General features: G+C 36.1%; 11 protein-coding genes across 12 annotated transcripts in view; 5 read left to right on the top strand and 6 right to left on the bottom strand.

The window, feature by feature from the left end:
- Positions 1-12,166, top strand: part of LOC141387222 (maltase A3-like) — a 14,484-nt gene extending 2,318 nt beyond the window's left edge. Inside the window, exons 4-5 of the mRNA XM_073956571.1 lie at positions 11,770-11,910; positions 11,982-12,166. Of these exons, the coding sequence (XP_073812672.1) occupies positions 11,770-11,910; positions 11,982-12,048 (208 nt within the window). The 3' untranslated portion in view covers positions 12,049-12,166. The remainder of the gene's footprint in view (positions 1-11,769; positions 11,911-11,981) is intronic.
- Positions 12,167-22,888: 10,722 nt separating this feature from the next.
- LOC141387221 (maltase A3-like) lies at positions 22,889-28,375 on the top strand. Its single transcript, XM_073956570.1, has 5 exons — positions 22,889-24,228; positions 27,369-27,476; positions 27,538-27,881; positions 27,989-28,129; positions 28,198-28,375. Exons 1-5 carry the CDS (start codon positions 23,092-23,094, stop codon positions 28,262-28,264), a joined length of 1,797 nt encoding a protein of 598 aa, XP_073812671.1. The 5' UTR covers positions 22,889-23,091; the 3' UTR covers positions 28,265-28,375.
- Positions 28,141-37,781, bottom strand: LOC141387220 (maltase A3-like). Its single transcript, XM_073956569.1, has 5 exons — positions 37,241-37,781; positions 36,261-37,174; positions 28,949-29,400; positions 28,565-28,708; positions 28,141-28,502 (listed from the first exon to the last, which is right to left on the bottom strand). Exons 1-5 carry the CDS (start codon positions 37,458-37,460, stop codon positions 28,373-28,375), a joined length of 1,860 nt encoding a protein of 619 aa, XP_073812670.1. The 5' UTR covers positions 37,461-37,781; the 3' UTR covers positions 28,141-28,372.
- Positions 37,782-47,435: 9,654 nt separating this feature from the next.
- Mal-A4 (Maltase A4) lies at positions 47,436-52,929 on the bottom strand. Its single transcript, XM_073957943.1, has 5 exons — positions 52,185-52,929; positions 51,861-52,114; positions 47,984-48,634; positions 47,768-47,911; positions 47,436-47,612 (listed from the first exon to the last, which is right to left on the bottom strand). Exons 1-5 carry the CDS (start codon positions 52,815-52,817, stop codon positions 47,537-47,539), a joined length of 1,758 nt encoding a protein of 585 aa, XP_073814044.1. The 5' UTR covers positions 52,818-52,929; the 3' UTR covers positions 47,436-47,536.
- Positions 52,930-55,459: 2,530 nt separating this feature from the next.
- On the top strand, positions 55,460-61,676 carry Mal-A3 (Maltase A3). The gene is made up of 6 exons (XM_073990141.1): positions 55,460-55,680; positions 55,741-56,201; positions 60,312-60,764; positions 60,831-61,282; positions 61,340-61,483; positions 61,560-61,676. The coding sequence occupies exons 1-6, from the start codon at positions 55,533-55,535 to the stop codon at positions 61,624-61,626; spliced, it is 1,725 nt and encodes a 574-aa protein (XP_073846242.1). The 5' UTR covers positions 55,460-55,532; the 3' UTR covers positions 61,627-61,676.
- A 7,825-nt stretch (positions 61,677-69,501) lies between these two features.
- Positions 69,502-81,012, bottom strand: Mal-A2 (Maltase A2). The gene is made up of 4 exons (XM_073955284.1): positions 80,093-81,012; positions 79,658-80,034; positions 69,879-70,631; positions 69,502-69,782 (listed from the first exon to the last, which is right to left on the bottom strand). Exons 1-4 carry the CDS (start codon positions 80,597-80,599, stop codon positions 69,707-69,709), a joined length of 1,713 nt encoding a protein of 570 aa, XP_073811385.1. The 5' UTR covers positions 80,600-81,012; the 3' UTR covers positions 69,502-69,706.
- Positions 81,013-86,859: 5,847 nt separating this feature from the next.
- LOC141405390 (maltase A1-like) lies at positions 86,860-89,014 on the top strand. Its single transcript, XM_073989658.1, has 5 exons — positions 86,860-87,052; positions 87,123-88,162; positions 88,228-88,571; positions 88,636-88,788; positions 88,849-89,014. The coding sequence occupies exons 1-5, from the start codon at positions 86,863-86,865 to the stop codon at positions 88,913-88,915; spliced, it is 1,794 nt and encodes a 597-aa protein (XP_073845759.1). The 5' UTR covers positions 86,860-86,862; the 3' UTR covers positions 88,916-89,014.
- Positions 89,015-95,663: 6,649 nt separating this feature from the next.
- On the top strand, positions 95,664-137,404 carry LOC141387373 (maltase A1-like). Its single transcript, XM_073956974.1, has 7 exons — positions 95,664-95,776; positions 126,839-126,959; positions 127,033-127,329; positions 133,641-134,677; positions 134,755-134,902; positions 136,849-137,185; positions 137,262-137,404. The coding sequence occupies exons 3-7, from the start codon at positions 127,182-127,184 to the stop codon at positions 137,326-137,328; spliced, it is 1,737 nt and encodes a 578-aa protein (XP_073813075.1). The 5' UTR covers positions 95,664-95,776; positions 126,839-126,959; positions 127,033-127,181; the 3' UTR covers positions 137,329-137,404.
- LOC141387372 (maltase A1-like) lies at positions 98,314-100,455 on the bottom strand. Its single transcript, XM_073956973.1, has 5 exons — positions 100,255-100,455; positions 99,145-100,184; positions 98,737-99,080; positions 98,531-98,683; positions 98,314-98,470 (listed from the first exon to the last, which is right to left on the bottom strand). The coding sequence occupies exons 1-5, from the start codon at positions 100,394-100,396 to the stop codon at positions 98,404-98,406; spliced, it is 1,746 nt and encodes a 581-aa protein (XP_073813074.1). The 5' UTR covers positions 100,397-100,455; the 3' UTR covers positions 98,314-98,403.
- LOC141405172 (maltase A1-like) lies at positions 107,274-108,682 on the bottom strand. Its single transcript, XM_073989246.1, has 4 exons — positions 108,128-108,682; positions 107,717-108,060; positions 107,500-107,652; positions 107,274-107,439 (listed from the first exon to the last, which is right to left on the bottom strand). Exons 1-4 carry the CDS (start codon positions 108,680-108,682, stop codon positions 107,373-107,375), a joined length of 1,119 nt encoding a protein of 372 aa, XP_073845347.1. The 3' UTR covers positions 107,274-107,372.
- On the bottom strand, positions 115,143-126,875 carry LOC141387371 (maltase A1-like). 2 transcript variants are annotated; one of them, XM_073956972.1, is made up of 7 exons: positions 126,781-126,875; positions 125,357-125,785; positions 117,095-117,356; positions 115,985-117,024; positions 115,574-115,917; positions 115,357-115,509; positions 115,143-115,296 (listed from the first exon to the last, which is right to left on the bottom strand). In XM_073956972.1, exons 3-7 carry the CDS (start codon positions 117,234-117,236, stop codon positions 115,230-115,232), a joined length of 1,746 nt encoding a protein of 581 aa, XP_073813073.1. In that variant the 5' UTR covers positions 117,237-117,356; positions 125,357-125,785; positions 126,781-126,875; the 3' UTR covers positions 115,143-115,229. The 2 variants fall into 2 exon arrangements, with proteins under 2 accessions (XP_073813073.1, XP_073813072.1); XM_073956971.1 differs by lacking the exon at positions 126,781-126,875 and adding an exon at positions 125,844-126,385.
- Positions 137,405-143,367: the final 5,963 nt, after the last annotated feature.

Here is a 143,367-nt window from a genome sequence, read left to right as displayed (position 1 = left end):
CAGAATATGTACAACATATCGTACACAAATATCATGAATTTCAACAAACAACGCCTGAGTATATGCGGCAAGATATACACAATTTGATTAACGTCATCTATATTTTATTGTTAAAACCAAAACCACGAAATGTAGATGGCGTTAACGCAGTAAGGCTATTTTCAATAAAAAATCCCTGAATGGGAGTGGAGCCCGACTCTTGTCTTAGTTGAATAATTTAAACGTCCATCGTATCGCCAAATCGGAATGGCAGTTCAAACATAGTGCGAGAACGTATGTGGAAATTTGATAAAAAATTTTGACAAACGCCATCTACACTTAATTGTAGAAGGTAGATTAACTAATATACTTATGTTAACCCGCCCCATAGCCATTTAAGGTCTCTGCAGTATGTTAGCAAGGCTGTGGGATCGGAAGAGGAGAAGTGAGACAGGGATTCCGTCGTGTGAACGCCAAAAAGCCTGTGCCTTTTGGCCCTCAATCTGGGACACAGACAGAGATTGACTTTGCAACCCGACATCCAGGAGCATCTAGCCAAGCTCTTTTGGTTTTCTCAACGTAGAACCTTGTGAGTTTGTCTCTGGAATGACAAAGCGGAGGCTTCACACCAACCTCCACTTGCATGTTAGTTGATTTTGATCCCCGCCTCGCTAGTTCATCCACAATCTAATTTCCCTCAACACCACAGTGACCAGGTACCCAACAAAATCTTGCTGACCTAGCACAGGTTTTCAGGATAGACCTACAATTTCGAACGATCCTAGACTTTATAGAGAAAAACCCTACTGCTTTTAGCGCTGCCTGGCTGTCTACATATATAGTGACTGCCTTGTTTGCTAATTCCGTCGTTCCCACTAGTGCCTTCAATATTGCAAAGACCTCTGCCTGAAAAACACTACAGTTGTCATTAAGTTTAAACGAGTACCTAATGTTCAGTTCATCAGAGTACACACCAGCACCAGTGCCTCTTCCATCTTCGACCCATCAGTGAAGATAGATAGGCTATCAGGAATTGGGCTGCACTGAACCCATTCATCACTATCGGGTATTAAAACGTCAGGTATAGTGAAGTCAAGAGTTGGTAAAATGTAATCGGTCTCACCCCTGCTGTTTCCAAGCACTAGCTGACTACTCAACCGCTGTAGAACGTTTGCATGACCAAGCAATGAGCAACGCCACATGTCAAGTTCCCTAAGCCTCAAGGCACACCTGGAGGCCTGATACTGTATCAAAATGTCTAGAGGTTGGATATTTAAAACAGCATTCAGCGCCGCCTGGGGTGTGCTTTTAATAGCTCCAGTAATAAGAATTGAGGCGGCACGGTGCACACTGCTTACTTTAGAAAGATTTGATTTATTGCTGAGTGCGTGCCACCAAACAAGACAACCATAGGTCAGGATAGGACAAACCACAATCCTATACAGCCAGTGTATTACATGTGGTTTGAGACCCCAGCTCTTACCTATGGTATTCTTGCAAGAATATAGTGCAATTAAACCTCTCTTTGTTCGCTCCTCGGTATCCTCTTCCAACAAAGCTTGTGGCGAGGACCACACCAAGATACTTTGCTTCCGTTGAGAGGCTTAATTGCACACCATCTAGAGTTGGTGGAACGAAAGCAGCAATCTTTCTCTTTCTGGTGAAAAGTACCAGCTCCGTCTTCGTCGGATTCACACCAAGTCCGTTATGGTGGGCCCAACGTGAGAGCTTCACTAGAGCACCTTGCATAAGTTCAGACAGCGTAGATAAGAATTTCCCGCTAATTAGAATGACTACGTCATCCGCATACGCGACCACCTTGGTTTTTAACTTGTCGAACTCCTTAAGTATCCCGTTAAGTACCAGAAACCACAGCAGGGGTGATAAAACTTCTCCCTGTGGCGTTCGCCTGGTGACCGACTTCTTTATAGAACTCTCTCCTGAGCTTAAATTGACTAGCCTACTATCAAGCATTCTTTCGATCCAATTTATTAGAATTGAGGGGACACCTAGTGATTCTAGAGCAGAGTGAATTGATTCAAGTTTAACGTTATTAAACAGCTAAGCTAAGTACAGATGTCGTTAGTACAGTTTCCGGAATATTTGTTCAATTTTGAACTATTCAAAAACCTCAATTGTGACTCTCATGCAAATCGAGAATGCAGCTTTAGCTATTTCATCTGCGAACTGATGACCAGTGAGTCAACCATCAACTAAGAATTGTATATGTATACAAATATAAATAAATATTGGAAGGTAGTTATAATGGGCCCCCACATTTAAGACACGCAACACTACACACTTGACTTTGTCCGCTATGTAAAATAAAATAACATATAGATGTCGTTGTTATCGCAACAAACCTATTTTTTACAATTTTGTATGACGAACTTTCCAAAACCCCAGCTTGATATATCATATCAATCACAATTATTGCCACCATGGAAATTTCATGATCCCAACTTAAGTCCTGAAGACTGATGATTCTTCTTCACCTTCTTTTGTTGACAATATAGGACAAAATCACGTATAGATGTAATTGATCATCAGGAATATATCTGTAATTCTTCTAGTTTTCTAATAAAATTTTTTTTAAACTCGAACTTTACCTCGCATTTCAATATCATCAATATTACAAGAGCCTAGCTTTAGCTATTTCATCCGCTGACTAATGGTCAGTCAGTCACTAATCACTTATGAATGTTCTATACTGTAGATTCGCGACAAATCTTAACTTTTTTTAAAACTATGAGAGATAAAACTCACTACAGATACGTTCGTTCAACATTCGAATATTTCTGCAATTTTTCCCAACACATATTTTTCAAAACCCCAAGGTTAAGTTAGGTTAGGTTTAAGGATGTTCAGCCCTCTGACTGCTTCACTCGGAGACCGTTGGTCCACTGTGTTCATTGTGTTCATCCTGTGTAGGCTATTTAAAGATGATGGAGATGATGATTTAAAGATGATGGAAATGTGTTGTTGAGATGATTTAAAATGAAGGAGATGATAGAGTGTTATGCAGCTTGATAAGCTAATGATGATAGGATAGAGATGATGAGATGATGGTGAGTGTGGGAGAAGTAGAGATTGACCCCAAGGAAAAGAGTGAAGTGAAAAGAGTCTGATTATTAAGGGTTGTTAAGGACCTTTGCCAAGCCATGCTAGATGTCTGGCAAAGTTGAGTAGGACGATGGGATCTATGTTAGACAGGAAGGTTAGAGTGTCTGTCTCATACCGTCTAGTGTACATTATCTCCTTCTTTGCAACATGGGACACCTACAAAGCAGATGTTCGACAGTCTCTATCTCCTCCGCATCTTCACATAGTCTGCAGTAGTCAATGCCACTGTCGTCCCATTTTGAAGTTAGGGGCCTCACTCTGCAGTGACCTGTTATAAGTCCCACCGCGATTTTCATCCCTAACTTATCAAGTGAGAGGAGGGAAGTCGTTCTTCGACGAGAAACCACAGGCCAGATTACCTTGGATACCCTACAACCAGGTTCCAATAGCCATCGTTGATGGGCTTACTCATTGAAGATCTCCCGAAGTTTGCCGATGTAGTGGCACATCGGTGGCCGGATGGTTTCATCAACTGATAAGTCGATAGACCTAAAGCCACCTCGAGCCAATTCATCTGCTACCTCGTTTCCCACGATGTTGCTATGACCCGGAACCCAACATAGCTTTACGATATCGTGTATATCCTGCAGAGCTCTCCTACAATCAAGAATTCTTGATAGCAAGAATCACCACCTGAAAAACACTACAATTATCGTCAAGCTTATATGAGTTTTTAATTAGTGGATTCTCGCAGCAGACGCCAGCGCCGGTACCTTCAAAACTCTAAATTTGATTTTCAATCACAACCTTAACTTTGACTTTGACTCAAGAAGTCTTCTCTTGAGATATTATCCTCAAGAGATATTCTTTTGCTTATAGAAAACATCGAAACGTCTTCTGTTGTGAATAAAAGACCTCAAGAGATTTTCTGTTGCCGATAGAAGACCTCAATAGGTATTATAGAAGTTTCAAGAGGTCTTATGTTGCGTTTAGAACATCATGAAAGCTTTATGTTGCCTATAAAAGACCCCAGGATACCTTTTGTATCCTATAGAAGATCTCAAAATGTTTTCGATTGCCTGTAGAATATTCAAGAGGTCTTTTCTTGTCTGTTGATAATTCAAGAGGCCTTCTCTTGCCTATAGACGACCTCCAGAGGTAAACTTTTGTCTATAGGAAACCTCAAAACCTCTTCTACCTCTTGCCTAAATGAGACAAAAGAAGTCTATAGAAGACCTAAACAAGCATTCAAGTGCCTATCGAAGCCATCAAGAGGTCTCTTAACGGTATTCTATTGCCCAGAGAAGAACTTAACAGGGTTCTAGGGCCTATAGAGGCCCTTACGAGGTATACTGTTACCTATAGAAAACCTCAAGAGGTCTTCTCTAGGCTATGACAGATCTGAAAAGGTTTTCTTGTACATATAGAAAACATCAAAACGTCTTCTGTTGACATCGGTTGCCTAAAGAAGACCTCAGGAGTTCTTATATTACCTATGGAAGATCTCAAGGGATCTTCGGATGCCTAAAGAAGATTGCAAAAAGTATTATAGAAAATTCAAGAGGCCTTGTGTTGCATTTAGAACACCTTAAGAGTTTTCTGTTGCCCATTAAAGACACCAAGAGATCTTCTGTTGCCTAAAGAAGATCTCAAAAAGCTGTCTGATGCCTGTAGAAAATTCACGATATTTTCTTGTTGTTTGATGATTCAAGAGGCCTTCTCCTGCCTATAGACAACATCAAGAGGTAAGCTTTTGTCCATAGGAAACCTCGAAACCTTTCCTGTGCCCATAGAAGCCATCAAAACGTCTTCGGTTGCCTAAAGATGACCTCAGGAGGTCTTCTGTTACCTAAAAATCCTCAATTGTTCTTCTTTTACCTATAGAAGACCTCAAGCGATCTTCTGTTGCCTAGAGAAGACCCCAAGCGGTATTTTCTTTTCCATATAATATTCAGGATGTCTTCTGTTGCATTTGGAATATTTCAATGGCAAGAGATCTTCTGTTGACTTTAGAACACCGCAGGAGCTCTTCGTTTGGCTATAGAAGTCCTGAGGAGGTGTTGTTGTGCTTATAGAAAACATGAAGGTGTCTTTTGTTGCTAAAGGAAACCTCAATGGGTATTCTGTTACCTAAAGAAGACCTCAAGGGGTTTCTGCTGTCTGTAGGAAAATTCAAGAGGCTTTCTGTTGACTATAAATGGCCTTAAGAGGTATTCCTTTGTCTTTAGAGTACCCGAAGAGGTCTTCGGTTTCCTATAGAAGATATGCAGAAGTTTTTTGATGCCTTTACAAATCTGAATAATCCTTGTGTTGTCTCAAGAGGTCTATGGTTGCCTACAGAGGTTTATTGTAGCCGTTTGAAACAACACGTGTTCATCTGTAGCCTATAGAAAACCTCAAATAGGCCTCTGCTCTCTATTCTCAATAGAATATATCAAATGGTCTTATGTTGCATATAGAAGACCTGATATGTTCTTCTGTAGTCTATTGAAGACTTCAACAGGTGTTCTGTAGTCTGTTGAACACCTGAACAAAGTCTTCTGTTGTCTATATAAGACTGGAATATGACTTCTATGTTATATAAAACACTTGAAAGAAGTCTGCAGGTGCCTACGGAAGTCTTTAGGCGCGTATAAAAGACCTCAAGAGGTCTTGTGGTGGCTATAGGACATACAAATAACGTAGAAAACAATATCGGTATTTAGCACTGACGTGTACATATCAAAGAAAACAGAGAAGCCTTTTCGTATGAAATAGTACCGTCCCACAGTGGATCCACCCATTGGCCAAAAATAAAAAAATGAATGTCAAAATTTTGGTACAACATCTGGCAACTCTGACAGCTATGACATGGACCTTTTTAAAAATATATTAGTTTTCGTTTCATTCGAACGCGATCTTTTTAAGAATAGCTTCAAAAGTCGGAACATTTGACTAATATTTTTTGTTGTGAGTACAACCTATATTTTAAGTGCAATTAAATATATTCAAAATATCGCGAAACTAATAGGTATAGCAAAATATTATAGTGGGTTTTGAATGATGCGTTAATAGCTTAGTTTTCATTAAAAAATAGTGTCTTAGCGTGTTGTGGAATTCTAGTTAGCTGCATATTTTCTTAGTGAATTTTGTAATGCCAATTCGATCATATACTTAAATTTGACCTAAGGTTTTAGTCATGATGCCCAACTCGGGAATAATTTTCCAAAGTAGGCCATAGGTTTAAGATTGTTCAGTATTAAAATCAGCTGCCATCTAGTGCCAGACTATATATGGTGGGTCGCAGAATAAGGCTGCCCTAGAATATTGTTTCTATGGATATATTGGGGTATAACTCTGTTATCTGACCGCGTAGATTAACATAATTGGCATCAATCATTCTTCTTCCGTATATGACTTACGTGGCGGGTATGTGTCTTCGAGGAAAAACGCTAAAAGATCTATATTAAAAATTTTACCAATTTTTAGACAAAAATATTGTTTTTTTTTAATCCGCTAAATTGGTTGGATTTTATGTTATTTTGGAGATTGTTTTGTTTCCCCAATCCTATTTTTGCATCATAAGATAATCGGGACCTTTGTTCATGTCATTTTGTATTAACAGCATAAAACAATTCTTACCGTATACCCCCTCCAGAGGGGAAAGGGGGGAGAATGTTACGCTCGTGGTTTCTTAAAACACTCTTCGCAGCAGCACAAAGCTGCAACCAGCGCATTAACTTGATATTTACACGAAAATATTTTTGGCCACTTTCTCCATACAAGTGGATCCACTGTGCGTCCTATCATTTTATTAGCAGAAGCCTAACTTGGGTGACATAGTCAAGAAATTGAATTCAACAGCACAATTTATTGGAAACGCCATCTATACTTAGTATTGTCAACTACATATGACAGACAACTAACTATTAGTACATAATCATGGGTATTAAGGCATTTTTGCAACTTTCTGGAAGAGAATATAAGCTCACTTTAGCATTTTTGCCAAAAATGTGACACCCATGCAAAATTTTTTCCAAACCATTCATCAGGATATTTGCCAGGAAATAATTATATTTCAAAGGTTTTGGTTCGCTTTCTGATTAAATTGGCTATCGTTTTGTTTTAAGTGTTCTCATTTAAGCTTTTTTCGACTTGTTATGACTGCTAAGCTAAGTACAGATGTCGTTAGTACAGTTTCCGGAATATTTGTTCAATTTTGAACTATTCAAAAACCTCAATTGTGACTCTCATGCAAATGAGAATGCAGCTTTAGCTATTTCATCTGCGAACTGATGACCAGTGAGTCAACCATCAACTAAGAATTGTATATGTATACAAATATAAATAAATATTGGTAGTTATAATTGGCCCCCACATTTAAGACACGCAACACTACTCTTTATTTTGTCCGCTATGTAAACCAAAATAACATATAGATGTCGTTATTATCGCAACAAACCTATTTTTTACAATTTTGTATGACGAAGTTTCCAAAAACCCCAGCTTAATACATCATATCAATCACAACTATTGCCACCATGAAAATTTCATGATTCCAACTTAAGTCCTGGGGACTGATGATCCTTCTTCACCTTCTTTTGTTCACAATATAGGACAAAACGACGTATAGATGTCGTTAATTGATCAGCAGGAATAAATCTGTAATTCTTCTACTTTTCTTATACAATTTTTTGTTTAAACTAGAAATTTACCTCGCATTTCAATATCATCAATATTACAAGAGCCTAGCTTTAGCTGTTTCATCCGCTGACTGGTGGTCAGTCAGTCACTAATCACTTATGAATGTTCTATACTGTAGATTCGCGACAAATCTTAATTTTTTTAAAACTATGAGAGATAAAACTCCCTACAGATGCGTTAGTTCAACATTCGAATATTTCTGCAATTGTTCCAACAAATATTTTTTAAAACTCCAACTTAATTTTGAATCCCAACCTTAACTTTGGCTCCTGTGCAATATTACAAAAACATAGCTGCAGCCGTTTCATATGAGGAATGATGATTTTTTGTTCAAGTGTGGATTTTTTAAGGAACTTTGTTTCAAAAGAGGATTTTTCTTTTCCTATTATAATTAATTTTTTAATTTTTTTTAACCGAGGATTTTTAAAAAATATTTGTTTCACGACTGAATTGTTAAAAATATTTTTTCAAATGTTTTCGAAAAAATATTTTTATAAATTCCATGATTATGTGGATTTTGAAAAAAATAATTTTTAAAATTGTAAGCCTTTCTGGGCTTCTGAAAAAATATTTTTAAAAAATCCAAGCCTCTGTGGACTTTTGAAAAAATATTTTTAAGAAATCCAGGCATCTGTGGACTTTTGAATTTTTTTTAAAAATTCCCCTCATCTCTGGGCTTTTGAAAAAATATTTTTTAAAAATACACGCTTCAGTGGGTTTAAAAAAAAAATTAAAATACACGCTTCTGTGGGTTTTTTGAAAAAAAAAAAATATTTTTTAAAATTCCACGCTTCCGTGGGTTTTCTGAAAAAAAATAAATAAAAATAAAATTGCACGTGGATTTTTTATGGAACTTTGTTTCATAAGAGGATTTTTATTTTCCTATTATAATTAATTTTTTTTTTAAATATTTTTTTCAACCGAGGATTTTTAACAAATATTTGTTTCAAGAGTGAATTTTTTCAAGCGAGAATTTTTAAAAAATATTTAACTCAAGAGTAAATTTTTAAATATTTTTTTCAAACGAGAATTTTTAAAAAATTTTTGTTCAAAAGTGGATATTTAAAAATATTTTTCTCAAGTATTGATTTTTTAAGATATATTCTTCAAGCGTGGATTTTTCTAAAATATTTTCCCTTAAACGTGGATTTTTCAAAAACATGTTTTCAAAGTTGAATCTTTTAAATAGGTAATTTTTCAATTTTTTACATATTTAAATATTTTTTAAACGGTTTGATTTTCTTTAAATAATTTTCATAGGTGGATGGATTTTTAAAAATTAGATTGAAAAAGTTATGATTGAAAAATCCATGCTCTAGTTTTTCTAAAATATTTTCCAAAGCGTGGATTTTTTAAAAATTTTTTTCAAACTTTGATTTTTTAAAATGTTTTTCTTAAGCGTGAATGTTTTTTGGAAACATTGTGGGATTTTTTGTTTGTGTAATAGCGTTTGCAATTTTGTTTTTTCAAAATAGTCTGGCTTAATCCCATTGTTGTTGTTTTAATATTGTAAAACAACTAGTTTATTAGAGGAAAAGATTTGGCATTGTACGCCAAGGGGTGAGGCAGGGAATGCTATAGTTTCGATTCTCGCCACAGAATCTCATCAGTTCCCCCGTTTTTTGTTTGTGGATATTCTCCACCGAAGTTATTTTTCAATAACTTCTTCAACAAAAAACTTGTTATACCCAAACATCAATCGTCAGCTCGAAGTATAAAGGTAAGCGAAGAAAAGAAAGAAAGAAAGTTTTTTGTTGAAGAAGTTATTGAAAAATAACTTCGGTGGAGAATATCCACAAACAAAAAACAAGGGAGTTGTTTTAAAATATTAAAACAACGGGATTAAGCCAGACTATTTTGAAAAAAACAAAAGTGAATGTTTTTTATATATTTTTTTAAGTTTTTCAAAAATGTTTTCTCAAATATTAATTTTTAACTACTTATTCAAAAATGAAGCGTGGATTTCAAGCGTGGAAAAATTTATTTTTGAAAAATCCATGCTCAAGTTTTTGAGAAATAGTTTTTAAAAGCGTGGATTTTTTACAAATAATTTTTTTTAAGCTTTAATTTTTTAAATGTTTTTCTTAAGCGTGAATTCTATTTATATTTTTTTCAAGGATTTTTTTTCAAACATATTTTCTCAAATGTTAATTTTTTAACGATTTATTTCAAAACTATTTATTCAAAAATGAAATGTGGATTTTTTAAATATTTTTTAAGCTTTAATTTTTTAAATGCTTTTCTTAAGCCTGAATTTTATTTATAATTTTTTCAAGGATTTTTTAAAAATTTTTTTTTTCAAAAATATTTTCTCATTATTTTTTTTAACGATTTATTTCAAAACTATTTTTTTTTTTAATGAGGCGTGGATTTTTAAAAACACTTCTTATAAGAGTGGATTTTCAAAATATTTTTCCAAGCGTAGATATTTAAAAAAGTTTTTTCAAACGAGGATTTTTAAAAATATTTTTTCAAACGTAGATTTTTTAAAAACATTTTGTTAAAGAGTAGACTTTTTAAAAAGTTCTTCAAGATTGAATTTTTTAAAAATATTTTGTATGGGGTTTTTACAAATACTTTTTTAATTTTTTTATTTTTCTTTTGCAAATATTTTTACAAGATTGGATTTCTTTTAATTATTTTTCATGAATGGATTTTTCAAAAATATTTTTCATGGGTGGATTTTTCAAAAGTACTTTTGATGGGTGGATTTTACAAAAATATTTTTCTAAAGCCTGGATTTTTAAAAATTATTTTTATTTTACAGTCGGGATTAATAATATTAATAATATTTTGTTAAAACAACATTCATTTATTAGTGGAAACATATTTCTAAAGCGTGGATTTTTGAAAAAAAATTCTAAAGCCGGGATCTTTCAAAAATATTTTACTAAAGCCCTGATTTTTCAAAAAAATCTGAAGCATAGATTTTTCAAAACTATTTTTCGACGTAGGTTCTTTCCCCTACTTCGTTCTTTTTGGTGGGATTTTCTCTGTCGATTCTTCGTACTTTTTCTTGTTGATACTAATGCTCTTCTTTTAATTGAGCAGGATTGCCTTAGTTAGTTGATTTGCGTTAAATTTGCTATCTCTCGCTCTCTTTGACAAAAGTGAAGGCTCGAAGGACCAAATGATTAAAGGATGCAACTCTGTTGAATGACGATAAAACACTCATCTTTTTTGTTCTTAAATACTTCTTAAATCAAGTCTACCATCGCCTGTTTTACTAAGACGAAGACACTTTTTTATCTCAAATACTTCTTAAATCAAGTCTACATATCGCCTGTTTCACTAAGACGATTCGAATACAATTTCACTAAAACTACTACTAAACTTCTATTTTCTACAACAAGAGTTTGATAGAAGTTCGAACGAATTTGAATTAGAATCGTCCTTGAAAAACGTACCATAATTCTATTCTAGAGACTGCAAGAAATAGAATATTATTCAATTAATGATTTAACAAAAACGATATACCATAAAATCTACTTTTAACATCAGGATGTGCGCATAACTTGGCTTCAATTTATGTTACCTTGTTATTCCTCTGACGACTCAAATAGGGCGATCTGTACTAATCGATTCAAAAGAAGTCCATCCTTGTCACCTCGATGATGTTCATGCGAAATTTTTTTCTTAAGTAAATCAAATACAATAAATTAGAGTCATTCTTTTTGTCAAATATCCTGTAATACAGTTGTCTGTAATTTAATTATTCCGCCCAAAAATATGCTCATTGGTTTATCATTCCAAACTACGTTAAACAAATAGACAAATAATAACGTAAATGTTGAAGTGAAGGTGGCGCTACAACAAAGTTAATTGCTATTGCTATTTTCGCATGTTGAAACTTCTTTTACAAAATTGCAAGATCTAAGTCAATTTGTGTGGTAGTTAATGTAGCTTGTATATAAATTTTGGATTTTAAATGACGACAATAACTTCTTGCAAAATATTTACTTATTGCGTAAATTTAAATTATTTATTACTACCTTTTATTAGAATTTGTTACCTCCTCTCTTCCATTTTAACCTTCTTTTTTAGGTCTTTACCTGTTGAAAAGACTTACATTTTATTAGCCAATGTTTTGGGTCATGCTAAGACGGTTGATGTTACAGATGTCATAAAGGCCAGCGGAAAGTATACCGTAAAAATTGTCAATATTATATCAAACAAGAAAGATGGGTATGTTTACAAAAGAATATAATTTTAGATATTTTTATTAGATTTGTTAATTTTTTTTTTTCTTTTTTCAGATATGAAATTTCACTAGATAGCGTTTCTCTAAGCGGAAATGAGGCTATAATAGTGGAATCACAATAGTTATGTACTTGTGGAAATATATGACTTGTATTTAATTTTAGAGATTTATATGTATTATAAAAAATAAGCTATCAATAAATAAATAAGAATGATTATAAATTCATGATTATAGAAACAATCGAATACTTTTTTTTATTGTTATGAGCGTATATTATATTTTCATTTAATAAAAAGTGTTTCCACCGGGCTGATTCGGTCAGTTGTTTTTATGGAATAAATAAAACTAATTTATTTCATATTTAACTCAACGTTTCGTTGGTCTTTTTCCAACTTCTTCAGGAGTTTTTTTTATTAGAAAATCAATTAGTTTTCAATATCATTGTTAGAATTATTTCATAAATTATATAACAAACTGGACATCACAATATAGAAATTTGTATAATTTTAAAAATAATTACTAAAAAATATATAAAAAAATTGCAGCAAAAATCCTTAACCCATATCACAGAACCGTCGTTGTTAAAAAAAATACTTTTTTACTTGTGAACGAAAGCCGAGGCTTTGAATGATAGACGCTGTTCAAATAGATTGAGGCGTAGAATATTCTGATGAATCGCCAAAATAAAATTACAGACAAATTATTTGGAGTCAGAAGCCTTTTAAATACCTGAAATCGGGAGGTACCATTGTATAGAAACTACACCAGAACTTCAGCCTATGTTCACAATTTTTTATGTGGTACTTGTATATAAACAGAAAGTCGCTTACTCTAAAATGCAATTTCATTGCCAACAGTGAAAATGTGCTGCTTAACAGGTAATGTGCATGCCGGTGCTGACGTTGCCACCCGCAGGTAGGCAGAATAAATAAATGTTGAACTGCAGCAAACCTCACACAATCCAGTTCTATTTAGATAAAACCGCTTAATTTTGAAGTGAAAACGCCACATGTTAAGTAAGGTCGGTTTGTAGTAGTACTTAAATGATGCAAATAAAAATCGAAGTTATCTAAGTTGAATGGCATATTTAAAAGATATCCACTTTAACAACAATTGCAATTGATGAGGAAAATGATTAAAGTGTCACGTAGATCACCGTTAGACAACGACAACGGCACTTATACACATGTTAGGCACATTATATGGATCGGCGATTCAGGGGAGTGAGGAATACAAGAAAATTAACTGTGTGTGAAAAAAATATTTTTAAAAATTGTACGTCTCTGTGTGTTTTTTGAAAAAATAGTTGTAAAAATTTTACGCCCCTATGGGTTTTGAAAAAAAAAATTATTAAAAACTCCACGCCTCTGTTGTGTTTTTAAAAAAATATTTTCACAAATTCTGTGACTCAGTTGATTTTTTGTAAAAACCACACCTCGTTGGATTTTTTTCAGAAAATATATTTTTATAAATTCCACGCTTCGGAGAATTTTTTTAAAAAAAAATATTTTTTAAAAATTCCACGCCTTTGTGGGCTTTTGAAAAAATATTTTTAAAAAATCCACGTGGGCTTTTGAAAATAAAAATTAAAAAAACGCCTCTGTGGAGTTTTTGAAAAAAAATTTAAAATTTACCCCCTGTATATATTTTTAATTTTTTTTTAAATTCCACGCCTTTGTGGGCTTTTGAAAAATATTTTTAAAAAATCCACGTGGGCTTTTGAAAATAAAAATTAAAAAAACGCCTCTGTGGAGTTTTTGAAAAAAAAAAAAAATTAAAATTTACCCTCTGTATATTTTTTGGGGGCCACCGTGGTGCAATGGTTAGCACGTCCGCCTTGCACTCAGAAGGTCTGCGGTTCGAATCCCAGGCCAAGCAACATCAAATTTACAACGGTGGCAAAATTCCCCCTCAGTAATGCTGGCGACATTTACTGAGTATTTCAGCCATGAAAAACTTCTCTACAAGTGGTGTCGAAAGACACGCCGTTCGGACTCGGCAATAAACAGTAGGTCCCATATCATTGAGCCAATATGAATCGGCGTGCACTCGTTGATATGAGAGAAGTCTCCCTTGTCCCTTCGGGGATGTTGTGGGAACATATGTATGTATGTATGTATGTATGTATGTATGTATGTATGTATATTTTTTGAAAAAAATATTTTTAAAAATTCCACGCATCCGTGTGTTTTTGAAAAAATATTTTTAAAAAATTTTACTCCTCTGTGGGTTTTTTTGAAAAAAAAAAAATTTTAAAAATTCCACGCCCCCGTGCCTTTTTTTGACAAAATATTTTTAAAAATACCACGGCTCTGTGGGTCTTTTGAAGAAAAATATTTTTAAAAATTCCACGCCCCCGTGCGTCTTATGACCTCTGTGGACTTTTGAAAAAATATTTTTAAAAATTCCACGCCCCGTGCGTTTTTTGATATCTGTGGACTTTTGAAAAATATTTTTAAAATTTCCACGCCTTTGTGGGCCTTAAAAAACAATTTTTAAAAATACGCGCTTCTGTGGGTTATTTGAAAACAAAAATATTTTTTAAAATTCCACGAATATGTGGGCTTTTGAAAAAATATTTAAAAAATATCCACGCCTCTGTGGGCTTTTGAAAAAATATTTTTAAAATTTCCACGCCTTTGTGGGCCTTAAAAAACAATTTTTAAAAATACGCGCTTCTGTGGGTTATTTGAAAACAAAAATATTTTTTAAAATTCCACGAATATGTGGGCTTTTGAAAAAATATTTAAAAAATATCCACGCCTCTGTGGGCTTTTGAAAAAATATTTTTAAAATTTCCACGCCTTTGTGGGCCTTAAAAACAATTTTTAAAAATACGCGCTTCTGTGGGTTATTTGAAAAAAAAAAATATATTTTTTAAAATTCCACGAATATGTGGGCTTTTGAAAAAATATTTAAAAAATATCCACGCCTCTGTGGGCTTTTGAAAAAATATTTTTAAAATTTCCACGCCTTTGTGGGCCTTAAAAAACAATTTTTAAAAATACGCGCTTCTGTGGGTTATTTTAAAAAAATTAAAATATTTTTTAAAATTCCACGAATATGTGGGCTTTTGAAAAAATATTTAAAAAATATCCACGCCTCTGTGGGCTTTTGAAAAAATATTTTTAAAATTTCCACGCCTTTGTGGGCCTTAAAAAACAATTTTTAAAAATACGCGCTTCTGTGGGTTATTTGAAAAAAAAAATATTTTTTAAAATTCCACGAATATGTGGGCTTTTGAAAAAATATTTAAAAAATATCCACGCCTCTGTGGGCTTTTGAAAAAATATTTTTAAAATTTCCACGCCTTTGTGGGCCTTAAAAACAATTTTTAAAAATACGCGCTTCTGTGGGTTATTTGAAAAAAAAAATATTTTTTAAAATTCCACGAATATGTGGGCTTTTGAAAAAATATTTAAAAAATATCCACGCCTCTGTGGGCTTTTGAAAAAAATATTTTTAAAAAATCCACGCCTCTGTGGGCTTTTGAAAAAAATATTTTTAAAAAATCCACACCTTTGTGGACTTTTGAAAAAATATTTTTAAAAATACACGCTTCAGTGGGTTAAAAAAAAAGTATTTTTATAAATACATGCTTCTGTGGGTTAAAAAAAATATTTTTAAAAATTCCACGCAATTGTGTGTTTTTTTAAAAAAATATTTTTAAAAAAATTTAAGCATCTATGGGTTTTTTGAAAAAAAAAAAACAATTTTAAAAATTCCACGCCTCCGTGCGTTTTTTGACAAACTAGTTTTAAAAATATCACGGCTCTGTGGGTCTTTTGAAGAAAAATATTTCAAACATTCCACGCTTCTGTGGGTTTTTCGAAAAAAAAAATATTTTTACAAATTCCACGCCACGGTGGGGCTTGTGAAAAAAATTTTTGTTTTTTTTAAATTATTTTTTAAAATTCCACGCCTCTGTGTGTTTTTTGAAAAATATTTTTTAAAATTTTACGCCCATGTGTGTGTTTTTTTTAAAAATATTTTTTTTTTTTACAATTTTACACCTCTGTAGGTTTTTTGAAAAAATGCTTTTAAAAATTCAACGCCTCTGTGGGTTTTTTTGAAGAAAAATATTTTAGAAATTCCACGCCTCTGTCCTTTTTTTGAAGAAAAATATTTTTAAAAATTTCACGCAATTGTGGGGTTTGTGAAAGAAACTGTTTTTAACAATTCCACGCGTCTGTGAACTTTTGTGGGTTTTTTGAAAAATATTTTTTAAAACTCCATGCCTCTGGGGGTTGTTTGATATTTTTTTTAAAATCCAAGCAAAGCTCATATGGATTTTTGAAAAAAAATATTTTCCAAATTCCACACCATTTTGGGTTTTTATACCCTCCACCATAGGATGGGGGTATATTAAGTTTGTCACTACGTTTGTAACTACTCGAAATAATCATTGTAGACCCCACAAAGTATATATATTCTTGATCAGCGTGCAATTCTACATCGATATAGCCATGTCCGTCCGTCTGTCCTTCTGTGGAAATCACTCTAGCGTCCGAACGGATTGACGTAGGTTGATGAAATTTTGGGAAAATGTGTTATATTTACGTAGGACTTTTGGTATTGAAAGCGGGCTATGCAGGTCCACGCTTTCGTTTAGCCCCCATACAAAATGACGCGTGACGCGTCGTCGTTTTAAGGAATTTTTAAGATATTTGGCCCATTTTACCACCGAATTGGTTGTAATTTGGTACTTTGTGTCTCCAGAGGCCATTCCTACCAAAGTTGGGTTAAATAGGTCCACGTTTTGGTATAGCCCCCATATAAGGCCCCATATAAAGTACGCGTAATTTTAATATATTTTGAATGTATTAGACCCATTTGGCCAAAGAATCGGTTGTAACTTTGTATTTTGTGTTTCCAGAGGCTAAGGAACATTTCTACCATAAAATGTTTATATAGGTCCACGTGTTGATATAGCCCCCATAATACAATATCTCCCGATTTTCGATATTTTGAACGTTTTAGCCTCATTATCACACCGAGATGGCTGAAATTTGGTATTTAGTCTTCTTTAGGCGTATACTTTCCCCCAGAAACTTGTAGGGATAGGTCCACGCCATCATATAGCCCCCATAGAACGGTACCTTCCGAATTTCGGTATTTTGAAGGTTGTGGCCACATTAATCCATTCATTAATCCGAAATGGCTAAAATTTGTGGTGGAGGGTATAAAAAGTTCGGCCCAACCGAACTTAACGCTTTTCTTACTTGTTTAAAAAATATTTTTAAAAATCCACGCCGCTGTGTGGTTATAAAAAAAGTTGTTAAAAATTCCATGCTCATCTGGGTTTTTTGAAAAAATATTGGCATTTTTGAAAAAAATATTTTAAAATTTTCACGCTTCTGTAAGTTGTAGAAAACCTTCTGAAAATATTTATAAAACCCTCGTATGAAAAAGTTTTTAAAAAATTCTACGATTGAAAAACATTTAAGAACAATCTGAGATTGAAAAAAACATTTAAAAAATTAACACTTGAAAAAAATTTATAAAAATCCACGATTGAAAAAATATTTTTAAAAATCTGCGTGTGATGACACTTTGATAACACCCAAACCTCTCCATAATAATACAATAACACACATAATGAACGCCCATTAAACTTCTCATTAAAAAATGTATGCACATTATAATGGATGTTAAGATATGCAATTATTTTGTGAAAATTGTTCAGACGCCAGATGATGAAATTGCTCCATAAATGTACACACAAGCGCACACCTACCCAACAATTAAAAACTTCCACTTCAGTGAAGCGAAATATGAATGAAACTGTCAACTCACTTGCAAAAATATGCATGTAAGAAAATATTCGAATATACATACCTTGGATGACTGACAGTCTATTGTTTTTATTTTCTTGATTGATATTCTTCAACTTCAATGTTGAACAATAACAATTTTACACAAGGAAAATACAAAAGAATAGGAATAGTGATTAAGAGGTAGTTCGAATTTATAGAGGGAGATGTGAAACAGGTGTCTTTAAGGCAAAAGGTAAGTAGGGATAAAACAGTTAGTCCTGATGGACTTTGAACAAAGTCCAGGATGTATATTGGGTCAACTTTTCTCCCAAATGGACACAGATCACAAAGCGTATTTTAAATTATTTTTTTCAAATACAGATTTTTCAAAAATATATTTTCAAGCGTTGATTTTAAAAATATTTTCTTTAAACGTGGATTTTTAAAAAATATATTTTTTAATGTAGATTTATTAGAATTTTTTCAAGCGTTGTCTCTATAGACATATATTTTTTTAAGCGTGTATTATTTTAAAATTCTTTTTCTTAAACTTGGATTTTTCTAGAAATATTTTTTCAAGTGGGCCTAATTTGCAATTTGTTTAAAATTTTATTTTCAAGTGTGGATTTTATAAAAACTTTTTTTTTCCCTTAACTTGGGTTTTTAAGAAACATTTTCCTCAAGCTTGGCTTTTTCTTAAAAAATATTTTTTACGCGTGACTTTTTAAAAATTATATTTTGAAGACTGTTTTTTAAATATATTTTGAAGCTCGGTTTTCTTACAACTATTTCTTCAGGTGTGGATTTTGTAAAACGATTTTTATGCGCAGATTTCTTAAAAAGGTTTTAAGCGTGGATTTTTTAAAAATATTTTTTCAAAACGGTTCAGTAGTATTAGAGATATAACATATTTAAAAAGAGCAGGCGGGGTCGGGTCTTTAGGCCCCAAAGAAGTACCTAGATTGTAGATTAATGCATTCCCCCACAATTTCAGGAAAATCGATTCAGTAGATTTTGTAGATGTAACATATTTTAAAGAGTGTGGTCCAGTATTTGGGTCCCAAATAAGTAGGTATGATCGGAGACACAATCACAATTGTCTTGCAAAATAATTTCCAAAGCGATACATTTCTAATTATTGTAAATCTAGAATTTTTAAAGAAATATGGTGTATGGCCTTTACGAAATTCAACAAAATATGTAGCCTATTTTCACCGGGGACCATCGATGTACATTCCATGACAATTTCAGGATAATCAGTTTAGTAATTTTTGTAGAATGGATTAAAATTGTAAAAAGTGGGCGTGGTCAAATTTTCTTGACATAAAAACCTAAGTTGGGTTATGACGATGGAACATTTCAAAAAAACTATCCAAATCGGTCCAAGCGTTCTCCACTGATGCGATTACCAACGAACGACATTTTAACTGCGGTTTAAAAAAATATATAAAGTGTGTATTTTTAAAAAAATATTTTTTATGCGCATATTTTTTAAAAATATTTTTTTCAATGAACATGGATTTTTTTATTTTTTCACTAAACGTGGGTTTTTCAAAAATATTTTTTCAATAAACGTGGATTTTTAAACATATTTTTCAACGGTAGATTTTTTTAAAAAATTTCTTTCAAGTGTGGAATTTTTAAAAACCATTTTTATCTATCGTGGATTTTTTAAAAAAATTCAGTCGTTGATTTAAAAAAAAATCGATCGTGGATTTTAAAAAAAAATGTTTCAATCATGGATTTTTGAAAAAAAAAATTCAAGCGTGGATTTCTTTAAAAATATTTTTTCAAGCGTGGATTTTTGAAATTATGTTTTTTTTCAATCGTGAATTTTTTAAAAATATTTTTTTCAAACTTAAATTTTATAAAAATATTTTTTTCAAGCTGAAATTTTATAAAAATATTTTTTCTAAATAAAATTTTTCAAGGGTAGATTTTTTAAATTATTTCTTTCAAGTATGAATTGTTTATAAATTATTTTTTATCTATCTTGGATTTTTAAAAATATTTTTTTCAATCGTGGATTTAAAAAAAATGTTTCAATAATGGTTTTTTGAAAAAAAAAATTCAAACATGGATTTTTTAAAAAATATTTTTTCAAGTGTGGATTTTTAAAAATATGTTTTTTCAATCGTTAATTTCATAAAAATATTTTTTTCAAGCCTATATTTTAAAAATATGTTTTTCAGTTTTTGCAGAAGGATTTTTTTTTAAATATTTTTCTCAAGCGTGGATTTAATAAAAATATTTTTTTCAAAAGTCGATTTTTTAATCATTTTTTGTGTGTGGATTTTTAAAAAAAAATCTTTTTATGTGTGGATTTTTAAAAAATATTTGAAAGCGTGTATTTGCTAAACATATTTTTTCAAACGTGAATTTTTTAAAAATATTTTTTTAATCGTGGATTTGTTAAAAATATTTTTTTTAAATCGTGGATTTTTTAAAAATATTTTATTTCTATCGTGGATTTTTTAAAAATATTTGTTTTGTTCGTGAAAATAGTTTTTTTTTTCAATCGTGTGTTCTTTATATTTTCCTAATCGTGGATTTTTTAAATTTTTTTTCATTCGTGCATTTTTTAAAAATATTTTTTCAGTCGTAGATTTGTTAAAAATATTTTTTAAAATCGTGGATTTTTAAAAATATTTTTATTGCGTGGATTTTTAAAAATATTTTTATGAAGCTTTAAAAATATATTATTCAAGCGTGGGTTTTTTAAAAATATTTTCATCAAGCGTAGATTTTTAAAAATATTTTTTTAATCGTGAATTTTTGAAAATTCGTGTATTTTTTAGATCTAATTTTTAAAAATTCGTGGATTTTTTATAACTTATTTTTGAAAATTCGTGGATTTTTTAGAAATAATTTTTTCAATTGTGTATTTTTTAAATTTAGTTTTAAATATTTTTTTATTGGTGGATTTTTAAAAATATTTTGGATTTTTTAAAATATATAAAAAATAAGTTATTATATTACAAGGATTTTCAAAAATATCTTGGATTTTTTAAAAATATTTTTTTCAAGCGTGGATTTTTTAGAAATATTTTTTTGCAATAGTGGATTTTAAAACTATTTTTTTAAACAACCTTAACTTTTTTAAACATTTTTTTAATAGTGTTTTTTTTAATATTTTGGATTTTTTTAAATATATTATATAATCGTGGATTATTTAAAAATAGTTTGGATTCTTAAAAATATCTTTTCTATCGTGGATTTTAAAAAATTATTTTTTTACGTTGATTTTTAAAAAAAATTTCAATCGTGGATTTAAAAAATTCAATCATGGATTTTTGATAAACATTTTTTCAAGCGTGGATTTCTTAAAAAAATATTTTTTTCTTCTTTAAACATATTTTTTCAAGCGTGGATTTTTAAAAATATGTTTTTTTCAATCGTGATTTCTTTAAAAAATGTGCCAATAATAGATTTTTGAAAAAAATTTCAAACGTGGATTTCTTAAAAAATATTTTTTCAAGTGTGGATTTTTCAAAATATGTTTTTTTAACAGTTAATTTCTAAAAAATATTTTTTCAAGCCAATATTTTAAAAATAATTTTTTCAGTTTTTTGCAGCAGGGGTTTTTTTAAATATTTTTTTCAAGCCTGGATTTTATAAAAATATTTTTTCAAGAGTCGATTATTTAAACATTTTTTGTGTGTGGATTTTTAAATTTTTTTATGTGTGGATTTTTTACAAACATTTTTTTAGCGCGTATTTGCTCAAAATATTTTTTTAAACGTGAATTTTTTAAAAATATTTTTTCAATCGTGGATTTGTTAAAAATATTTTTTACAATCGTGGATTTTTTTTTAAATAATTTTTTGCAATCGTGGATTTTAAAAAAAAAACTTTTTTCCTTAGTGAAAATATTTTTTTAATCGTGTATTCTTTAATCGTGTATTTATAAAAACTTTTTTTTTTGCGTGGATTTTTAAAAATATTTTTATCAAGCGTAGATTTTTAAAAATATTTTTATCAAGCGTAGATTTTTAAAAATATTTTTATCAAGCGTAGATTTTTAAAAATACTTTAATAAAGCGTAGATTTTTTAACAATATTTTTTAGTCGGGAATTTTTGAAAATTAGTGGATTTCTTAGAAATAATTTCTTCAATCGTGCATTTTTTAGAATTTTTTTTTCAATACACTTGATCTTTTTTTAAATATTTTTTTAAATATAAAATATTTTGGATTTTTTAGAAATACTTTTTTTAATCGAGGATTTTTTTTTTAAATATTTCTGGTATTCGTGGATTTTTTACAAATATTTTTTATAAATCGTGGATTTTTTAAAAATATTTTTTTCAATCGTGGATTTTAAAAATATTTTTTTCAATCGTGGATTTTTTTAATCTAACTTTTATTTTCAATTTAACTTTTGTAAAAATTTTTATTTTTTTTTAATATTTTGGTTTTTTTTAACATATTATATATAAAAGTATGTTATTACATTTTTTTAGAATATATTAAAAATATATGGATTTTTTAAAAATATGTTGAATATTTAAAAAAATATTTTTTTTCAATCGTGGATTATTTAAAAATAGTTTGGATTCTTAAAAATATCTTTTCTTTCGTGGAATTTGTAAAAATATTTTGGATTTTTTGAAATATTTTTTTGCAATCGTGGATTTTTTACAAATAATTTTCAATAGAATTTTTTCACAAAAATTTTTTGAAGGACACACAGAGGTGTGTTTTTAAAAAATATTTTTTCAAGACCTTTAGAGGTGTTTTTATTAAAAACATTTTTCAAGGACACATAAGGTTTTTAAATAACCCACAGAAGCCCATCTTTACCCAAGGTACAAAATCCTTAGTAATTATCTATCTCTTTGTTATTCCTTTAAAGGACAGACAATGTTGGATATAAATTGGGCAAAATTAAATTACATTTCTTCCGACACTTCCACGCTATGGTCCCCCCAATTGAATGTTAAACTGTTGCAAATGAAATATCCAATTATAAATGCCCCGAGAGCCACCCAGCAATGATGAACAAACACACAAAGCAAATCAGAACTGCAGCCAAATGCCATTCAAGTGAAAAATAAGCAAAACAGGTGATAAGAATCAAATAAAAACAAAGAGAAAATCATAGCAAAACAAAAACTTAATGAGCAAGAAAATCGAGAGGTATAGCAACAACAACCAAACTTGGAAATTCAATTTGTTTGTTTTGCCAATTCAAAAAAACAAATTTCGAACATTTTCTTGATCACCCACTTGTGATAGCAACAAAAAAAGCAAACTTAAAATGATACAGGCACGAAAACCTCGGGAGAAAATATTAAAAACCCCTTGCTTTGATTATGGGAACGGCAGTAAGAATTCAGCAATTAAGGCAGTAGAAACTGCCCGACAATTTTCTTAGAATAAAAATTAAAATAAAAAATAAGTAAAAACTATGGCCATTAGATTGTCACTAATTGGCCTTTTGTGGGCAGTGGTATTTCTGCTGCGAACCCAAGAGTATGAGGCCTGTACAGGTGATGGCAGTGTAACCGACAACACATTGGCCAGCAAAGATTGGTGGCAAGTGTCGCAGTTCTATCAAATTTATCCACGATCATTTAAGGATTCCAATGGAGATGGCATTGGGGACCTACAGGGTATCATTTCCAAGCTGAGCTACCTCAAAGAGATTGGTGTAAATGCCACATGGCTCTCACCCATCTATGTCTCGCCCATGGCAGATTTTGGTTATGATATTGCCAATTTCTTTGATATACAACCGGAATATGGTAACCTCACCGATTTTGATGAACTCATCAAGGAGGCCAATAAATTGGGTTTGAAAATTATTATGGATTTTGTGCCCAACCACTCAAGTGATGAAAATATTTGGTTCAAAAAGTCAGTGAATCGTGAAAAGGGCTACGAGGACTACTATGTGTGGCATGACGGTTATGTAGACGAAAACGGCAAAAGACAACCTCCCAGTAATTGGTTACAGGCTTTCCGCGGCAGTGCCTGGGAATGGAATGAACAGAGACAACAATATTATCTGCATCAATTTGCGGTTAAACAACCTGATCTCAATTATCGCAACCCGGATGTTGTGGCCCAAATGAAAAGGGTGCTCACCTATTGGTTGGATCGTGGTGTTGCCGGTTTTCGTATTGATGCTGTCCCATGGATGTTTGAGGTGTTACCCGATGAAAATGGTCGCTATCCTGATGAACCCAAATCCGGTTACACTGATGATCCAGATGATTCGGGTTATTTGTTACACATCTATACCCAAGATCAACCGGAAACCATTGATATGGTTTATCAATGGCATCAGCTGTTGGAAGATTATCAGCGCATACATGGCGGTGATACCAGGGTCTTGATGATTGAAACATGGTCTAGTATTGATCAGGTTATGAAAATGTATGGAAATAAAAAGGTGGAAGGGGCTCAGATTCCATTCAATTTCCAATTTATTAGTGCCGGTAATGCTAATCAAATCAATACCGATCTCCCCGCCGGAGGCTTTACGAAAATCATTCAAAAGTGGATGGACAATATGCCGTCGGGTAAAACAGCCAATTGGGTGGTAAGTAGAGGCAAATGCTTGGAGAAGAAAAAAGAGGTTGACTATTTTCTATAGAAAATTTGTTAACCTCAGCTCCCTGAGGTTGACTATTTTCTATAGAAAATTTGTTAACCTCAGCTCCCTGAGGTTGACTATTTTCTATAGAAAATTTGTTAACCTCAGCTCCCTGAGGTTGACTATTTTCTATAGAAAATTTGTTAACCTCAGTTCCCTGAGGTTGACTTTTTTCTATAGAAAAATGTTAACCTCAGTTCCTGAGGTTGACTATTTTCTATAGAAAATTTGTTAACCTCAGATCCTGAGGTTGACGTTTCTCTATAGAAAAATGTTAAACTCAGTGACTGAGGTTGATTTTTTCTATAGAAACCTCAGTTACTGAGGTTGATTTTTCTATAGAAAAATGTAAACCTCAGTGACTGAGGTTGATTTTTTTCTTTAGAAAAATGTTAACCTCAGTGACTGAGGTTGATTTTTTTTCTGTAGAAAATGTTAACCTCAGTGACAAAAGTTGATTTTAAAGTTGATGTTAACCTCAGTTCCTGAGGTTGACTTTTTCTATAGAAAAATTTAACCTCAGTTCCCTGAGGTTGACTTTTTCTATAGAAAAATGTTAACCTCAGTTCCCTGAGGTTGACTTTTTCTATAGAAAAATGTTAACCTCAGTTCCCTGAGGTTGACTTTTTCTATAGAAAAATGTTAACCTCAGTTCCCTGAGGTTGACTTTTTCTATAGAAAAATGTTAACCTCAGTTCCCTGAGGTTGACTTTTCTATAGAAAAATGTTAACCTCAGTTCCCTGAGGTTGACTTTTTCTATAGAAAAATGTTAACCTCAGTTCCCTGAGGTTGACTTTTTCTATAGAAAAATGTTAACCTCAGTTCCCTGAGGTTGACTTTTTCTATAGAAAAATGTTAACCTCAGTTCCCTGAGGTTGACTTTTTCTATAGAAAAATGTTAACCTCAGTTCCCTGAGGTTGACTTTTTCTATAGAAAAATGTTAACCTCAGTTCCCTGAGGTTGACTTTTTCTATAGAAAAATGTTAACCTCAGTTCCCTGAGGTTGACTTTTTCTATAGAAAAATGTTAACCTCAGTTCCCTGAGGTTGACTTTTTCTATAGAAAAATGTTAACCTCAGTTCCCTGAGGTTGACTTTTTCTATAGAAAAATGTTAACCTCAGTTCCCTGAGGTTGACTTTTTCTATAGAAAAATGTTAACCTCAGTTTCCCTGAGGTTGACTTTTTCTATAGAAAAATGTTAACCTCAGTTCCCTGAGGTTGACTTTTTCTATAGAAAAATGTTAACCTCAGTTCCCTGAGGTTGACTTTTTCTATAGAAAAATGTTAACCTCAGTTCCCTGAGGTTGACTTTTTCTATAGAAAAATGTTAACCTCAGTTCCCTGAGGTTGACTTTTTCTATAGAAAAATGTTAACCTCAGTTCCCTGAGGTTGACTTTTTCTATAGAAAAATGTTAACCTCAGTTCCCTGAGGTTGACTTTTTCTATAGAAAAATGTTAACCTCAGTTCCCTGAGGTTGACTTTTTCTATAGAAAAATGTTAACCTCAGTTCCCTGAGGTTGACTTTTTCTATAGAAAAATGTTAACCTCAGTTCCCTGAGGTTGACTTTTTCTATAGAAAAATGTTAACCTCAGTTCCCTGAGGTTGACTTTTTCTATAGAAAAAATGTTAACCTCAGTTCCCTGAGGTTGACTTTTTCTATAGAAAAATGTTAACCTCAGTTCCCTGAGGTTGACTTTTTCTATAGAAAAATGTTAACCTCAGTTCCCTGAGGTTGACTTTTTCTATAGAAAAATGTTAACCTCAGTTCCCTGAGGTTGACTTTTTCTATAGAAAAATGTTAACCTCAGTTCCCTGAGGTTGACTTTTTCTATAGAAAAATGTTAACCTCAGTTCCCTGAGGTTGACTTTTTCTATAGAAAAATGTTAACCTCAGTTCCCTGAGGTTGACTTTTTCTATAGAAAAATGTTAAACTCAGTTCCCTGAGGTTGACTTTTTCTATAGAAAAATGTTAACCTCAGTTCCCTGAGGTTGACTTTTTCTATAGAAAAATGTTAACCTCAGTTCCCTGAGGTTGACTTTTTCTATAGAAAAATGTTAACCTCAGTTCCCTGAGGTTGACTTTTTCTATAGAAAAATGTTAACCTCAGTTCCTGAGGTTGACTTTTTCTATAGAAAAATGTTAACCTCAGTTCCCTGAGGTTGACTTTTCTATAGAAAAATGTTAACCTCAGTTCCCTGAGGTTGACTTTTTTCTATAGAAAAATGTTTACCTCAGTTCCTGAGGTTGATTTTTTTCTATAGAAAAATGTTTACCTCAGTGCCTGAGGTTGACTATTTTCTATTGAAAAATGTTAACCTCAGTTCCTGAGATTGATTTTTTTCTATAGAAAAATGTTAACCTCAGTTCCTGAGGTTGATTTTTTTCTATAGAAAAATGTTAACCTCTGTTCCTGAGATTGATTTTTTTCTATAGAAAAATTTTAACCTCAGTTCCTGAGTTTAATTTTTTTCTATCTGAGGTTGACCTATTTTCTATAGAAAATTTGATAACCTCAGTTCCCTGAGGTTGACCTATTTTCTATAGAAAATTTGTTAACCTCAGTTCCCTGAGGTTGACCTATTTTCTATAGAAAATTTGTTAACCTCAGTTCCCTGAGGTTGACCTATTTTCTATAGAAAATTTGTTAACCTCAGTTCCCTGAGGTTGACCTATTTTCTATAGAAAATTTGTTAATCTCAGTTCCCTGAGGTTGACCTATTTTCTATAGAAAATTTGTTAACCTCAGTTCCCTGAGGTTGACCTATTTTCTATAGAAAATTTGTTAACCTCAGTTCCCTGAGGTTGACCTATTTTCTATAGAAAATTTGTTAACCTCAGTTCCCTGAGGTTGACCTATTTTCTATAGAAAATTTGTTAACCTCAGTTCCCTAACCTCAGTTCCCTGAGCTTGACTATTTTCTACAGAAAATTGTCTATCCTCAATTCCTGAGGATGACTTCTCTATAAAAATTTGTTAACCTCAGGTTCTGAGGACGACTTTCTCTATAGAAAATTGTACCTGACCTGTAATGGACCTCCGCTTAGTATGGATATAATTTCTCCTAATTAAAATTCCAGATGGGCAACCACGATAAACGTCGTGTTGGAAGCCGTTATGGTGAGAAGCGTATTGATCTCATGAACATGTTGCAAATGTTCCTGCCGGGTGTCAGTGTTACTTATATGGTAAGTCACAGCATTAAAGAGTTCTCCATCTAGGTTTCATTTCTCCCCCTCCACCTTTTAGGGTGAAGAACTTGGTATGGTAGATTTAGAAATCTCTTGGGATGATAGTGTTGATCCTGCAGCCTGCAATGCCAGCCCCGAAACTTATCAACAATTTACACGTGATCCCGCTCGCACACCCTTCCAGTGGAGTTCTGCTGCAAATGCTGGTTTTTCGACAAACAGTTCCACTTGGCTACCAATAAATCCGAATTATGCCACTGTGAATGTTGAAAGTGAAAAAGCCGATACCAAAAGTCATTTGAATGTTTACAAACAAATGTCACAATTACGTCAAACAAAAACCCTGCAATATGGCAGCGTGCAGTATGGTAATGTGGGTGATAATATTTTGGCTGTTAAGAGGTAAGTAGAGGAAGGAGATTTTTCGCTGTTAAAAAAGCCTAAAAAAACTGCAGAAACTCCTTATTTATTCCTCTATTTTTCTCAATTTATTCCACCTCTCTTTGCAGATCCTTGGCCGGTGAGAAAACTTATATTTTATTGGCCAATGTTTTGGATCAGCAGCAAAATGCCAATGTTGTTGATGTTATAAAGGCCTCGGGACAATATAAAACCAAAATTGTCAATACCATATCGACCAGGAAGGCGGGGTAGGTTAAAATAAATTTGGAACATTTTTAATTTTTATTATTATTTAAATTTTTGCATATTTTTACAGAGATCTCGTTGCTTTGGATAATTTCTTGTTGAATGGAAATGAAGCCATAATTGTGGAATCCGATTAAATTTTGAAAAATATTCTAAAAAATATTTTAAAAATATATAAAAAATTACAAAAAAAAATATTACAATGTGCTTGGCACTAAAAATAAATAAATAATTTTTATAAATGTTCAGTGATGAGGTTCTTCTTCCTGGGTATAGTAGAGATAATAACCGACTGTGGTCGATAGTTTGCTGGGTGATTTTAAGATAACCGCCTCCTTGGGTTGTAGCGTAATTGTCGAGGACTGGACACGATCACTGTAGGAAGCAAAAATAATTAAATTGTTTTCAATTAAAAAGGGCGGATTTTTTCTACTTACCCTTTCTTGACCTTGGATTTTTCGGTAACAATGTGGTATACCATTTCATCGGGAATATTAGAAAAGGCCTGTTGCAGGTTAAAGCTTTCCACCTCATCGAAAATGTTCATTAGAGTAACATAGGTATAGTCATGCAAAAGGTATCTGAAATCAAGGAAATAGAAATGAGCTATGAGCAAGACTAAGTTAGATAAAGGGAGATGTTTGGGAAGGAGTGGGAAATAGAAGAAGTACTGGTCTTCTATTAGAAATCCTACAGCCCTTCAATAAGAAGACCTATAAATTTTGTATGAGTATACATATTGGTCTTCTATAAGAAGACCTAATGGTATTCCATATAAACCTCCCTCGCCCTGCGTTCTAAAAATTAAATGTGCTACTTACCTCTTAACACCCAAAACATTTTGTTTTAAAGCCTTGACCTCCACCTGGCCATGTCTTATGGTCGGTTCTTTGCGCAATTCCTGCAGCTCCTTGAAAATATTCAAATGACTCAAGGGTTGTTGACGTTCCTTTTCAACATTGACATCCTTATACAGCGGTGATATGGGTAACCATGTTTTCTTGGCCTTTGAAAATCCAGCCATATAACCATCATTCCATTGGAAAGGTGTACGTTCAGGGTCACGTGAAAGACTTTCGTAAATATCAGGGTTGGAATTACATGCCGACGGATCAACCGTATCATTCCATGATATCCAAACATCTGTCATACCAATTTCTTCACCATTATAGGTAACACTACAACCGGGTAGGGTGAAGGTTAACATATTCATCATGTCAATGCGATCCGCACCAAGGCGGGTGCCCACACGACTTTTATCGTGGTTACCAAGCTAGAAGGAAGAGATGCGTTTGTTTAATATTTAGATATGAAAACAAGATCCACAATTACTGGTCTGAAATATCTCTAAAAATATTATTTAAAAAGTCCACAATAATTGGGTTCAAATTATTTATTTAAAAAAATCCACTATGTATATCTCTCAAAATATTATATTTAATATATATTTACCCCCAATTTTTGTAACAATTTTTATTCTTCTCACACGAATTGTCAAATTTTGTAGATCGATTTATTCGGCTTAGCGCAAATTTAGAGCGCTGATTTTTAAATGAGGAATTCTTAACTATATATGGAACTCATCTACGAAAAATAAAATCTGTATGTCATCTGTGGGCTGAGCTATGGATGCCTAAATTATTACGAAAATAGACGAACGAACAAAAATAAGTTACAAAAACTGGGGGTTATTATATTTATATTATATTTTATTGGCCTGATAATCTGTGGGGAATATTATTTAAAAAATCCACATTTATTGCCCTGATAATCTGTGGAAATGGGTGACGTAGGGGTTGAAAGATACCAAGGAACGGTCCTGACCGGCTTTAACATGGCAAAGTCCAGGATTTATCTTGGTCCCTCTTTCATCTCAAGTGGACACTGACCTCCCCTTGGTTTCACCTGGGGTAGCTGCCTTTAACACCCGTTAAAGGTAGTGAGCTAAAATGTGCCGCGCGTTCACCCATAAGAACGTTACAAACTTGTGTTTGGGCGCAGGGTTAGTAACCCTCCCCTAGAAAAAGCAGCCTACTATAAAAAACAAAAGAAAAGAAAAACAAATCCCTCAAAAGTTGACGACCCCCGCAAACGTTTTAAGGACCATGATCTGCGAATCTGCACCTGGAATGTTCGCACTCTTTATAGAGAAGGTGCAGTTTACGCATTGGCAGATGTACTTGAAAAGTACAAGGCCGACAGTACTGCCATACAGGAAATACGATGGAATGGGAAAGGCATCACAACAACACCTAACGGTGACGCACTGAATTATAGCTGCCATGACATAAAACATGAGTTTGGTTGCGGATTTGTAGTTGGTCGGAAGTTAAAACACCTGGTCTACAGCTTCACACCAGTGAATGAAAGACTTGCTACAATCCGAATAAAATCGAAATTCTTCAACATCAGCTTTATTTGCGCTCATGCTCCCACTGAAGAAAAGGACGAACAGACCAAAGATATATTTTACGAGCGCTTAGCAGAAACATATGACCGTTGTCCTGCCCATGACATTAAAATTATTCTAGGCGATTTTAATGCCAAAATTGGAAAGGAAAATATCTTTGGCCCAACAGTCGGAAAATTCAGTCTACACAGTGAAACCTCTGACAATGGTATGAGGCTGATAGACTTTGCAGCTGCAAAAAACATGGTAGTTAGCAGCACCAGATTTCACCATCTCGACATCCACAAGGGCACCTGGCTGTCTCCAGATCAGAAAACAAGAAATCAAATTGATCACGTTGTGATAGACGAAGACATTCATCGAGAGTGTTGGATGTGCGTTCGTTCAGAGGAGCAAACATAGACTCGGACTACTACCTTGTTGCAGCAAAGGTACGCACCGGGTTAAACGTAGCAAACAATGTACGAACAGACACAACACGAAAGTTAGACATCGGTAAGCTGCAATCACAACAGATAGCGACAGCATATTCCACTCAACTAGCCCAATTGCTTAATCAAAGCACTCCTCATCCCGATAACATATCAGCGCAATGGCAAAGCATTGCCCACTCATGCAAACAGCCGCAAAATCCATACTTGGTTACCAGAGACCTCCACTAAGGAATCCATGGTATGATCAGGAGTGTCGTGCTGCTACCGAAGAGAAAAATGCGGCATATAGGGCTACTTTACAATCCCTTGCAACGCGTAGCACACGAGAGAGATATCGGGAGAAAAGGAGAGAGAAGAAACGTTTTTTCTGCAGGAAAAAGAGGGAGATGGAAAAGCGGGAGTGTGAAAAAATCGAGATGTACAGGAACCAGAATGAAGTCCGAAAATTCTACCAAAGAGTCAAGCATCAAACTGATGGCTTTGGTACAGGCACATCCTCCTGTAAAGACCAGCAAAGTAATTTGGTAACTGATACAGATAGTGTGCTCAGGATATGGAAGGAACATTTCTCCACTCTGCTGGTATCCAATAGTAGCGAAGACGATGATACCACAGATCCAATCCCTGAAGATGGTATAGAATGTATACCGCCCAGCCAAGATGAGGTAAAGACAGCAATAAATCGGCTGCAGAATAATAAAGCAGCAGGAGCCAATGGCTTACCAGCCGAGCTGTTCAAACCGGAGGCGACACGCTGATATGGTGTTTTCATCAGCTAGTTAGCACCATGTGGCAGGAAGAACGAGTACCCGACGATTGGAACCTGAGTATCCTGTGCCCCGTCCACAAGAAAGGAGATAAGACTGTATGCTCTAATTATAGCGGCATAAGTCTACTCCCTATTGCCTACAAGATCGTGTCAGGGATATTGTGCAAACGACTAAAGCCAATGTTCAACGAGATAATTGGACCATACCAATGCGGCTTTAGACCTGGCAAGTCCACCATTGACCTGATATTTATCCTGCAGCAAATCCTGGAGAAGACCCAAGAGATGCAGATCGACACCTACCAGCTTTTTGTCGATTATAAAGCAGCCTTCGACAGCCCGCTGCGTTCAAAGGTATTCCAAGCCATATCTGAATTTGGTATCCCCGCAAAGCTCATCCGGCTTTGTAAAATGACTTTAACTGACACGAGATCTTCAGTTAAAATATGAAAGAACCTCTCCGAAGAGTTTTGTACCAAAAGAGGTTCTGTTCAACATCCTGCTGGAAAAGGTTATACGAGAGGCAAACGTCAAAAGAAGTGGCACAATCTACACCAATAGCCACATGTTACTTGCTTATGCTGATGATATAGACATCATGGGACGATCAGTAAAAGAAGTAACTGATACCTTTATGAAGGTCGAAGGAGAATCTGCTAAAGTGGGTCTGGCGGTAAACGTTGAGAAGACCAAATTGATGGTGTCGACGCGCAATGCTTCCATTGAGATCGGACCAACTGTTGAAGTTGGTTCCTATAATTTTGAGGTAGTAAAAGACTTCGTATACCTCGGCACCGCCGTAAACACTACAAACGACATCAGTTGTGAAATAAAAAGAAGAATTGTGCTGGCCAATAGATGCTACTTTGGTTTAAGTAAGCAGTTTAAAAACAAAGCCACATCTCGTCAAACAAAAATAACGCTCTACAAAACACTGATACTACCAGTGCTGATGTATGGCTCCGAAGCCTGGGTACTTGCGCAAGCAGACATGACAGTGCTTAGTGTGTTTGAGAGAAAAATTCTTCGAAAGATCTACGGCCCAATCTGCGTTGACGGTGAATATCGACGTCGCATGAACCACGAGCTGTATCTGCTATACAACGACATCAATATAGTTAAACGTATCGAGATGCAGCGATTGCGTTGGCTTGGCCATATCATAAGAAAGGGCGAAGATGAACCCACTAAAAAGGCGTATAAATACGAACCGCTTGGCGGTGCACGCAGAATTGGCAGGCCAAGGAATAGATGGCGCAAACAAGTGGATGAAGAGATGAAAAGGCGCGGTATTCCAGAGTGCGAAGCAACAAATAGAGAGAATTGGAGATCTTTTCTTAGTTCGGCCTATAGAACAAATGTTCTGTAATGGGCCAGCTAAGTAAATAAGTAATCTGTGGAAATATTCTTCACAGCAATAATCGTGGATTTTTTAAATAATATTTTTCAAGTATTTTCACGGCAATAAACGAGGATTTTTCAAATAATATTTTTTGAGAATTTTCAAGGCAATTATCGTGGATTTTTTAAATAATATTTTTCAAGGATTTTCAAAGCAATAATCGTGGATTTTTTAAATAATATTTTTCAAGGATTTTCAAAACAATAATCGTGGATTTTTTAAATAATATTTTTCAAGGATTTGCAAAGCAATAATCGTGGATTTTTAAATAATATTTTTCAATGATTTTCAAAGCAATAATCGTGGATTTTTTAAATAATATTTTTTGAGAATTTTCAAGGCAATAATCGTGGATTTTTTAAATAATATTTTTTGAGAATTTTCAAGGCAATAATCGTGCATTTTTTAAATAATATTTTTTGAGAATTTTCAAGGCAATAATCGTGGATTTTTTAAATAATATTTTTCAAGGATTTTCAAAGCAATAATCGTGGATTTTTTAAATAATATTTTTCAAGGATTTTCAAAGCAATAATCGTGAATTTTTTAAATAATATTTTTCAAGGATTTTCAAAACAATAATCGTGGATTTTTTAAATACTATTTTTCAAGGATTTGCAAAGCAATAATCGTGGATTTTTTAAATAATATTTTTCAAGGATTTTCAAAGCAATAATCGTGGATTTTTTAAACAATATTTTTCAAGGATTTTCAAAGCAATAATCGTGGATTTTTTAAATAATATTTTTCAAGGATTTTCAAAGCAATAATCGTGGATTTTTTAAACAATATTTTTCAAGGATTTTCAAAGCAATAATCGTGGATTTTTTAAATAATATTTTTCAAAGATTTTTATCGTGGACTTTATAAAAAAAATATATATATTTTCAAGGCTTTTCAAAGCAACAATCACAGATTTTTTAAATAAAAATTTTCAAGGATTTTTAAAGCAATAATCGTGGATTTTTTAAATAAATTTTTTTTCAAAATTTTGAAACCAGTAATCGTGGATCTTTTAAATGATGTTTTATAAGATTTTCAAGCCAATGACGTGCATTTATCAAATAAAATTTTTTGAGGATTTTCAAGCGAATAATCGTGGATTTAAAAAATTAAATTTTTTATATAATATTTTTTAAGATTTCCAAGCCAATAGTTGTGGATTTTAAAAAAATATTTTTGAGGATTTTCAGAGCAATTATCGTGATTTTTTTAAATAATATTTTCCAATGGTTTTCAGAGCAATTATTGTTAATTTTTAAATAATATTTTTTGACGAATTTCAAGGCAATAATATTATTTAATAAAATTCACGATTATTGCCTTGAAAATCTTAAAAAAATATTATTAAAAAATTCCACGAATATTGCCTTGAAAATTTTCAAAAAAGTATTATTAAAAAAATCCACGTATATTGCCATGAAAATGTCCAAAAAATATTATTAAAAAATCTACGAATATTGCCACGAATATCATTAACAAGTATTATTTAAAAACTCCACTATTATTACCTTGAAAATCCTTAACAAAAGTTATTTAAAAATCCACTATTATTGCATTGAAAAGCATCAAAATGTTCCTTTTAAAAAATCCACAATATTTGCCTAGAAAATCCTCAAAAAATATAATTTAAAAAATCTACGATTATTGAAAAATATTATTTAAAACTTTGAAAAATATTATTTAAAACATCCACGATTATTGAAAGTCTTTGAAAAATATTATTTAAAACATCCACGATTATTGAAAATCTTTGAAAAATATTATTTAAAACATCCACGATTATTGAAAGTCTTTGAAAAATATTATTTAAAACATCCACGATTATTGAAAATCTTTGAAAAATATTATTTAAAACATCCACGATTATTGAAAATCTTTGAAAATATTATTTAAAACATCCACGATTATTGAAAATCTTTGAAAAATATTATTTAAAACATCCACGATTATTGAAAATCTTTGAAAAATATTATTTAAAAAATCCACGATTATTGAAAATCTTTGAAAAATATTATTTAAAAAATCCACGATTATTGAAAATTTTTGAAAAATACTATTTAAAAAATCCACGATTATTGAAAATCTTTGAAAAATATTATTTAAAAAATCCACGATTATTGAAAATCTTTGAAAAATATTATTTAAAAAATCCACGATTATTGAAAATCTTTGAAAAATATTATTTAAAAAATCCACGATTATTGAAAATCTTTGAAAAATATTATTTAAAAAATCCACGATTATTGAAAATCTTTGAAAAATATTATTTAAAAAATCCACGATTATTGAAAATCTTTGAAAAATATTATTTAAAAAATTCACGATTATTGAAAATCTTTGAAAAATATTATTTAAAAAATCCACGATTATTGAAAATCTTTGAAAAATATTATTTAAAAAATCCACGATTATTGAAAATCTTTGAAAAATATTATTTAAAAAAATCCACGATTATTGAAAATCTTTGAAAAATATTATTTAAAAAATCCACGATTATTGAAAATCTTTGAAAAATATTATTTAAAAAATCCACGACTATTGAAAAATTTTGAAAAATATTATTTAAAAAATCCACGATTATTGAAAATTTTTGAAAAATCTTATTTAAAAAATCCACGATTATTGAATATTTTTGAAAAATATTTAAAAAGTCCACGATTATTGAAAATTTTTGAAAAATATTATTTAAAAAGTCCACGATTATTGAAAATTTTTGAAAAATATTATTTAAAAAGTCCACGATTATTGAAAATTTTTGAAAAATATTATTTAAAAAATCCACATTTATTGAAAATTTTTTTGCCCTGAAAATTCTTGAAAATTACATTTAAAAATTACGATTATTTCTTTGAAAATCCTTGAAAATGTTAATTAAAATCCTTGAAAAATATTATCTAAAAAATCCACGATTCTTGGCCTGAAAATCCTTGAAAATAATATTTAAAAATTCCAATATTGTCCAAGGTTTTCTGGGCAACAATCGTGGATGCGTAGATTTTTTAATTATATTTTTCAAGAAGTTACAGTTAAAGATCGTAGATTTTTTAAATAAAATGTTTCTATCCACAAAAACTATATCCTGAAACCATCTTATCCTAATAATCTTACTACTTACCACCCAATTGGCCGTCCTTCCCTGTGGCATATTCTTCAACCACTTATTGATGGTCTCAGCATAATTGTAGGCATTCGAATTGTTGCCCACCTCCTCAAGCAGCAAAAAATTAAACGGTATCTGAGCTCCTTCCGCCGTGGCATTGCCATAATATTGCATTACAATGGGCAAAGGTGAGTAACTTTCAGTCATTAATATGCGTTCATCACCACCATGATGCGCCTTGAAGTCATCCAAAACTTTGCGGAATTCATAAACCATATCAATGGTCTCTGGTTGATTCACCGTGTAGATGTGTTGCAAATAACCATAATCATCGGGATCATTGACCGAGGGATTTCTCGGTTCATCAGGCCAATTTCCGGCAGAATCTGGTGCCTTTTCAAACATATGCGGTACAGCATCAACACGAAAACCTGCCACACCCTTGGCCAGCCAATATTCCAACACGTATTTCATTGTCGATCTAACCAAAGGGTTGCGATAATTCAAATCGGGTTGTTTCTTAACGAATTGATGCAAATAATATTCCTGGCGTTCTTCATTCCATTCCCAGGCGGAACCACGAAAGACGCTAACCCAGTTTGAGGGGGGTTGACGTACGCCATTAATAATTTTACCCGGATGCCAAACATAGAAATCCTTATAGAAGGGATCTCTTTTCACCGATTTCTGGAACCATTCACATTCATCACTTGTGTGATTGGGTACAAAATCCAAAATAATTTTTATTCCCAAACGATTGGCTTCCTTCATGAGGTTATCGAAATCTTCCATGGTGCCAAACAACGGATCAATTTGAAAGAAATTCGATATGTCGTAGCCAAAATCAGCCATGGGCGATTTGAATATGGGAGAAAGCCAGGTGGCGGTGATACCAATTTCTTTGAGATATGGTAGCTGTTCCGTGATACCTATAGGAGAGAGGGGAAAGAGAAGTTCTCATATTTAAGCCCATATTAAGTGTTGTTTAAACTTACCTTTAAGATCACCCACTCCATCATTGTCGGTATCTTTAAATGACCTTGGATAGATTTGATAAAACGAGGCGGTTTGCCACCATTTCACGCCTGCCTCATATTCGTCCAGCGTCTTCTCTTTGTCCCACTGAACAAAATCAAAGTTGGCATGGTAATTTGGAAAAACGCCAGCCCATATCACAGACACTAGGCATACAATGAAAAATGTTTGGGACCACATTGTAGCAGAGCGGCGCGGCGTCGTTGACGTTAGCGTTATGCTGCTACCTTTCTTTGTTTGTTTGAGGGGCTTCTGTGGTTGTTGTCCACTGTGGTTTGGCTGTGTGGAGGGGAAAATTTTGAGTGCGGGCCTGTACGTTGTTTTTGTTTTTGCAGATTACGAAAAATTCACTTCGACCGCCAACCGATAATTGTTTACTTTTCAAGAGCTCGGTGTCAACTGAACAAAAAGAAAACGGTCTCGTCTTTTGCTGACATGGAAAATAAGATGTGATGACGATCAGCGGGTAATGCAAACTATTCTCTCATTCTCTCTTGGATCATTTTATGCTAATTTTTGCTCTTGATAACCAAAAGAAAAATCAATAATTTACGTATTATTATTTTTTCGTTTTCTTTTGTTTTGTTCCCACTTTCGCTTTTATTCTTATCGCCAAAGTGGCACATAAACAATAACTCTTGCGGGTTGGATCACAGTGGTCCATGGAAATATTAGCACACTTCAAATATGGGAAACAAAATTATTTCAGCAGAGAATAAAATTACCTTCTTCTTAGAATACCAACAGGTCTTCAATTAGATCATTATGAGTGAACCTTACTAAAGACCATAATCAACATATCGTTGCCTAATATCGAAGGTGGTGCCTAACTTGTCCAAATTTATCCAACCCAGGAGGGACATCCACAGTAGACGACACAAAGGGCCATATACTCAACGGGGTAGACGACCCATCTAACAGATGACGACCCAAAGCTCCATCTACTCTACAGTAAACGACCCAACAGGTCCGTCTACTCCACAGTAGACGACCCAGGGGGCCATCTACTCTGCACTAGACGGCCCAAAGTTCCATCTACTCTACAGTAGACGACCCAAAGGGCCATCTATTCTACAATAGACGACCCAAAGGGCATTCTACTCTACAGTAGACGACCCAAAGGGCCATCTACTCTACAGTAGACGACCCAAAGGGCCATCTACTCTACAGTAGACGACCCAAAGGGCCATCTACTCTACAGTAGACGACCCAAAGGGCCATCTACTCTACAGTAGACGACACAAAAGGCCATCTACTCTACAGTAGACGACGCAAAGGGCCATCTACTCTACAGTAGACGACCCAAAGGGCCATCTACTCTACAGTAGACGACCCAAAGGGCCATCTACTCTACAGTAGACGACCCAAAGGGCCATCTACTCTACAGTAGACGACCCAAAGGGCCATCTACTCTACAGTAGACGACCCAAAGTGCCATATACTCCACAGTAGACGACCCAAAGGGCCATCTACTCTACAGTGGACGACCCAAGGGTAAACAGTTCTAAAATAGACGACCCAAAGGGCCATCTACTCTACAGTAGACGACCCAAAGTGCCATATACTCTACAGTAGACGACCCAAGGGCCAACAGTTCTAAAATAGACGACCCAAAGGGCCATCTACTCTACAGTACACAACCCAAAGGGCCATATACTCTACAGTAGAGGACCCAAAGGGCCATCTACTCTACAGTAGAAAACCCAAAGGGCCATCTACTCTACAGTAGACGACACAAAGGGTCATCAACTCTATAGTAGACGACCCAAAGGGCGATATACTCTACAGTAGACGACCCAAAGGGCCATCTACTCTACAGTAGACGACCCAAAGTGCCATATACTCTACAGTAGACGACCCAAGGGCCAACAGTTCTAAAATAGACGACCCAAAGGGCCATCTACTCTACAGTACACAACCCAAAGGGCCATATACTCTACAGTAGAGGACCCAAAGGGCCATCTACTCTACAGTAGAAAACCCAAAGGGCCATCTACTCTACAGTAGACGACACAAAGGGTCATCAACTCTATAGTAGACGACCCAAAGGGCGATATACTCTACAGTAGACGACCCAAAGGGCCATATACTCTACAGTAGACGACCCAAAGGGCCATCTACTCTACAGTAGACGACCCAAAGGGCCATCTACTCTACAGTAGACGACCCAAAGGGCCATCTACTCTACAGTAGGCGACCCAAATAGCCACCTACTCTACAGTAGACAACCCAAAGGGCCATCTACTCTACAGTAGACGACCCAAAGTGCCATATACTCTACAGTAGACGACCCAAGGGCCAACAGTTCTAAAATAGACGACCCAAAGGGCCATCTACTCTACAGTACACAACCCAAAGGGCCATCTACTCTACAGTAGAGGACCCAAAGGGCCATCTACTCTACAGTAGAAAACCCAAAGGGCCATCTACTCTACAGTAGACGACACAAAGGGTCATCAACTCTATAGTAGACGACCCAAAGGGCGATATACTCTACAGTAGACGACCCAAAGGGCCATCTACTCTACAGTAGACGACCCAAAGTGCCATATACTCTACAGTAGACGACCCAAGGGCCAACATTTTGAAATAGACGACCCAAAGGGCCATCTACTCTACAGTACACAACCCAAAGGGCCATATACTCTACAGTAGAGGACCCAAAGGGCCATCTACTCTACAGTAGAAAACCCAAAGGGCCATATACTCTACAGTAGACGACACAAAGGGTCATCAACTCTATAGTAGACGACCCAAAGGGCGATATACTCTACAGTAGACGACCCAAAGGGCCATCTACTCTACAGTAGACAACCCAAAGGGCCATCTATTCTACAGTCAACGACCCAAAGGGCCATCTACTCTACAGTAGACGATCCAAAGGGTCATCTACTCTACAGTAGACGACCCAAAGGGCCATCTACTCTACAGTAGACGACCCAAAGAGCCATCTACTCTACAGTAGACGACCCAAAGGGTCATCTACTTTGCAGTAGACGACGCAAAAGACCATCTACTCTACCGTGAAGGACCCAAAGGGTCATCTACTCTACAGTAGACGACCCAATGAGCCATCTACTCTACAGTAGACGACCCAAAAGGTCCATCTACTCTACAGTAGACGAGCCAAGGGGGCCATCTACTCTGCAGTAGACCATTCAAAGGGCCACCTATTCTACAGTCAACGACCCAAAGGGTCATCTACTCTACAGTAGACGACCCAAGGGACCATATAGTCTACAGTAGACGACCCAAAGGGCCATCTACTTTACAGTAGACGACCCAAAGGGCCATCTATTCTGCAGTAGATGACCCAAAAGTTAATCTACTCAGCAGTAGACGAACCAAAAGGCCTTTGGGTCGTCTACTGATGAGTAAATGCCCCTTTCGGTCGTCTACTGTTGACAAAATGGCCCTTTGGATCGTTTACTGTGCAGTAGATGGCCCTTGTGTCGTCTACTGCAGAGTAGATGAACTTTTGGGTCATCTACTGCAGAATAGATGGCCCTTTGGGTCGTCTACTGTAGACTATATGGTCGTCTACTGTAGAGTAGATGGCCCTTTGAATGGTCTATTGCAGAGTAGATGGTCCCCTTGGCTCGTCTACTGTAGAGTAGATGGACCTTTTGGGTCGTCTACTGTAGAGTAGATGGCTCATTGGGTCGTCTACTGTAGAGTAAACGATCCAAACGGCCATTTTGTCAACAGTAGACGACCGAAAGGGACATTTACTCATCAGTAGACGACCCAAAGGGCCATCTACTCCGCAGTAGACGACCCAAAGGGCGATATACTCTGTAGTAGACGACCTAACGGATAACAGATGAACAGGAAGTATTCATGCAGAAGAACTGGAAGTTTCCACAAAATGCAAGGAAGAATATTTGAAGAATGCAAGACAGTTTCTTTATAGAATAAACGATGTCTTCTTAAAGTAATTAAGGAGATCGTTTTATAGAAGAAGTATCGGGTTTCTGAAGGACGTTCAGAATATTTTCTTATAGAAGACCAGAATGTCTTTTTGTTGAAGACCAGAGGTCTTCGTTTTGACGGCTAGGATGTCATCTTATAAAAGGGTAGAAATTTTTCATGCTGAAAACCCGATGGTAATTTAGCTTTCATTAGCTTTGGTAGTAGTTTGAGCAAGTCTTCCCTTATGGCAAAGTTTATCGCTTATTGCCTCATGCTTTTTTGTTTGGTGGTCAATATTCGTCCAATTAAAGTTGTTCATGTAAGAGGAAATATTTATATTTACACTTTTGTTAAAGTACTTAAAATTTAGTTTGATCAAATCTTCCCTTATGGCAAAAATAAGAGCAAATATTAATATTTACACTTTTGTTAAATTACTTAAAATTTTCCTCACTTCAGAATGTCAATGATGTTACAAGCTTGCTTACAAGTTGTTTGTTTACATATTCACTCAAAATAAATTGGACCCATCACAAAATTAATTAACAAATTATAACACATTTCGTTGTTATTCCCCTTCCATGTATTTATTTCCATTCTTATAAAATATAAATGTTAAAATAAATTAATATAATTTGCAAAGATTATTTTCCTTAAAGTGTTATTCCCTCCAATAACGTGGGTAATCTTTGACGCGCCAGCACTTTCAGTTTCTGGCCTTCTTTTTTCGGACAACGACATTCTTGAGGTTTACACTGGCACTTTTTCTTTTTGGCTATTGTGTGTTGCAGTATTTGTTCTAAAAAATAGGATTTTTTTGTTAATTTAATATATATTAAATAAATTAATTAATATTCGAAACTCACTATCTTTAACAATTTTATTTGCTTTGGGTAAGGATTTCAAGACTTTTTTAAACATTTTGTTGTGAACCGTGGAAACTTTCGTTGTTATTCTTGGGGACTTTTATTATGTTATGATTTGAGGAGTTGTGTTGCTTACTTTATTTATTATTTATTTCAAATGAATTTCTAGGTTTCTGCTTTTAACAAATTTAAATAGCCTTGACCACATTTGAAACGATAGTCAGTGGTTTAGGAATGCTCGAAATGAAAACGAGCATTGTAATAAATTCAATGTGGGTTGTAGTTTCTAGAATAAAATACAATTCAATCGAGATTATTCTACATTTGTTCATTTGCACTGTTCATTCCGTCAAAGAATTGATCTTCTTGATATTTGATATTCTTTAAAAATGCACGATTATTGAAATGAAATCTCTTTAAAAATATTCTTTGAAAACTCCACGATTATTGGGCTAAAATAGCTATAACAATATTTTTAAAAATCCACGATTACAGGGCTGAAATTTGCTTTAAAAAAATTAACAATTATTGGGCTGAAATATTCTTTAAAAAAAATATTAACCTGGAATATCAATAAAAGTCTTCTATAAAAGAATCCACGACTATTAACCTCAAATATCATTAAAAAATATTCTTTAAAAAAAATCCGCGGCTATTAACCTGAAATAACTATAAAACAAGTAAAAAAGTATCAGTCGGTTTTGCTGACAGAGATATACCCTCGGCCTGTGTATATTGAAACAATTTTTTCCCAAAATACGTATGTATGTATTTAGGGGGTCTTAAAAATGTTGGGCATTTGAACAGACAAAAATGTTGATCAGGATTAAAGATCAAAAGTTTTGCGGATGAGATACTAAAAGGAATGGATCGACATGGAAGTGGATCTCCAGCCACAACATATGGTGCCATAGGGGATTTTACACTTTTCGGGCTGTTTGCTCAAGAAGTATGGACTTGCCCCTAAAAAACTTTTACCATCATAAATGAGGCAGCGAATGCAAGTTGCTTCAACAAAAATCAAAGTGATTCGATATCAGGTCTTAAAGTGAACTTGTGGGGGAGGTACCTGAAGGAGTGGACCGATATGGCTTATCTTCAAACTTAAACTATGTTTGGGCAAAATATTACTAAGGCCATATTTTGGACCGAATCGGCAGATCCGTTCGAGACTGATCTTGCGCTCCAACCACCTCACACGGTGTCATTGAAGTTTTTCGCAACTTTCATGCTATTTTTTAGGAAGTATGGACTTGTCCCTGATGAAACTTGTACCGTCGTATGGAGTGCAGTGAATACAAGTTGCTAAAACAAAAATCAAAGCTATTAGAGAGATGGCCCTAAACTGAACTTTTCCGAAATTTTGTGTGGGAGGTACCCGAAGGAGTGGAACTATTGAGACCATATTGGAACCTCATATTACTCTGGTAGAAAGTTTACGCTGTACGAAGTATGGACCAAATCGGTCACTCCCTTCAAGAGTTATCGTACGCACAAACTTTCCGAACATTTTCGAACTTTTGTGGGGGAGGTACCGGAAGGAGTGGACCGATGTAGCTCATCTTCGAGCTTAAACTAAGTTTGGGCAAAATATTACGGAAGCCAAAATTTGAACCGAGAGTTATCGTCCGCTCCAGCCAGCAGGACAGACAGACGGACGGACATGGCTAGATCAACTCCAAATTGTCTGAAACACATTTCGTCCAAACATACTTGGGGTCTAAAACCATTTTTTCGATGAGGCACAGTTTCATCGTATCAAAGTGTATATACTAAAAATACTCTTTAAAAAATCTACGATTATTGGCCTGAAATATCTCTAAAGATATTCTTTAAAAAATGCACGATTTTTTATCTAAAGTATTTCTAAAAATTATTTTTAAAAAATCCTCGATTATTGGCATGAAATATCTCTAAAAATATGTATTGAAAAATCCACGATTATTGGCCTGACATGTCTATTCTTTAAAAAACACGTTTATTGGGCTAAAATATCTCTAAATATATTATTTAAAAAGTCCACGATTATTGGGTAAAAATATCTTTACAAATATTCTCTAAAAATCCACGATTATTTGGCTAAAATAACTTTAAAAAGTCCACGATTAATGGGCTAAAATATCTCTAAAAATATTCTTTAAACAAATCAGCGATTATTGGGCTAAAATATGGGCTATTGGGCTAAAACATCTCTAAAATTATTCTTAAAAAATCTACAATAATTGTGCTATAATGTCTATAAAAATGTTATTTAATAATCTACGATTAATGAGTTGAAATATTGTTAAAAATGTTATTTAAAAAATCCACGATTATTGGTTTGAAAATCTTTGAGAATTATTAATTAAAAAGCCACGATTATTGGTTTGAAAATCTTTGAAAAATATTATTTAAAAAATCCACGATTATCGCCTTCGAAATGTTTGAAAATATTATTTAAAAAATCCACGCTTACTGCCCTGAAAATCCTTGAAAAATATTATTTAAAAAATCCACTCATATTGCCTTGAAAATCGTTGAAAAATATTATTTAAAAAATCCATGTTTGTTGCCCTGAAAATATTTGAAAAATATTATTTAAAAAATCCACTCTTATTGCCCTGAAAATATTTGAAAAATATTATTTAAAAAATCCACGCTTATTGCCCTGAAAATCCTTGAAAAATATTATTTAAAAAATCCACGCTTATTGCCCTGAAAATCCTTGAAAAATATTATTTAAAAAATCCACGTTTGTTGCCCTGAAAATTGTTGAAAAATATTATTTAAAAAATCCACGCTTATTGCCCTGAAAATCGTTGAAAAATATTATTTAAAAAATCCACGTTTGTTGCCCTGAAAATCGTTGAAAAATATTATTTAAAAAATCCACGCTTATTGCCCTGAAAATCGTTGAAAAATATTATTTAAAAAATCCACGCTTATTGCCCTGAAAATCCTTGAAAAATATTATTTAAAAAATCCACGTTTGTTGCCCTGAAAATCGTTAAAAAATATTATTTAAAAAATCCACGCTTATTGCCATGAAAATCGTTGAAAAATATTATTTAAAAAATCCACGCTTATTGCCCTGAAAATCATTGAAAAATATTATTTAAAAAATCCACGATTATTGGTTTGAAACTCTTTGAAAAATATTATTTAAAATCCACGATTATTGCCCTGAAAATCCTTTAAAAATATTATTTAAAAAATCCACGATTATTGGTTTGAAAATCCTTGAAAAATATTATTTAAAAAATCCACGACTAATGGTTTGAAAATGCTTGAAAAACATTATTTAAAAAATTCACGATTGTTGGTTTGAAAATCATTGAAAAATATTAATTAAAAAATCCACGATCTTTGCCCTGATATTCCTTGAAAAATATTAATTAAAAATCCACGATCTTTGCCCCGACAATCTGTGGAAAATATTATTTAATAAATCCTTGCATTGATGGGCCTGATAATCTGTGGAAAGTATTAAAAAAATCCACGATTTATACCCTGATAATCTGTGAAAAATATTATTTAAAAAATCCACGAATATTGTACAATAAAATTTAGAAATCGTTGAAAAATATTTTAAAAAGTTTGTTACAAAAATCCACTATTGTTGTCCTGATAATCCTTGAAATTGCCCATATAATCCATGAAAATATTATTTTAAATTCACAATTATTGCCCTGATAATCGTTGAAAAAGATTATTTAAAAAATCGACGATTATTTCCCTGATAATCTGTGAATGATATTATTTAAAAAATCCACGATTTTTGCCCTTGAAATATATTTTTTAAAAAATCCCCGATTATTGGTTTGAAAATCCTTGAGAAATATCATTTAAAAAATCGACTAGTATTGGTTTGTAAATCCTTGAAAAATATTATTTAAAAAATCCATGATCATTGTTTTAAAAATCTTTGCGGCAAGTCCCTGTTTGTAGGAGAGACACGTAAGGGGAATGGAAAGTGGAAAAAGTTGCTCGTACCGGCAATTTTCCGGCAATTCCTTTTATATTTTTCGTATTTGACATTATTTTCATTGTTTTGAAAACAAAAGTGGTCGGAACAGAATTGCAACGAGAAAAATATTATAGAAAAAATCCATAATTATTGCCTTGAAAATCCATAATTATTGCCCTGATAATCCTTGAAAAATATTATTTAAAAATCCACAAATATTGCCCTGATAATCCTTGAAAAATATTATTTAAAAATCCACAAATATTGCCCTGATAATCCTTGAAAAATATTATCTAAAAATCCACAAATATTGCCCTGATAATCCTTGAAAAATATTATTTAAAAATCCACAAATATTGCCCTGATAATCCTTGAAAAATATTATTTAAAAAATCCACGATCAATGCTTTAAAAATCTTTGGAAAATATTACTAAAAATTCCACGATTATTCCTTCAAAAATTGTTGGGAAATATTTTTTTAAAAAATCCACGTTTATTGCTTTAAAAATCTTTGAAAAGTATTATTTAACAAATCCACAAATATTGTCCCTATAATTCTTGACAAAAATTTTAAAAAAAATCCACCATTATTGCCATAATCATCCTTGAAAAATATTATTATATATAAAGACTATAATGTGCACTTCCTATTATATCATTCCTTTAAGCAACATAAATTTATTCTTGGTTTTATTTCCTCAAAGCCATTTTATTTTTACATTAATTATCTCATTATTACGCCCTCTCCCCGAAATTCCAACATAAGTGCATTGGCTCTTGACATCAGCAACACCGGGTGAGTAGTTGTTTATTTTTTATGACACTTTTGTTTATTTGTTTATTTTTATTGGAGCATTTTATAAATAAATACTTTATCAATGACCATTCACAAATAAAAGAAATACTTAATAATAAAACATACAACAGCAACAACGACACTATTGAAGTGCAATCAGAACACATTAAAAGCAGAGCACGATAATTGAACGTGAAACGTTGAGAGAATGAAACAAAACATCACATCAATGCCATAGAGTAAGTGGGTATGAGTGTGTGTGCGTGCATTGAATTTTTAGTAGAATTTTGTAATACTAACCTCATTATGCCAATGAAAGAAGAAAATTATGACACTACAGAGAAAATTTACAACCATTTTTTGGTTGTTAGCGTCTAATTTATTACAAAGCATATTCAAAGATAAGGAAAGGAAATACCAAGTTTGGTTTTTTTAAGCAATGTTTGATTATGAACAATAGGCCATTTTGCGTATTCCAGTCCCTTTGTAGTTTATTGTTACTTGGGGGGTTTCTCCACCCCATCATAATCATTATTACCACCCTTTTACATAGTTTTAAGTTATTTTTTATTAGTATCAGGCTATGAAATGTTTCATTTATTATCCATCCTTTCCTCTTTAAAATTCAAATTCCCACGTTAAAATAACTTTCAAGTTTATTTCAAACACACTTATTATTTCTTTACATTTAAATATTTCTAATTAACATTACCACAAGCCATATCGCCTTTGTTTCTACACTTTAACCGTTGACCTCAAAACCACAGCTTCTTTGGGTAGCAACTCAATTTTACTGCTCGCAACTTTATCACTGTAAAGACAAACAAAAGACCAACAAAAAACGGGACAATGAAAATCCCAAATGAATTTAAATCCAATTTAAACTCAAAACTCCGGAAGGGAATAGCAGCAAATAAGTGGCAATAAAACAACAATTAAATGCCACTTGAAAGATATGGAACTTACCCTTTGCGGCGTAGAGATTTGTCACTGAGGACCACATATTCAAATTCAGAGGGTAGATTTGAAAAGACATCATGCAAATTTACAACTTGGTTTGAATCGAAAATATTCATGAGGGTAATGTAGGTGAAATCATTGGCAAGGGAGCTGGAAAAAGGAACAACAACAAAAACAAAGCGTTATAACAAGAAATTATGAAAATCAAGGGTTTCCTCTTACCGCTTAATACCCAAAACATCATGACTGAAAGCCTTAACTTCAGTCTCACCATCTCTGAGGGTATCTTCATGCCTCAATTGTTGCAACTCCTTGAAAATATTCAAATGACTGCGGGCAATACCCCTTTGCCTTTTCAAATTCTCCGACTTGTAATTGGGACTGACAGGTAACCAGGTGCTGTCACCATCAGAAAATCCGGAATTCTTTTCATCATTCCATTGGAAGGGGGTGCGAGCTGGATCACGTGAACGATATTCATAGCCATCCTCATGGCCATTACAAGCTTGAGGATCCACCGTTTCTTCCCATGAAATCCACACATCAGTCATACCAATTTCTTCCCCATTATAGGTAATACTGCAACCGGGTAGGGTCAACAGCAACATATTGAACATATCAATGCGATCGGCTCCAAAACGTGTACCCACACGATTTTTATCATGATTTCCCACCACCCAGTTGGCAGTGCGACCAGCAGGCATCATGTTCAGCCACTCATTGATAAGATTGGCATAATGATAGGCATCCGAATCGTTCCACAAATAGCTAATCATTTGGAAATTGAAGGGGATTTGAGCACCCTCGGCCGTGGAGTTGCCATAATATTCCATGACAATGTTAATGGGTGACCAGGTTTCAACCATGAGGATTCTGAAAAAAGAAATAAACAAAATATTCATGCCTTGAAAATCCTCATAAAAAAATTATTTAAAAAAATCCACGATTATTGCTTTGAAAATTCTCAAAAAATATTATTTAAAAAATCCACGATTTTTGCTTTGAGAATGCTCAAATTATTTAAAAAATCCACGATTATTGCTTTGAAAATGCTCAAAAAAATTATTTAAAAAATCCACGATTATTGCTTTGAAAATGCTCAAAAAAATTATTTAAAAAATCCACGATTATTGCTTTGAAAATGCTCAAAAAAATTATTTAAAAAATCCACGATTATCCTTCGAAAGCGCTCAAAAAATATTATTTAAAAAATCCACGATTATTCCTTCGAAAGTGCTCAAAAAATATTATTTAAAAAATCCACGATTATTGCTTTGAAAATGCTCAAAACATATTATTTAAAAAATCCACGATTATTGCTTTGAAAATGCTCAAAAAATATTATTTAAAAAATCCACGATTATTGCTTCGAAATTGCTCAAAAAATATTATTTAAAAAATCCACGATCTTTGCCTTGGAAATCTTTGAAAAATATTATTTAAAAAATCCACGATTATTGCTTCGAAAATGCTCAAAAAATATTATTTAAAAAATCCACGATCTTTGCCTTGGAAATCTTTGAAAAATATTATTTAAAAAATCCACGATTATTGTCTTGAAAATCTTTGAAAAATATTATTTATAAAATCTACGATTATTGCTTTGAAAATTCTCAAAAAATATTATTTAAAAAATCCACGATTATTGCTTTGAAATGCTCAAAAATATTATTTAAAAAATCCACGATTATTGCTTTGAAAATCTTTGAAAAATATTATTTAAAAAAATCCACGATTATTGCTTTGAAAATGCTCAAAAAATATTATTTAAAAAATCCACGATTATTGCTTTGAAAATGCTCAAAAAATATTATTTAAAAAATCCACGATTATTGCTTTGAAAATGCTCAAAAAATATTATTTAAAAAATCCACGATTATTGCTTTGAAAATGCTCAAAAATATTATTTAAAAAATCCACGATTATTGCTTTGAAAATGCTCAAAAAATATTATTTAAAAAATCCACGATTATTGCTTTGAAAATGCTCAAAAAATATTATTTAAAAAATCCACGATTATTGCTTTGAAAATGCTCAAAAATATTATTTAAAAAATCCACGATTATTGCTTTGAAAATGCTCAAAAAATATTATTTAAAAAATCCACGATTATTGCTTTGAAAATGCTCAAAAAATATTATTTAAAAAATCCACGATTATTGCTTTGAAAATGCTCAAAAAATATTATTTAAAAAATCCACGATTATTGCTTTGAAAATGCTCAAAAAATATTATTTAAAAAATCCACGATTATTGCTTTGAAAATGCTCAAAAAATATTATTTAAAAAATCCACGATTATTGCTTTGAAATTGCTCAAAAAATATTATTTAAAAAATCCACGATTATTGCTTTGAAATTGCTCAAAAAATATTATTTAAAAAATCCACGATTATTGCTTTGAAATTGCTCAAAAAATATTATTTAAAAAATCCACGATTATTGCTTTGAAATTGCTCAAAAAATATTATTTAAAAAATCCACGATTATTGCTTTGAAATTGCTCAAAAAATATTATTTAAAAAATCCACGATTATTGCTTTGAAATTGCTCAAAAAATATTATTTAAAAAATCCACGATTATTGCTTTGAAATTGCTCAAAAAATATTATTTAAAAAATCCACGATTATTGCTTTGAAATTGCTCAAAAAATATTATTTAAAAAATCCACGATTATTGCTTTGAAATTGCTCAAAAAATATTATTTAAAAAATCCACGATTATTGCTTTGAAATTGCTCAAAAAATATTATTTAAAAAATCCACGATTATTGCTTTGAAATTGCTCAAAAAATATTATTTAAAAAATCCACGATTATTGCTTTGAAATTGCTCAAAAAATATTATTTAAAAAATCCACGATTATTGCTTTGAAATTGCTCAAAAAATATTATTTAAAAAATCCACGATTATTGCTTTGAAATTGCTCAAAAAATATTATTTAAAAAATCCACGATTATTGCTTTGAAATTGCTCAAAAAATATTATTTAAAAAATCCACGATTATTGCTTTGAAATTGCTCAAAAAATATTATTTAAAAAATCCACGATTATTGCTTTGAAATTGCTCAAAAAATATTATTTAAAAAATCCACGATTATTGCTTTGAAATTGCTCAAAAAATATTATTTAAAAAATCCACGATTATTGCTTTGAAATTGCTCAAAAAATATTATTTAAAAAATCCACGATTATTGCTTTGAAATTGCTCAAAAAATATTATTTAAAAAATCCACGATTATTGCTTTGAAATTGCTCAAAAAATATTATTTAAAAAATCCACGATTATTGCTTTGAAATTGCTCAAAAATATTATTTAAAAAATCCACGATTATTGCTTTGAAATTGCTCAAAAAATATTATTTAAAAAATCCACGATTATTGCTTTGAAAATGCTCAAAAAATATTATTTAAAAATCCACGATTATTGCTTTGAAATTGCTCAAAAAATATTATTTAAAAAATCCACGATTATTGCTTTGAAATTGCTCAAAAATATTATTTAAAAAATCCACGATTATTGCTTTGAAATTGCTCAAAAAATATTATTTAAAAAATCCACGATTATTGCTTTGAAATTGCTCAAAAAATATTATTTAAAAAATGCACGATTATTGCTTTGAAATTGCTCAAAAATATTATTTAAAAAATCCACGATTATTGCTTTGAAATTGCTCAAAAAATATTATTTAAAAAATCCACGATTATTGCTTTGAAATTGCTCAAAAAATATTATTTAAAAAATCCACGATTATTGCTTTGAAATTGCTCAAAAAATATTATTTAAAAAATCCACGATTATTGCTTTGAAATTGCTCAAAAAATATTATTTAAAAAATCCACGATTATTGCTTTGAAATTGCTCAAAAAATATTATTTAAAAAATACACGATTATTGCTTTGAAATTGCTCAAAAAATATTATTTAAAAAATCCACGATTATTGCTTTGAAATTGCTCAAAAAATATTATTTAAAAAATCCACGATTATTGCCTTGAAAATCTTTGAAAAATATTATTTAAAAAATCCACTATAATTGGCTTGAAATATTTTAAAATTCCTGTGCGAATGTTCATTGTTTTCATTTAATAAGTCCCTACCTTTCATCACCACCATTTTCCTTTCGGAAGTCATCCAAAACTTGACGCCATTCATAAACCAAATGCGGAGTTTCAGGCTGATCCACGGTATAGATATGATGGACATAACCATAATCATCTGGATCATCAGTCCAATCATTGCGGGGTTCATCAGGATAATTACCCTCGGCGTCGGGGGCAATTTCAAAAGCGTGATAAATGGCATCAACACGGAAACCGTCAATGCCCTTGCGCAACCAGAAACGTAAAATTTCCTAGGAAGAAAAAAATAAATAAAATTTTCCCAAAAATTGTCCCCCCTCAATCCCCCTTCCCCATACTCACATTCATTGCCTCCCTGACTTTAGGATTGCGGAAATTAAAATCCGGCTGCTTTTTGTGGAACTGATGCAAATAGTATTCCTGGCGTCCTTCATGCCATTCCCATGCCGAGCCACGAAACACACTTACCCAGTTATTGGGCACGGTTCTCGTGCCGTTAACAATTTTACCCGGATGCCATACATAGTAATCAGCATACTCAGGATCTCTGGCAGCCGACTTGATAAACCACTCACATTCATCACTTGAATGATTGGGTACAAAATCCAAAATAATGCGCACTCCCAATTCCTTGGATTTCTTCATCATATCTTCAAAATCTTCCATGGTACCAAACAAGGGATCGACTTCTGTGAAATTTGAGATATCATAACCAAAATCTGCCATTGGTGATTTCAAAAATGGCGACAACCATGTGGCAGCCATGCCAATTTCTTTCAGGTAAGCCAATTTACTGGTAACACCTTTCAAATCACCCACACCATCACCGTCGCTGTCCTTAAAGGATCGTGGATAAATTTGATAAAATGATGCCGTTTCCCACCATGCCTTGGCTTTGGCTTCAGCTTGTTGTGGTACGCAACAGATGCCCAAAAGTGCCACCAGACAGCAGCAATATGTCCACCTCGCCATCATGACGTCGAGTGTTTGATTGATTTATTTTTCTGTCTGAAATATGTTTCTTCCATCCGACTCTGACAAGTTCAGTCAGTCAGTCGGTTTTGATAAGCTTTACGGACTAATTACCAATCTTTGCTAATCTTTATTTGACCATATAGATGCGGAGAAGAATACTTAGCTAAACGATTTCGATTATTGGCATATTTGGTGTTAGTTATCTTTATGACACCCACCCTACATTAACGTTTATGGGGAGATATGTTCGCTCGGGTTCTTTTATGAGATGTTATAGTGTTTCCTTAACCCAGTAAACTAATTCGATATAAGTGGGACATAAGGAGAGATTAGATGATACATATTTAGAAATTTTCAGGGGATTAATAAGCAAATCTAGACGAAGGTCAAGTTGCGTTTCTCTAGAGACAAAGTGAACTTCCTTTGAAGACCAAGTGTCTTGCCTAAAAACGCCAAGTTGTCTTCCCATGGAAGAGCAAGTGGTCTATTTAAATGGAAAACGTTGTTATCGAAAACTATTTCTAAAGAAACCATTGTTATCGACAACTGTTTCTATAGAAAAAGTTGTTATCGACAACTGTTTCTATAGAAAAAGTTGTTATCGACAACTGTTTCTATAGAAAAAGTTGTTATCGACAACTGTTTCTATAGAAAAAGTTGTTATCGACAACTGTTTCTATAGAAAAAGTTGTTATCGACAACTGTTTCTATAGAAAAAGTTGTTATCGACAACTGTTTCTATAGAAAAAGTTGTTATCGACAACTGTTTCTATAGAAAAAGTTGTTATCGACAACTGTTTCTATAGAAAAAGTTGTTATCGACAACTGTTTCTATAGAAAAAGTTGTTATCGACAACTGTTTCTATAGAAAAAGTTGTTATCGACAACTGTTTCTATAGAAAAAGTTGTTATCGACAACTGTTTCTATAGAAAAAGTTGTTATCGACAACTGTTTCTATAGAAAAAGTTGTTATCGACAACTGTTTCTATAGAAAAAGTTGTTATCGACAACTGTTTCTATAGAAAAAGTTGTTATCGACAACTGTTTCTATAGAAAAAGTTGTTATCGACAACTGTTTCTATAGAAAAAGTTGTTATCGACAACTGTTTCTATAGAAAAAGTTGTTATCGACAACTGTTTCTATAGAAAAAGTTGTTATCGACAACTGTTTCTATAGAAAAAGTTGTTATCGACAACTGTTTCTATAGAAAAAGTTGTTTCTATAGAAAAAGTTGTTATCGACAACTGTTTCTATAGAAAAAGTTGTTATCGACAACTGTTTCTATAGAAAAAGTTGTTATCGACAACTGTTTCTATAGAAAAAGTTGTTATCGACAACTGTTTCTATAGAAAAAGTTGTTATCGACAACTGTTTCTAGAAAAAAAGTTGTTATTGACAACTGTTTCTATAGAAAAAGTAGTTATCGACAACTGTTTTTATAGAAAAAGTTGTTATCGACAACGGATTCTATAGAAAAAGTTGTTATCGACAACGGATTCTATAGAAAAAGTTGTTATCGACAACGGATTCTATAGAAAAAGTTGTTATCGACAACTGTTTCTATAGAAAAAGTGGTTATCGACAACTGTTTCTATAGAAAAAGATGTTATCGACAACTGTTTCTATAGAAAAAGTTGTTATCGACAACTGTTTCTGTAGAAAAAGTTGTTGTCGACAACTGTTTCTATAGAAAAAGTTGTTATCGACAAATGTTTCTATAGAAAAAGTTGTTATCGACATCTGTGTCTATAGAAAAGTTGTTATCGACAACTGTTTCTATAAAAAAAGTTGTTATCGACAAATGTTTCTATAGAAAAAATTTTTATCGACAATTATTTCTATAGAAAAAGTTGTTATCGACAGTTTTTTCGATAGAAAAGTTGTTATCGACAACTTTTTCGACAATTATTTCTATGAAAAATTGCATTCCCCCTTATTCCGATTCCGATTTAGGACATTAAATTTATTTTTTTACTTTAAGAAATGTAATCCACTCTATTTCTAGAAGTTTTTTTTTTTTTTTTTTTTGTAATTATTACTTTTGCTTTTTGTTGTGACCTATATTTACAAAACTTCTTAATCATAAATTTTATATTCTATTAGTTGTATCTCCAGATATATTGTAAATATCAGTAGCAAAATGTAACACAACCTTTCAGTGCTGGGTAGCTTTGGTATTTATCACCGTAAAGACAAATGCGACAGTAATGACCAAAAACCATATCATAAAATTATTGACAATAATTTATTACCACTAATCCACCTGTTTTCTTTTTCTGATAAACCAAAATTGTAATAGAAATTGAGCAAAACAGACTAAATGGACATTGTAAAAAAATTAAAAAAAAACGAAAAATCTGAACTAAAAATGAGACTTAGGTAAATTGATTACTTTAAAAATTAAGAAATATTTGCGGGGTGGTCCACACCTGGACTTAACAACCGCCAAATTAAATTCTTGAAAACCTGTAGTTTCCTCTTTAAGTCCCTAAAATTATTTTAAGTACAAAATATATTCTAATAAAGGTCTACCACAGTTTGAAACATTTTCGACTTATTCCACTCTAATAATTAATGGCAAATCGCTTCATGTTTATCACAATCCAGTCGGCATAGCTTATCTGTTACGCATTGAAGATTATAAATCGACAAATTTTATGGAAAGTCACTACATTAGGCCATAACTTGTGTACCGGTTAACAGGGCCAACGAAATGAGAGCGCTGCAATTGATTTGCCTTTTGGCATTGGTATTCGGAAGCCAGGCTGCCGATTTAAAATGGTGGCAAACTGCATCATTCTATCAAATTTATCCCCGGTCCTTTAAAGACAGTGATGGAGATGGTGTGGGCGATTTGAAGGGTAAGTGTATAAGTAGCTCCTCAAAGCGTGCCCGACCTTAATTGCAAATTTTCTCTGCAGGTATTACCCAACAATTGCCCTACTTGAAAGAAATCGGTATTACAGCCACATGGCTTTCGCCCATCTTTACCTCACCCATGGCTGATTTTGGTTATGATGTTGCAAATTTAACTGAAATTGATCCCATCTTTGGTACCATGGAGGATTTCGAAGCTTTGATAGAAAAAGCCAAGGCCATAGGGGTGAAAATTATTTTGGATTTTGTACCCAATCACACAAGTGATGAATGTGAATGGTTCATAAAATCAGCAGCTGGAGATCCAGAATATAAAGATTTTTATGTCTGGCATCCGGGTAAAATTGTTGATGGAGTGAGGCAACCACCCACCAATTGGATTAGTGTTTTCCGTGGCAGCATGTGGACATGGCACGAACAACGTCAGGAATACTATTTGCATCAATTCCATGCCAAGCAGCCTGATTTGAACTATCGCAATCCAAAAGTTATGGATATGATGAAGGTAAGGGGAATGAAGAAAAAGGAGAAGAGAAGACACCACTTTTCCATAAAACAAAATTGGTCGATATCAACTTTTTCTATAGAAATAATTGTCGATAACAAAGTTTTCCATAGACACAGTTGTCGATAACAACTTTTTCTATAGAAATAGTTGTCGATAGCAACATTTTCTATGGAAAATATTTTGATAACAACTTTTTCTAAAGAAATAAATGTCGATATAGAAACAGTTATCGATTACAAGTTTTTCTATAGAAACAGTTGTCGATAACAAGTTTTTCTATAGAAACAGTTGTCGATAACAACTTTTTCTATAGAAACAATTGTCGATACAACTTTTTCTATGGAAATAGTTGTCGATAACAACTTTTTCTATGGAAATAGTTGTCGATAACAAATTTTTCTATGGAAATAGTTGTCGACAACAACTTTTTCTATAGAAATAGTTGTTGATAACAACTTTTCTATAGAAATAGTTGTTGATAACAACTTTTTCTATAGAAATAGTTGTCGATAACAACTTTTTCTATAGAAATAGTTGTCGATAACATTTTTTTCTATAGAAATAGTTGTCGATAACATTTTTTTTCTATAGAAATAGTTGTCGATAACATTTTTTTCTATAGAAATAGTTGTCGATAACAACTTTTTCTATAGAAATAGTTGTCGATAACAACTTTTTCTATAGAAATAGTTGTCGATAACAACTTTTTCTATAGAAATAGTTGTCGATAACAACTTTTTCTATAGAAATGGTTGTCGATAACAACTTTTTCTATAGAAATGGTTGTCGATAACAACTTTTTCTATAGAAATAGTTGTCGATAACAACTTTTTCTATAGAAATAGTTGTCGATAACAACTTTTTCTATAGAAATAGTTGTCGATAACAACTTTTTCTATAGAAATAGTTGTCGATAACAACTTTTTCTATAGAAATAGTTGTCGATAACAACTTTTTCTATAGAAATAGTTGTCGATAACAACTTTTTCTATAGAAATAGTTGTCGATAACAACTTTTTCTATAGAAATAGTTGTCGATAACAACTTTTTCTATAGAAATAGTTGTCGATAACAACTTTTTCTATAGAAATAGTTGTCGATAACAACTTTTTCTATAGAAATAGTTGTCGATAACAACTTTTTCTATAGAAATAGTTGTCGATAACAACTTTTTCTATAGAAATAGTTGTTGATAACAACTTTTTCTATAGAAATAGTTGTCGATAACAACTTTTTCTATAGAAATAGTTGTCGATAACAACTTTTTCTATAGAAATAGTTGTCGATAACAACTTTTTCTATAGAAATAGTTGTCGATAACAACTTTTTCTATAGAAAGAGTTGTCGGTAACATCTTTTCTATAGAAATAGTTGTCGATAACAACTTTTTCTATAGAAATAGTTGTCGAAAACAACTTTTTCTATAGAAATAGTTGTCGATAACAGCTTTTTCTATAGAAATAGTTGTCGATAACAACTTTTTCTATAGAAATAGTTGTCGATAACAACTTTTTCTATAGAAATAGTTGTCGATAACAACTTTTTCTATAGAAATAGTTGTCGATAACAACAGTTGTCGATAACAACTTTTTCTATAGAAACACTTGTCGATAACAACTTTTTCTATAGGAATAGCTGTCGATAACAACTTTTTCTATAGAAATAGTTGTCGATAACAACTTTTTCTATAGAAATAGTTGTCGATAACAACTTTTTCTATAGAAATAGTTGTCGATAACAACTTTTTCTATAGAAATAGTTGTCGATAACAACTTTTTCTATGGAAATAGTTGTCGATAACAACTTTTTCTATAGAAACAGTTGTCGATAACAACTTTTTTCTATAGAAACAGTTGTCGATAACAACTTTTTCTATAGAAACAGTTGTCGATAACAAATTTTTCTGTAGAAACAGTTGTCGATAACAACTTTTTCTATAGAAATAGAAATAGTTGTCGATAACAACTTTTTCTATAGAAATAGAAATAGTTGTCGATAACAACTTTTTCTATAGAAATAGTTGTCGATAACAACTTTTTCTATGGAAATAGTTGTCGATAACAACTTTTTCTATAGAAACACTTGTCGATAACAACTTTTTCTATAGGAATAGCTGTCGATAACAACTTTTTCTATAGAAATAGTTGTCGATAACAACTTTTTCTATAGAAATAGTTGTCGATAACAACTTTTTCTATAGAAATAGTTGTCGATAACAACTTTTTCTATAGAAATAGTTGTCGATAACAACTTTTTCTATAGAAATAGTTGTCGATAACAACTTTTTCTATAGAAATAGTTGTCGATAACAACTTTTTCTATAGAAATAGTTGTCGATAACAACTTTTTCTATAGAAATAGTTGTCGATAACAACTTTTTCTATAGAAATAGTTGTCGATAACAACTTTTTCTATGGAAATAGTTGTCGATAACAACTTTTTCTATAGAAACAGTTGTCGATGACAACTTTTTTCTATAGAAACAGTTGTCGATAACAACTTTTTCTATAGAAACAGTTGTCGATAACAAATTTTTCTGTAGAAACAGTTGTCGATAACAACTTTTTCTATAGAAATAGAAATAGTTGTCGATAACAACTTTTTCTATAGAAATAGAAATAGTTGTCGATAACAACTTTTTCTATGGAAATAGTTGTCGAAAACAACTTTTTCTATGGAAATAGTTGTTGAAAACAACTTTTTCTATAGAAATAGTTGTCGAAAACAACTTTTTCTATAGAAATAGTTGTCGATAACAACTTTTTCTATAGAAATGGTTGTCGATAACAACTTTTTCTATAGAAATGGTTGTCGATAACAACTTTTTCTATAGAAACAGTTGTCGATAACAACTTTTTCTATAGAAACAGTTGTCGATAACAACTTTTTCTATAGAAACAGTTGTCGATAACAACTTTTTCTATAGAAACAGTTGTCGATAACAACTTTTTCTATAGAAATAGTTGTCGATAACAACTTTTTCTATAGAAACAGTTGTCGATAACAACTTTTTCTATAAAAACAGTTGTCGATAACAACTTTTTCTATAAAAACAGTTGTCGATAACAACTTTTTCTATAAAAACAGTTGTCGATAACAACTTTTTCTATAAAAGCAGTTGTCGATAACAACTTTTTCTATAAAAACAGTTGTCGATAACAACTTTTTCTATAGAAATAAAAGTCTATAACAACTTTTTCTACAGAAATAGTTGTCGATAATAACTTTTTCTATAGAAACAGTTGTCGATAACAACTTTTTCTATAGAAACAGTTGTCGATAACAACTTTTTCTATAGAAACAGTTGTCGATAACAACTTCTTCTATAGAAATAGTTGTCGATAACAACTTTTTCTATAGAAACAGTTGTCGATAGCAACTTCTTTTATAGAAATAGTTGTCGATAACAACTTCTTTTATAGAAATAGTTGTCGGTAACAACTTTTTCTATAGAAACAGTTGTCGATAATAACTTTTTCTATAGAAATAGTTGTCGATAACAACTTTTTCTATAGAAATAGTTGTCGATAACAACTTTTTCTATAGAAATAGTTGTCGATAACAACAGTTGTCGATAACAACTTTTTCTATAGAAACAGTTGTCGATAACAACTTTTTCTATAGAAACAGTTGTCGATAACAACTTTTTCTATAGAAACAGTTGTCGATAACGACTTTTTCTATAGAAACAGTTTTCGATAGCAACTTCTTTTATAGAAATAGTTGTCGATAGCAACTTCTTCCATAGAAATAGTTGTCGATAGCTACTTCTTCTATAGAAATAGTTGTTGATAAGAACTTTTTCTATAGAAATAGTTGTCGATAACAACTTTTTCTTTAGATAACAACTTTTTCTATAGAAATAATTGTCTATAACAACTTATTCTACAGAAATAGTTGTCGATAACAACTTTTTCTGAAGAAATGTTCGTCGGTGACAAGTTTAAATGTAGAAATAGTGTTCGATAACAACTTTTTATATAAAAATAGGTTTTGATAACTTCTTCTTCAGCAAAAGTTGTCAATAACAACATCTTCTACAGCATAAGTTGTCAATAACAACATCTTCTACAGCAAAAGTTGTCGATAACACCTTTTTCTCTTTAGGACGTTTTCCGTTTCTGGTTGCGCCGTGGTGTTTCTGGTTTCCGTGTTGATGCTGTGCCCCACACCTTCGAAATCAGTCCCGATGCTGAGGGCAATTATCCCGATGAACCACGCAATCCCTATGTCAATGATCCTGAGGATTATGAATATTTCCAACATATCTATACCACAAATCAACCGGAAACCATTGATATGGTCTATCAATTCCGTCAGGTTTTGGAAGAAATGGATCAAGAATTGGGCGGTGATGATCGTATCATTATGACCGAAGCCTATGCTCCTTTGGATGTCATAATGCAATATTATGGTAACAGTACTCACGATGGTGCTCAGATTCCTTTCAATTTCCAATTGATTAGTAATTTGAATAAGAATTCCAATGCCTATTACTATGATGAACTGATCAATACCTGGCTGAGGAATATGCCCGAAGGGAAGACAGCCAATTGGGTGGTAAGTGTGAAGATCCTCTTATATCTCAAATATAAAGTACCCATTTAATAGATTTTTTTCTCTTAGCTTGGTAACCATGACCAAAGTCGCATTGGCTCCCGCTTAGGTGAAGATCGCATCGATATCATCAACATGCTGCTCTTGACTCTGCCCGGTTGCAGTATCACCTATAATGGTGAAGAAATTGGCATGACCGATGTTTGGATTTCCTGGGATGAGACTGTCGATCCACAAGCCTGTCAATCAAATCCAGAAAATTATGAGCGTTTGACCCGTGATCCAGTCCGCACACCATTCCATTGGAATGATAATAATTTGGCTGGCTTTACTGAGAGCTCTACAACCTGGTTGCCGGTGGCCGATAACTACAAATACGTCAATGTTAAGAGAGAACGTGGTATCTCCTACAGCCATCTAAATGTGTACAAACAATTGCAGAATTTGAGAAGAGAAACGACAATTCAAAAGGGTGAGAGTGAAGTTAAGGCTCTGAGTGAAAATGTTTTGGGCATTAAGCGGTAGGTTTTTTTGGGAGGTCTTTATGAGAAACTTTACTTAATCTGCTTATATTTAAGATCTCTTGCTGGTTATCCCACATATGTTGTGCTTTTGAACATCCATGACCATGTGGAGTCTCTGAATTTGAACAGTGCCTTCAGCGGCCTTACAAGTTCGTTGGAATATGTTGTTGTCACCGATCGCAGTCCCAGACGCAAGGGGTAAGTTATTTTGGCTTGAAGAAGAACTGAAGAGTTCTTAATCAATTATCTCTTTATTTTATTTTTTTCGTTGCAGAGATTTGGCCAACACCGATTTGATTACTTTAATGCCCAAAGAAGCTGTTGTTTTGAAGACTGTTTAGAACATTTTGATTGTGAACAAAATAATTTTAAAAATAAAAAAATAATAAAACATTTTGTAGTTGCTCTCTTAATTGTTCCGTTATAAAGAGGACCTTTGAAGGATGTGATTCATGTATTATGTGAAACAACACTTGTAATGGGGAAAGACATTTGAATCTTCTCCAAGATGGCCTCTCTGTTTGGGCCTTCTATGAAAGCAGGAGGCGCCCGGGTCTTCTAAAACTTCTATGAGAGGGCTTTTATAAAGGGGCTGTAATGCCCTCTTCATTATCAGGTATATCCCAAGGATATCTGCCATGGAAATTGGGATACCAAAACGTCTTATTCTATATCTCCAGTGTTCGACCACTATTGGTAAGGCAGGGTATATCCCAGAGATATCTGCCATGAAAACTGGGATACCAAAGCGTCTTATTCTATATCTCTTGTATATGATCACTTTTGGTAACGCAATTGAGCTTTAACTCAGAAGGTCTTTTTAATACATGACAATTCCGTTATTTGAACACTTTCGCCAACCTATTATTCATTGTTATAAACGTGGGAATTTTTCTTTTCATTTTCATTCTTTTGGAATGTCGCTAATAGAAGCGGGGATATTCGCAAGATCCGACACTCACCAAGACGTTTTGATAAATATTGACAAGTGTAGCGTGATTACAAGTTTACGATGGACAGACACGCATAGTCCGATAGACGAAGATCAACAGTTTCTTAAGAAACAAAAAGATTATCAGTTTTTTTTTTTTTTTTAAGGAGAACGCATGACTTACAGGAAGACCAAGAAATCTTCTTCTTGAGTAGAGGAGAAATGGGGACTCAGCTTTATGAGTAGCGACCTCTGGTTGCCGAAAATTGAACATAAATGAGTGTTGATAACTGTTAATAGCAAAGAGAAAAACCAAAAGTAGGTGTTGCCAACGATATAGCAAAGACACTTTCCAAAAGGTGAACATCATACATGTGCAACTATTGGCATCTAGGTGGCGCCTATATTTGAATTTTAGTATGTTCAAAAGTTAATCAAAAGAGGGCACCACTACATTGTGACCACTACATAGTGGCGCCCTCTTTAAAGAGTTTTTGAACAAATATGGGCGCCACCTAGATGTCAATAGTTGAACATAGCTTATATTCTCCATGCGGATTGTGTCTTTGCTACATCGTTGACAACATTGTTGGCAAAAAGTACTTTTTGTTTGTGTCTTTGCTATTAACAGTTGGGAGCCCTCATTTATGTTCAATTTTCGGCTTCCAGAGGTCGCTACTCAAAAAAGCTGAGTCCCCGTTTCTCCTCTACTTTCTTGAACCTAAAAAAACTCATCCAGGGGCTCAATTCTTGTTCTATGAAAATTTGAAATGAAAACTTTTATAAAGGAAATAAATGCCAAATGAAAAATTTTATAAAGAAAATATTTTTCATTTCAAATTTTCATAAAACAAGAATCGACCCTCTGGTCTTCTATTGACGCATAAGACATTCAAGTCTGCTATGAAGGAAGAAGACCTCCTGGAATTCGATTAAAGAAGAAGATAATCAAGTCTTCTACGAAATTTCTAATAAAAATAGAATTCTTTTGAAATAAACGACCATTAGGACATTGAAGAAAGACTATGATCTAAAAGCCTTTAATGAAGAATATGCCTCCAAATCTTCGACGAATAGTGACAAATGGTGTCCATATCTTTTATGGAAGAAAAAAGACCTTCAGGTTTATTGGGAGGAGAATACCATTAGATTTATTAAAAGCCGTTAATGAAGAATATGCCTCCAAATCTTCGACGAATAGTGGCAAATGGTGTCCAGATCTTTTATAGAAGAAAAAAGACCTTCAGGTTTATTAGGAGGAGAATACCATTAGATTTATTACGGGAGAAGAAGACTTGCAGGACGAAGTAAACATTTTCTACGAAATAAGACAAACAAAGCTTCTTCGAAAAGAGAAGACCTTCAGATCTGTTCTAATAGAAGAAAACCTTCTGGTCTTCGATGAAAGAAGCAGGGCTTTAATTATTCTACGAACTTTCTATTGCTCTTTTTTACTACGATAACATTTTTTCCTTTATGTTATCGGAAAAAATAGTAAAAATTAGTAGATTCTTGCAGTACTGGAACAGACCATATGTAAACAATGGACTTCTATGTTTCATTAGACCAACATCTCACGGCCTTTAATGAAGAGTAGGCCTCCAGATCTTCGACGAAAGCAAAAGGCTGCCAAATACTCTGCTTCAGCTCTCCGATTAAAAAAGACTCCTTGGTATTTTATGAATGAACGAAAAAGACCACCAGGTCTACTATAACAGAAGAAATTCATGTCTTTTTTGAGACAGATAAATCGTAGAGAAAAGAAGAAACCCTCCGAATCTTCTAATAGAGCAGAAGACTTTAAATTAGCCTATGAAACAAGAATACATCTAGTCTCTCTATGAATGAACAAAACCTCTTAAGTCTTTTGTTGAAATAAAAGAAACTTCAAGACGACTTAATTATCTTAAATAAAAGAAAAAGCCCTCATAGTCTTCTTTGAAAGATGACATCCTGGTTTTCTTTTAAGACAAAAAAGACCTTCGAGATTTAGTTATAGAAGAACCCCTGAATTTCTATTAAAAAAGTAGATATACATGTTTTCTAACACAAAGTCTGTCAAGAAAGGTGTTCTGTCTAATAAGACTTCCAGGTCTTCCACATAATATGACCATCAGGTCTTCTATCAAATATGACCTAAACGAATTCTATCAAAGAAGATCTCTGGGTTTCCCCCAAGGACAGAAGAAATCGTCCAGATCTTATATGAAAGAAGACCTCCAAGGCTTATATCACACAAGACCTACAGTTATTTTACCACCGAAGAACTCCAAGTTTACTATCACAGAATACCGCCAGATATTTTTTATTAATGACCCCAGATCTTCTATCAAAGGAGACCTACAGGTCTTCTATCAAGGAAGAACTCCAGGTCTTCTATCTATAAAGATGGCATCTTGCTTCTTTATCAATTACGACCTCCCGTTGGCCTTTGAAAGACCTGTTAAAAAAGGACCTACAGGTATTCTACCGAAAAAGTCTTCAATATCTTTTATCAAAGAAGACCTCTCTTCAATCAAAGCAGACTTAGCTAGAACGATCTCCAGGTCTTCTATCAAAGAAGTCATCCAGATCTTCTATCAAAAAAGACCCCTAAGTCTTCTATCCATGGAGATCCTCAGATCTTCTATTACAGCAGACCTTTACATCTTCTATCAAATAAGTCCTTCAGATCGTCTATGAAAGAAGACCTACAGGTCTTATATCGAAGAAGACCTCCAGGTCTTCTATCGAAGAAGACCCCCAGGTTTTTTATGAATGAAGACCTCCAGGTCTTCTATCAATGAAGACCTCTAGGTATTCTGTCAAAGATGACCGCCGGATTTTAAATCAATGAAGACATCCAGGTCTTTTAACAATGAAGACCTCCAGGTCTTCCATCATAGAAGATCTCCAAGCCTTCTATCGCAGAGGACCTCCAGGTGTTCTATCAAAGAAGACACCTAGGTCATATATCATATATCCAGGTCTTCCATCATAGAAGACCTTCAGGTCTTCTATCACAAAAGACCTCCAAGTTTCTACCAAAGATGATCTCCAGGTATTCTATCGAAGAAGACCTCCAGATCGTCTATCAAAGAAGTCACCTAGGTCTTCTAAGAATACTTTCAGGTCTTCTATAAAAAAAGCCATCTCTTCTTCTTTCGAAGAAAACATCCAGGTCTTCTATCAAAGAAGTCTTCCAGGTTTTTTTTATCAAAGAAGACCTCCATGTCTCCTATCAAAACACCCAGGTCTTCTATTAAAGAATGTCAAATTTAATGAAGATCGCCAGGTATTTTATCAAAGAAGACATCCAGATCTTCTATCAAAGAAGGCCTCTTAGTCTTCTATTTAAGCAGATCCTCAGATCTTCTATTACAGCAGACTTTTACATCTATCAAAGAAGACCTTCAGGTCTTCTATGTAAGGTCTTCTATCACAAAAGACCTCCAAGTTTCTACCAAAGAAGATCTCCAAGTCTTCTGTCAGAGGAGACCTCTATGTTTTCTATAGGAGAAGACCTCCAGGTTTTCTATCAAAGAAAACCTCCAGGTCTTCTATCAAAGAAGTCTTCCAGGTTTCTTATCTTGAAGAGGACCTTTATCAGAGAAGACCTACAGATTCCTTATCAAAGAAAACTTCCAGATCAACATGTAGGTCACATTTTAGAAGGCCTGTGGGCTTTTTTATATGATCTCTAAGTCCTCTTATAGAAGAGCAGTAGTCCTTCCTATAGAACATCTGTTGATATTCTGTTAAAACGAATGTGCAGAACAAAGACCTGAAGGTGTTCTCAGAGATTATCTCCAGGGTTTCTATCAAAGAAGAGCTCCTTGTCTTTTGTGAAAAAAGGCATGTTCTCATTGGTGCCTCGTTACGACGATACAAAACTTTTCTGGGGCAAGACCCACACGAAATCTCAATGTTAATACAAGTGGATGGACCGGAAGTTGAGTGTTTGACAAGTGGCCTCCATCTGTCGTTAGCCAGCCATATTGTAGCAGAAGCCGGGAAAGTTGGCAGGGTGGTCTTGCCAGCAGAGAAGAACCGAAAACCCATATCCCTCTTGTCGCCACTAGCAAAATTCTAAAGGTACTACTCCTCCCTATGATGCAACAGTTATAGTGGCTCTTCACCTATCGATGGCTTCGATTCCTTCAGACATGCCAAGCTATTCGAGGACATATAGAAGAAGCTGTGTTTGAAACGTTGGACTATCAACAGCATGTGTGGACGCAAGTCGTTTGCGGATATCAGTAATAAGAATTCCAAGTCCAGTGAGTGAAACAGAGAATTCCCTAAACTGGGGTGGTCATCGAAACAGTTTAACCTCTAACTTTCAGAAATTCCACTGTGATGATTGTAGGATTTAGCAGTAGATGGCATATATGACACTTCTTATAAAACTTCTTATAAAACAATAGGCAGGTTTGTGATACTCTATGAAGCGCCAGTGTGGTACACAAATGGTTAGCGTTACACAGTGAAAGAATATCCAAACCTACAAAAAATAACATTTCCACCATTCCTGTTATGGATTTTTCGTTCAGTAATAGGCTGAGGTTTTTTTTCTGTCTGTGTGATTCTCTTTTATTTGATTAAAGTGAAATTTGGGAAATTACTGAGCGTGATTCCAATGACGCCCAACCTAGGGCTTTGAACTTTTAGAATTTGGTCAGGTTGGAACCATAGTGGCCCCATTAAATTGAATTCAAATCAAAATTTGAAACTTCTTGGCGAGATCAGACCAAAAAAGACTATGAAGAAAAGTAAGAACGGCGTTATGTTGAGACGGGCCGAAGTTGTTATACCCTCCATCACGAGTTGTACTGAAGTAAAATGGAACAATTTGTTTTCCTTCATTTAGGAAGAAAACCAAATACCAAATTTCAGCAGTTTCGGTAAAACAATGTGGCTAACCTTCAAATACCGAAATTCGGGTGGAACCGTTCTTGGTGGCTATATCAAAACGTCAATTTATACCGAAAAAAATTTGGCGGAAATTTTTAGACTCAAAGAAGACTAAATACCAAATTTCCGATCTTTCTGTAAGATAATGTGGCTAAAACCTTCAAAATACCAAAAATCACGAGGTATGTTTCTATGGAGGGATATAGGAAGACGTGGACCTATACTTATAATTATATTCTGGAATTTTTTATAACACCATGGAAGACTAAATAACAAATTTCAGTCATTTCGGTGGAATATTGATGTCACAACTTTCAAATTACGAAAATCGGGAGGTACTGTTATATGGGGACTATATCAAAACGTGATCCTATACAGATGAATTTCAGTCGGAAAGGTTTTTACCTCCAACGTAGACTAAATACCAAATTTCAGTCATTTCGGTGGAATATTGAGGCCACAACCTTCGAAATACCGGAAATTGGGAGGTAGCGTTCTATGGAGGCTGTATGAAGGCGTGAACCTATATCGACAAATTTCATATGGACATTTTTATACCCCCAAACGAAGACCAAGTAGCAAATTTCAGCCATTTCGGTGGATTATGGTGGGCACCACCTTCAAAATACCGAAAATCGGACAGTACCGCTCTATGGGGGCTATGTGAAGGCGTGGACCTATAACTACACATTTCAGGTGGAAAGTTTTATACCTCCAACAAAGACAAAATACCAAATTTTTAGCTATTTCTGTGGAATATTGAAACCACAACCTTTAGAATACCGAAAACCGGGCGGTATCGCTCTATGGGGGCCATATAAAGAACCTATACCAACGAATTTCAGGTGGAAAGTTTTATACCCCCAACAAAGACCAAATACCAAATTTCAGCTATTTATGTGTAATATTGAGGCCACAACCTTCACAATACCGCAAATCGGGAGGTACCGTTCTATGGGGGCTATATAAAAGCGTGGACCTATACCGACAAAGTTCTGGGGGAAAGTTTTATACCCCAAATGAAGACTAAATACCAAATTTCAGTTATTTTGGTGGATTATTGTGACCACCACCTTCAAAATACCGGAAACCGGGCAGTACCGCTCTATGGGGGCTATATGATGGCGTGGACCTATACTGACTAATGGAAAGTTTTATAACCTTAACGAAGACTAAGTACCACATTTAAGACTTTTTGGTGGAATATTGAAGCCACAACCTTCAAAATACCGAAAATCGGGAGGAACCGTTCTATGGGGGCTATATCAAGGCGTATACCTATACTGACAAATTTCATATGGAAAGTGTTATACCCCCAACGAAGACTAAGTGCCAAATTTCAGCCACTTTGGTGTGATAATGAAGCTAAAACCTTCAAACTACCGAAATTCGGGTGGTACCTTCTATGGGGGCTATATCAAAACGGGGACCGATATAGCCCATTTGCAATACCAAACATCCTAGGAGTAAAAGAAACTTCTACAAAGCTCTCTTAAAAATTGCGAGCTGTATCTTGATTTCAACAGACCGACGGAGGGACGGACAGACGGACATGGTTATATTGACTAAGAATTTTACCTTGATCAAGAATATATATATACTTCTAGGGTCTCCGATGAATATTTCGATGTGTTGCAAAGGGGACAGACAAATTTAATTATACCCCCCATATTATGGTGGAGGGTATAATTAAATTTAATCACAGTAAGTTATTAAAATGGCGCCCAACGTAATACTTCATTCAATATCATCTGATTTGATCAGTTTTTATTAAATCTTGTAAATACATACATACATATGTTCACAAATTCGTCTCATGTTTTTTATTAAAAAAAATCAAATTTCAATATAAAGTCTAATTAATATTTTTCAATTCTCGGTGAGATCAGAATAATATAAAATCTAAACGGTTTTGGAGATGTTGACGTGAAAGGGAAGCAAAATAAATTGTATATGACCTTGTCAATTTTTTGTCACAAGGCTCTATATTTCTGGCATGATCGATTTGGAAATCAATGCGAAAAAAATAATTTATATTTTCATATTTATTATTTGTATTGAGAACAAAAACGAAGAAAATAATATTTCGATAACTAAAAAAATGGATCTCTTTCCTTCATTTTAATATCGATATACAGAGACAGGATAACCAGTCAGGTTAAAACTCTTGTCAAGTATTAGGGTCAATATTAATATATCGGAGGAATAAGATATTCGTCAACAAAATATATCTGCAAAATCTACCCACATTAATATATTTTCCTGTCTCCAAACGTATTCTTTGCTTAGAAATGTCAATATTTATAGGATCTTTCTTTCATCTATACCGTAGACTCTATGCTTTTTGGGAAACAAATACCTACTGGTCTTTCATAAAGATAAAATACTTCTATTGACTTTTTAAATAAAAACTCAACAGCAGGTGCATACGCATTTTATTATTTGTATTGTTGTTATTTAATATTATTTAATTTAATATTCAATACCACACTTAATGGCTCTTGCCATGCTTATCATTGTAACAAAAAAATAAACACTCAATTTGTGTGCCCACTATCACTCGCTCCATATGTTTGTAGATAATTGATTTATAAGCGTTATCGTTCCAGCCAACGCAAGACCACAGCTTCGTAGGGCATTAAGTAAATGCGACCACTCAAATTTGCCTTATCGCTGAAAAGAAGAAATAACAAACCAATTATAAAGCAATAAAAACAAAAGCTTAGACACAATAAAAGCAAAAAAATTCGGTTTCATTGCACAACCTACCCAATGTTATGTGGTGAATGGGGGCTCACTAAAACATATGTATAGGTACGACTGCTTAGATTTTCCACCAGCTCCATTTGATTACCCATATTCACCAAAATCATATATTCCTCACGATTGGGTACGGCACGTATGATTTGCAAGACTTGTTGTGTTACAGCCCTATAGGAGAAACCACCTTCAGCTTTGAAATTACGAAAAGCTGCAGTGTATTTTAGCTGTTGCAAGCCCTTGAAAATATTCAACGAGCTACGGGCTACCATGCGTTCAGTTTGTACATTGTAGGTCTCATAATCAGTGGCAATGGGCAGCCATGTCGAGGGGCCACTAGTGAAGCCAGCATTTGGCACAGGTTCCCATTGCATGGGGGTTCGTTCTGGATCTCGATCATCACACGAAATGGCAGTACATTCTGTGGGAACATTAGCCATGGCAATTTCTTCGCCATAATAGGTCACCGAAGCTCCAGGCATGGTATTGACAATAATGTTCAGAAGATCTACCTTATGACGTCCCATACGATCGGCCACACGTCCATTGTCATGATTACCCACAACCCAATTGGCTGTTTGATGATTTTTCCACATTGTCTCCATCCAATAGTTGGCGGAATTTACAACGTCCTGGGCCGTTGAGAAGCCATTTAGGTACATCAAATTGAAGTTCATGGGTAAATGGGCTCCCGAGTGGGTACCATTGCCAAAGTAGAGACTGAGAGTTTCCACTGAAGAGTAGGCTTCGGCTAACAAGATTCTAAAAGGATAGAAACGTTCAAGTTTATAATTTAAATATTTGCAAAAATAAAATAGGTTTAGAATATTAATAGGGGGTTCTGAAAAGATCAGCATCTAGCAACTTGATCGGAAATGGTTTCACAGTCTTAAATTCGATTCCAGTCCCGCACTGTTTAGAGTCCAACTGGTAGTAGTTCTGTCTACAAAGACTGACTGGGGGTTACATTTTAGTACAGCGGGTGCCAGTTCACCCTGGCAGTTGGTGTTTGGATCCTTTGTGAGAGCGGTGGTTGTCATTAGACGCAAATCACGGGAAGGATTGCGGTTCGCACAATAAGACAAATAATTTACAATAAAATTATTTGTCTTATTGTGCGAACCGCAATCCTTCCCGTGATTTGCGTCTAATGACAACCACCGCTCTCACAAAGGATCCAAACACCAACTGCCAGGGTGAACTGGCACCCGCTGTACTAAAATGTAACCCCCAGTCAGTCTTTGTAGGCAGAACTACTACCAGTTGGACTCTAAACAGTGCGGGACTGGAATCGAATTTAGGTCCAAACCACAATCGCCGAGATGCCGAGATTCACAGGGGAGCCTATACTAGATCAACATATATAGGACCACCTGGCACCCGCACTATTAGAACGTACCCTCCAGTCGGGCTTCGTATACAGACCTACTACCACTTGGACTCAATAAAATGTGGGTTTAGTAGCCCACAGTAGTCCAGCGGCGAAACACGGAGCATAGGACAACCACAAATAACATGCTGTCCACGTGGACTGTACAAACGTACAGAAAAATCAAAAATTTACGAGAGTACTCTCCCGAGTAACCGGCATGACACTGACAAGGAAAACAATCCACAACTTAACCAACGGTCCACAACCGACAATTACATATGACTATGTGAGGGCGTTATTTCACTAAGTCTAGTCATTCTCCTTGCAAACACTCGACGCCCAAAACTTCGTGACTGTCTCCAAGTGTCCTACTGAAAGCACATCCCTCCTCAATATTGATGTATATTTGTTAAATATCTAATGCGCGGACAGTCCTCTTACATGCATTAAAACCAAGACTCATGTCGAAGTCGAAACCCTGGTAGTCCTATACGAGCATTGCATTACCAATAAGTTCGTTCGTCAACAATGGCAACTAATCGTCCATATAGTTCTCCACATATCAGCCGCACGCTCTCGAAAAAATATTCTACTACGCCTAACATCCACCTTAAATCAGATAGGAAGGTGTGCAAGCTGCAACCCACGCTTCAACTTACATACAGAATAGTCATAAATTTCGCTTTCAGATCAACGGCACGGGGCCAAGCCCCGTTCGACGCACAGACCAACACGCTAAAATGACGATCCGCTGATACTACAAGAGCTTTTTACAGCTCATAAACATTCACAAACCTCTGTTCATACTTCAGTCAGTCCACAAAACTCTTCTACCATCCCAGCTCTCGTTTTCAACTTATCCTTCAGCCAATTAAAATGTTGCAGTAACTTCACTCACTCTTTCGGATCGAAAGTGGAGGAAAATTTGGAGGCACGTTTCAGCAACATCAGTACAGTCTTGACTTGCCACCAATATTAAACTGAAAATCTTTCCAAATTCTCTTAGAATTTCTCCACAACAATTTTGCGAATTTTAGTCTGGAAACTCCTCCTGACCTTCTTATTAACATCACTTTCAGCCGATATGGCAAGAAGTTCATTCTCTCATACCTCATGCCATACTACCCAAGCTCTAAAGTAGAGGAATGCTGCCTTTCAACAATACCCCTGCGATCTTGTCATTCAACACAAACGACAAATTTTTCATGGAAAACTCAAATCCCCAAAAAGTCCAGAAATTGTATAAAATGCGAAAACATTCCTAAATTCACTCAGAATTTCCAAAACGAACATTTTACGAATTCTTAATGAATTTGTTAAGAAAACTCTGTATTCATTCCGAACTTTATTTCAGTTTTTTGAGGCTCTTTCAACAGCAGCTGTAAAGGTTTCCTGTGAGAATTCGACAAAAGAATCTAAAACTTGTTCACAATTCGCAAAGAACTCGGTGATATCTTCTTTGAAAAGCAAAGAAAGAAGGCTTGCCAGAAAATCATCAGGAACAATACGGTCACTCAAGACAACTATTACTATGTTCATAATCTTCTCAAATCTCAAAAAGTCTTTAATCTTCAACAATATTTGAAAATCTTCCTAAATCTTCCCTCAGACATTCCGAAACAAAAATTTCACGAATTCTTACCGAATTCGTTAAGAAAACTCTGATGTTTTTCCGAATTTTATGTAATAAAAATTTCAGATTGTGTAGGAGCATTCAAGACATTTTGTAAATGATTCCTGTTGGAAATACGACAGCAGAATTGGAAACTTGAGCAGAGTTTCGTTTCAGTTTCGAAACTCAGTAGCCATCGTTGGCTGAGTTTGTCTCCAGATCATCTTTGAAAGAGGAAGACTTCCAGGATTTTTAAGACAAAAATAATGAGATCGGCAGAAAACCAGTAGATCGCTCCACGGCCTACTCATATACTCACAAAGTTCAGAATGCTTGAAAAAAATCCGAAAATCTTCTCAATTTCCCTCATAATTTCTAAAACAAAAATCTTACGAATTCTTACCGAATTCGTTAAGAAAACTCTGATGTTCTTTTCCAATTTTATTGGACAAAAAATGCAGATTGTGTAAGCGGATTCACAGAGCTTTGGTAAATTTTTAATATCAGAACCCGATAGCAAAATCGAAAACTAGGCGTAACATGGACTGAGGTTTTCTTTAAGTAAAAATGTGCCAGATCTTCTAAGAAAGATGAAGACAAGCAGCATTTTTACGACGTTTACGACAAAGACGACTTGCTGGATTTTTTAGAAAAGACTGATAAGTCTACGTCTTCTTTAAAAGGCAAAGATCTTCATATTTTATAGCAATGAAAGCAGAAGACTTGCAGGAAACCACCATACTTTAGGTAAGATTAACACGTCCAGTAGGCCTATTCCTTAACTTTTATCGATTGAAAAGTTGTTGAAATTTCTTTTGTTTTTGTAGCAACTACAAAGTAAAGTAAAGTTGTTCAAAAGTTACAGAATAAGCCCCCCCCCCATTCGGGCCTATTCTGTAACTTTTTAAACAAATTTACTCATTGTTTATTTTACAACAACTTCTTTGAAAGCCGAAAGAAGACTTGCTGGAAAACTAGGATTTTTTTGAAAGACAAACAGCTCCAGTTTTCACAAATAATCTGGAGAAGCTTTGCAGAACTTTTATGAAAGAAAAAAGCTACAGAACTCCTACGCAAGAGGAAGACCTTCAGCTATTCTATGAAAGTAGAAAATCCCAAGATCTTCTTTCAAAGATAAATATTTTAATTTTTTAATAAGAGTAGACGACCTCATGGCTTTAGACCAGGGCTTCTTTGACAGACGATGGCCCAATTAATTTTGTGAAAGACGAAGACTTTGAGATCAACCAAGGTAGTAAAACAATCTGAAGGACATCTTTGAAAGATTGGAGAAGCTCCAGGTATTCTTTAAAGACGAAGGCCACTAGTTCTTTTTTGAATGATTTCTTCCAAAAAAGAAAAATACCTCCAAGCCTATACAAGAAGAAGACCTTAAGATCTTCTCTCAATTAAGAGAAGCCCCATGTCTTATAGCAAAAAAAGATGAAGAGCTGCAGAAAAACTCCAGAACTAGTTCGAAAGGAGAAGACATCCAGATCTTCTGTGAAAGTAAAAAATCTCAAGGCTATCTTCGAAAGATGAAAGATGTAAATTCTGGGATGTCTGCCAAAACATATACTCGTATGTATATACATATCATTGAAATACAATGACCTTCTTGTGTTTTTACCAAAAAAAAAAAAAAACGATGCAGGTCTTTGTTTAAAATCGAAGGCCTTTAGTAATGAATACCTTCAGGCTATCCAAGAAAAAACTTCTTCTATGCAAGAAAAAAACCTCCAGTATTCAATGAAAGATGATAAGTTCGAGAGTTTCTTGGAAAGATGAAAGACGAAAAAATGAGTTACAGAATTCCACTACTGATCTTCTCTGAAAGAAAAAATTATATGTATAACTGTTCTACGAGAGAATGACTCTATAAGGTGTTCTATGAAAGAAGGAATCCTCCAGGTCTTCCATGACAAGACCAATGAATTTCTAAAACTCCATTCGAGTCCATGAACTTATTTGCAACAATGAACATAGGTCTAGATTCACTTTTCTTATTAAACTACCGCAATCAAGTATTTGTTATTTATATATTCCGCCTTGAAGTATGCTCTTCAATGTGCCTTAATAAATGCCCTTGCTCGGTGAAAATATTTAAGTTGATATATAGATGGCCCTGTAGTATAAAGTGAACTTTTTGAAAAATTTTGTAAAAGAATGAAGAACACTTGCAGGACTTTTTATGAAAGTGTCTTCTATTCTCTTCAGGAGCAAAGAATTTTGTGAAAGGCGAAGAACTAAGGTTTTCTATGAAAGAAGAAGACTCTTATATTTTCTATGAACGAAGAAAAGCTCCACGTCCTATACCAAAAACAAAGTCCTACAAGTAATTTATGAAAGAATAGTAAATCCAGGTCTTCTATGGCCTCTAGACCTTCTAAGAATGAAGATGACCTCCAAGTTTCTTTGGAAGAAAAAGAATTCTATATCATCTGTGACAGAAAAATATATCCAGTTTTCCTACTTAAAACCAGACCTTTAGATCTTCTATGAAAGAGGAATAACCCAGTCTTCTATTGCAGAGGAAGACCTCTAATTGTTTTATGAAAAGGATGAATCCTTCAGGTATTCTCTGGAAGAAGATCAATTAATGAAAACGTTGAATTTTCACTCCATTCGAGTCCATCTATTTGCAACAATAAACATAGGTCTTGATTCACTTTTCATATTAACCTATATAAACTATATATTCCGCCTTAAAGTATGCTCTTCAATTGGTCTTTGTAAATGCCCTTGCTCGGTGAAAATATTTAAGTTGATATATAGATGGATCTGTAGTATAAGGTGAACTTTTTGAAAATTTTTGTAAACTTATGAAGAACACTTGCAGGACTTTATGAAAGGGTCTTCTATTCTCTTCAAGAACAAATAATTTTATGAAATGGGAAGAACTAAGGTTATCTATGCAAGAGGAAGACTCCTATATATTCTATGAAAGAAGAAAAGCTCCACGTCTTATACCAAAAACAAAGTCCTACAAGTAATTTATGAAAAGAAGTGTAAATCCAGGCCTTCTATGGCCTCTAGACCTACTATGAATGGAGATGACCTCCAAGTCTTCTTTGGAAGAAAAAGACTTCTATATCATCTGTGACAGAAAAAGATCTGCAGTTTTCCTACAAAAAACCAGACCTCCAGATCTTCTATGAAAGAGGAAATTCCCCAAACTTCTATTGCAGAAGAAGACCTTTAGGTGTTTTATGAAAAGGGTGAATCTTTCAGGTCTTCTCTGGAAGAAGATTAATGAATGAAAACTTTGACTTTTCTTCCTAACCACGATTATACGGTAATTATTCTTTATACATTTAGCCTAGAAGTATGCTTTATCTTTATGAATCTAGTCGCCCAATATTGAAATTAAGTATAGAAGGCTTTGTAGTATAAATACCAATTGTTAAAAATTTTTATGAATGAAATAATCCTTGCAGATCTTTTGTGAAAGGATGACATTCCAAATCTCTTCTATGTAAGACGAGTAAGAACGGCGTTAAGTTCGTCCGAACCGAACTTGTTATACCCTCCACCACGAAATGTATTGAAGTAAAATGGAAAAATTACTTTCAATTCAATTTTAGACGCAAAGAAAATTCAATACCTAATTTCAGCCATTTTGGAAGCCACAATATTCAAAATACCGAAAATCGGGAGGTACCTTTCCATGGGGGCTATACGAAGGCGTGGACCTATACCGAAAAATGTTGAGTATCCCCAACCAAGTCTAAATACCAAATTTCAGCCATTTCGGAGGAAAATTGAGGCCACAATCTTCAAAATACCGAAAATCGGGAGGTACCGTTCTATGGGGACTATATGAAGACGTGGACCTATATGACAAATTTAAAGAGGAAAGTTGAGAACCCCCCAAGTCTAAATACCAAATTTCAGCCATTTCGGAGGAAAATTGAGGCCACAATCTTCAAAATACCGAAAATCAGGAGGTACCGTTCTATGGGGACTATATGAAGGCGTGGACATATATGACAAATTTAAAGAGGAAAGTTGAGAACCCCCAACGATGTCTAAATACCAAAATTTCAGCCATTTCGGAGGAAAGTTGAGGACACCAAACATCAGCCATTTCAGTGCAATATTGAGGCCACAACGTTAAAAATACCGTTCTATGGGGCTATATTAAGGCATGGTCCGACACCGACAAAATTCTGGGGGGAAAGTTTTATACCCCCAACGTAGACTAAGTACCAAATTTCAGCCATATCGGTGTGATAATGAAGCTAAAACCTTCAAAATACCGAAAATCGGGAGGTACCGTTCTATGGGAGCTATATGCAGGCGTGGACCGATACGGACAAAATTCTGGGGGAAAGTTTTATACCATAAAAGAAGACTAAGTGCCAAATTTCAGTCATTTCGGTGTGATAATTAAGCTAATACCTTCAAAATACATAAAATCGGGTGGTACCGTTCTATGGGGGCTATATCAAAACGTGGACCGATATAGCCCATTTTCAATACCAACCATCCTGCACGTAATAAAAACTTCTATACCAAATATTGACTCTCTATCTTTAAAATTGCGAGCTGTATCTTGATTTCAACAGACAGACGGACGGATGGACAGACAGACATGGTTAAATCGACATAGAATTTTATGCTGATCAATAATATATATACTTTATAGGGTATCCGACGAATATTTCGATGTGTTACAAACAGAATAACAAATTTAATTATCCCTCCATATGGTGGAGGGTATAAAAATTACCTCTTGGCATTCTGATCTTCCTAGAAAGTGGAAAAGCTCTAGAACTTACATTAGGGAGAGTAAAGGACTTCCATATTTTTTTGAAATACAAAGGTTTCTAGTTTTTCTTTGAAAGACAAGTCTTCTATGACCTCTAGGTCTTCAAAGCCTCGAGGTTTTCTCTGGAAGGACTCTGCGTCACCTATGAAAGAAAAATATCTCCAGATTTTCTTAAAAAACTTTTTTCTATGATAGAAGAAATCCCCAGTCTTCCGTAACAGAAAAAAAAATCGCTATATGTAAAACTTATTCTATAGGTCTTCTATGAAAGAAAAGAAATGTTTTCTTCAACATCGCTTGATTTCTAGTTTCACTTTTGTACACCCCCGTAATACGGACCAGAACACATCCAGGTCTTCCATGAAAAAATAAGACTCACCGGTTTTCTGTAAAAAAAATAAGACTACCAGCTATTCCTAGAAAGTGAAAAACCTTCAGATCTTCTACTAAGGAAAGAAGAAGACTTGCAGGAATTTTAGGAAAGACTAACAACGAAGGTCTCCCATTAATGAAGCAGACATCTATGTCTTCTATGAAAGAAGAAATTTGATAGATAGCACTCCAGATAGATAGCATCCGTCTTCGAAGAAGAAATATTAATATTTACATAGTTCTCTACGTCATCTATGAAAGAAAACTAACTCCAGTATTTCTTAGAAAAATATTTTTCTATGAGAGTAGAAATCCCCAGTCTTCCGTTACAAAAGAAAACCTCCGCTCTGTGAAAAAATAACCTCAAGCTTTTCTATGAAAGAATAGAAATGAATTTTCAATACTTCGCTTGATTTCATCTCTTCCCAGCTATAAACCTAGGTCTAGTTTCATTTTTGTAAACCCCCCGTAATACGGTATTTTTATTTATATATATTCCGCCTTGAAGTATGCTCTTCAATCTATCTTTCTAAATCCACTCGCCCGATAATAATATTTAAGGTGAAGTATAGATGAAATATTACTATGTACATAGTTCTCTACGTCATCTATGAACGAAAACTACCTCCAGACTTTCTTAAAAAAATCTTTTTCTATGAGAGTAGAAATCCCCAGACTTCCGTTACAGAAGAAAAAATCCGCTCTGTAAAAAGATAACCTCCAGATGATAGATAATGAATTTTCAATACTTCGCTTGACTTCATCTCTTCCCAGCTATAAACCTAGGTCTAGTTTCATTTTTGTAAACCCCCCGTAATACGGTATTTTTTAGTAAAAAATATTCCGCTTTGAAGTATGCTCTTCAATCTATCTTTCTAAATCCACTCGCTTCATAATAATATTTAAGGTGAGGTATAGATGGCTTTGTAGTATAGAGTGTAATTTTCGCAAACTTCTGATATGAGTTTGCAAATGTAGATCTATTTCGCACCAATAATGGCCTTTAAGCAAACTTTAAGATCCTATCCATTTCTCCCGGGTATTTTCGTGAACATAAATCAAGCTCTGCTAATGATCTCCATTGCATATATACTTTTCTCCTGGCCGTTACAGAAGAAAAAATCCGCTCTGTAAAAAGATAACCTCCAGATGATAGATAATGAATTTTCAGTACTTCGCTTGATTTCATCTCTTCCCAGCTATAAACCTAGGTCTAGTTTCATTTTTGTAAACCCCCCGTAATACGGTATTTTTTAGTACAAAATATTCCGCTTTGAAGTATGCTCTTCAATCTATCTTTCTAAATCCACTCGCTTCATAATAATATTTAAGGTGAGGTATAGATGGCTTTGTAGTATAGAGTGTAATTTTCGCAAACTTCTGATATGAGTTTGCAAATGTAGATCTATTTCGCACCAATAATGGCCTTTAAGCAAACTTTAAGATCCTATCCATTTCTCCTGGGTATTTTCGTGAACATAAAGCAAGCTCTGCTAATGATCTCCATTGCATATATACTTTTCTCCTGGCCGTTGATAAGAAGTCAGTAACCTATTACTGATTACCTTCCTTTTCAAACCAGTCTATATGGCACTGCATTGACTAAATTTTAAATCTCTTTAAAAGAAGACCTTAATCCCAATTTCACCCCCTCAACTTACCTTGTGTCGCCACCATGTTGTGCCTGATAGCCGTCCAAAAATTCACGCCATTCATACAACAACTCCACAGTGGGATATTGATCCTTAGTATAAATATGATCATGATAATCATAGCTGTTTGGATCAGAAGACCAGCCCGAAATAGGTTCGTCAGGATAAGAACCATCTTCGTTACGTTTCTCGAAAATATGGGGCACAGCATCAATGCGGAAACCATCAACACCACGATCCAGCCAATATTCCAAAACACCCAGCATGTGTTCGCGTACCAAAGGATTTGAGAAATTCAAATCGGGTTGTTTATCTTGGAACTGGTGGAGATAGAATTGTTGGCGTTGATCATTCCAGGTCCATTGGGAGCCGCCAAAAACAGAAACCTAATAAATAAAATGTTAATTAACTTAAAAGGAAGAGTAAGAACTTTTCTTGACTTACCCAATTACTTGGTGGCAATCTCTTGCTACTATCCTCTGGATCCACCTTACCATCATGCCATACATAGAAATCCTCAAAACCCTCTTCACGCCTGATGGACTTTTGGAACCACTCACATTCATCACTTGAATGATTTGGCACAAAATCCAAAATAATTTTCACACCCAACTGCTTGGCCTTTGCAATCATGGCATCAAAATCTTCCAAGGTACCAAATATGGGATCAATGCGTGTAAAATTTGATATATCATAACCAAAATCAGACATGGGAGATTCAAAGACGGGAGACAACCATGTAGCAGTAATGCCAATTTCTCGCAAATATTCCAAACGCGAAGTAATACCCTTTAAATCACCCACACCATCGCCGTCACTGTCTTGAAAGGAGCGAGGATAAATTTGATAGAGCGATGCATTTTCCCACCAATCAACTTTGATGAGAGCTTCTACTGCAACCGTTGCTAGCAGCAAGAAGGCTAGCGTAAATCCCACCACTCTGGTCTTCATTATGATGCCAACTGAAAATGTTTTTTCATTGAATCAATCAATCACCAGCGATTTTCCCTTGTTCATAACACACAGAAATTCTTTATCGGATTTTATTTGAATTTGATTACTACTTTAATTGGCGATAATAAGTGTTGTCAGGTATCACAGAACAGAACTATGTTTATGGGTAAGAGGAACACAATCTTTATTGATGTGTCCCATAAATGTGACTGTTAATGTATTTTTTGTTCCGATATTATTTTTGTTAAGATAAATACATGGTTTCGTTTTTTGGAATGTGATATACACTGACAAAAATATGGAGAAATATCTTTAAAGTTTGAACTCTCAGATCAGATATATCACAATTATCTTAACATCGGGTGCATATGGTGCGTCTACCTTCACCCTCACACAGAAGTGCGAGTACTAATTTGCTCATACGCATTTGGATGTGATCTCTACTTGGTTGGTTGGGTAAGTCATCCTGTTGTTGAAATGGAAGGTAATCTATAATAGGTTACTGACTTCTTATCAACGGCCAGGAGAAAAGTATATATTCAATGACGATCATTAGCAGAGCTTGCTTTATGTTCACTAGAATACACAGGAGAAATGGATAGGATCTAAAAGTTTGCTTAAAGGCCATTATTGGTGCGAAATAGATCTACATTTTTGCAAACTCATATCAGAAGTTTGCGAAAATTACACTTTATACTACAAAGCCATCTATACTTCACCTTAAATATTATTATCAGGCGAGTGGATTTAGAAAGATAGATTGAAGAGCATATTTCAAGGCGGAATATATAAATAAAAAAATACTGTATTACGGGGGGTTTATAGCTGGGAAGAGATGAAATCAAGCAAAGTATTGAAAATTCATTTCTATTTTTTCAAAGAAAATCTGGAGGATATTTTTTCATAGAGCGGAGGTTTTCTTTTCTAACGGGGGTTGGGGATTTCTACGCTCATAGAAAAGAAAGCCTGGAGGTAGTTTTTTTTTCATAGATGACGTCGAGCACTATGTACATAGTAATATTTCTTCCATGGAGGTGGATACTATCTATCTGTGCTCTACTTCTAGTACCTACCCCACAAAAGTTCACGAATTTCTTCTTTCATAGAAGACATATAAGTCCGCTTTTTTAATAGGAGACATTCGTTGTTAGTCTTTCCTAAAATTCCTACTAGTCTTCTTTTTTCCATAGTAGAAGATCCGAAGATTTTCCACTTTCTAGGAATAATACTACCTATTTTTTACAGAAAACCTGTAAGCCTTATTTTTTCATGGAAGTCCTGGATGTGTTCTGATCCGTATTACGTGGGTGTAAAAAAGTGAAACTAGACCTACGTTTATTGCTGGGAAGAGATGAAATCAAGCGAAGTATTGAACAAAGCATTTGTTTTCTTTCATAGAAGACCTATAGGATCAGTTTTTTATAGAGCGAATTATTTTCTGTTACGGAAGGCTGGGGATTTCTTCTCTCATAGAAAAAAATTAAGAAAACCTGGAGGTATTTTTCTTTCATCGATGACGCAGAGAACTTGTCCTACTAGAGAAAACCTCGAGGCTTTGAAGACCTAGAGGTCATAGAAGACTTGTCTTTCAAAGAAAATCTAGAGACCTTTGCATATCAAAAAAGACATAGAAGTACTTTACACTCCCTAATGTAAGTTCTAGAGCTTTTCCACTTTTTAGGAAGATCAGAATGCCAAGAGGAAATTTTCTTACATAGAAGAGTTTTGGAATATTATACTTTCATAAAAGATTTGCAAGGATTATTTCTTTCATAAAATGTCTCAACAATTTCTCTTTAATTTAATTAATCGAGCTTTATGACCTAAGGAGATTACATTGAAAAATTGATATCTAGCGAAGTCCTACACACACATCAACCGCTATGCGATGATCGTTTCATTAGCTGGTTAGGCTAACATTCTCAGGTATATTAGATGTTGTTGTTGGTAGACAATGTTTGCCATGTGGAGCCCCTTTTTATACATCCAAGATTGCAAATTTGCATTTGTGATTTTCAAATTGTAGCTTTTTATTTCCAAAGACGACTCACTTGTCCCCCTTCTATTTCAGAAATCAATATTTCAATATTACATTCGTATTACAGGCAATGGCTTTTTCCATCGTAGACTGTATATGTCTTTCACATCGAAAGATTTTAATTGGATTGTGGCGCAGAACGCTAAGACGTCAGCATCATTGTCTCTTTATACAACAAAGCCATCTATACTTAATTTCAATATTGGGCGACTAGGTTAATAAAGATATACTGAAAAGCATACTTCTAGGCGGAATAAATAAAGAATAATTACCGAACTACCGTGGTTTAGGAAGTAAAGTCAAAGTTTTCATTCATTGATCTTCTTCCAGAGAAGACCTGAAGGATTCCTCCTTTTCATGGAACACCTAGAAGCCTGCCTCTGCAATAGAAGACTGTGGAATTTCTTCTTTTATAGAAGATCTGACCCAGGGACTGGATTCTTGTTCTATGAAAATTTGAAATGAAAAATATTTCCTTTATAATTTTTTTTCATTTTTTTCATTTGACAGAATTGAGCCCCTGGTCTTATACGAAAAAAAGAAGATTTGCGGGAAAATCTTTAGGATATTTTGAAGGAAGAAGACCTTCATTTCTTTTGTGAACGAAACAACATCCACGTCTTCTGAGAAATAAAGGAGAAAACATGCAGAGCTTTCGTGAAAGACGAACTGCTACAGGTCTTCTATGAAATCGGATGTCATCCAGATCTTCTATAAAAGTACAAAATCTCAAAATCTAGTTTAAGGACAAACACCTTCCAGTCTTATATGAGAAAGATCGTGGTCCTTTACGAAGGAAAGAAAAAGACTTGAGGGAAAACTCCAGGATTTTTTTTAAAGAAAAAGATATCCAAATTTTTTTTGAAAGTAAAACGTCACAAGGTCATCTTTGAAAGACAAAGATCTATACTTAAGAAGGTCATCTAGAACAAAAAGAAAAGTTCGAGGCCTTCATTGAAAGACGAACCCCTTCAAATCTTCTATGAAAAAAATCGAACAGGTTTTTCTATTAAACTTCAAGGATTATTCAAATCTTGGAGAAGATATCCAAGTCTTCTATTAAAGAACACGTCCAGCAAGTTTTTTATGAAAGGAAGGAAACATCTTATATGGTAGGAAACGTCCATGTTTTCTATGGAAGATCTTCTTTGAAAGAAGAAATCATTCAACTCATCTACGACCAAGGACGCTGTAAAATGTTCTATGAATCCATCCATCAGGTCTCCTATGAATAATGAGCAATGAATATCCAAAACTCTACTCGATCCAAATATTTGCAGCAATGAGCCTCGGTCAAGTTTTACTTTTTTCCTAAACCCCGTATTTATTTATATATTCCGCCTTGAAGTATGCTCTTCAATTTGCCTTTGTAAATGTCTTCGCCAAATAAAAAGAATTTAAATTGAAGTATAGACGGCATTGTTGTATAAAGTGAAATTTTTTAAGAAATATATTAATGAAAATTGGAGGACTTTGAATGGAAGGTAAAATCACCCAGTTCTTCTATGAAAGAAGGCGATCCAGTAGTGGAATTATATAACTCATTTTTCGAGACGCAAAATTATTAACGAAAATTATCAATATATGTTGACACACTGTTGCTATCGGTAGGATTTAGCAACAGCTTTATTTTGGTTGTTAACTTATCGAAACATTTCGTTAACTACCAAAATTATAAGCATTACAATTTTACCGATATTTGTCGGTAACTCGAAAAATGAATTACAGAATTCCACTACAGACGACCATATCTGCTATGAAACTTCTTCGTCTTCTATGAGAAAAATGTTCTTCAATGAGCCAGGTCTCCCATGAAAGAAGACTATTTACAGGTTTTCTGTAAAACAAAAGAAAATCACCAGATCTTCCCAGAAACTAGAAAGTCTTCAGATCTTCTATTAAGCGATGAAAAGACTTGCAGGAATTTTAAGAAAACCGAACAAGGAAGAATTCTTACAAAGAAGCAGACTTCTAGATTTTCTATGTGTTTATGAATGAAGGCATCATTCAGGTCTTCAATGAATGAAGAGCAATGAATTTCCAAAATTACGCTGGATCCATAATATTTGCAGCAATGAACCATGGTCAAATTTCTCTTTTGTCCCTAATTTATATATTCCGCCTTGAAGTATGCTCTTCAATTTTGTAAATCAACTCTCTTAATAAAAATATTTAAACTGAATTGTAGATGGCCCGAAGTATATCGGGCAATTTAAAAAAAAAATTATACGAACGGAAGTAGAGGACTTTTAATAAGAAGAAAAGTCATCCAGTTCTTCTATGAAAGAAGATCTCCAGATCTGCTATAAAAGCAAAATACCACTTGGTCTTCTATGATAAATACATACAACCAGGCCTTCCATGAAAACGAAAGACTTACAGGCCTTCTGCACAAAAAGAAAGCCACTAGCTATTCCTAGAAAACCTTCAGATCTTTTACTAAGAAAAGAAATAGACTTGCAGACATTTTCGGAAAGGCGAACAGCGAAGGACTCACATTAAAGAAGCAGACTTCTACATCTTCTTCTAAAAAACAAGAGGTCCAACAGATCTTCCCAGAAACTAGAAAGCCTTCAGATCTTCTATTAAGGGAGGAAAAGACTTGCAGGAATTTTAAGAAAACCGAACAAGGAAGAATTCCTACAAAGAAGCAGACTTGTATGTTTTCCATGTGTTTATGAATGAAGGCATCATTCAAGTCTCCTATGAATGAAGATCAATGAATTTCTAAAATTCAACTGGATCCATATATTTGCAGCAATTAACCTAAGCCAAGTTTCTCTCGTTCCTAATTGATATATTCCGCCTTGAAGTATGCTCTTCAATTTTGTAAATTAACTCGCTCAAGAAAAATATTTAAACTGAAGTGTAGATGGCTACGAAGTATATCGGGCAATTTAAAAAAAGATGATATTAACGGAAGAGAGGGACTTTTAATAAAAAGAAAATCATCCAGTTCTTCTATGAAAGAAGACTTCTTCCCATGAAAACGGAAGAATTACAGGCCTTCTGCAAAAAAGAAGACCACTAGCTATTCCAAGAAAACCTTCAGATCTTTTACTAAGGAAAGAAAAAGACTTGCAGGCATTTTCGGAAAGGCGAACAACGAAGGTCTCACATCAAAGAAGCTGACTTCTACATCTTCTATGAAAGAAATCATTTTTGAACTTTTGTGGGGTAGGTACCCGAAGGAGTTCAGCGATATGGTTCCTCTCCGAAGTAAGAACTAAGTTTGAAAGAAATATTACTATGTTCATTTGGATAGTTATTGTCCCCACCAGCCAAATTTAATTGGGATCTTCTAAAACTTCCGAGCCATTATGTCAGGAATCATGGATTTGCCCACGAAAAAATTATATCGTTCAAATCGGGGCCACAAAGACAACCTTAGGAGAGAATTTTAAAACTATCTGCGTGAGAGAAGTACTCGAGGAGTTGTCCGATATAACATAACTAAAAATAATTATTTTTATTTATATAACTTAGGTCTACAAGCTTAAAAAAACCCCACGAAACATGACTATGTTGGACCAATCTTTTTTGGACCTGGTCACAAAAAAAAATTATATCGCTGTGATCAGACGGCAGTCTAATTTGCATTAACCAGAGCTCCGATTTGCTTGTTTTTACTCGCGAGTGAAAAGTATCTGCGAGTGGGAGTACTCGAAGGGTGCGAGTTTTAAAAGGAGTTTACTCCCCACTCTTTTGCTTTATTTGGGAGTACTCGGGGTTATAAGAGTGGGAGTGAAAATGCTCGAAATATAGTACGAGTTTAATCGAAGGGTAAAATCGAGTAAAAATGAATTGATATATTTTTGGAAAAATTTTTGTATGGTGTTGGTGGGAAGTTTGGGGTGGGGGCAAGTTGAGGGTGGGGGGAAGTTGAGAGTGGGGAAGTGCACCACAATCAAATTCCCCCACCCCCCTCAACTTCCTCTTAGTCGTCCATAAAGACTCCCTTCCCTAATTTTTGCATCCTCAGTGGCCTCCAGTGTAGCCATCAGTCACCTTAGCCATATATTACAACACATTTTCGTCAATATAGAAAATTCTTTCAATATTTGTTTCCAAGAAAAATGTCTTTGAAATCCTAAAGCAAACAAATGGAAAATCAATTATGCAAATATTGATGATCATAATATTGAAACAAATGTTTTCGAGCGACAGATCATGGAGCCAGTAGCTTATCTTGGGGATATAAATAGCCAGCAGATCATCACAAATGATAAGCAGTGTCAATTACCTCTTGGAGAAAACGAACTGTAAAAAAATGTTTAAATTTATAACATTGTTTGTCGTGGGGTTAACCCTAAGTGTTTCGGCTCGGGATTGGTGGGAAAATGGAAACTTCTATCAGGTTTATCCACGATCCTTTAAGGATAGCAATGGAGACGGTGTGGGTGATTTGAATGGTAAGAAGAAAAATTGCTTTAATTAAGGCAAATAAAATCAATTAAATGTTTTCGTTATTCCTACCCCTAGGTGTGGCCCAAAAAATTGAGTACCTGCGGGATTTGGGTATGGATGGTGTTTGGCTATCGCCCATCATGAAATCGCCCATGGCTGATTTTGGTTATGACATTTCCGATTACTATCAAGTTCAGGCTGAATACGGTTCCTTGGATGATTTGTTGCGTCTGATTGAGAAGGCCCATAGCGTGGGTTTAAAATTGATTTTGGATTTTGTACCCAATCACACCAGTGATGAACATGAATGGTTCCAAAAGTCGGTGGCCAATGATTCGTACTATCGCGACTTTTACATTTGGCATGATGGTAAAATTAATTCGGAAACTGGCGAACGTGAACCACCCAGTAATTGGTTATCACAATTCAAATACTCCGCCTGGGAATGGAATGACCAGCGTCAGCAATATTATCTTCATCAATTCGGAGTGAAGCAACCCGATTTGAATTATCGCAACCCCAATGTTGTGGCAGCCATGAAAGATGTTTTGAATTTCTGGATGGACCATGGTATCGATGGTTTTCGTATTGATGCTGTGCCTTTTCTGTTTGAAAGTGAAATTGATCCAGAAACAGGTACCTATCCCGATGAACCTGTTGCTGCTGATACCTCTGCTTGTCCTGATCCCACTGATTGGTGCCATTTGGAACATCCTCATACCAATTCTCTGCCGGAATGTATTGACATGGTCTATCAATGGCGTCAGGTGATTGATGCCTGGAAACTGGAACATAATTCCACAACTAAGATTTTGTTGACCGAAGCCTATACTAGTTTTGAGAATCTAATGAAAATGTATGGTGATGGCCAAAGAAATGGTTCCCATGTCCCATTCAATTTTGAAATGTTGGCCAATTTGAACAAGGGTAGCACAGCTGAGGATTATCGTTATTATGTTAAGCATTGGGTAGATAACATGCCCGATGATGTCTATGCCAATTGGGTATTGGGTAATCATGATAATCGTCGTGTGGCCTCGAGATTTGGACCTCAACGCAAGGACTTACTGAATATTTTCTTGCAGACATTGCCCGGTATTTCGGTGACATATAATGTGAGAAGAGGAAAATAAAAATCAAATATTACATTTAATTAATCCTCTATAATCTTCTATCTAAGGGTGATGAATATGGCGCCGAGGATGTTGAATTTTCCTGGGAGGATTCAGTTGATCCCCAGGCTTGCAATGCCGATCCCGAAACCTATCAGCGCTATACTCGTGACCCCGTACGTGCACCATTCCGTTGGGATTCCTCAGCCAATGCTGGCTTCAGTAGTGCCACCAAGACCTGGCTACCAGTTGGTGAAGGCTATGAAAACAACAATGTCAAGGCCCAGTTGGCTGCCGATAACAGTCATTTGAAAATCTTTTTGAGAGTAAATAAACTGCGTCGCGAGGAACCTGCCTTTAGTGGTCATAGTGTTGATCCCGTTGTGGTGGATAATGTCTTGGTATATGAGAGGTAGGGAAGAGAGAATGTTTCTTCCGGAAATTTAATTCGATATCATTTGTATGCTTGCTTACAGAAATCCCCCATATGGCACTACTGGTGACTCCTTCTTGGTTGTCTTGAACATTGGTGATGTTGATGTACCTTTGGACTTAAGTCAATATGCCCAAAAGGTTGGCCAACAAGTTGAAGTTTCAGTTAGTTCGCTACACTCGGGACTTGAACCAGGGTGAGTTGTGATTTTTTCTTTTATGTCGATGTGTTGAATATCTTCTTTACATATTAACAGACAAGTGGTGGATAGTGGAGATTTTGTTGCCAAGGCCAATGTTGGCTATGTTTTGCGTCTAATCTAAACTTCCTTTGTTACGAACCAAACCGAACTTAAATATTATATCTCTTATAAATAAATAATCAGTAATTTGTATAGTTGCGTTGAAAAATAATACAAGAAATTTTATTTCTATTGAGGTCATTAGTATAATAAAAGCTTTCCGTGCTAAAAACAAGTTTATATAAAAGAGAAGCCTCCCAAGGTGGTCTTCGATATTACAGAAGCATTCTATGGAGGCCCTCTATATTACATAACGCTTCTATTGAAATCCCCTAAACTAGAAAACCTCCTATGGAGGTTTTCAATACTATAGAACTTCTATTCTACTGAAGCCTTCCTATGGAGGACTTCTATATTCTATAGAAGCCTCCTACGGATGTCTTCTTCCCAATAGAAGCCTCCAACGGAGGTCTTCTACACAATAGAAGCTTCCTACGGAGGTCTTATATACAATACAATATACAATAGAAGTATCCTACGGAGGTTTTCTATACAATAGAAGCCTTCTACGGAGGTCTTCTATACAATAGAAGTATCCCACGGAGGTTTTCTATACAATAGAAGCCTCCTACGGAAGGCTCCTACGGAGGTCTTCTATGCAATTGAAGCCTCCTACGGAGGTATTCTATACAAAAGAAGCCTCCTACGGAGGTATTCTATACAAAAGAAGCCTCCTACGGAGGTATTCTATACAAAAAAAGCCTCCTACGGAGGTCTTCTATAAAATAGAAACTCCTACGTAGGTCTTCTATACAATATAAGCCTTCTACGGAGGTCTATACAAAAGAAGAAAGAAGCCTTCTAAGGAGGCATCCTATTCTATAGAAGCCTCCTAAGGGGGCCTTCTATTCTATAGAAGCCTCCTATGCTATAGAAGCCTCCTAAGAGGCCTTCTATGCTATAGAAGCCTCCTAAGGAGGCCTTCTATTTCTGTTCAGTACAAGGCTCCTCAAGAGACCACTTATTCCATAGAAGCCACCTTGCGAAGCCCTCTATTCTATTGAAATCCCCTAAATTAGAGAACCTCCTATGGAGGTTTTCGATAATATAGAACTTCTATTCTACTGAAGCCCTCCTATGAAGGACTTCTATAATTCTATAGAAGCCTCCTACGGATGTCTTCTATACAATAGAAGCCTCCTACGGAGGTTTTCTATACAATAGAAGCCTCCTACGGAGGTCTTCTATACAACAGAAGCCTCCTACGGAGGTCTTCTATAAAATATAAGCCGTCTACGGAGGTCTTCTATCCAATAGAAGAAATCCTCTATACAATAGAAGACTCTTAAGGAGGCCTTCTAAGCTATAGAAGCCTCCCATGGAGGCCTTCTATGCTATGGAAGCCACCTATAGAGGCTTCTATGCTATAGAAGTCTGCTAAGGAGGCCTTCTATTTCTGTTCAATACAAGGCTCCTCAAGAGGCCACCTATTCCATAGAAGCCTCCTTACGTAGCCTTATATTCTATAGAAGCTTCCTATGGAGGCCTTCTATTCTATAGAAGCTTCCTATGGATGACTTTTATTCTATTGAAGCCTACCTTATATACTCTTTATATACTATAGAAGCCTCCTATAGAGGCCTTCTGTTCATTAGAAGCCTCCTATGTAGGCCTTCTATTCTATAGAAACCTCCTATGAAAGTCTTCTATTCAATAGAATCCTCCATTGGAAGCCTGCTATTCTATATAAGCCTCATATGGAGGGCTTCTATTCCAAAGAAGCCTCCTATCGAGACCTTCTATTCTGTAGAATCGTTTTATGGAGGCCTTCTATTCTATAGAAGCTTCCTATGGATGACTTTTATTCTATTGAAGCCTACCTTATATACTCTTTATATACTATAGAAGCCTCCTATAGAGGCCTTCTGTTCATTAGAAGCCTCCTATGTAGGCCTTCTATTCTATAGAAACCTCCTATGAAAGTCTTCTATTCAATAGAATCCTCCATTGGAAGCCTGCTATTCTATATAAGCCTCATATGGAGGGCTTCTATTCCATATAAACCTCCTATGGAGACCTTTTATTCTATAGAAGCTTCCTATGGATGCCTCTATTCTATAGAAGCCTCCTATGGAGGCCTTCTATTCTATAGAAGCCCTCTATGGTGGCCTTTTATTCTATAGAAACCTCCATTGGAGGCCTTCAATATTATAGAAGACTCCTATGGACGGCTTCTTTTCAATAGAAGCCTCCTATAGAGGGCCTATTCCATAGAAACCTCCTATGGATACCTTCTATTCTATAGAAGCTTCCTATGGAGCTCTTCTATTCTATAGAGGCCTCCTACGGAGCTATTCTATTCTATAGAAGCCTCTTAGGGAGCCCTTCTATTCTATAGAAGTCTCCTAAGGAGCTTATATATTTACATAATCCTTTTACGGAGCTCTTCTATTCAATAGAAATCTCCTACGGAGCTCTTCAATTATATAAGAGTCTCCAACGGAGGTGTTTTATTCTATACAGGCCTCCAACGGAGCTCTTCTATTTTATAGGAGCTTCCTCGGCGCTCTTCTATTCTAAAGAAACCTCCTATGGAAGTCTTCTATTCTATAGAGGTTTTTATTCTATAGAATTCTTCTGCATAGTCCTTCTATTCTATGGAAGCCTTATAGGGTGATATTATATTCTATAGAAACCTCTTTAGGACCCCTCCTATAGAGAACTTCTATTTGTCAGGTTTTCCACAAAGATTTCGTTTTGGTGGTCTTTAAAGACTGTCTTTTGTTTGTCTATAAAGAATATTCTCAGATCATCCATAAAGACTCCTACAGGCAGTTTATAAAAATTTCTTTCTTGTCGCTTATCTCCTTCAGATCATCCATTACCTTGAAGTGATCGATCAACACTCCCTTGTGGTCTATTAAGGATACTTTGTGGTTGTCTATAATCACCCCCTTCATCTGGTCTATAAAGACTCCCTTGAGGTCATCCACAATCAAGACTCCCTTCTGGTCGTCCATAAATATTCATTAAGACTCGTCGTTATGTAGAAATTCTCCATTCTGGTCGTCTATAAAGACTTCTTTCAGGTAGTCCTTTAAGACTCCCTTCAAGTCGCCTTTTAAGACTTCTTTCAGGTCGCCTATAAAAACTCTTTTTAAGCCATCCACAAATACTTCCTTTAAGTCGTCAATAAAAACTGCCTCTAGAGGGTGACACGTGATTGTCTATAAAGGCTCCCTTCTGATTATCTATAAAGACTCCCTTCGGGTTATGTACAAAGACTCTATTCTGGTCGTCTATAAAGACTCTCTTCTGGTCGTTTAAAAGGGCTCTATTCTGTTAGTCTATAACGACTCTTTCGGGCCGTTTATTAATACTCCCTGGTCTTCTGGTCTTCTATAAAGATTCCTTTTGGTCGTCAATAAAGACTCACATCTGGTCGTCTATGCAGACTACCTTCTGTTCATCTATAAATACTCCCTTCTAGTCATCTTTAATGACTCCCTTCTGGTCGTCTACAAAGTTCCCCTTCATGTCGCCTATAAAGACTTCCATCAGATCATCAATCGTGCTAATCATCTGTAAAGCCTACCTTTAGGGTGCCCACAAAGACTTCCTGCAAGTCGCCTTCAAATACTCCCTTCAAATCGCCTATAGATGCTACTTTATGGACACTCCTTGTCCTTGCTGGAATTTTGTTCTGCCATGAATTATTGTGACTGGAATTACAATAATTCCTCCCAAAAAGAAAATGGGTATTGGTAAATTGTTGCCAAGTTCTAAAATATAACTCCCCTAGTGCACCGAAAACATCTGCTTCAATACAGTGGTTGTTGTTGTTGTTGAAAAACAAAAACTATATACCAGCAAATATAAATAAACAAAAGTGTATTTTGCTTGCGTACATCAATTCGAACTACATTGTCCACGTTGACCATTACAAATATTTGCCATGGGCTTACCTGCTTATCAAAAGCTAACAAATGAATGATTTTAATGTTTTCAAAATTACAGTTACGGTAAATATTTAATAATTTATATAAACTACTTGTTCAACTGCAGGGCAACTTATAGTGGCTATGAATGACTATGATTGGGTTTTGAAGTAAAGCAAACGTTGATGTTGTGTTGAACATTTTTCAAAACAACAAGGTTTCGTTCCGATAAACAAATAAATTGCTCAGTTCCAGAACCTGCAAGAAGCTACTATTTTTTACTACGATAACATTTTTTCCTTTGTGTTATCGGAAAAAATAGTGAAAATTAGTAGATTCTTGCAGTTCTGGAACAGACCAAATAGTCGACGTAGGAACATTTAACACTATGTCAAAGATAATAGACGACCACAAGGAGTCTTTATAGACTAGCAGGAGAGAGCGACTAGAAGAAAATATTTAAAGACGAACAGAAGTTAGTTTTTATAGACAAAAGAAGGGAGACCGAAAATAAGTATTTCTGTAATGATCCCCTTCTGGTCGTCTTTAAAGACTACTTTTCTGGTCGCCTATAAAAACTTCCTTTATATTACCTATAAAGTTTATTTTCTTGTTGTCTATAAAAACTCCCTCTGCTCGTCTATAAGGTCTTCCATCTGGTCGTTTATGAAGATTTCCTTTTGGTTGCCTATGCAGACACTTTCTGTTCGGTTATAAAGACCCCCTGTGTTCGTCCATAAAGTCCCCCTTCTATTGGTCTCTAAAGACTACCCTGTTCGTCTATAAATGCTTCCTTCTGATCGTCTATAAAAACTCTTTTCTGGTCGTGTATAAAAACTCCCTTCTGGTCGTCTATAGAGACTCCCTTCTACTTCGTCTATAAATATTACCTCCTAGACATGTTGAAAGACTCCTTCCGGTCGTCTATAAAGAATTCTTTCCGGTCGTCTATAAAAACTCTCTTCCGGGCGTCTATAAAGACTTCTTTCCGGTCGTCTATAAAGACTGTCTTCTGGTCGTCTAGAAAGACTCCCTTCCGGTCGTCTATAAAGACTACCTTCCGGTCGTCTATAAAGACTCCCTTCCGGCCATCTATAAAGACTCCCTTCCAGTCGTCTATAAAGACTACCTTCCGGTCGTCTATAAAGACTCCCTTCCGGCCTACTATAAAGACTCCCTTCCGGCCATCTATAAAGACTCTCTTCCAGTCGTCTATAAAGACTCCCTTCCAGTCGTCTATAAAGACTCCCTTCCGGTCGTCTATAAAGACTCCCTTCCAGTCGTCTATAAAGACTCCCTTCCAGTCGTCTATAAAGACTCCCTTCCGGTCGTCTATAAAGACTCCCTCCGGTCGTCTATAAAGACTTCCTTCCAGTCGTCTATAAAGATTCCCTTCCGGCCGTCTATAAAGACTCCCTTCAGGTCGTCTATAAAGACTCCCTTCCTGTCGTCTATAAAGACTCCCTTCCTGCCGTCTATAAAGACTCCGTTCCGGTCGTCTATAAAAACTCCGTTCCGGTCGTCTATAACGACTCCCTTCCGGTCGTCTATAAAGATTTCCTTCCGGTCGTCTATAAAGATTCCCTTCCGGCCGTCTATAAAGACTCCCTTCGGGTCGTCTATAAAGACTCCCTTCCGGTCGTCTATAAAGACTCCCTTTCTACCGTCTATAAAGACTCCCTTTCTACCGTCTATAAAGACTCCCTTCCGGTCGTCTATAAAGACTCCCTTCCGGCCTACTATAAAGACTCCCTTCCGGCCATCTATAAAGACTCCCTTCCAGTCGTCTATAAAGACTCCCTTCCGGTCGTCTATAAAGACTCCCTTCCAGTCGTCTATAAAGACTCCCTTCCAGTCGTCTATAAAGACTCCCTTCCGGTCGTCTATAAAGACTCCCTTCCGGTCGTATATAAAGACTCCCTTCCGGCCGTCTATAAAGACTCCCTTCCTGCCGTCTATAAAGACTCGCTTCCTGCCGTCTATAAAGACTCCCTTCCTGCCGTCTATAAAGACTCCCTTCCGGTCGTCTATAAAGACTCCCTTCCGGTCGTCTATAAAGACTCCCTTCCGGTCGTCTATAAAGACTCCCTTCCAGTCGTCTATAAGGACTCCCTTCCGGTCGTCTATAAAGACTCCCTTCCGGCCATCTATAAAGACTCCCTTCCAGTCGTCTATAAAGACTACCTTCCGGTCGTCTATAAAGACTCCCTTCTGTTCGACTTAAAAGACTCCCTTCTGTTCGTCTTAAAAGACTCTCATGTTTTCGTCTTTCAAGACTAGTTTTTGTCGCCTATAAAGACTATAAAGATTCCCTCCTGCAAGTGTAGAAAGACTCCCTGGTGGTCTATAAAAGCTCCTTTCTAGTCGTCTATAAAGACCGCCTTCTTGTCGTCTATTGAGACTCCATTCTGTTCGTCTTAAAAGACTTTTAAAATTCCCTCCTAGAAGTGTAGGAAGACTCCCTTCTGGTAGTCTATAAAGACTCACAATGAGTTTCAATCGACCTCAAATAACCTTAAAAATATTTACAATTCACAACGTTGTTAAATTTTCTGAAGCATCTAAGCTATCAATGTTGCTTCTAAGGCTACCATATGGTCGCCTATACAGATTCTCTTCTGGTTGGATATAAAACCTCACTCCTGGTCATTTGTAAACATCCCCTTGTGGTCTCTACAAAGACTTCCTTCTAGTCCTCAACATGGACTCTCTTCTGGTCATCTATAAAGACGATCATTATTTGCAGTGCTATCAAGCCTGTGCACTTCAAGTTCAATATTGTCGTCATGAGGAAATTTCTATATAGTTTGTTGTTGTTGTTAGTTTGAAAATTGTTCAACACAACATCAACGTTTGCTTTACTTCAAAACCCAATCATAGTCATTCATAGCCACTATAAGTTGCCCTGCAGTTGAACAAGTAGTTTATATAAATTATTAAATATTTACCGTAACTGTAATTTTGAAAACATTAAAATCACTCATTTGTTAGCTCTTGATCAGCAGGTAAGCCCATGGCAAATATTTGTAATGGTCAACGTGGACAATGTAGTTCGAATTGATGTACGCGAGCAGAATACACTTTTGTTTATTTACAGTTGCTGATATATAGTTTTTGTTTTTCAACAGCAACAACAACCACTGAATTGAAGCAGATGTTTTCGATGCACTAGGGAGGTTATATTCTAGAACTTGGCAACTATTCACCAATACCCATTTTCTTTTTGGGAGGAATTATTGTAATTCCAGTCACAATGATTCATCGCAGAACAAAATTCCAGCAAGGACGAGGGGTGTCCATAAAGTAGCATCTATAGGCGATTTGAAGCGAGTGTTTGAGGGAGACTTGCAGGGAGTTTTTGTGGGCACCGTAAAGGGAGGCTCAACAGATGATTAGCAGGATTGTTTGTGGATGATCTGATGGAGGTCTTTAAAGGCGACAAGAAGGGGAACTTTATAGACGACCAGAAGGGAGTCAAAGATGACTAGAAGGGGGTATTTATAGATGAACAGAAGGTAGTCTGCATAGACGACCAGAAGTGAGTCTTTATAGACGACCAGAAGGAATCTTTGTAGAAGACCAGAAGACCAGGGAGTATTAATATACGGCCAGAAAGGGTCGTTATAGACTACCAGAATAGAGTCCTTTTAAACGAACAGAAGAGAGTATTTTTAGACGACCAGAATGGAGTCTTTGCACATAACCAGAAGAGAGTCGTTACAGATAATCGGAAGGGAGCCTTTATAGACAACAACATGTTACCCTCTAGAGGCAGTTTTTATTGACGACTTAAAGGAAGTTTTTGTGGATGACTTAAAACAAATTTTATAGACGACCTGAAAGAGGTCTAATAAGGCGACCTGAAGGTAATCTTAAAGGACTACCTTAAAGGAGTCTTTATAGACGACCAGAATGGAGAATTTCTATATAACAACAAGTGAGTCTTAATCATATTTATGGACGACCAGAAGGAAGTCTTGATTGTGGATGACCTCAAGGGAGTCTTTATAGACCAGATGAGGGAATGATTATAGACAACCACAAAAGAGCCTTGATAGACCAAAAGGGAGTCTTGATCGATCACTTCAAGGTAAAGGATGATCTGAAGGAGATAAGCGACAAGAAAAGTATTTTTATAAACAGCATATAAGAGTCTTTATGGATGATCTGAGAATATCCTTTATAGACAAACAGAAGACAACCTTTAAAGACCACCTAAACGGAATCCTTGTGGGCGACCTGACAAATAGAAGTTCTCTATAGGAGGCGTCCGTAGGAGGTTTCTATAGAATAGAAGACCTCCGTAGGAGGTTTCTATAGAATAGAAGACCTCCGTAGGAGGTTTCTATAGAATAGAAGACCTCCGTAGGAGGTTTCTATAGAATAGAAGACCTCCGTAGGAGGTTTCTATAGAATAGAAGACCTCCGTAGGAGGTTTCTATAGAATAGAAGACCTCCGTAGGAGGTTTCTATAGAATAGAAGACCTCCGTAGGAGGTTTCTATAGAATAGAAGACCTCCGTAGGAGGTTTCTATAGAATAGAAGACCTCCGTAGGAGGTTTCTATAGAATAGAAGACCTCCGTAGGAGGTTTCTATAGAATAGAAGACCTCCGTAGGAGGTTTCTATAGAATAGAAGATCTCCTCCGTAGAAGGTTTCTATAGAACAGAAGGCCTGCTCCGTAGAAGGTTTCTATAGAATTGAAGACCTCCATAGGAGGTTTCTATAGAATAGAAGACCTCCTCCGTAGGAGGTTTCCATAGAATAGAAGACCTCCTCCGTAGGAGGTTTCTATAGAATAGAAGACCTCCTCCGTAGGAGGTTTCTATAGAATAGAAGACCTCCTCCGTAGGAGGTTTCTATAGAATAGAAGACCTCCTCCGTAGGAGGTTTCTATAGAATAGAAGACCTCCTCCGTAGGAGGTTTCTATAGAATAGAAGACCTCCTCCGTAGGAGGTTTCTATAGAATAGAAGACCTCCTCCGTAGGAGGTTTCTATAGAATAGAAGACCTCCTCCGTAGGAGGTTTCTATAGAATAGAAGACCTCCTCCGTAGGAGGTTTCTATAGAATAGAAGACTTCCGTAGGAGGTTTCTATAGAATAGAAGACCTCCGTAGGAGGTTTCTATAGAATAGAAGACCTCCGTAGGAGGTTTCTATAGAATAGAAGACCTCCGTAGGAGGTTTCTATAGAATAGAAGACCTCCGTAGGAGGTTTCTATAGAATAGAAGACCTCCGTAGGAGGTTTCTATAGAATAGAAGACCTCCGTAGGAGGTTTCTATAGAATAGAAGACCTCTACAGTATGATAGGCCTCCAAAGTTGGCTTCTACAATACAGAGGTCTTCTATAGTATGGAAGGCCTCCATAGGGGGCTTCTCTAATTTAGAGGACTTCCTTATGTGGCTTCTGTAGTATAATAGGCCTCCATAGAAGGCTTCTGTTATATAGAAGACCTGCATAGGAAGTTTTTTTAGTATAGAAAGGCTTTTATTATATAGGAGACCTCAGTAGGCGACAAACAGAAATAAAACTATTTGCATTATTTTTCTAGGTAGCTATACAAATTAACGATTATTTATTTATGATAGATATACATTTTAAGTTCGGTGTGGTTCGTAACAAAGGAAGTTTAGATTAGACGCAAAACATAGCCGACATAAGCCTTGGCAACAAAATCTCCACTATCTACCAGTTGTCTGTAAAAATGTAAAGAAAATATTGACAACATCCACACAAAAGAAAAAATGACAACTCACCCTGGTTCGAGACCCGATTGTAGAGAACTAACAGAAACTTCAACTTGTTGTCCAACCTTTTGGGCATATTGGCTTAAGTCCAAGGGTACATCAACGTCACCAATGTTCAAGACAACCAAAAAGGAGTCACCATTATAGCCATATGGAGGAGTTCTGTAAGTAAGCATGTGGTGAAAGGTTCAGAAGAAATATTCTCTCCTCCCTACCTCTCATATACCAAGACATTATCCACCACAACGGGATCAACACTATGACCACTAAAGGCAGGTTCCTCACGACGCAGTTTATTTACTCTCAAAAAGATTTTCAAATGACTGTTATCGGCAGCCAGCTGGGCCTTGACATTGTTGTTTTCATAGCCATCACCAACTGGTAGCCATGTCTTGGCGGCACTACTGAAGCCAGCATTGGCTGAGGAATCCCAACGGAATGGTGCACGTACAGGATCACGAGTATAGCTCTGATAGGTTTCTGGATCGGAATTACAAGCCTGGAGATCAACAGAATCCTCCCAGGAGAATTCAACATCCTCTGCACCATATTCGTCACCCTAAAGGAGAGAGGTTTAATGACGGAAAATTATTTAGAAGTATTTTTTATATTTCTCTATTCACATTATATGTCACCGCAATACCGGGCAATGTCTGCACGAAAATATTCAACAAATCCGTGCGTTGAGGTCCAAACCTCGAGGCCACACGACGATTATCATGATTACCCAACACCCAATTTGCATAGACATCATCGGGTATGTTATCCAACCAATGCTTGACATAATAACGATAATCCTCAGCTGTGCTGTCCTTGTTCAAATTGGTCATCATTTCAAAATTGAATGGGACATGGGAACCATTTCTTTGGCCATCACCATACATTTTCATGATATTCTCAAAACTGGTATAGGCTTCGGTCAGCAAAATCTTAGTTGTGGAATTATGTTCCAACTTCCAGGTATCAATCAACTGACGCCATTGAAAGAGCATGTCAAGACATTCGGGTACCAATTTGGTATGAAGATGTTGCAAATAACAATAATCATTGGGATCTGGACAGGAAGAGGTATCAGCAACCACTGGCTCATCGGGATAGGTACCCGTCTCAGGATCAATTTCACTTTCAAACAGAAAATTCACAGCATCAACACGAAAACCATCGATACCATGGTCCATCCAGAAATTCAAAACACCTTTCATGGCTGCCACGACATTGGGGTTGCGATAATTCAAATCGGGTTGTGTCACGCCGAAATTATGAAGGTAATATTGTTGGCGTTGGTCATTCCATTCCCAGGCAGAATATTTGAATTGTGACAACCAATTGCTGGGTGGTTCACGTTCGCCAGTTTCAGCATTAATTTTACCATCATGCCAAATGTAAAAGTCGCGATAGTACGAATCATTGGCCACCGACTTTTGGAACCATTCATGTTCATCACTGGTGTGATTGGGTACAAAATCCAAAATCAATTTCAAACCCACGCTATGGGCCTTCTCAATCAAACGCAACAAATCATCCAAGGAGCCGTATTCAGCATGGACTTGATAGTAATCGGAAATGTCATAGCCAAAATCAGTCATGGGCGACTTCATGATGGGCGATAGCCAAACACCATCCATACCCAAATCCCGCAGGTACTCAATTTTTTGGGCCACACCTAGGGGTAGGAAAAACGAAAACATTTAATTGATTTTATTTGCCTTAATTAAAGCCATTTTTCTTCTTACCATTCAAATCACCCACACCATCTCCATTGCTATCCTTAAAGGATCGTGGATAAATCTGATAGAAGTTTCCATTTTCCCACCAATCCCGAGCCGAAACACTTAGGGATAACCCCACCACAAACAATGTTATAAATTTAAACATTTGTTACAGTTCGTTTTCTCCAAGAGGTAATTGACACTGCTTGTCATTTGGGATGATCTGCTGGCTCTTTATATCCCCCAGATAAGCTACTGGCTCCAATGATCTGTCGCTCGAAACATCTGTTTCAATATTATGATAATCAACTGGCTTAGAACAATATTTACATAATTGATTTTCCATTTGCTTGCTTTACGATTTCAAAGAAAGTTTTCTTGGAAAAAATATTGAAAGAATTTTCTATATTGACGAAAATGTATTGTAATAGGTTAAGGGAAGAATTAGTGAAGGTTGTTTGAGATTCAGACGACCAGAAGGACGACTAAAAGGGAGTTCTTAATGTCAAACAGAATGAAGTTTTTATAAACGACTAAAGAAGAGTCTTTATAAACGATCAGAAGGAAAGTCTACATAACCTATGCAGGGATTCTTAATAGACGACCTGAAGGGAGGACTTAAAGACGACCAAAAGGAAGACGATCAGAAGGAAATCTTTATAAACAATCAGAAGGAAGTCTTTTATACGACCAAAATGGCGACAACATAAACGATACGAAGATGACCCCAAAGGAGACTTTATAGACGACCAACAGAAATTCTTTTTAGACCACAAAAAAAAAAAAAATCTTTTTAGACGACAAGAATTTGGCCTTTATAGAAGCCCAGAATAAAGTCTCTCAAGACAAACACAGGGGAGTTTCTACAGACGACCAGAAAAGAAGTCTTTTGTAGACGGTCACAAGGGAGTCTATGGACGACCAGAAGGGAGTTTTTATAGATGACCAGAAAAGAGTCTTTATTCACAAGGGGAAGGGAGTCTTTAAAGGCGAACACAAGGTAGTCTTTATAGACGAAGAGAAGGGAGTCTTTATGGAAGGCCTCCATTGGAGGCTTCTATAGAATAGAAGGCCTCCATAGGAGGCTTCTACAGAACAGAAGGCATCCTTCTATAGAACAGAAGACCTAAAGAGGCTTTTATAGAATAGAAGGCCTCCTTAGGAGGCTTCTATAGAATAGAAGGACTCCTTAGGAGGCTACTATAGAATATAAGGCCTCCTTAGGAGGCTACTATAGAATATAAGGCCTCCATAGGAGGCTTCTATAGAATAAAATGTCTCCATAAGAGGCTTCTATAGAATAGAATGCCTCCTTAGGAGGCTTCTATAGAATAGAAGGCCTACTTAGGAGGCTTCTATAGAAAAGAAGGCCTCCTTAGGAGGCTTCTATAGTATAGAAGGCCTCCTTAGGAGGCTTCTATAGAATAGAAGGCCACCTTAGGATGCTTCTATAGAATAGAAGGCATCCATAGGAGGCTTCTATAGAATAGAAGGCCTCTTTAGGAGGCTTCTATAGAATAGAAGGCCTCCCTAGGAGGCTTCTATAGAATAGAAGGCCACCTTAGGAGGCTTCTGTAGAATAGAAGGTTTCCTTAGGAGGCTTCTATAGAATAGAAGGCCTCCTTAGGAGGATTCTATAGAATATAAGGCCTCCATAGGAGGCTTTTATAGAATATAAGGCCTCCATAGGAGTCTTCTATAATATAGAAGGCCTATAATGGAGGCTTCTATTGAATAGAAGACTTCCATAGGACGTTTCTATAGAATATTTGGTCTCAACAGGAGGCTTGTATAGAATAGAAGGCCTCCATAGAAGGCTTCTAATGAACAGAAGGTCTCCATAGGAGGCTTCTATAGTATATAAGGGAAGCTTCTATAGAATAGAAGGCCTCCATAGGAAGCTTCTATAGAATAAAAGTTCTCCATAGGAAGTTTTTATGGAATAGGCCCTCTATAGGAGGTTTCTATTGAATAGAAGGCCTTCATAAAACGATTCCACAGAATAGAAGGTATCGATGGAATAGAATCCCTCTATATGAGGCTTTTATGGAATATAAGGCTTCCATAGGAAGTTGCAGAAGGCTTATCCGAACGTGCAGAACGCTTATCCGAATGTCAATTTGGCGTTAGAAAATGGTGATCTACGATTGATGCAACAAAAATGGTAATCGACATCGCAAAGGCAGCAATTCATGGCCAAAGCTGGAAAAAAGGGACGAAAGAATATTGCATTCAACTCAGCTAATTGGGAGAATATTTTAAAGGCTCTGCGACGGTTAAATGTCCCGGCATATCTTGTTGCCATAATCAAGGACTACTTCCGCAACAGTATCCTGATATATGAAACTGACGAAGGTACAAAGGAATACCAAATAACAGGAGGAGTACCACAAGGATCCGTTCTTGGACCGCTTCTATGGAACGAGATGTATGATGGCATTTTACGGTTAAAACTTCAACAGAAAGCTAATATCATTGGGTTTGCGGATGATATCGCGCTGGTTATTGTTGCAAAAACAACCGAAGAAGCAAGAACAGTAACAGAGGCCAGCATACAGTTGGTCAGATCATGGCTGTTCTCTCAAGGCCTGGCATTAGCCGATCAAAAAACGGAAGCAGTCTTAATTACAAGTCGTATGGTGGTGGAAAGAATAAATATTCAAATTGGAGAATGCACAATAACAACAGAGGAAAGTCTGAAATACCTCGGCGTTATCATAGACAATCGCCTGTCTTTTAAAGATCATTTAGACTACATAAAGGCAAAAGCCGGAAACGCTTGTAAAGCTCTGTGCCGTATTATGCCAAACACAAGGGGACCAAGATACTTAAGTAGAAAAATTCTTGCAGGAGTTGTCAAAAATATAATTCTCTACGCAGCACCAATATGGGCACAATCCATGATGTACGCCACGTACTATGCAAAGATTGGCTCGGTATATAGACTCACAGCACTACGTGAATGCTGTGTGTGTGTGGTGTCTGTGTGTGGACATATTCACTAATACGGAATGTGGACAGTTGGTTAAACAGGCGGCATGGTTATCTAAATTTTTATCTAACCCAATTTCTTTCCGGACACGGATGCTTCAGGTCCTATTTATATCGTTTTGGCCTGGACGGCTCCTCTAATTGTCCATGCTGTGTGGAGCAAGTAGAAGACCCTTATCATGTTTTCTTTTTGTGTCCGCGGTTTATTGTAGCGAGGGCAAACTTAGAGCAGCAAGTTACCAGTGAAGTACATGTTGAAAATATAATTGAAATAATGATGGTGCCTCTTGACAATTGGGAATATGTCTCTGAAAACGTGAAGACAATCATATTGGAACTACGCCGACAAGATGAGATTCGAAGTCAAATAATACATAGCAGCGTTCTTTAGTACATTCCCCCCTGCGACGAAATGCTTATACGGCGGTACCGCAGGGACAGAAGATCAGAGCAAATGGGTTATTTTAGCGTGCTAAAGTCTCGCACAACTGGCGAAATCAGGTAGCCAGAGTCTTTCGAAGATTTTTTCCCCGCCAAAAAAAGGAGGCTTCTATAGAATAGAAGGCCTCCATAGGAAGCTTCTATAGAATAGAATCGAAGGAGGCTTCTATACAATAGAAGGCCTCCATAGGAGGTTTCTATAGAATAGAAGGCCTCCTTATGAGGCTTCTATTGTATAGAAGATCTCCGTAGAAGGCTTCTATTGTATAGAAGACCCCCGTAGGAGGCTTCTATTGTATAGAATATTATGTCTCCCTAATGAATAGAAGGCCTCCATTGGAGGCTTTTAATGAACAGAAGGCCTTCATAGGAGGTCTTCACGGGAGGATTCTATACAATAGAAGGCCTCATAGGAGGCTTCCACAGAATAAAAGGCCTCCATAGGAGGCTTCCATAGAATAGAAGGCCTCCATAGGAGGCTTCTACAGAACAGAAGGCCTCCTTCTATAGAACAGAAGGCCTTCTTAAGAGACTTCTGTAGAATAGAAGGCCTCCTTAGGAGGCTTCTATAGAATAGAAGGCCCCCATAGGATGCTTCTATAGAAAAAAATGTCTCCATAAGAGGCTTCTATAAAATAGAAGGCCTCTTAGGAGGCTTCTATTGAATAGAAGACTTCCGTAGGAGGTTTCTATAGAACAGAAGGCTTCAATAGGAGGCTTCTATAGAATAAAAGGCCCCCATAGAGGGCTTCTGCAAAATAAGAGGACTCCATAGAAGGCTTCTATAGAATAAACGACCTCCATACTATGTTTCTATGGAATAGAATATTATGTCTCCATATGATGGACATATAATGAACAGAAGGCCTCCATAGGAGGCATCTATGGAATAGAATTCCTCCATAGGAGGCTTCTATTGAATAGGAGGCTTCTATAGAATGGAAGGCCTCCCTAGGAGGTTTCTATGGAATAGGCCCTCTATAGGAGGCTTCTAGTGAATAGGAGGCTTCTATAGAACAGAGACCTCCATAAAACGATTCTTCAAATAGAAGGTATCGATAGGAGACTTCTATGAAATAAAAGCCCGCCATAGGAGGCTTCTATGGAATAGAATCCTTCCATATGAGTAGACAGCGGAATCCTATGCAAATGCATATATGGTTAGGATGGTCGTAGAGAAAATCTGATTAGACAGAAACTCGTTTTATTACAAAATAAAACGAATTAGGCCCAGAAATTTTTGCATATTTTGCATATTCTGCATATCGTGCATATTTTGACATATTTGTACATATCTGCATAAAATGAGCATATGCAAAATCATATGCAAAAATATATTCAAGGATTTGTGGTCTAAATATCCCACCAATATCGCAGAAATTTGATATTAAGTCTTCGTCAGGGGTATGCAATTTTACAACTGAAATCTGTCCGCATAGGTCCACGTCTTCATATAGCCCCCCATAGAACGGTACCTACCGATATACGGTATTTTGAAAGTTGTAGCCTCAATATCCCACCGAAATGACTGAAAATTGGTATTTAGTCTTGGTTGGGGGTATAAAACACTCCACCTGAAGTTTATCGGCAGTTTGTGGCCTCAATATCCCACCGAAATGACTGAAATTTGGTATGTAGTTTTCGTTGGGGGTATAAAACTGCCCAACTGAAATTTCTCGGTATAGGTTCACGTCTTCATATAGCCCCCATAGAACGGTACCTCCGGATCTCTGGTATTTTGAAGGTTGTGGCCTCAATATCCCTCCGAAATGGCTGAAATTTGGTGCTAAGTCTTCCTTGGGGGTATAAAACTCTCCACCTGAAATTTCTCGATATAGGTCCACGTCTTCATATAGCCGCATAGAATGGGACCTCCCGATTTTCGGTATTTTGAAGGATGTGGCCTCAATATTACAGCGAAATGACTGAAATTTGGCATTTTGTCTTCACTGTGGGTACAAAACTTTCCACATGAAATTTGTCGGTATAGGTCCACGTCTTCATATAGCCCCCTATATAATGGTACCTCCGGATTTCTGGTATTTTTAAGGTTGTGCTCTCAATATCCCTCTGAAATGGCTGAAATTTGGTATTAAGTCATCGGTGGGGGTATAAAATACTCCACCTGAAATTTGTCTGCATAGGTCCACGTCTTCATATAGCCCCCATAGAACGGTACCTCCCGATTTTCGGTTTTTTGAAGGTTGTGACCTCAATATCCCTCCGAAATGGCTGAAATTTGGTATTAAGGATTCCTTGGGGGTAAAAAACGTTCCACCTAAAATTTGTCGGTTTAGGTTCATGCCTTCATATAGCCCCCATAAAGCGATACCTACCGATTTTCGGTATTTTGAAAGTTGTGGCTGTGGTTTTACATTTCTCTATTTTATTGTATTGTCTGAAGAGAATTTTAAACAGAAAAATTGTACACACAAACATTTTTGTACCTATTATTGAAATATTTGTTGCATAAGAAAATATGTAAAATGCATAAATTTTGCATATGCAAAAATTTATGCATTTTGCATAATTTTGAATATGTCATATGTTTCGATTGAAATGTAATCAGAAGCCAAAAATATGCCTAGTCTCAAAATTTGACATGAATCGGACCAAAAATAGGGGTTGCATAAAATTCCGCTGTCTACATATGAGGCTTATGTAGAATAGAAGGCTTCCAATGGAGGCTTCTATAGAATAGAAAACCTCCGTAGGAGGCTTCTATTGTACAGAAGACCTCGGTATTTATTTATTTTATTTTATTTATTTATTTTTATTTCAAAAAAAATTTTGTTAAGAGACTTCTATTGTATAGAAGACCTCCTTATGAGGCTTTTATTGTAAAGAAGACCTCCGTTGGAGGCTTCTATTGTACAGAAGACCTCCGTAGGAGGCTTCTATTGTATAAAAGACCTCCGTAGGAGGCTTCTATTGTATAGAAGACCACCGTAGGAGGCTTCTATTGTATAGAAGACCTCCGTAGGAGGCTTCTATTGTATAGAAGACCTCCGTAGGAGGCTTCTATTGTATAGAAGACCCCCGTAGGAGGCTTCTATTGTATAGAAGACCTCCGTAGGAGGCTTCTATTGTATAGAAGACCTCCGTAGGAGGCTTCTATTGTATAGAAGACCTCCGTAGGAGGCTTCTATTGTATAGAAGACCTCCGTAGGAGGCTTCTATTGTATAGAAGACCTCCGTAGGAGGCTTCTATTGTATAGAAGACCTCCGTAGGAGGCTTCTATTGTATAGAAGACCTCCGTAGGAGGCTTCTATTGTATAGAAGACCTCCGTAGGAGGCTTCTATTGTATAGAAGACCTCCGTAGGAGGCTTCTATTGTATAGAAGACCTCCGTAGGAGGCTTCTATTGTATAGAAGACCTCCGTAGGAGGCTTCTATTGTATAGAAGACCTCCGTAGGAGGCTTCTATTGTATAGAAGACCTCCGTAGGAGGCTTCTATTGTATAGAAGACCTCCGTAGGAGGCTTCTATTGTATAGAAGACCTCCGTAGGAGGGTTCTATTGTTTAGAAGACCACCGTAGGAGGCTTCTATTGTATAGAAGTCCTCCGTAGGAGGCTTCTATTGTATAGAAGACCTCCGTAGAAATAAAATTTCTTGTATTATTTTTCAACGCAGCTATAGAAATTACTGATTATTTATTTATAAGAGATATAATATTTAAGTTCGGTTTGGTTCGTAACAAAGGAAGTTTAGATTAGACGCAAAACATAGCCAACATTGGCCTTGGCAGCAAAATCTCCACTATCCACCACTTGTCTGTTAATATGTAAAGAAGATATTGAACATATCCACATAAAAGAAAAAATGACAACTCACCCTGGTTCATGACCCGATTGTAGCGAACTAACTGAAACTTCAACTTGTTGGCCAACTTTTTGGGCATATTGACTTAAGTCCAAGGGTACATCAACGTCACCAATGTTCAAGACAACCAAAAAGGAGTCACCAGTAGTGCCATATGGGGGATTTCTGTAAGCAAACATACAAATGATATCAAATTAAATTTCCAGAAGAAACATTCTCTCTTCCCTACCTCTCATATACCAAGACATTATCCACCACAACGGGATCAACACTATGGCCACTAAAGGCAGGTTCCTCACGACGCAGTTTATTTACTCTCAAAAAGATTTTCAAATGACTGTTATCGGCAGCCAGCTGGGCCTCGACATTGTTGTTTTCATAGCCATCACCAACTGGTAGCCAGGTCTTGGCGGCACTACTGAAGCCGGCATTGGCTGAGGAATCCCAACGGAATGGTGCACGTACAGGATCACGAGTATAGCGCTGATAGGTCTCTGGATCGGCATTGCAGGCCTGGGGATCAACTGAATCCTCCCAGGAGAATTCAACGTCCTCGGCGCCATATTCATCACCCTGATATGGAAGATTATAGAGGATTAATTAAATGTAATATGTGATTTTTTTCTTTTCCTCTACTCACATTATATGTCACCGAAATACCGGGCAATGTCTGCAGGAAAATATTCAACAAATCCTTGCGTTGAGGTCCAAACCTGGAGGCCACACGACGATTATCATGATTACCCAATACCCAATTGGCATAGACGTCATCGGGCATGTTATCCACCCAATGCTTGACATAATAACGATAATCCTCAGCTGTGCTGTCCTTGTTCAAATTGGTCATCATTTCAAAATTGAATGGGACATGGGAACCATTTCTTTGGCCATCACCATACATTTTCATGATATTCTCAAAACTGGTATAGGCTTCGGTCAGCAAAATCTTAGTTGTGGAATTATGTTCCAACTTCCAGGTATCAATCAACTGACGCCATTGAAAGAGCATGTCAAGACATTCGGGTACCAATTTGGTATGAAGATGTTGCAAATAACAATAATCATTGGGATCTGGACAGGAAGAGGTATCAGCAACCACTGGCTCATCGGGATAGGTACCCGTCTCAGGATCAATTTCACTTTCAAACAGAAAATTCACAGCATCAACACGAAAACCATCGATACCATGGTCCATCCAGAAGGTTGTTTCAGACGACCAGAAGGACGACTAAAAGGGAGTTCTTAATGTCAAACAGAATGAAGTTTTTATAAACGACTAAAGAAGAGTCTTTATAAACGATCAGAAGGAAAGTCTACATAACCTATGCAGGGATTCTTAATAGACGACCTGAAGGGAGGACTTAAAGACGACCAAAAGGAAGACGATCAGAAGGAAATCTTTATAAACAATCAGAAGGAAGTCTTTTATACGACCAAAATGGCGACAACATAAACGATACGAAGATGACCCCAAAGGAGACTTTATAGACGACCAACAGAAATTCTTTTTAGACCACAAAAAAAAAAAAAATCTTTTTAGACGACAAGAATTTGGCCTTTATAGAAGCCCAGAATAAAGTCTCTCAAGACAAACACAGGGGAGTTTCTACAGACGACCAGAAAAGAAGTCTTTTGTAGACGGTCACAAGGGAGTCTATGGACGACCAGAAGGGAGTTTTTATAGATGACCAGAAAAGAGTCTTTATTCACAAGGGGAAGGGAGTCTTTAAAGGCGAACACAAGGTAGTCTTTATAGACGAAGAGAAGGGAGTCTTTATGGAAGGCCTCCATTGGAGGCTTCTATAGAATAGAAGGCCTCCATAGGAGGCTTCTACAGAACAGAAGGCATCCTTCTATAGAACAGAAGACCTAAAGAGGCTTTTATAGAATAGAAGGCCTCCTTAGGAGGCTTCTATAGAATAGAAGGACTCCTTAGGAGGCTACTATAGAATATAAGGCCTCCTTAGGAGGCTACTATAGAATAAAATGTCTCCATAAGAGGCTTCTATAGAATAGAATGCCTCCTTAGGAGGCTTCTATAGAATAGAAGGCCTACTTAGGAGGCTTCTATAGAAAAGAAGGCCTCCTTAGGAGGCTTCTATAGAATAGAAGGCCTCCTTAGGAGGCTTCTATAGAATAGAAGGCCACCTTAGGATGCTTCTATAGAATAGAAGGCATCCATAGGAGGCTTCTATAGAATAGAAGGCCTCTTTAGGAGGCTTCTATAGAATAGAAGGCCTCCCTAGGAGGCTTCTATAGAATAGAAGGCCACCTTAGGAGGCTTCTGTAGAATAGAAGGTTTCCTTAGGAGGCTTCTATAGAATAGAAGGCCTCCTTAGGAGGATTCTATAGAATATAAGGCCTCCATAGGAGGCTTTTATAGAATATAAGGCCTCCATAGGAGTCTTCTATAATATAGAAGGCCTATAATGGAGGCTTCTATTGAATAGAAGACTTCCATAGGACGTTTCTATAGAATATTTGGTCTCAACAGGAGGCTTGTATAGAATAGAAGGCCTCCATAGAAGGCTTCTAATGAACAGAAGGTCTCCATAGGAGGCTTCTATAGTATATAAGGGAAGCTTCTATAGAATAGAAGGCCTCCATAGGAAGCTTCTATAGAATAAAAGTTCTCCATAGGAAGTTTTTATGGAATAGGCCCTCTATAGGAGGTTTCTATTGAATAGAAGGCCTTCATAAAACGATTCCACAGAATAGAAGGTATCGATGGAATAGAATCCCTCTATATGAGGCTTTTATGGAATATAAGGCTTCCATAGGAAGTTGCAGAAGGCTTATCCGAACGTGCAGAACGCTTATCCGAATGTCAATTTGGCGTTAGAAAATGGTGATCTACGATTGATGCAACAAAAATGGTAATCGACATCGCAAAGGCAGCAATTCATGGCCAAAGCTGGAAAAAAGGGACGAAAGAATATTGCATTCAACTCAGCTAATTGGGAGAATATTTTAAAGGCTCTGCGACGGTTAAATGTCCCGGCATATCTTGTTGCCATAATCAAGGACTACTTCCGCAACAGTATCCTGATATATGAAACTGACGAAGGTACAAAGGAATACCAAATAACAGGAGGAGTACCACAAGGATCCGTTCTTGGACCGCTTCTATGGAACGAGATGTATGATGGCATTTTACGGTTAAAACTTCAACAGAAAGCTAATATCATTGGGTTTGCGGATGATATCGCGCTGGTTATTGTTGCAAAAACAACCGAAGAAGCAAGAACAGTAACAGAGGCCAGCATACAGTTGGTCAGATCATGGCTGTTCTCTCAAGGCCTGGCATTAGCCGATCAAAAAACGGAAGCAGTCTTAATTACAAGTCGTATGGTGGTGGAAAGAATAAATATTCAAATTGGAGAATGCACAATAACAACAGTGGAAAGTCTGAAATACCTCGGCGTTATCATAGACAATCGCCTGTCTTTTAAAGATCATTTAGACTACATAAAGGCAAAAGCCGGAAACGCTTGTAAAGCTCTGTGCCGTATTATGCCAAACACAAGGGGACCAAGATACTTAAGTAGAAAAATTCTTGCAGGAGTTGTCAAAAATATAATTCTCTACGCAGCACCAATATGGGCACAATCCATGATGTACGCCACGTACTATGCAAAGATTGGCTCGGTATATAGACTCACAGCACTACGTGAATGCTGTGTGTGTGTGGTGTCTGTGTGTGGACATATTCACTAATACGGAATGTGGACAGTTGGTTAAACAGGCGGCATGGTTATCTAAATTTTTATCTAACCCAATTTCTTTCCGGACATGGATGCTTCAGGTCCTATTTATATCGTTTTGGCCTGGACGGCTCCTCTAATTGTCCATGCTGTGTGGAGCAAGTAGAAGACCCTTATCATGTTTTCTTTTTGTGTCCGCGGTTTATTGTAGCGAGGGCAAACTTAGAGCAGCAAGTTACCAGTGAAGTACATGTTGAAAATATAATTGAAATAATGATGGTGCCTCTTGACAATTGGGAATATGTCTCTGAAAACGTGAAGACAATCATATTGGAACTACGCCGACAAGATGAGATTCGAAGTCAAATAATACATAGCAGCGTTCTTTAGTACATTCCCCCCTGCGACGAAATGCTTATACGGCGGTACCGCAGGGACAGAAGATCAGAGCAAATGGGTTATTTTAGCGTGCTAAAGTCTCGCACACCTGGCGAAATCAGGTAGCCAGAGTCTTTCGAAGATTTTTTCCCCGCCAAAAAAAGGAGGCTTCTATAGAATAGAAGGCCTCCATAGGAAGCTTCTATAGAATAGAATCGAAGGAGGCTTCTATACAATAGAAGGCCTCCATAGGAGGTTTCTATAGAATAGAAGGCCTCCTTATGAGGCTTCTATTGTATAGAAGATCTCCGTAGAAGGCTTCTATTGTATAGAAGACCCCCGTAGGAGGCTTCTATTGTATAGAATATTATGTCTCCCTAATGAATAGAAGGCCTCCATTGGAGGCTTTTAATGAACAGAAGGCCTTCATAGGAGGTCTTCACGGGAGGATTCTATACAATAGAAGGCCTCATAGGAGGCTTCCACAGAATAAAAGGCCTCCATAGGAGGCTTCCATAGAATAGAAGGCCTCCATAGGAGGCTTCTACAGAACAGAAGGCCTCCTTCTATAGAACAGAAGGCCTTCTTAAGAGACTTCTGTAGAATAGAAGGCCTCCTTAGGAGGCTTCTATAGAATAGAAGGCCCCCATAGGATGCTTCTATAGAAAAAAATGTCTCCATAAGAGGCTTCTATAAAATAGAAGGCCTCTTAGGAGGCTTCTATTGAATAGAAGACTTCCGTAGGAGGTTTCTATAGAACAGAAGGCTTCAATAGGAGGCTTCTATAGAATAAAAGGCCCCCATAGAGGGCTTCTGCAAAATAAGAGGACTCCATAGAAGGCTTCTATAGAATAAACGACCTCCATACTATGTTTCTATGGAATAGAATATTATGTCTCCATATGATGGACATATAATGAACAGATGGCCTCCATAGGAGGCATCTATGGAATAGAATTCCTCCATAGGAGGCTTCTATTGAATAGGAGGCTCCTATAGAATGGAAGGCCTCCCTAGGAGGTTTCTATGGAATAGGCCCTCTATAGGAGGCTTCTATAGAACAGAGACCTCCATAAAACGATTCTTCAAATAGAAGGTATCGATAGGAGACTTCTATGAAATAAAAGCCCGCCATAGGAGGCTTCTATGGAATAGAATCCTTCCATATGAGTAGACAGCGGAATCCTATGCAAATGCATATATGGTTAGGATGGTCGTAGAGAAAATCTGATTAGACAGAAACTCGTTTTATTACAAAATAAAACGAATTAGGCCCAGAAATTTTTGCATATTTTGCATATTCTGCATATCGTGCATATTTTGACATATTTGTACATATCTGCATAAAATGAGCATATGCAAAATCATATGCAAAAATATATTCAAGGATTTGTGGTCTAAATATCCCACCAATATCGCAGAAATTTGATATTAAGTCTTCGTCAGGGGTATGCAATTTTACAACTGAAATCTGTCCGCATAGGTCCACGTCTTCATATAGCCCCCATAGAACGGTACCTACCGATATACGGTATTTTGAAAGTTGTAGCCTCAATATCCCACCGAAATGACTGAAAATTGGTATTTAGTCTTGGTTGGGGGTATAAAACACTCCACCTGAAGTTTATCGGCAGTTTGTGGCCTCAATATCCCACCGAAATGACTGAAATTTGGTATGTAGTTTTCGTTGGGGGTATAAAACTGCCCAACTGAAATTTCTCGGTATAGGTTCACGTCTTCATATAGCCCCCATAGAACGGTACCTCCGGATTTCTGGTATTTTGAAGGTTGTGGCCTCAATATCCCTCCGAAATGGCTGAAATTTGGTGCTAAGTCTTCCTTGGGGGTATAAAACTCTCCACCTGAAATTTCTCGATATAAGTCCACGTCTTCATATAGCCGCATAGAATGGGACCTCCCGATTTTCGGTATTTTGAAGGATGTGGCCTCAATATTACAGCGAAATGACTGAAATTTGGCATTTTGTCTTCACTGTGGGTACAAAACTTTCCACATGAAATTTGTCGGTATAGGTCCACGTCTTCATATAGCCCCCTATATAATGGTACCTCCGGATTTCTGGTATTTTTAAGGTTGTGCTCTCAATATCCCTCTGAAATGGCTGAAATTTGGTATTAAGTCATCGGTGGGGGTATAAAATACTCCACCTGAAATTTGTCTGCATAGGTCCACGTCTTCATATAGCCCCCATAGAACGGTACCTCCCGATTTTCGGTTTTTTGAAGGTTGTGACCTCAATATCCCTCCGAAATGGCTGAAATTTGGTATTAAGGATTCCTTGGGGGTAAAAAACGTTCCACCTAAAATTTGTCGGTTTAGGTTCATGCCTTCATATAGCCCCCATAAAGCGATACCTACCGATTTTCGGTATTTTGAAAGTTGTGGCTGTGGTTTTACATTTCTCTATTTTATTGTATTGTCTGAAGAGAATTTTAAACAGAAAAATTGTACACACAAACATTTTTGTACCTATTATTGAAATATTTGTTGCATAAGAAAATATGTAAAATGCATAAATTTTGCATATGCAAAAATTTATGCATTTTGCATAATTTTGAATATGTCATATGTTTCGATTGAAATGTAATCAGAAGCCAAAAATATGCCTAGTCTCAAAATTTGACATGAATCGGACCAAAAATAGGGGTTGCATAAAATTCCGCTGTCTACATATGAGGCTTATGTAGAATAGAAGGCTTCCAATGGAGGCTTCTATAGAATAGAAAACCTCCGTAGGAGGCTTCTATTGTACAGAAGACCTCGGTATTTATTTATTTTATTTTATTTATTTATTTTTATTTCAAAAAAAATTTTGTTAAGAGACTTCTATTGTATAGAAGACCTCCTTATGAGGCTTTTATTGTAAAGAAGACCTCCGTTGGAGGCTTCTATTGTACAGAAGACCTCCGTAGGAGGCTTCTATTGTATAAAAGACCTCCGTAGGAGGCTTCTATTGTATAGAAGACCACCGTAGGAGGCTCCTATTGTATAGAAGACCTCCGTAGGAGGCTTCTATTGTATAGAAGACCTCCGTAGGAGGCTTCTATTGTATAGAAGACCCCCGTAGGAGGCTTCTATTGTATAGAAGACCTCCGTAGGAGGCTTCTATTGTATAGAAGACCTCCGTAGGAGGCTTCTATTGTATAGAAGACCTCCGTAGGAGGCTTCTATTGTATAGAAGACCTCCGTAGGAGGCTTCTATTGTATAGAAGACCTCCGTAGGAGGCTTCTATTGTATAGAAGACCTCCGTAGGAGGCTTCTATTGTATAGAAGACCTCCGTAGGAGGCTTCTATTGTATAGAAGACCTCCGTAGGAGGCTTCTATTGTATAGAAGACCTCCGTAGGAGGCTTCTATTGTATAGAAGACCTCCGTAGGAGGCTTCTATTGTATAGAAGACCTCCGTAGGAGGCTTCTATTGTATAGAAGACCTCCGTAGGAGGGTTCTATTGTTTAGAAGACCACCGTAGGAGGCTTCTATTGTATAGAAGTCCTCCGTAGGAGGCTTCTATTGTATAGAAGACCTCCGTAGAAATAAAATTTCTTGTATTATTTTTCAACGCAGCTATAGAAATTACTGATTATTTATTTATAAGAGATATAATATTTAAGTTCGGTTTGGTTCGTAACAAAGGAAGTTTAGATTAGACGCAAAACATAGCCAACATTGGCCTTGGCAGCAAAATCTCCACTATCCACCACTTGTCTGTTAATATGTAAAGAAGATATTGAACATATCCACATAAAAGAAAAAATGACAACTCACCCTGGTTCATGACCCGATTGTAGCGAACTAACTGAAACTTCAACTTGTTGGCCAACTTTTTGGGCATATTGACTTAAGTCCAAGGGTACATCAACGTCACCAATGTTCAAGACAACCAAAAAGGAGTCACCAGTAGTGCCATATGGGGGATTTCTGTAAGCAAACATACAAATGATATCAAATTAAATTTCCAGAAGAAACATTCTCTCTTCCCTACCTCTCATATACCAAGACATTATCCACCACAACGGGATCAACACTATGGCCACTAAAGGCAGGTTCCTCACGACGCAGTTTATTTACTCTCAAAAAGATTTTCAAATGACTGTTATCGGCAGCCAGCTGGGCCTCGACATTGTTGTTTTCATAGCCATCACCAACTAGTAGCCAGGTCTTGGCGGCACTACTGAAGCCGGCATTGGCTGAGGAATCCCAACGGAATGGTGCACGTACAGGATCACGAGTATAGCGCTGATAGGTCTCTGGATCGGCATTGCAGGCCTGGGGATCAACTGAATCCTCCCAGGAGAATTCAACGTCCTCGGCGCCATATTCATCACCCTGATATGGAAGATTATAGAGGATTAATTAAATGTAATATGTGATTTTTTTCTTTTCCTCTACTCACATTATATGTCACCGAAATACCGGGCAATGTCTGCAGGAAAATATTCAACAAATCCTTGCGTTGAGGTCCAAACCTGGAGGCCACACGACGATTATCATGATTACCCAATACCCAATTGGCATAGACGTCATCGGGCATGTTATCCACCCAATGCTTGACATAATAACGATAATCCTCAGCTGTGCTGTCCTTGTTCAAATTAGCCAACATTTCAAAATTGAATGGGACATGGGAACCATTTCTCTGGCCATCACCATACATTTTCATTAGATTCTCAAAACTGGTATAGGCTTCGGTCAACAAAATCTTAGTTGTGGAATTATGTTCCAACTTCCAGATATCAATCACCTGACGCCATTGATAGACCATGTCAATACATTCCGGCAGAGAATTGGTATGAGGATGTTGCAAATGACACCAATCAGTGGGATCAGGACAAGCAGAGGTATCAGCCTCAACAGGTTCATCGGGATAGGTACCAGTTTCAGGATCAATTTCACTTTCAAACAGAAAAGGCACAGCATCAATACGAAAGCCATCGATACCATGATCCATCCAGAAATTCAAAACATCTTTCATGGCTGCTACGACATTGGGGTTGCGATAATTCAAATCGGGTTGCTTTACTCCGAATTGATGAAGATAATATTGCTGACGCTGGTCATTCCATTCCCAGGCGGAATATTTGAATTGTGACAACCAATTGCTGGGTGGTTCACGTTCGCCAGTTTCAGCATTAATTTTACCATCATGCCAAATGTAAAAGTCACGATAGTACGAATCATTGGCCACCGACTTTTGGAACCATTCATGTTCATCACTGGTGTGATTGGGTACAAAATCCAAAATCAATTTCAAACCCACGCTATGGGCCTTCTCAATCAAACGCAACAAATCATCCAAGGAACCGTATTCAGCCTGGACTTGATAGTAATCGGAAATGTCATAACCAAAATCAGCCATGGGCGATTTCATGATGGGCGATAGCCAAACACCATCCATACCCAAATCCCGCAGGTACTCAATTTTTTGGGCTACACCTAGGGGTAGGAAAAACGAAAACATTTAATTGATTTTATTTGCCTTAATTAAAGCCATTTTTCTTCTTACCATTCAAATCACCCACACCATCTCCATTGCTATCCTTAAAGGATCGTGGATAAACCTGATAGAAGTTTCCATTTTCCCACCAATCCCGAGCCGAAACACTTAGGGATAATCCCACCACAAACAATGTTATAAATTTAAACATTTTTTACAGTTCGTTCTCTCCAAGAGGTAATTGACACTGCTTATCATTTGTGATGATCTGCTGGCTATTTATATCCCTCAGATAAGCTACTGGCTCCAATGATCTGTCGCTCGAAAACATCTGTTTCAATATTAAGATCATCAACTGGCTTAGAACAATATTTGCATAATTTATTTTCCATTTGTTTGCTTTAGGATTTCAAAGACATTTTTCTTGAAAAAAAAATATTGAAAGAATTTTCTATATTGACGAAAATGTGTTGTAATTGATGGGTAAGGTGACTGATGGCTACACTGGTGGTCACTGAAGAAAAAAAATTTCATAAGGTATGTTGAGATTCAGAGGACCTAAAGGACGACTAAATGAGGAACAGAATGAAGTTGTTATAGACGACTACAAATTAGTCCTTATAAAGAGTTTATTTTATAGTATTTATAGACAATGCCTTAGAGACGACCAAAAGGGAGGATTTACAGATGATCAGAAGGGAGTCTTTACAAACGACCAGGTGGAAGTGTTTTTATACGACCAAAATGGTACGACCAAATTTGGTACTTATAGAAGACCAGAATAAAGTCTCTCTAGACAAACAGAAGGGAATCTTTATAAACGACTATAGGAAGTCTTAATAGACAACCAGAAGGCTTTTATAGAAGCCCACCCAATGGAGGTTTCTATTGAATAGATGACTTCTATAAGAATAGAAAGCCTCCGCAAGAGGATTCTATAGAACAGAAGTCCTCCTTAGGAGGCTTCTATAATATAGAAGGTCTCCATAGGAAGCTTATATAGAATAGAAAGTCTCCATGGGAGTCTTCTATAGAATAGAAGGTCTCCATGGGATGCTTCTGTAGAATAGAAAGCTTTGATATGGGGCTTCTATAAAATAGAAGGCGTCCATACGAGACCTCTCTGGATAGAAGGCCTACATAGGAGGTTTCTATAGAACATATGGCCTCCACACGAGGCTTCTATAGAACATATGGCCTCCACACGAGGCTTCTATAGAATAGAAGGCCTCCATAGGAGGCTTCTATAGAATAGAAGGCCTCCATAGGAGGCTTCTATAGAATAGAAGGCCTCCATAGGAGGCTTCTATAGAATAGAAGGCCTCCATAGGAGGCTTCTATAGAATAGAAGGCCTCCATAGGAGGCTTCTATAGAATAGAAGGCCTCCATAGGAGGCTTCTATAGAATAGAAGGCCTCCATAGGAGGCTTCTGTAGAATAGAAGGCCTCCATATGAGGCTTCTGTAGAATAGAAGGCCTCCATAGGAGGCTTCTATAGATTAGAAGGCCTCCATAGGAGGCTTCTATAGATTAGAAGGCCTCAATAGGAGGCTTCTATAGAAGAGAAGGCCTCCAAAGAAGGCTTCTATAGAAGAGAAAGCCTCCATAGGAGGCTTCTATAGAATAGAAGGCCTCCAAAGGAGGCTTCTGTAGAACAGAATTCCTCCACAGGACGCTTCTATAGAATAGATGGCCTCCATAGGAGGCCTCCATAGGAGGCTTCTATAGAATAGAAGGCCTCTATAGGAGGCTTCTATAGAATAGAAGGCCTCCATAGGAGGCTTCTAGAGAATAGATGGCCTATATAGGAGGCTTCTATTGAATCGAAGGCCTCCGAAGGAGGCTTGTATAGAATAGAAGGCTTCATAAGGAGGCTTCCATAGAATAAAAGGCCTCCATATGAGGCGTCTGTGGAATAGAAGGCCTCCATAGGAGGTTTCTATGGAATAGAAGGCCTCCATAGGAGTTTTCTATAGGATAGAAGGTTTCCTAAGGAGGCTTCTTTAGAATCGAAGACCTTCATAGGAGGCTTCTATAGAATAGAAGGCCTCCATAGGAGGCTTCTATGGAATAGAAGCCCTCCGTAGGAGGTTTCTATAGAATAGAAGGCCTACATAGGCGGCTATTATACAATAGAGGACCTCCTTAGGATACTTCTATCTAATAGAAGACCTCCGTAGGAGGCTTCAAACAATAGAATCCATAGAAAAGTAGCCCTCCAAACGAGGCTTCCATAGAATAGAGGGCCTACATAGGAGGCTTCTATAGAATAGAAGGTAGATGTGGGGCTTCTATAGAATATAAGGCGTCCATACGAGACCTCTATGGATAGAAAGCCTACATAGGAGGTTTCTGTAGAACATATAGCCTCCATACGAGGCTTTTATAGAGTAGAAGGCCTAAGGCCTCTTTAAGAGGCTTCTATAGAATAAAAGGCCTCCTAAGGAGGCTTCTATAGAATAGAAGACTTGCAAAGGAGGCTTCTATAGAATAGAAAGCCTCCATAAAAAGCTTCTATAGAATAGAAGACCTCCATAAAAGACTTCTATATAATGAAAGCTCTTCATTGGATGCTTCTATAGAAAAGAAGTCTCCCATGCACAGTGGATCCACCCATTGGCCAAAAATAAAAAAAATTAATGTCAAAATTTTGGGGAACTGCCTTTAACACCCGTTAAAGGTAGTGAGCTAACATGTGCCGCGCGTTCACCCATAAGAACGTTAAAAACTTGGGTTTGGGCGTCGGGTTAGTAACCCTCCCCTAGAAAAAACAGCCTACTATGAAAAAACGAAAGAAAAGAAAAACAAACCCCTCTAAAGTTGACGAACCCCGCAAACGTTTTAAGGACCATGATCTGCGAATCTGCACCTGGAATGTTCGCACTCTTTATAGAGAAGGTGCAGTCTTCGCATTGGCAGACGTACTTGAAAAGTACAAGACCGATATTACTGCCATACAGGAAATACGATGGATTGGGAAAGGCGTCACAACAACACCTAAAGGTGACGCACTGTATTATAGCTGCCATGACGTAAAGCATGAGTTTGGTTGTGGATTCGTAGTTAGTCGGAGACTAAAACATCTTGTATCCAGCTTCACTCCAGTGAATGAAAGACTTGCTGCAATTCGAATAAAAGCTAAATTCTTCAACATCAGCTTTATTTGCGCTCATGCTCCCACTGAAGAAAAGGATGAACAGACCAAAGATATATTTTACGAGCGCTTAGAAGAAACATATGACCGTTGCCCTGCCCATGACATTAAAATCATTCTAGGCGATTTTAATGCCAAAATTGGAAAGGAGAATATCTTTGGCCCAACAGTCGGGAAATTCAGTCTCCACAGTGAAACATCTGACAATGGTATGAGACTGATAGACTTTGCAGCTGCAAAAAACATGGTAGTTAGCAGTACCAGATTTAATCATCTCGATATTCATAAGGGCACCTGGCTGTCTCCAGATCAGAAAACAAGAAACCAAATTGATCATGTTGTGATAGATGGAAGACATTCATCGAGCGTGTTGGATGTACGATCGTTCCGAGGCGCAAACATTGATTCGGACCACTACCTTGTTGCAGCAAAGGTACGCACCCGCTTAAACGTAGCAAACAAAGTACGAACAGACACAACACGAAAGTTAGACATCGGTAAGCTGCAATCACAACAGATAGCCACAGCATATTCCACTCAACTAGCCCAATTGCTTAATCAAAGCCCTCCTCATCCCGATAACATATCAGCGCAATGGCAAAGCATTGCCCACTCCATGCAAACAGCCGCAAAATCCATACTTGGATACCAGAGACCTCCACCAAGGAATCCATGGTATGATGAGGAGTGTCGTGCTGCCACCGAAGAGAAAAATGCGGCATATAAGGCTACTTTACAATCCGTAGCAACGCGTAGCGCACGAGAGAGATACAGGGAGAAAAGGAGAGAGGAGAAACGTCTTTTCCGCAGGAAAAAGAGAGAGATGGAAAAGCGGGAGTGTGAAAAAATCGAGATGTACAGGAGCCAGAATGAAGTCCGAAAATTCTACCAAAGAGTCAAGCATCAAACTGATGGCTTTGGTACAGGCACATCCTCCTGTAGAGACCAGCAAGGTAATTTGGTAACTGATACAGATAGTGTACTCAGGATATGGAAAGAACATTTTTCAAATCTGTTGGTATCCAATAGCAGCGAAGACGACGAAGATACCACAGTCCCAATCCCAGAAGATGGTATTGAATGTATACCGCCCAGCCAAGATGAGGTAAAGACAGCAATAAATCGGCTGAAGAATAATAAGGCAGCAGGGGCCGATGGCTTACCAGCCGAGCTGTTCAAAACCGGAGGCGACACGCTGATAAGGTGTATTCATCAGCTAGTTAGCACCATCTGGCAGGAAGAACGAGTACCCGACGATTGGAACCTGAGTATCCTGTGCCCCGTCCACAAGAAGGGAGATAAGACTGTATGCTCTAACTATAGGGGCATAAGTCTACTCCCTATTGCCTACAAGATCGTGTCAGGGATATTGTGCGAACGACTAAAGCCAATGGTCAACGAGATTATTGGACCATACCAATGCGGCTTTAGACCTGGCAAGTCCACCATTGACCAGATATTTACCCTGCGGCAAATCCTCGAGAAGACCCAAGAGATGCAGATCGACACCTACCACCTTTTTGTCGATTATAAAGCAGCCTTCGACAGTCCGCTGCGCTCAAAGGTATTCCAAGCCATGTCTGAATTTGGTATTCCCGCAAAGCTCATCCGGCTTTGTAAAATGACTTTAACTGACACGAGGTCCTCAGTTAAAATAGGAAAGAACCTCTCCGAAGAGTTTGGTACCAAAAGAGGTTTCAGACAAGGAGACAGCCTTTCGTGTGACCTCTTCAACATCCTGCTAGAAAAGGTTATACGAGAGGCAAACGTCAAAAGAAGTGGCACAATCTACACCAATAGTCACATGTTACTTGCTTATGCTGATGATATAGACATCATGGGCCGATCAGTAAAAGAAGTAACTGATACCTTTATAAAGGTCGAAGGAGAATCTGCTAAAGTGGGTCTGGCGGTAAACGGTGAGAAGACCAAGTTGATGGTGTCGACGCGCAATGCGTCCATTGAGCTCGGACCGACTGTGGAAGTTGGTTCCTATAATATTGAGGTAGTAAAAGACTTCGTCTACCTCGGCACCTCCGTCAACACAACAAACGACATCAGTTGTGAAATAAAAAGAAGAATTGTATTGGCCAACAGATGCTACTTTGGATTAAGTAAGCAGTTTAAAAACAAAGCCACATCTCGTCAAACAAAAATAACGCTCTACAAAACACTGATACTACCCGTGCTGATGTATGGCTCCGAAGCCTGGGTACTTGCGCAAGCAGACATGGCAGTGCTTGGTGTGTTTGAGAGAAAAATTCTTCGAAAGATCTACGGACCAATCTGCGTTGACGGTGAATATCGACGTCGCATGAACCACGAGCTGTATCTGCTATACAACGACATCAATATTGTTAAACGTATCGAGATGCTGCGATTGCGTTGGCTAGGCCATATCATAAGAATGAGCGATGATGAACCCGCTAAAAAGGCGTATGAATACATGCCACATGGCGGTGCACGCAGAATTGGCAGGCCAAGGAATAGATGGCGCAAACAAGTGGATATTGAGATGAAAAGGCGCGGTATTCCAGAGTGCAAAGCAACAAATAGAGAGGAATGGAGATCTCTTCTTAGTTCGGCCTATAGAACAAATGTTCTGTAATGGGCCAGCTAAGTAAGTAAGTAAGTAATGTCAAAATTTTGGTACAAAATCTGGCAACTCTGACAGCTATGACATGGACCTTTTTAAAAATATATTAATTGTTGTTTCATTCGAACGCGATCTTTTTGAGAATATTGAAGCTCGATCGCTTCAATTCGATCATATACTTAAATTTGACCTAAGGTTTTAGTCATGATGCCCACCAGTGCCCACCTCGGCAATAATTTTCCAAAGTAGTTCATGGGTTTAAGATTATTCAGTATTAAAATCAGATGCCATCTAGTGCCAGACTACAAATGGTGGGTTGCTGACTAAAGCTGCCCTAGAATAGGGTTTCTATGGATATATTAGCGTATAACTCTGTTATCTAACCGCGTACATTAATATAATTTGCATCAGTGGGAAAATGAAGAAATCCTCTTCCAAATTTGTCTTACGTTGGCGGTACATGCCTTCCAGGAAGAACGCTGTAAGATCTATATTAAAATTTTACCAATTTTCAGACAAAAATGTTGATTTTTTTAATCCGCTAAATTGGTTGGATTTTATGTTGTTTTGGAGATTGTTTTGTTTCCTCAAGCCTATTTTTGAATCATAAGATAATCGGGACCTTTGTTCATGTCATTGTGTATTAACAGGCTAAAACAATTCTTACCGTATACCCCTTCCAGAGGGGAAAGGGGGAGAATGTTACGCTCGTGGTTTCTTAAAACACTCTTGACAGCAGCACAAAGCTGTAACCGGCGCATTGGCTTGATTTTTACACTCTAACCCAGCAAAATAAATTGGAAGTAGTGCAATGTGGACTAGTTCTGTCACGGCATGTTTTGATGCAGTTCAAACGGAGTCGTGAAAAAGGCACTCCAGTCCTCACATATTAACTGCATTTGGATGCAATCCAAAGAATCACATCCACTTGTCACATTTTAACAACATCCGGATGCAGTTCAGCGGAGTCGTGAAAAAGGCACTCCAATTCCTCACAATTTAACAGCATCCGGATGCAGTCCAAACGGAGGCACTCCGTTCGCTACATATTATTAGCAGTTGTTAGAGATCCCTATATGTACATAAATCAGATTGTACATCTCTAGAGGCAGCGGCTTTCATTTTCCAAAAAGAGATAAGCGTGTTAACATGTCCAAACATTTGTTAATACAAACTAAATAATATTTAATATTTAAATAATATTTAATTTGTGAACATTTTTCCGGCAACTCACCAGAAGAAAATTTCCGAATGGAGTGCTGTTGGAGTACGTGTCGAAATCTTAACTGGTGATGGGAAGACAACCCATTTAGCAAATGAAGCAAAAACAGTTCAGCTTGGAACAAATGCAAGCGGAGGAAACACGCATGTTTGCGATTGAATTCAATGGAGAATTTTCATAATTTGTGTTAATGTAATAAAGTTGTTAATATTTTTGTTTTGCACAAATAATAAATGCATTTTATTTGTTCTGGCATATTTTGTAATGGCTTGCACAATTTCCGCAGAATGCCTGTACCAAACACGTGCTTTGGACTGCCTCCTATTCTACCCCAAAGGGTTAGTTAAAATGCAATGCCAAAGGGTCAGTTAAAATGCAGTGCCAGAGGGTCAGTTAAAATGCAGTGCAAAAGGGTTAGTTAAAATGCAATGCCAAAGGGTCAGTTAAAATGCAGTGCCAAAGGGTTAGTTAAAATGCAGTGCTTTGGAGTGATCTTTCAGTAGTCACGCTCTTGTAAAAATCATCAGTGAAAATGCATAATTTGATGCACATCCAGATCACTTGTACATATCATTTAACTGCATCTTAGGAGGCAAACATTTTGCTGGGTATTTTTGGCCACTTTTTCCATACAAGTGGACCCACTGTGCCATGGGAGGTTTCTTACAATCGAAGGCCTACGTAGTGGTCTTCTATAAAATAGAAGGCTCTATAGGAGACTTCTATAGAATAGAAGGCCGCAATAAGAGGCGTCTGTAAAATAAAATGTCTCCATGAGAGGCTTCGTAGAAAAGAAGACATCCAGACGCGGCTTCTATAGAATAGAATGCCTCAATGAAAGGCTTCTACATAATAGAAGGTCTCCATAGAAGGGAGACTTAATGATCACCAGAATTTTTATAGACGAGCTGAAGGGGGTCTTTGTAAACGACCAAGAATTAGTCTTTATAGATGAGCTGAAGGATCCCTTCATAGACGACCGGACAGTAGTCTTTATAAAAGAACAAAAGGGAGAATTTATAGACGACGTAAGACATCCATAAGAGGCTTCTGTGTATTACAAGGCCACCATAGTAGGCTTTTATAGAATAGAAGGGGGCTCTGAATATGGCCAGAATGTTTAAAGGAGTATTTATAGATGACCTGAAATAAATGAGACCATGACTGGGTTTTCGAATATTAACTAAACTATTAAAAGGTACCTTTTACCTAGTTTGATGATATCCTCCAAACTATGAGGGGGATGGAAGCCTTGTCAGGAGTAAGGGAAATCGAAAGGGGAAATTTATGTCACTCTAGATAATTTTTTTAGTTTTTATTTTAAGAAAGATGCGTGCTTAAAACTTTTAGTAAATTTACCATTATTTGATCAAGATCTGGTAAGATGATGTCTGAGCAGCTTGTCGGAACCTCTATTGGTATCGATCGCTGTTTAGCAGAGTTCATTTCTGTTGCGTTTCTTGACTACCTTCCCGTAAGATGACGGCTACCTGTCGGTCCGCACACCTCTTCTTCACGGTGTGGAATTTCTTCATAGAATCCCCAGGCTTTGTAGTCGATTTAATGTTCGACCTCACTTTGTCGCCCTCTGCCAATTCTCAGTGTTCTCCTCTATTGTGAAATCTGATTCTCTTCCCCATTTCCGAGGGAGGCAGTGTTCTAAATCCTTTTTGCAGCATCCCTAGTTTGAGTCGCTTCCTTTTTCCGAAGGCTGGATCGAACTTAAACTTCCCCTGAGTTTCTGAGTCTCCTCCTTCCTGTATTTGTCCTTGTTCTTTACCGGGCTACCTAAATACATTGGAAAATATTTTATTATTTAACATACATACATATTTTATCACCTAACTTATTTCAAATTGTGTATTTTCAAAATGTTTGTTTAAAAACATTTCAATTCCATATTCCACTTATTACGAGTATCAAAAGTAACTCTCAGCTCAATGCTCGTCAAACAAGGACTTTTGCGAATCAAGTGTTATATCGATTGTAAATATATATTTTTTTTAATATGAAGTGTAGATATTTTTTAGGTACTTCATATTGCCCTTAGCCTTATCGCACATCACGTCAATGTGATTCACTGGAGTGTTTACATTGTAATTGTCATGTTGAACCGGAATGATTTTTTTATCAGGGTTATTATAATATTGTCATAGGTTAGCAATGGGGATTTTTTTCATAGATTTCATTTGTTTCGAGGAACAGGATACTCCTTACTTCATTGGAATTCATTAAAATAATATTTTCATGAAATGGTATGGGACCAGAAGTCTATGCTCCCACCGTAGCCGTAAGGTGTACTAACCCACAATGAGTATTTATGATACAAATTTGTCAAGAGCTCCCAATCAAGAATTGGTCCACTTTCCATCAGCTTGCTTGATACTTCTAAGATATTTTGGGTCACTAATATATATATATATATATATATATATATATATATATATATATATGAGGGATTATGACTTTTATGCGTGTAGACCGTGTAGTTTCGATCTGCCAGTGAAATACCTGATATCTACCCCAAAAACGTTTAAACGTTTACGTTGTTCACTTCCAAAATTTCTTTTGACATCTACAAAAATTTAAGTTAATTATGGATATTTTCATAGCACCTTTAGGTTATTTTTATCTGTCGGCTGATTACGTATTTAGATGTCAGCAAAGCCGTCTGATTATTTTTTCACTTGTTTTAACCCACCCTAACCCAAAGTATATTTACTAACCATCTTTCAGTGGACGCTCCTTTAGACAATTGAAATAATTAATTAGGTGCGACTCACTTGATTCAATCGCATTTTGGATTTTCCGTTTTAAAATAAAATTATATTTTTTCCGCAGCCTTCGTGTACGATTCGATTGTCTCCAGTTTTATTCTGAAATATTTGTTATCACTTTTACATCACCTACAAAATGGTCAAGACACTTAAAATCTGTGAAATTCTCTAAAAATTTATAAGAGGTAAATTTAATTAAAAATTTCCAATTTATTTGTCAAACAATTGTAATTTATTAAAAAAAATAATTAATTGCAGGGAGACAACAAATGGATCAAATTTTTCTTATAAAAGAGACTGAGCTGCCCATGAACTAAAATAGTTTATTACAAAAGCGGGTCGAGAACATATTCAATATTCGATTCATGTGGTCGAATATATAAGAACGTGATTTGGTTTATTTAGCAATGAAATTCTTTTTGAGTGTCGTGGCGATTCTCGCAATATTTACCGGTTCTTCCTGGTCTAAGGATTGGTGGGAAAATGGCAATTTCTATCAGATTTATCCCCGGTCTTTTCGTGACAGTGATGGTGATGGCATTGGTGATTTAAATGGTATGTTGAGTGAATACTACAAATTATAAAAATAAAAAAAAAATAATAAAGAAGCCAAAGGAAAAGTACAGTAAAGCCCTAAGAAGCTCAAAGAACATTAACTTTGAGCTGACAAACAAAGAATCTACGGGATGTTGGTAAACCTTGTTGTAAAATTTAGTGAAAATAGTGTATACACAAACTGTGAAAATAAGTATGTGGATTTATTTTGGAGCTAAATGATCGAAGAATTTAAAAAAATAAAACGAAAACCCCCTGAGAAAGGTACCAACATGCGAAATCTGCGAAAGCACACACAATGTCTTTCAAATAATGTTCATAAGACTCGAACCTGCCAAGACGTTCATAGTCATCCTTTACCGTTGACCAAAACCAGTTTACCAATTCACAACAGAAGCTGCCTTTAGCAGAAATTTTATGAATTTCTTGGTTTGGTTTGCTGCCTCAGTCTTGCGAAACTGTTGTTTCGATTAGTCGAAGGTCACACTAGAGTGGTTTCATTGAAACTTTTAAGGATTCTTAAATCGAGTTCCTCACTACAGCATCTTCATGATTTTACTCTAGTATGGAAATCGACTTAGGAACCCTGGATTTAATGTAATTGTTTCAATGAAACCATCTAGTGTGACCAAGGACTTAACCTTTTATAGTCCGTCGGTAAGAATGTTTCTTAATGTTCGTTTGAATGACTATAAACATTCTTAACGACGGAAGACAGAAGCTACCTCTAGCAGAAATTTAAAGAATTAATTTTACTTGATTTCAGAACTTTACTCCATTCTCATAGTAATGAACACAACCCTTAGCTATGGTCGTGCTTACCGACGGACTACAGAAACTACCTCTAGTAAAAATTCCACAAATTAAATTTACGAGATTTCAGTTATACCGTAAAATATTCAAAGAGATATGTGACATGGGTATCGCCTGTCGGTAAAGATGTTCCGAATAACCTAGACACGAATCTTTGATACGGATGTTCATAGTAATGAACACAACCTAAAATTCAATAATGAACAATGGTGCTGCTCATTAATTTAATGAGCCTTGGCGTGCTACCTCAAAATAACCCTACTATCGACAACTAAATTTGTTTTACAAAATTAAAAAGAAAACCCCCTGGGAAAGGTACCAACATACCTATAAATAAATCGATAGAAACCTAGTATTTGCCAGTAGGGTAAATCTTGCAAAGCACACGCAAAGTCTTTCAAAGTTATAACATCCTAGACTCGAACCTGCCAAGACGTTCATAGTCATGAATATCTTTACCGTTGACCAAAACCAGTTTACAAATTCACAACGGAAGCTACCTTTAGCAGAAAGTTTATAAATTTCTTATTTTTGTGTGCTGCCTCAGGCTTACGCTACTGTTGCATCGATTAGTCGAAGGTCACACTAGAGTGGTTTCATTGAAACTTTTAGGGATTCTTAAATGGAGTTCCTCACTACAGCAATATCATGATTTTACTCTAGTATGGAAATCGCCCTAGGAAACCTGGATTTATGAAATTGTTTCAATGAAACCATCTAGTGTGACCAAGGACTTAGCGTATTCATCTTCCGTCGCTAAATGTGTTCATAATAACAAAGATATGAACCATATATGTCCGTCGGGAAAGGTGTTTTTAATGTTGGTTTGAATGACTATAAACATTCTTAACGACGAAAGACAGAAGCTACCTCTAGCAAAAATTTAAAGAATTAATATTACTTGGTTTCAGAACATTACATGCTCCATTCTCATGGTAATGAACACAACCCTTAGCTATGGTCGTGCTTAACGACGGACTACAGAAACTACCTCTAGTAAAAATTCTACAAATTAAATTTACGAGGTTTCAGTTTTACCGTAAATTATTCAAAGAGATATGCGACATGGTTATCGCCTGTCGGTAAGGATGTTCAGAATAACCTAGACACGAATCTTTGTTACGGATGTTCATAGTAATGAACACAACCTAAAATTCATAATGAACAATGGTGTTGCTAATTAATTTAAGGAGCCTTGGCGTGCAACCTCAAAATAACCCTACTATGACAAACTAAATTTACTCGATTAACGCTTTCATCCACTGACTAACAGAATGGGCTCAAATTGATTGACAACTATTTAAGTCGCTTTATCGCAAACTATTTGTTTGCACCACCGTGGTGCAATGGTATGCACACCCGCCTTGCACACTAAAGGTCGTGGGTTCGATTCCCCGGCCAGGCAACATCAAAAAGGTCAACCGTGGCAAAATACGCCTTAGTAATATTGGCGATATTTTCTGAGTATTTCAGCCATCTAAAACTTCTCTACAAGTGGTGTCTTAGGACACGCCGTTCTGGCTCGACAATAAACAGTAGGTCCCTTATCATTGAGCTAATAATAATCGGGGTGCACTCATTGATATGAGAGAAGTCTCCGTTGTCCCGTATGAGATTCTTATAACAAAAACAATCTCTTTCAGGAAAGTTAAGGAATCATGTTTAATGATATTCTCAAAGTGTAAGCGACATTGTATCCTCATGGCGCAGTAAATTTTTTTGTTATCTGTGTCAACGTTTTTCGTCGCTCATTTTTTGAGGTACCTCACGTTTTTAAACATTTTGACAGTTTTGATCTCATTTAGACCGTAAATACTTTTTCGATTTATATTCATAGGCTGGCCATTGACCACATTTTTTGGTTCGCCTATAAAAGGTTTCTCTGTGTGCTCCTCAAGGCCAGAGAAGAAACCTTCTCATATGGGATTTGGCCAAAGAGTCCTAGGAACAATCTAAGTCGGATTAGCTGCCAAATGAAACTGCTACAGAGTGTCGCTAGAAAACAAGTAGCGTGTATGGGTGATGCTTGACATAGTACCTTAATTCTTGGCCAATACAAGGTCTAGCAGCCATAACCTGATGGGCCAAAGTCTATCTGCTTTGATTTGGTAAAATCGCTTCCTGTGTTTCCATTGCAGTTGGATGCTCTTTTATACGAAAGGAATACCTTATGCTTTGAGAGCAAAGACACCTCCTGATCTGGCTTAAAGGTGGTAATTATCTACCTACAGGATGGTGAATGTGATGAACTGAATATTGTTTTTACAACATAAAATAATTTTAAATCTTGGGGATCGAAATTATGGAGTCATTGACTCCCCAGCTCAAATGTGTCCCTATGTAAAGAGAGAGTCAGGGGATCTTTGAAATTGTTCCACTGAGGAAATTGTCAACAGGAATTCAACGTCGTACAACAATCCCCATTAGATATAGTTTGAAAATCGAATAGAGGTAGTAAAAGGTTGCTGAGATATAGTATGGCGAATCTCGTTGTTCAGTACTACAGGTTTTTATATTTTTTCCTTCAACTTCATGTTAGACTAGCGTCCAGATATGCAGTTCTTCAACCGGACGTTTTAAAGTAATCCAGAGGACTTGTTGGAAGTGTAACAAAAGCTGCATGTGTTGAATGTCTACGGTAAGTCAGGTGACATGAGATTAGTCAGCTGGCAAATGCTATTGAGCAAATTCAATGCTTTCAACACCTTCGAAAAGGATGTGAATAAGTCGCGGAAGACAGGTTGTTGTTGTAACAGTATTTTATTATTATGTTTGTATGTTCGTTCTCCTGTTCAATCTGGCTCTGGATCTATCTCCAGTTCCAGGAAAGTGGCTACTTCGATGGGATGTAACCACAGATCCACTGGAGTTAGATGAGTAGGTTTGGCGGGCCACTTGAATAGGTGCTTAGTATCGTGCGGGCATATGCCGCATACTGGGCAGATGTCTTGCACGGTGCGATCAATACCCGCCCAATAGGAATTTAGGCGACTGCAATATCCCGAGCGTAATTGAGCCAAAACTACTCTGGTTTGTCGTGGCAGCTGACGCTCTTCAGCTGCGATAGATGGGCGATGTACTCCGATGACTGCATTCACACAATAATTTCTTATGGTCTTTGCAACTGTGTCCTGTGTGTGAATGCTGTTCAAACTTGCCTAATATGTCTGTTGATCTAGAGGTTCTCTCCTATATTGCTGGACCTCCGTCTCTAGAGCATGAATATCCTTCCTGATATGTCTGGGTGTATCGGTGGCCAGCAGATGGTGATTGGGATGGCTCTCACGGTAACACCCGAACAAGTACTGCAACGATAGCATCTCATTATGTTGCCGTACTAGAAGAATCTTTGCCTCCTCATGTTGATGGTCCACTGTAGATTTGAGGAGGCATCCAGCTGCTGAATCTTATCCCACTGTGTGTCACATAAATACGGGGATCAAACTGGCGCCGCATAGCTTACCACAGACCGACCTATCGCTTTATACGTGGTCAACAAGGTTTCTTTATCTGCACCCCAAGTGCTGCCGGCTAGGCACTTGAGGACCTTGTTCCTACATTTCAGTTTATCGCAGATAGCTGTGGCATGCGAGGACGAGGTGAAAGTGGTGTCGAATGTGACCCCTAGAATTTTGGGGCAGTTTGTGGTCGGAATTCTGCAACCGTCGACCCTGATATTCAACTTTCTTCTATCCATGTGGTGAACAGAGTGGCCGTCGATTTAGTGGCGGTTATCTGCATATTCCTCGCGTGGAAAAAGGTGGTAAGATCGGTTAAATAAGAGTACAGTCTCTCACAGATGTCATCTGGGTAGGTACCTGACGCCCGGATCGTACAATCATCCGCATACGTTACAATCTCAATGCCGTCTGAAGGGGGCGCAATACAGGAAAGGTAGAGGTTAAACATTTTCGGAGATATCACCCCTAGTTGGGGAACTCCTTGTCTCACTCTACGGGGCTTGGATTTCTTGTTCCTGAATTCCACATACGACTGGCGATCACACATATAGTTGATTATCCAACGTTTTAGACTTGGCCGGAGGGTTGTCTGCTCGATGTCCTCAAATAGCATGGAATGCTTGACATTATCAAAGGCTTTTGATAAGTCAAGCGCCACCATCACTGTTCTATCACACGGCCGCTCCTGGTTGAGTCCTCGACAACTATATGTGGAGATGGTGTACAGCACTGTTGTCGTGCTGTGCTGCTTACGGAATCCATTCTGATGATCGGCAACTTGATAGCTATTCATAATGCTGGGGATGAATAAGGCCTCAAGGGTCTTCGCTACAGGTGACAAAAGCGTAATCGGCCTGTACGATTCACCTTTGCTGGCTTCAGTAGCGGGACCACCCTGCCCATTTTCAAGACTTCGGGAACAATAAGGGTGGCTAGCGACAGGTTGAGAACTTTAGTGAAGACAGGTCTGAGTGTCTTCTTTTACAGTACTACTCTGCCTTTATTCCAGAATTGGAGAACTATAAAAGTGGTCTGTAACATATTTAGGGGTTTAGAGAGGTGTCTTCAATATTTCTACCTCATCATAGAAATGTAGCCTGAATCTTTGGCTTTGGTCTGGAACTTTCTCCTCTAAAAGAGGTAGGTAGGTAAGAGTCGGTAAGGATGTTCATCGTATTCAAGATACGAACAACCGATATAAGGTCAGCAGGTATGAGTTGCTGATGAACGGAGTGTAGTGGTCCATCCGGTGTCGGTGAAGATTCGACAAGCAGCAATGAATCGAGCTACTGCTATGTTCATGTGCGGATTCTAGTATGAACCAACTGTGAAGATATCAAAGCTTCACATTTGATCTGCTCTCGGTGAGGCTATTCATAATATCCAAAACACAGTTATGGAGTATTTGAAAAGCAGAGTAAGGTTGATGCAGATGTTCACAGTATCCAAGACCAGAATAAGGGATATAAGATCAGGAGGTACGATTGGGCGGTTATAGCGTATAATGATCACATCCGCTTTCGGTAAGGATGTTCAGTAGCAAAGAATAGATCGGCTGTTACTTTGATTATGGAGGGTTCCTTTTTTACCCTTAAATGCATATCGAATCTTCTTCCTTTGCGGATTATAGAGTTAAACACATCGAACCTTTTGTCTTTGACCTTCCCAATAATATGCAGACTCATTTCACTGATCCTATGATCAGTCTAACACAACAGCTGCTTATACTGCCGGTAACGGCGTACGCAATACCCAAGACAAGAACTAACGAGTATTCAAAGAGCAAGTGTGAACACAGCGACTGCTCTGCTGATAACCCCGAACAAGTAGGTCGGTAAACATGTTTCGAGACAGAAGTAATCCAGAAATAATGTTAATTTTAACGTACAGATGGGGTTATATCGCATAATTTAATATGTATCCTTACCTTATACCCATGTGGAAAGAAATTCCCAAAAGATACGAATTGTGCAAAGAAGATACGTTTCTTAAAAATTCAAAATTTTCTAAAGCACGTTTTTTTATTTTCCATTCTAGGTGTCACGGAAAAGCTGCAATACCTCAAAGACATCGGCTTCACGGCAGCATGGCTATCGCCCATCTTCAAATCACCCATGGCTGATTTTGGTTATGACATCTCCGATTTCTATCAGGTTCATCCCGAATATGGCAGCATGGAAGATTTTGAAAATATGATTAAAAAAGCCAAAGAAGTGGGTATTAAAATCATCCTGGATTTTGTCCCTAATCATTCAAGTGATGAAAATGAATGGTTTAAAAAATCCGAAGCAAATGATCCCGAGTATCGTGACTTTTATGTTTGGCATAATGGCAAGGTGAACGCAACAACGGGAGAACGTGAACCTCCAAGCAATTGGTTGAGTGCTTTCCGCTACAGTGCCTGGCAATGGAGTGACAAGCGCCAACAATATTATCTCCATCAATTTGCCATTAAACAACCCGATTTGAATTATCGCAACCCCAAGGTTGTGGAGGAAATGAAAAATGTTATGCGTTTTTGGTTGGGCAAGGGTATTTCCGGATTTCGTATTGATGCTGTGCCATTTTTGTTTGAAAAGGAATTGGATACGGATAATAATTATCCCGATGAACCGGTGGTGGAAAATGTAAGCAATTGTCCAGATCCTGATGATTACTGTCACTTGCAACATATTTATACCAATGATCAACCGGAAACTTTTGATATGGCCTATCAATGGCGTGCCTTGGCCGATGAATTTAAGCGAGAACATGGTGGTGATACGAGGATTTTGTTGACGGAGGCCTATACCAGTTTTGAGAATATTTTACGTTTCTATGGTGATGGTGTGAGGAATGGTTCTCATGTTCCCTTTAACTTTGATTTTTTGACTAATGTTTTGTATAATACACCGGCTGAGGATATTGTGGCCCACATTACCAAGTGGTTGAATGCCATGCCCAAGGATGTTTATGCCAATTGGGTATTGGGTAATCATGACAATAAGCGTTTGGCATCGAGGTTGGGTGTCAATCGGGCTGATTTGTTTAATATTTTACTGCAGACATTGCCCGGTAACGCAGTTACCTATAATGTGAGTGAAGAGAGGGGGAGAGATGGACAGGGATTTTAATCATCTCCGAGATATTTAATGTTGAAATTTTATTTCAGGGCGAAGAGTTGGTTATGACTGATGTCTTTATTAGCTGGGAGGATTCTGTGGATCCCCAAGCCTGTAACGGCAATCCCGACACCTACTATGGCTTGTCCAGAGATCCTGCACGCACACCTTATCAATGGGATGCTTCCAATTTGGCAGGTAAGACAGAAATATTCAAGATATATTTCTTTTTAAATTTCTCTTGCGAGTTGAGCAGAAGGATCGAAAAAGTGGCGCCCAACCTGAGTCATCAATTTTGTATATATTGGGAAGTTTTCATGTAGAAAAATGCGTTGGGCGCATTTTTTCACTTCTATTATTAAATTACCTTTCGATTTGTGGCGTCCAACCTTAGTCGAGCAGAAGATCGAAAAACTGGCGCCCAACTTAGTCGAGCAGAAGATAGAAAACTGGCGTGTAACCTTAGCCGCCAGTTTTGTACAAATTTGGCTAGTTTTAATGTACAAAAAACGTTGGGCGCAATTTTTTCTCAGATTTTTTGTTGATTTGTCTTTTGAGTTGAGCAGAAACATCCAAATTTTAGTCCAGCAGGAGATCGAAAAACCGAAACCCAGACTAAGGCGCCAGTTTTGTAAAATTTGGGTAGTTTTCATGTATTGGTTTTTCTTTCAAGTTTAGCAGAAACATCGAAAAAGTGGCGCCCAACCTTAGTCGAACAGAAGACCGAAAAACGTACGTCCAACTTTAGTCGCCAATTTTGTTGAAATTGGGGTAGTTTTAATGTACAAAAACGTTGGACCCCATTTTGTTCTCACATCTTTTATTTATTTTTCTTTCGAGTTTAGCAGAAACGCCATAAAAATGGCGCCCAACCATAGATCCCAGTTTTGTTTAGATTGAGAGTTTTCTTGTAAAAAAGTAATGGGTGCCATTTTTTCACTACTTTCATTAATTTCTCTTTCGATTTGTGGCGCCCAACATTAGTCGAACAAAAGATCGAAAAATGGCGCCCAACCATAGTCCAGCAGAAGATCGAAAAACTGACGCCTAACCTTAATCGCCAGTTTTGTACAATTTTAGCTAGTTTTTAATGTACAAAAACGTTGGGCGCCATTTTTCTTAGATTTTTTATTGATTTTTCTTTCGATTTGAGCAGAAACATAGAAAAAGTGGCGCCCAATCTCAGTCGAGCAGAAGATCGAAAAATTGGCGCCTAACCTTTGTCGAGCAGAAACATCGACAAACTGATGCCCAACCTTAGTCGCCAGTTTTGAATAAATTTGCGGAGTTTTCATATACAAAAATATGTTGGGCGCCATTTTTTCTCAGATCTTTTACTGTTCTTTTAAGCAAAAACATCGAGAAAGGGGCGGCCAACATTAGTTGAGCAAAATATTGAAAAACTTGCGCCAAACCTTAGCCAAGCAGAAACAGAAACGAAAAAGAGGCGCGCAACCATAGTCGCCAGTTTTGTTCAGATTTGGGTAGTTTTCTTCTAAAAAACGTTGGGCGCCATTTTTTTCTCAAATCTTCTTTGGAAAGAATTTTTCCGTTTAAATATTTTTTTTTTAAGCTTAATTTATAGTCTGGGAATTTTATGAAGCAAAAGTGTGCCGAATCTCCAGATTAGCTCAAACATAAGGGCTGTGCTCTTGTATTGATTTTTCTTTCGAGTTGAGCAAAATCATCCTAAAGAGGCGCCCAACCTTAGTCGCCAGTTTTGTTCAGATTTGGGTAGTTTTCGTGTACAAAGAAGTTGGGCTCCATTTTTGGTCATATCTTCTCATAGCATTAGAATAATGGACAGTCAGAGAATTGTATGAAGCAAAAAGTTGTGACCACACTCTACTTCGCTCAAACATAAAAGTTTGGGCGCCAGTTTTAAAATCAAAATGTTTTTTGCTGCGAAAAATGTTTTTAGAGAATCGAAGAAGAAAGAGATGATCGACAATTTATCTCCAAATTAAAAAGATAATCCACAAATATATCACACATCCACCACCGGTTTGCATAATTCCACAGCTGCGGGGTATTTCAGGGGCTCTCCATTTACCTCTACATTTTTTTCGATTATTCAACTCAACTCGATAGCGATATTATTTAAATATAATTTTAATCAAAAATCATCCAAACCCTTCCCTTAGGTTTCACAACCGGCGACCATACCTGGTTACCGGTAGCCGATAACTACACAACCGTCAATGCCTTGGCCCAGTTGCGTGCACCCCAATCTCACTTACAAATCTTTAAGAAATTACTTAAACTACGCAAAGAACCCTCTCTCCAAGATGGTGAATTAAATATTCAAGCCATACCCAATAACATAATAATCTATTCACGCCAGAAAGCTGGAAGTGATTTGTATGTCGTCGTATTAAATTTGGGTAAAGAGGATCAAACGATTAATCTCAATCAATACTATCAGCTGGGTACTAAAGCAGAGATTATTACAACTTCGGTACAGTCGAAAAATGTTGATGGGTAAGCGGAAGTGATGACAAGAATATTTTTTTGGAATTTTTTACACCAAATATTTTTTTGTTTGTTTTCGTTGTAGGCAAGTTGTTGATCCTGCTCAATTTGTGGCCGAAGCTGAGGTGGGAACTGTATTGGTAAAAGTTTAAATCAAACAAATTGTACTAGTTTTTGTAGAAATAAATATATCATAATAGAAGGAAATAAATTGCAGCTATAGAAAAATGATTTAATTTGAATTTTACTAAAAAAATGATTATGAACCTTCAAGGGAATTGAAGGAAATATTTCAATGAATTCAAGAAATTATTCGATATATGTATGTATTTTTTGAAATAAAATAACACCATTCCCATGAACATTCAACAAGCGATAAGATGAAGTTTCTTCCACTTCAAAGAGGCGTCCTAAACACTGCCCGCTGCCATACGCAAGGCATTTTTAAAAAATATTAACCTGACATTAAGCCATTATTTTGAATCGAATCCATTCATCAGCAATGAATTGCTGGAACTTAAATTTAACGTCTCTTGAAATTTGTGTAAACAAGTTTTTTATCCTGACAATTAAAGGGGCTGATGTATGACATTTTGAAATCTCAACATTCATTGAGAGGCCATTCAATGCCTAAGACAATATTTCCTTAAACAGAACAAAACTGATAAATGCTAGCTATATGATTTCAATCAACAATAAATTTTGTATTGCAACTTGAGAGATATTTGATTCAAGTGCAAACCCCACTTCGATATCTCCCACCATATGAAAAAGTTAAACAATTCAAAATTAATATTTGAAACAACAAAATTCAGTAAATAATCATTATTAACTAAAGTGTTGCGATAATTGCGGAGAAGTGTAACAAATTTAACGAGGTAGGTGAAGGGAAATTTTGCGAAAGAAGAAACATGGAACTCAGGACAAAAAACTCCGCAAAAAATAAAAAGATTTTTCTTTCAAACCTTTTACTTAATTTGTACTTTATACATAAATAAAAACAAGTAAGAAAAGTGTATAGTCGGACGGAGCCGACCATGGGATACCCTATACCACTATCCCTGGACAATCGCTCTCCACGGAACTTCTTTTCAATGATTGTGAAAATTTAATTATCAAATATCAGAGATGTAATGTATAATACTTGTGACCAAAACCAAAAAGTTATCTAGCATGACAAAGACATTTTTGTAGCAGGAAAGGAAAATTTAGTTCGCACAAACTAAAATGTAATGAAACATACTTATGTAGTACTACTACTTCCGTTGTTTAACCGCTACGTTATTGAAATTTTTACCAATTTCACACAAAAGTTTCAGTCCATTTAACCCGATAAGTATTATCTGATCTTCACGTTGGTTTGTACGCTTCTTCTTCATCATAAACTCAAACTTTGTTTAAAATTTTGCGGCTTATTATTTTGGCCTATAAAGCTGCTACAAAATTGGTTAAAATTTTGTTTTTGGTCCATTTCATCCCCTGAACATTTCACGATCATCACCAAAAACTAATCATTTCTATTCTGGCCCGAACCCAACCCCCTTAAAAAATTCGTTTCAATCGGTCCATAATTGCGGCCTTAATCTTGTTTACAATTGTTAATGGACGGACACACATCGCTAAATCGCTTTATCTCGTCGAGATATGAATTTCGGCATACCAAATAAGGGGTCTAGGACAAATATTTCGTGGTGTTACATAAACTTTTGGAGAGACAATAGCTAGCATGGGATAAAAATGTGGTTCTCTACACAGAACCCATTATCTAGTTATCCGTTATCTAGCAAACACTTTATAGCAATTTACATCAGAGGAAACGTCAGTAGTTTTTTTCCATATGTAGGCTACTTTGCGAAATATATATGTTCTCAAGGAATTAAAATATCGACCAAAAATAAAATTTTTATATTTTTCATACAAAAGTAATGGTCCATTTCACCCGCTAAAGAATATCAGATCATCATTCAAAATTGTAGGCATCTTTTTCGACCTATACTCTTACCCGGTGCAAAATTTCGTGACTATTGATGTATAATTGCGACTTCTAGCGAGTTTATTATTACACTACAAACAAATAACGGAATATATTAGGCTGTAACACTGTTATCTGATTATGCACACCAACATAATTGACATCAGTTGAAAGGTCAAGCGTTCCACTTTCAATTATATCTCACTTGTCCGGAATGTCACTTCCAGGAATTAAGATATAAGCTGTATATTAAAAATTTTCACAATTTTCACATAAAAGTTTTGGTCCATTTAACCCTCTAAATATTATCCGATCGCCATCTCAAATTGCAAGCTTCTCCTTTGTGATATACTCTTACCTTATTTAAAATTACGCGTTGATCGGACTATTATTGAGACCTCCAGAGCCGCTAGAAAATTGGATAAATATTATGTTTTTGGTCCATATCACCCGCTAAATATTTCACGATCATCACCAATAAGAATAGGGATCTATTCTGATCTGAACCCGACCTCCAAACAAAATTTCGTGACGATCGGTCCATAATTGCGGCCTGGAGCGTGTTTACAATTTATAATGGACAGACGGACGGACGGACGGACTGACGGACGGACACACATCTCAAAATCGCTTTATCTCGTCGAGATATGAAGAATGGTATACCACATTGGGGGGTCTCCGACGAATATTTCGCGGTGTTACATGAATTTTTACCAAAACAAACTTATAATACCCTTTTCCACATTGTGGTATAGGGTATAATTATATGTCGTTCGTTGGTAATGGCATCAGTTGAGAACGGCTAGACCGTTTTGGATAATTCTTTTTGTGGAATGTTCACACCAGACTTAGGTTTTTATGCAAAGAACATTTCACCACGCCCACGTTTACATCCACTTTTCTCAATTTTCAACATTTTCTTTTCTACAAAAAACTACTGAACCGATTTTTCTGAAATTGTCAGGGAATGTACATTGACGGCCTCCGAAACAGGTTACATTTACAATATATTACAATAATTACGAATGTATTGGTTTGGAAATTAATTTGCGAGAGAATTGTGGTAGTTTCTCCAAACTTAACGTTAATTTTTAGGAACCAAAGATTTGACCGTGCCCACTTTTTAAAATATGTTACATCTACTGAACCGATTTTCCTGACATGGTTTGGGAATGTTCATGGATGGCCCCCGATGAAAATAGGATGCATATTTTCTGGAATTTCGAAGGGGGCGGGTACTTCGCTTTGCCATATTTAAGAAACGCTATATATTTATGAATAAAAATCAATTGCCGTCATAACCCAACTTAGGTTTTTATGGAATGACAATTTTTCAATTTAAATCTTTTCTGCAAAAACTACTTAACCGATTTTGCTGAAATTGTCAGGGAATGTACAGGGATGGTCCCACTTGTATGGGAAAGTGCGACAAAAATATTTATAATCGTCGGATCAATCTGATTTTATCAGTATATGCTAAAAATAAGTAATAAATACTTGAGCCAAAAAATCATCAATATGGGTTCAGTTTTTCCTATAGCTCCCATGTAGCGATACCACCCGATTTCAGCTATTTTGGGGTTCCCAATGGTCAAAAACCATCTACGCCAAAAAATTGTGGTCTTAGGTTCAGGTTTCGATATAGCCCCCATATTACGGTACCTCCCGATTTCAGGTATTTTGAAGATTTTATCAAAATTTTCGGCTCGAATTTGTTGTAATTTGCCACTTAGTGTTCTCAATGATCAAAAACTTTCTGCGCCAAAAATTGTGGTCTTAGGTCCAGGTTCCGGTATAGCCCCCATATTACGGTACCTCCCGATTTCAAGTATTTTGAAGATTTTATCAAAAATTTCGGCTCAAATTTGTTGTAATTTGCCACTTGGTGTTCTCAATGATCAAAAATCTTCTGCGCCAAAAATTGTGGTCATAGGTCTATGTTTCGGTATAGCCCTCATATTACGGTACCTCCCTATTTCAGTTATTTTGAGGTTTTTATCTACATTTTCGGTTCGAATTGGTTGTAATTTGCTATTTGGAGTTCTTAGTGGTCAAAAAACATCTCCGACTGGTATCGTGGACAGGATATAATAAAGTTCGGTGCCAACGAACTTTACATTTTCAATTGGTTTTCCTATTATATGTAGCATCATACATATATCAAAAATATACAAATGTAAAAAATACACACATAAGTAGATCCAAAAAAATGTCTAAATCTTTAAAGAAAAAAACCAAAACAATTAAAACACAAAACAAAGAAGAAACTGAGAATACAGTAATACGGCATATTCACTGAAACGTCCAGAGGCATGGTCTGTATTTTTAATGTCACACACGGAAATGCAAATATATGCAGCTGGAACCAAATTTTTTGTAAACTTGACACTATTTCGAATATTCTTCAAAAAATTTGGAGAGTGGCGAAGGATGGCAAAGTTAGTAAAACTCAACTTCAATTTTTAGAACTTGGAAAAAATCCACAAAAAGTAGGTATTATAAAAAATGTGATTTCCAGCCCATTTTATGCGAATAATGTGTACAAATTTTTATATAAAAGTAATTAGAAAACCTTGTATTAAAACTTCCATTTCGAAAAAAGTAATTTTACCCTTTCAATTTTGAGTTACTTGACTTGTAAGAAGTCACAACCTTACTGATGTTTTTGAAGTTTTTAAGAGATCATACGTAAATGTGAATTTCTTCTGTTTTGTTTTGTTAAATACCGTTATAAATTACAAAAACAGTGCTGGAATATTAAAATATGATATGTTTAGAGCAGCGACGACCACAGAAATACAACCAAAGCGAAGACATGTATAAGCGTATGAGTCAAAAAACAACAACCACATTATGTTTTTGTTTGTTTTCATTCATTTACACTGTACGTGAGAGAGCGAAGCAAATGCAAAAACAACTCAGTGGGCGCCCTCACTATACGATCTAAGCAAAGAAGCTCGCCCCTGGTTTAGAGGCAATTTCCTGAATTGCAGAGATTTGCTGATATCGACTTTTCGATTTTTGTCGCAGGTTGGGACCAGTGTGCGGTGTACGCATGTATCGGTTTAAAAATGTACGGATTAATCTACAATGTAGTAATTTTTGAGGCCTAAAGACCCGACCAAGACTTTTTTATACCCTCAGCATTTATGCTAACGAGGGTATATACATTAGGGCTATAACCAAAAAAATGCCACACCAGTATCGTGTGTGGAATTGTCCTGATAACGAAAACGCGTTTCTAAGATCGATTCGGTGAAAAAAGTTTCCGCACCGACTGCGATTACTAAAACCCTTTTGATATTTTTTCTACTTAAAATTTTAAATTAGCTTTGTTTGAATAAATATTTATAGAAATTAAATACAATTCTCACAGGCAAAGTCATTAAAAACGGTCTGTAACTTTCGCGAATTTGTTGCAAATGACACCATAGTCTCTTGTCCGATAGGTATAATAAATATAAACATAAAATTCGCGAGTTTATAAAAAAGAACAAAATTGCAGTATTGTCAAAATTTCCTAATATACTCTGAAATGGCGCGATTTGATAACAAATTGGTCCAGAATGGTTTGATATTGATTTTAAATTAGATTTAAAAAAACACAAATTTTAATAAAAAGCGTAAACGTCATTACAACAAATAAAATAAAAAAATGTATTACTGAACTTCAATGCATTTGGTGTGGAAACTTTTTCGCGATAGAGAAAAAATTACACATTATTTGATAATAGTTTTTCATGCTCTACACGGCAATGTGGTGGTAATATACACTTTCATACGGGCAAAATGTGCCTCATCGAAATAATGCTTTTAGACCCCAAGTATGTTTGGACGAAATCCGTTTCAGACAATTTGGAGTTGATTTAGCCATGTCCGTCTGTCTGTCTGGCTGGATGGAGCGCACGATAACTCTCGAACGGATCAACCGATTCGGTCCAAAATTTGGATTTCGTAATATTTTGTCCAAACTTAGTTTAAGTTCGAAGATGGGTTATATCGGTCCACTCCTTCCGGTACCTCCCCCACAAAAGTTCAAAAATGTTCGGAAACGTTGTGCGCACGATTACTCTTGAAGGGAGTGACCAATTTCGTCCATACTTTACACATCCTAATATATCTACCAGATATAGATCAGGTTTGAATATGGACTATATTTGCCCATTCCTTCGGGTACCTACCACACAAAATTTCGGATAAGTTCACTTTAACACATGCT

The sequence above is a fragment of the Musca autumnalis genome, unplaced genomic scaffold (assembly GCF_047663935.1).
Source record: "Musca autumnalis isolate F117 unplaced genomic scaffold, ASM4766393v1 scaffold_5, whole genome shotgun sequence".
Classification (NCBI taxonomy): domain Eukaryota; kingdom Metazoa; phylum Arthropoda; class Insecta; order Diptera; family Muscidae; genus Musca; species Musca autumnalis.
This window is presented reverse-complemented; position numbering and strand designations above follow the sequence as displayed.

What these genes read in the sequence shown, in the direction of transcription:
- LOC141387221 (XM_073956570.1), top strand. Translation starts at nt 23,092, where the DNA reads ATGGCCATTAGATTGTCACTAATTGGCCTTTTGTGGGCAGTGGTATTT. An exon ending in GTAAAACAGCCAATTGGGTG is followed by an intron (nt 24,229 to 27,368) that starts GTAAGTAGAGGC and finishes TTAAAATTCCAG; the next exon opens with ATGGGCAACCACGATAAACG. An exon ending in ATATCGACCAGGAAGGCGGG is followed by an intron (nt 28,130 to 28,197) that starts GTAGGTTAAAAT and finishes ATATTTTTACAG; the next exon opens with AGATCTCGTTGCTTTGGATA.
- LOC141387220 (XM_073956569.1), bottom strand. Translation starts at nt 37,460, where the DNA reads ATGTGGTCCCAAACATTTTTCATTGTATGCCTAGTGTCTGTGATATGG. An exon ending in AATGTTTTGGGTGTTAAGAG is followed by an intron (nt 28,709 to 28,948) that starts GTAAGTAGCACA and finishes CCTTGATTTCAG; the next exon opens with ATACCTTTTGCATGACTATA. An exon ending in AAATCCAAGGTCAAGAAAGG is followed by an intron (nt 28,503 to 28,564) that starts GTAAGTAGAAAA and finishes TGCTTCCTACAG; the next exon opens with TGATCGTGTCCAGTCCTCGA.
- Mal-A4 (XM_073957943.1), bottom strand. Translation starts at nt 52,817, where the DNA reads ATGATGGCGAGGTGGACATATTGCTGCTGTCTGGTGGCACTTTTGGGC. An exon ending in GAAAATGGTGGTGATGAAAG is followed by an intron (nt 48,635 to 51,860) that starts GTAGGGACTTAT and finishes TTCTTTTTTCAG; the next exon opens with AATCCTCATGGTTGAAACCT. An exon ending in AAATCTCTACGCCGCAAAGG is followed by an intron (nt 47,613 to 47,767) that starts GTAAGTTCCATA and finishes TTGTCTTTACAG; the next exon opens with TGATAAAGTTGCGAGCAGTA.
- Mal-A3 (XM_073990141.1), top strand. Translation starts at nt 55,533, where the DNA reads ATGAGAGCGCTGCAATTGATTTGCCTTTTGGCATTGGTATTCGGAAGC. An exon ending in TGGTGTGGGCGATTTGAAGG is followed by an intron (nt 55,681 to 55,740) that starts GTAAGTGTATAA and finishes TTTTCTCTGCAG; the next exon opens with GTATTACCCAACAATTGCCC. An exon ending in AAGTTATGGATATGATGAAG is followed by an intron (nt 56,202 to 60,311) that starts GTAAGGGGAATG and finishes TTTTCTCTTTAG; the next exon opens with GACGTTTTCCGTTTCTGGTT.
- Mal-A2 (XM_073955284.1), bottom strand. Translation starts at nt 80,599, where the DNA reads ATGAAGACCAGAGTGGTGGGATTTACGCTAGCCTTCTTGCTGCTAGCA. An exon ending in GATTGCCACCAAGTAATTGG is followed by an intron (nt 80,035 to 80,092) that starts GTAAGTCAAGAA and finishes TTTATTTATTAG; the next exon opens with GTTTCTGTTTTTGGCGGCTC. An exon ending in CAACATGGTGGCGACACAAG is followed by an intron (nt 70,632 to 79,657) that starts GTAAGTTGAGGG and finishes CTATCCTTTTAG; the next exon opens with AATCTTGTTAGCCGAAGCCT.
- LOC141405390 (XM_073989658.1), top strand. Translation starts at nt 86,863, where the DNA reads ATGATAAGCAGTGTCAATTACCTCTTGGAGAAAACGAACTGTAAAAAA. An exon ending in CGGTGTGGGTGATTTGAATG is followed by an intron (nt 87,053 to 87,122) that starts GTAAGAAGAAAA and finishes TCCTACCCCTAG; the next exon opens with GTGTGGCCCAAAAAATTGAG. An exon ending in AATGTCTTGGTATATGAGAG is followed by an intron (nt 88,572 to 88,635) that starts GTAGGGAAGAGA and finishes GCTTGCTTACAG; the next exon opens with AAATCCCCCATATGGCACTA.
- LOC141387372 (XM_073956973.1), bottom strand. Translation starts at nt 100,396, where the DNA reads ATGTTTAAATTTATAACATTGTTTGTGGTGGGGTTATCCCTAAGTGTT. An exon ending in AATGTCTTGGTATATGAGAG is followed by an intron (nt 98,684 to 98,736) that starts GTAGGGAGGAGA and finishes GCTTACTTACAG; the next exon opens with AACTCCTCCATATGGCTATA. An exon ending in CAATCGGGTCTCGAACCAGG is followed by an intron (nt 98,471 to 98,530) that starts GTGAGTTGTCAT and finishes ACATTTTTACAG; the next exon opens with ACAACTGGTAGATAGTGGAG.
- LOC141405172 (XM_073989246.1), bottom strand. Translation starts at nt 108,682, where the DNA reads ATGGACCATGGTATCGATGGTTTTCGTGTTGATGCTGTGAATTTTCTG. An exon ending in GTATTTCGGTGACATATAAT is followed by an intron (nt 108,061 to 108,127) that starts GTGAGTAGAGGA and finishes CTTCCATATCAG; the next exon opens with GGTGATGAATATGGCGCCGA. An exon ending in CAATCGGGTCATGAACCAGG is followed by an intron (nt 107,440 to 107,499) that starts GTGAGTTGTCAT and finishes ACATATTAACAG; the next exon opens with ACAAGTGGTGGATAGTGGAG.
- LOC141387371 (XM_073956972.1), bottom strand. Translation starts at nt 117,236, where the DNA reads ATGTTTAAATTTATAACATTGTTTGTGGTGGGATTATCCCTAAGTGTT. An exon ending in TGGTGTGGGTGATTTGAATG is followed by an intron (nt 117,025 to 117,094) that starts GTAAGAAGAAAA and finishes TCCTACCCCTAG; the next exon opens with GTGTAGCCCAAAAAATTGAG. An exon ending in AATGTCTTGGTATATGAGAG is followed by an intron (nt 115,510 to 115,573) that starts GTAGGGAAGAGA and finishes GTTTGCTTACAG; the next exon opens with AAATCCCCCATATGGCACTA.
- LOC141387373 (XM_073956974.1), top strand. Translation starts at nt 127,182, where the DNA reads ATGAAATTCTTTTTGAGTGTCGTGGCGATTCTCGCAATATTTACCGGT. An exon ending in TGGCATTGGTGATTTAAATG is followed by an intron (nt 127,330 to 133,640) that starts GTATGTTGAGTG and finishes TTTCCATTCTAG; the next exon opens with GTGTCACGGAAAAGCTGCAA. An exon ending in GGATGCTTCCAATTTGGCAG is followed by an intron (nt 134,903 to 136,848) that starts GTAAGACAGAAA and finishes CCCTTCCCTTAG; the next exon opens with GTTTCACAACCGGCGACCAT.